This window comes from Dipodomys spectabilis, unplaced genomic scaffold (genome assembly GCF_019054845.1).
Source record: "Dipodomys spectabilis isolate Male_0828 unplaced genomic scaffold, ASM1905484v1 ptg000085l, whole genome shotgun sequence".
NCBI classification, from domain to species: Eukaryota; Metazoa; Chordata; class Mammalia; order Rodentia; family Heteromyidae; genus Dipodomys; species Dipodomys spectabilis.
Window position 1 is genome coordinate 2,294,440 of NW_024870762.1, and position 140,127 is coordinate 2,434,566.

A 140,127-nucleotide genomic window follows, 5' to 3' on the forward strand; every position below is an offset into this window, starting at 1 on the left:
TCCTCCACTTCCTCTAGGTACATGGAATGGCTTCACACATCTATGTCTTTTAGCATATCTGAAATTTACAGAAACTTATTTTTCTGTTCCTAGGGCTTGAACTCAGGGCCTGAGCACTGTCTGAGCTTTTTGGTCAAAGCTGGTACACTTGAACCACAGCTTCACTTCTGGTCACCTTGTTCTTTCTTTCCTCTTCTTTCTCCTCCCTCCCCCCTCCCCCCTCTCCTTTTGGTGATTAGAGATAAGTCTCAGGAACTTTCCTGCCTGAGCTGACTGACTTAAAACCCCAATCCTCAGATCTCAGCCTCCTGAGTACTTAAGACTCAGCAATCAGCAGGATGCCTGGCTCAAACTATTGATTCTCTAAACTGCTTTGGATATTATCTCTTATCTAATCTCTAAACTCCACCTCCCCATTTTGTGATTCTAAGAATCTAACCCAGGACTCCCTACTCTACTACTGAGCTCCAACCCTATTTTTAATCCTGAATGTAAAAAAAGATATCACTGTGGCTGGGGGGTGGGGTGTAGCTCAATGCCAGTGTGTGCTTAGTTGTGTTTTTTTTTTTTTTTTTTTGGGGGGGGTCTGGTCGTGGGGCCTGAACTCTGGGCCTGGGCGCTGTCTCTCAGCTCTTCAGCTCAAGACGAGTGCTCTACCACTTGAGCCACAGCGCCACTTCCAGCTTTTTTCTTTTTGCTTATGTGGTCCTGAGGAATTGAACCGAGGGCCTCAGGCATGCAAGGCAAGCACTCTACCACTGAGCCACCTTCCCAGTCCCAGTGTGCATTTAGCATTCAAGAATCAAGAGGTACTGGGCTCAGTTTCAAGCAACAAAGATCACTTTAGAAAAGGAAGGGAGTCTGGGAATGCAGCTTAGTAGTAGAGTGCTTTGCCTAGCATGCATGAAGCTCTGGGTTTGATTCCTCAGTACCACATACATAGAAAAAGCCAGAAGTGGCACTGTGGCTCAAGTGGTAGAGTGCTAGCCTTGGGCAAAAGAAGCTCAGGAATGGTGCTCAGGCCCTGAGTTCAAGCCCTAAGACTGGGGAAGGAAGGAAGGAAGGAAGGAAGGGAGGGAGGGAGTGAGGGAGGGAGGGAAAGGAGCAGGGTGCCAGTAGTTCATGCCTGTGAGGCTAGCTACTCAGGGGGTTGAGATTTGAGGATCGCGGTTCAAAGCCAACCCCGGCAGGAAATTTCGTGTTTTTTTTTTTTTGGGGGGGGGGGGTCCGGTCGTGGGGCCTGAACTCTGGGCCTGGGCACTGTCCCTCAGCTCTTCAGCTCAAGGCTAGTGCTCTACCACTTGAGTCACAGCGCCACTTCCGGCTTTTTTCTTTTTGCTTATGTGGTGCTGAGGAATCGAACCTAGGGCCTCATGCATGCAAGGCAAGCGCTCTACCACTGAGCCACCTTCCCAGCCCCCCCCCCCCCCCCCCACTATCTCCAACAAACCACTAGAAACTGGAAGTGGCGCCTGAGCTGAGGAGCTGAGGGACAGCGTCCAGACCCAAAGTTCAAGTCCCACAACCGACCAAATCAAGAAAAAAGGAGAGGGAAGGAAGGAAGGGTTATCCTCTTTTTTTTGCCAGTACTGAGGCTTGAACTATGGGTCTGGGCACGGTCCCTGAGCTCCTTTTGTTCAAGGCTAGCATTCTACCACTTGAACCACAGTGCCACTTCTGACTTTTTCTGTGATTTAATTGGAGACCAGTCTCATAGACTTTCCTGCCTAGGCTGTCTTTGAACTGTGATCCTCAGATCTCAGCCTCCTGAGTAGCTAGGATAACTGGTGTGAGCCACCAGCACCTGGCTACCATTCTTTTTCTAAAACAGGGGCCCACATTGGACAGATCACTCCCTCTCCTCAGTTTCCAGGTCAGAACAGGTCATAACCACCCACACACCGTACTTTAGTTTCCTCCCCTTCCCTCTGAGAGTGTACCTGTGCTCTCCCCAGCACTGTTAATATGATTGTGCAGAAGAGAAAAGCAGCTGGGCACCAGTGGCTCATACCTGTAATCCTAGCTCCTCAGGAGGCTGAGATCTGAGGACCATGGTTCAAAGAGCCCCGGCAGGAAAGTCCATGAGACTCATCTCCAATAGTACCAGAAAACCAGAAATGGTGCTATGGTTCAAATGGTAGAGGGCTAGCGTTGAGCTGAAGAGCTCAGGGATGGCGCCCAGGCCCAGAGTTCAAGCCCCACAATCAACCAAAAAAAAGAAAAAAAAAGAGGAAAGCATCTGGTAGCAGGAAATCTGGGAGTCTCTCATCCAGCACAAGCTCCACAGAAACGACCAGGGCTGCCTCTCCTTGCAAAGTTAAGGATATGAAGAGGTCATCAGAGGCTATGTCCAGGCTAAGGACACAAGGATGTGACTTGCTTCCTATTCAAGAGGAAGGCTATAGGAAGTAGGCTAAGACAGTCAGTGGCTAAGAGGATTGGTGCAGGGGGGAAAATGTTTAACGGGGCACAGTGGCTCATGCTATAAACCTAGTTAATTAGGGACTATGGTCTGAGACCAGACTGGGCAAAAGATTGGGAGACTCTTATCTCAATGGCATCGTGAGCTGGCTACCGCTATGCTGCCCATGCTGGCCTTGGGAGTTCAAGTGATCCTTCTGCCTCAACATCACTGCACCCAGTTTAAAAAGACCCACTCTAAGCCATTACTCCAGTGCCTATGCTATACCAGTGAGCCTGATGAAGACCAACTATTCCTGAGCAGTGGGCCGTGCTGTACATGCGCTCTATCTATCCTCAGAAAGCTGTTAACAGTAAGGGGTTAGCAGCTCCTTGTGGAGACAAAGGAAACCCTAGATATTATGTAAATGACCCAAAGTCACAGAGGTGCGAGAAGTCAGGATTCCAACCAGCTCTGCTGGAAGGTTTCTTTTGGTTGGTTGTGGGGTGTGAACTCTGGGCCTGCCTGCGCTCCAGTTTACTGCCTCCAAGACTGGACACCCGGGTCTTCACCGCCACTGGGCTGGAAACTTGCACAGCAGAGCCTTGCCAAGCACTGTCTGCCTACTCCTCTTCTAAGCCATCTTTCCTGTCCACTGCCATCACTTTTGGCTCAGGCAGCAATCCTGGTAGACAGAGAGGGAACAGCTTTCCTTCCAGCCACCTCCATTAAGAATCAGCTTCATCTACCGGGTGCTGGTGGCTCACACCTGTAATCCTAGCTACTCAGGAGGCTGATATCTGAAGATCATGGTTGAAAGCCAGCCCGGGCAGGAACGTCCACGAGCCTCTTATCTCCAAATAACCACCAGAAAACTGGAAGTGGCACTGTGGCTCAAGTGGTAGTGCTCACCTTGAGCTGAAGAGCTGAGGGACAGTGCCCAGGCCCAGAGTTCAAGCCCTATGCCTGAAAAAAATAAATCGGCATCATCTGAGGAAAGGAGAGGTGCTATCTTCTTCCAGGTGTGTGCAGCTGCTGAAAAAAAATTTTTTTGGGGGGGAGGAGGGGTGGTCCAGTCGTGGGGCCTGGACTCTGGGTGTCTAGGTGCTGTCCCTCAGCTCTTCAGCTCAAGGCTAGCGCTCTACCACTTGAGACACAGCAGCGCCACTTCCAGTTTTTTCTTATGTGATGCTGAGGAACGAACCCAGGGCCTCATGCATGCAAGGCAAGCGCTCTACCACTGAGCCACCTTCCCAGCCCCTGCTGGACAGTTTTTGGTATTAGTCATCACTCACATTTACCTCCCAGTGGGCAGGTGAAGGTAGCAGGATTTTGCTTGGGGGCCAGCCTGAGCTGGGAGGGAGACATTGCCTTTTAGGTTCTCCTACCCCTTACCATCTGACTCTTTTTAGTTGACTGTTAGCACTAAGTACACTTCAAATGACCCTCAATTTAATTATTTCCAGGTTCAAAATCCTTTGTAAGGCACTCCATTATCCTAATCTAGATGTCAACAATGGCCAAAGCGTGAACTTGAATCCTTTAGCAACTATTCTGTGTACCAGTACTGTGTATCAGGACTGTTTTTTGCTCAAGGCTGGCACTCTCCACATCTCCACTTCCAGTCTCTGACTTTTCTGTCTGGGCTGGCTTTGAACCAGTTTTCAGGTATTATTTAGTCTCCAGAGCAGTTAGGAACACAAGAGGCAGTCACCTGTGCCCAGCAACACCAACTGTTCTTTCCAGAAAAGCTGCTGGTGGTATAGCCCATCCCTGCAACTTATTCTCCAAGTGCCTGTCTCTTAGCTTTTTTGTTCAATAGCACTCTACCACTTGACCCACAGTGCCACTTTGCTTCCTAGTGGTTGGTCTCTGCCTGAGCTGGCTTCTCAATTTTTGTTAGTCATGGGCCTTGAACTCTGGGCCTGGGCCCTGTCCTTCAGCTCTTTCAGCTCGAGGCTAGCACGCTACCACTTGAGCCACAGCACCACTGCTGGTTTTCTGAGTGGTTTATTGGAGCTAAGTCTCACGGCCTTTCCTGCCCTGGCTGGCTTTGAACTGTGATCCTCAGCTCTCTGCCTCCTGAGTAGCTAGGATTACAGGTGTGAGCCCACCAGCACCTGGCTGGCTTCTCAATTTTTAAGATACTGTCATTGAATACATACCGCACTGCTTTTTATCTTTAGACTTATTCAAGTAACTTCAGCTCCTCAATACAGTATTCAGGCTAGGAATGTGATTGCCTAACATGCACAAATGCACTGGGTTCAACTCCTCAACACCACATAAACAGAAAAGGTCAGAAGTGGCAACGTTGCTCAAGTGGTAGAGTGCTAGCCTTTAGCAAAAGAAGCTGAGAGCTCAAGCCCTAGGACTGGCAAAATAAACAGCATTCTTGTTCTATCCAACTCCCACTGAAAGGGAAGTGAAAGCAAATTCCAGCTCTGTACCTCCTAAAGTCCTGGGCTTTGTCAGCAGGTAAAAACCTAAGAACCATAAACTCCCCTAGATAAACTCCAGATAGAATGAGTAACACTGTATTAAAACAAGTTTAAAGACTGAGGGTGAGGCCAGCCAGGCAGCAGTAACTGACACTTCCAAGTCCTAGGTACTCAGAAGGCTGAGATCTGAGAACAGTGGTTCAAAGCAAGTTCAGAAGGGAACTAGTGGCTCACGACTGTAATCATAGCTAATCGGGTATTTGAGATCTGAGGATCATGGTCCAGTCAGCCTAGACTGTAAAGTGCATGAGACTAGTTTCCAATTAACCACAGAAAAAGCTGGAAGTGGTGTTATAGTAAAAGTGGTAGTAAATGTTAGCCTTGAACAAAAGCTTAAGGACAGCACCCGGCCCAGAGTACAAGGACCAGGACTTCCCCACCCCCGCAAAAAAAAAGAGCTCAGACACTGAGCTCATGCCTCAGAACCTGTAGCAAAAAACAAGTAGCTAGGATAGGATCTCCGAAAGAACCAGAGGATGTACTTATGTACGTGAACTACTGTCAGCAGCCCATGAAGGTGGAACCACCACCTACATGGACCCTTGTGAACATCTGTACAACACTATGCTTAACTGAAAGGTTTCTGCAAACGTCTAGTTTCTCTAATTGACACATTTTTACTTAAGACATGGAAGTGAGAGATAATAATGGAGAACCTCACAAATCAGGTTAAAAACCTAAGCTTTAGATTTCTTATGACCAAATAACTGTGCTAGTGTTTCTGGTTAAAATCAAACTAGGCAACTAAAAAGCCACTCAAAATCGGATGACTTAGTCAGCTTCCAGTTTGATTACTTCTGTATTAGTCAATGCTCCATCTTCCTTTTAATACTTCTAAGTTGTATACTGTCAAAAAAAAGTCTCAAGGCTGAGAGTGTGGCTTAGTGGTAGAGTGCGAGCCTAGCATGCATGAAGCCCTGGGTTCCATTCCTCAGTAGCACATCAACAGAAAAAGCCAGAAGTGGTGCTGTGGCTCTGGCTCAAGTGCAAGGAGTGCTAGCCTTGGGGTGAATGTACATTTAACAGCAGTGTAATTGATACAAAAGGGGCCAAAGGGGGTGTGTTACAAAATACCTATATTGAACATGTGGACTTATAAAGGCACCATTCATTCCTTCTTATCTTGTGGACCTACATAGTTATACCCTATAGACTGAACTCTGTGCAATGACCCAGCTTTCAGTATAGTATAAACCAAAAACACTACCTTGAAGGAGCACATTTAAGGAAACTAAGCCACAAGTCTGTTGCATTATGATTTAATCTAATTGCACAAAAAATGTGAAATCACAACTCCTCCAGATCTGAAGAGGAAGGTTATGCATGCCTCCATAATGAATTGTGCAGTTACATTTGAACCATATTGTGAATTTTACATCATAATGGATGTGTGGAATTCCCATGCAACACCTCAAATTATAAAATGGAAACAACCTTCAAAACTTTGTGGACATGCTAAAGATAAAAGCCATTTTTTTTTTTAATGGGCAACATAATTTGGATTACAATACACCAGGCTGCTGCTTACTTTTAAGATCATGGACCCTGAACTGGCTTTGGCCTCAACTCCTAAGAGTAACTAACATCACTCGGGTAACGACCAAAATTTCCCCGTAACTTCAGACTACTCTCCAGTGCCTCCATTGTGTTTCTTATAAAGAACTACGTGACCAGCTGCTTCCCAAGGGACCAGAACAATGGTAACAGTGGGTTCAACTATTACACATTTATGCTAATATTTTATTAATTCAAAAGCACTTTACAAGAAAATATAAGTATGGCTTCCAATAGGAATGTTATACCTGGACTTGGTACCAAGCTCACAGATTTGAGTTTGCAAGGAAAAACAGGCTTTCAAGTTAAAGAACAATTTGTAACCAAAACTTTAATCCCAAGGAATTCTCACAAAACATATTACAAATGACAGCATGAAAAAAAAAGTTGCACAGTAACTCAAAAGTTCAACTCTACAATGTACCCTTAAACTGGCAGGACATTTTTTGAAATCTCAAATTTCCAAATAAAGAATGTTACAAACAGCCATGTATTCATATATAGCAATCACGTTAAGACACTTAAAAGGTAAACTTTCACATCAGGTGTTAAACCAACTAGGCAATCTATGCCCAGGGTGAAGTGAAGACCAGCTGGATTTAGGAAACACTCATCCAGTTTAATGACGCAGCTTTGATCTTTACCCGCTGGCCTGTCTGTGGGCATGGCCACTTTTAAAGACTGCTTACTCATCTACAGCTGCATACTGTATCCCAGCTAGGCGCAAAGTAATCTCAGTTCCACTTCTGTAGTTCTGCTTCTGTAACATTAGCACATCACACTTCAGCTGGGCAAGATTTAGAGCTTTTTATTTCAGTCCTATGCAAGACTAAAGTTCAACGCAAATTTAATCTTGCTTAAGGGAACATTGTAAAGCAACAATTCTTGATATTACATGCCTCATATGATCCATTTCAAACCATAGAGAATTACATTGCTGTGTCACTGTTCCAAAAGACAAACAAATTTGAACAGCTAAAACATCTTAAAAATGCACCAAGCTTATGAAGTCTCAAACAAAACTTGAATTTTCTGTACATACTCCTGTCAACTGAAGTCATTTCCTGTACACCACTTCTTGCAAACTGCTCTTCTATTTCCTTTCATTCGACCTAGATCGGCTAGGGGAAAAGAAAATACTTTTTTACAACTGTACCTTGGTGACATTTAGTGACATCAACAACGAAGTTCTGGCTTATTACAATTAAGTATACATCATTTGCGTATCTTTAAAAATGGCCTAAACATTAAGAGTTCTTACCTACGAGACCTAGAGAAAGATCGGGACGGCTTGTGATTTCTCTCCCGAGACAGTGATCTCTCTCTTCTCCTATCTCTAGAAAGGGACCTAAACCAAGGAGAAAAATGTTAGGGCAATTGTTATGGCAACTATACTAGAAAAAACATACCTAGCAGAAATGTCTGCTGAGTCCTTGAAAACTCAAAGCTGGTTCATCCTATAATTTAACCCTAGCCTAATTAATTCCTGATTATTTTTCTTTCTCATTCCTGAGTCACTTGGGAACTGGCTTCCACTGCCATAGCTGAGATTATGACTCAAAAATGTGGATTTACCTGCTCCGGCTGCGAGAGAAGCTTCTCCTTCTTGGAGATCTAAAAGCAGAAACATGAAAATTAGGCTAACAGTCAACTAGTATTTATGGCGTGAGGCATTTCCCAACTTTTCAATCTCACTGTTGGGCCCAGTGAATGTGCCGGAAGAACTGGCACTCATCGTCCAAAAATAAAAGAAAAGAAAAAAAGGCACAGAAGGATTAAGGAACAAAAAGCTCAAGTGAAAAGCAGATATTCCAACCATAGATTCATTTAAACAAAGAATGCTTCACAGCAGATCTGTCCAATGCAAAACTTCATGTCAAACTAACTCCACTACCCAAACACCACGCCAAAATGTAGTCCCACAAGTAGTTCCAAAAACAGTACCATAAACCAGTATTTGGAACCCATGCAAACTTCTAAGTCCATAACAAGACTTAGGTAGGTACCAGGTGGATAGTGTCATTTTGTGAAAACGCGGTAGGTGTAAATACTGATGCCATTTAGTGCTACATTAGAACTGCATCTGTGATCGTCACATTTATAGTGTGTGTTTTGGCTTATCAAATCACCTTAGCTTTGGCCCACACTTCACCCCCAAAATTTAAAAAAATTTGAAAACTGTTAGTAAAACCATTTAAAGGTGATAGGATTCAACCAAATTTGCTAGGAAGAAAAGCTAATAAAATCTGTTAGAGATTAAATTTTTTAGTTTGGCATCTCACACATGCAAAATAAGTTCCACTTGAAGGTCTAGTTACATTATGAGTTCCCTATCACCCTTAAAAGTTTTCAAGCAATATATATGTACGTTACCATTCAATTATGCACAGCCAGCCTTTGATCCAGAAAAAGAATTACTTTAAGCCGCTTACTCCTTATTTTAACCAGCAGTAAACTGTATAAGCAGGAAAAACTTACTAGTTTTGGGTTTCAACAAGCTAGAAATGGTGAGGTGAGGCTGCCGGACTGACGGCCAGGAAGAATTTGCTGAAAAGGTTTTGCCAGATGTTGCGTTGGATTTAGTTGGTTGGCGAAGGGGGTGTTGTGGATTTTTCCTGCTTTTTTGTTAGCCGAAGGCTGCTGCTGTAGTTGTTGTGAAGACATTTGGTAAATAAACAGCTGAGCTGATTGGCCAGGAATGTGTGGGCGGTCGAGGTGGCTGCTGCCGATTTGGTTAAGGTTGGAGAGAAGGCTGAGAGAAAACAGCATGCTCGGGAACCAAAGGGCGGTGCAACCTGACGACTGGCCAGCCTGGGTCATGTGAAACGACACCAGCCAAGCTGAATGGGGCGCGCTGGTCACATGACGCTGAAAGGGCTAGTTGACTGGCTAATGCAGATTCAGAGGGTGGTGAGAAGAGACATGATGGTGACTCTGTAACGGGGTTCATTTTTATTAATAGATGGACCAAAAAGCACAAAAAAAAAATGAAAAACAAGCCATCAGTACAACCATCTATTAGCTAACAAATACTCTTTATTATGATGGGCAACAGTGTGTTGTTTTTCAAAATAGCAAAAGGGGCAAGATTGTGGACTCCTATCTCCTAAAAGGACCTCACTCACCTGTAAGAGGTAATTTAGTCCTACAGAAACAATTTTGGCAGTTGGAGATGAGGAGTTAGCATCCAGACAATACTGTCTGGTCCAAGAATGATGCCATTCTCAATTATTAAAAAAAAAACAAAAACTGAATTCTCTCCTATGTGGGATTCAAGAACAGATGACTGGATTTACTGTTTTAGCCCCTTTTCTTGGTCAGTGACTTAAGTTTAGAATGATTTCTACTTTACTAGTTGTAACATTAAAACAGCTGCCTGTTTAGTCAATATTACAATTGTGCTAGTAGAAAACACATTTTTGTGAAGAGCTAGAGTTGAATGTTATGTTTGTCATTATGGAGAGTCAAGAAATGGAAAAAGGCCTAAACTGAAGTATAAGGGAAGAATTGGAAAGAAGCAACTGGAAGATGAGCTAGAAGATAGATCCAAGACAGAAGTTACTCACTACCAACATGAAAAGTACCTACAGACACAAGCCAACACTCAGCACAACTCACATACCCCGAACTACACCCAGCCAATGTTTCGTAGAAACCTCCGAGCCTTCAAACCCACCATATATATTTGGAGAAATACCTGCTCCTACTAGCTACTCCATTACACCAATACCTCTAAAACGTGCTCTCTCTCAAGTACCTGCGGCGGGGTGGAGGACTCCTCCTTCGGTAATCATCTCGAGGGCGACGACCCCAAGAGGGAGGCGGACCACGGTTTCGGCTTCTCTTCTCACCATTGGACAGTTCCACTCTTACACGGCAGCCACACAGTGTTCTGTGGGGACGAAAGACAATCTTACAACAGCCTTCCTGAGCTGGGTATTACAACAAAAACAACTCTTCGTATGTCTGAAAACCTTTTAATACCAAAACTTTAACCTTCCCTCTTTATTTGGTCACGTGGCCTGAACCGGACCTAGGCATTTTTGCTCAAGACTAGCACTCTACCACTTGAGCCACAGCACCACTTCCACCTTTTCTGTTTATGTGGTACTCAGGTCTTGAACCCAGGGCTTCATACATACTGGGCAAGCACTCTAGCAAGCCACATTCCCACCCCAAGATTTCTTTTCTTTCAAGGCTAGCAAACACTACCACTTTGAGCCATTGTGCTACTTCTGCTTTTCTGGTGGCTAATTGGAGAGTCTCACAGACTTTCTTGCCCAGGCTGTCTTTGAATTGTAATCCTCAGATCTCAGCCTCTTGAGTAGCTAGAATTACAGGAGGTAGACCCCAGTGCCCAGCAAAATTTGATTCTTTTCTATTTGTTGGTCGTGGGGCTTGAACTGAGGACCTGGGCACTGTCTCATTTTTACCATTTTTTAGAACCAGTATAATTATTGAGCACAGTAATGCTAGCAGCTGTAACTGATATGTCAAGAACCTCTGGATTAACATAGAAAACTGGCACTTGGACTTTTTCAGTTACTATGTTCAACTATCAGTCTCTCTCCTGCATCCCTAACAGCTCTAAGACAATTACTTTGGCCCTTTTACACCACTCCTTGAACCATCATCATGCAAGAAATTATAGCTCAGTTATAGGAAAATATGAGATAGCTATGCCTCCCATTTGTTTTTACATAGCCATTCATTACTCTTTAGGTAAACCAAAATATATTTGGGCAGTTGCTTGGAAGAGGTAGGCCCAAGAAAATTTTGCTACTGCCAGGCAGTTGTGGCCCGTGTCTATAATCCCAGCTACTCAGGAGACTGAGATCTTAAGATCACAGTTCAAAGCCAGCCCAGGCAGGAAAATTCCATGACTTTTATCTCAATTTAACCACCAGAAAAATGTGGCTCAAAGTGGTAAGGCATTTCCCTAGCATGCATTAAGCCCTGGGTTCAATTCCTCAGCACCACACCAACAGAAAAAGCCAGAAGTGGTGCTGTGGCTCAAGTGGTAGAGCAGAGGCAGCTCAGGGACAGTGCTCACACACCCGAGTTCAAGCCCCGGGACTGGAGAGAAGGGGAAAGCAGAAAAAAGAAAACTTTGCTTCTGTAACCTGTCTGGATGACATTTTTATGGACAGGGTGTCTCACTATCTATCTCAGGCTGGCCTCAATAACAGCCTTAGAGCCAACTCTCACTCAGACCCTTAAGGAACTGTCATTTGCTACAAGACAAATCCTTTTTCCCCCCTCCCCATCCTGCCGTACAAGACAAATCCTAAAGCACAATTTTAGTTTTGGATTCTTAGATTTAATCATTTTCCTTGATATCAACAATTCAATGCTTGAGGCTGGGAAAGTGTCTCAGTGGTAGAGTGCTTGCCTTGCATGCATGAGGCCCTGGGTTCAATTCCTCAGCACCACATAAGCAGAAAAAGCTCGAAGTGGTGCTGTGGCTCAAAGTGGTAGAGCGCTAGGCTTGAGCTGAAGAGCTGAGGGACATCGCCCAGGCCCAGAGTTCAGGTCCCACGACCGGCAAAAAAACCAAAACAATTCAATGCTTTTCCAAGAGGTATGGTCAACATCTATTAGTGTCATAGTCAGGTGTTACTATCAGCTAGCTACAAGACAAAGAACGGATTCACATTTGAGCTAAAATATTTCAAACATGTAGAGAACATGAGACAGTCTAGTCACCATTGGGAACCATCTTTTATAGTTCACATAGTTCCCTGCTCCCTAAAGTTTATGATTTTCATTTTAAAAATTTAGTGTTGCTTAAATTACCTTCCATCTAGTTCTCGAACAGCATCAGCTGCATCTCGAGGATCCTCAAATTCAACAAAAGCAAAGCCGGGAGGGTTTCTAGCAACCCACACACTTCGGAGTGGCCCATAATAGCCGAAAGCCCGTTCCAATTCAGTCTTGTTGCCATTGTTTCCCAGATTGCCTACATAAACCTTACAGTCCAAAGGACAGGAATCACGATGCATTTCTGTAACAAAAGAAGACCAAAACCATTAATTTATGCATAGGAAACAATTACAAAATGCCAAAATAAACAAAACTACAGTACCACTCTGGAAACACCCATTTTATGCCAACTTCCAAGCAGGCAGCAAACAAGGAAAAAAACCTTCCTAGGAAGGTTCAATTGTCACAAGATGTACTCTGACAAACTTAAACCTGTTAATCCATTTGATCCCCAAGGCATCTAGAAAAGTTACTATAATCTACAGGAAACTAGCTGCCAGGGGGAAAAAAAAATCAGTAACAAGCAGAGAACTGGTGGCTCACGCCTGTAATCCTACTTGGGAGGCTGAGGCTGAGATACGAACAAGATCTGAAGACAGTCAGGGCAAGAAAGCCAGTGAAACTAAACTCAACACCAATAAACTACCAGAGAGCAGGAAGTAGAGCTGTGGCTCCAGTGGTGGGGCTAGCTTTGAACAAGAAAAGCGCAAGGACAGCACCCAGGCCCTGAGTTGAAGCCCTAGGACTAGCACAAAAACCAACCAACCAGTTGTGAAAAACAGCAAGGCCAGTTCCATTTACTTTTCTGGCATACAACAGAATGCATGAAGCCAATTTAATTTCAAATCAAATCTAACCAAATAGAATTTTGTCCTGTCCCATCCTACAAATTAACAGAGCCAACTCTAACATGGCTAAAAACTTTCAATTATATAAAAAGCTTAATACCACAGAATCTTTTCTACAAGGAAGAGCACTAATACCACATCATTAAATAGATCAAAGGGGTTCTTATACAGTAAAAATTCCTCAATTAAGGAAACCTAGTGTGAAGGCTCAGAACAGGTTGCAGCTCAGTGGCAAAGTTGCCTAATAAGCACCAAAGCCTAGGTTTGATTCCTGGTTAAGGGGTGGGGAGGTAGTAAACTAGCTAAGCATCACTGGCTGGACTGTAATCCTAGCTACTCTGGAGGGAGATCAGTCGATCGCCATCCCTTTGGGAAAGTTTTTTTTTCTTTAGCTACTAAAAAGCTGAAAATGAAGATGTGACTCAAAATGTTAAAGCACTAGCCTTGTGCACAAAACCAGCTAAGGGGACCGAATCTAGGTTCTGAATTCAAGCTCCAAGACCGCCAAAGAGGCACACAAAGACAGTATAGTAACTATTCTCACGGTCCTCCAGACAAACTAGTAAGCCAAACCAACGTGCTCTTCCAACCAAAGCAAAAACTCCATGGCTACAAGTGAGGAAAATACCCCAAAAGCATATTAAGTTAAAACCAGAAACATTCAACAGGTCAATGCAGAAAAGACAGTGGCCAGAGACTGGAGAAAGGAGAAATATAGAGAATTTGGAATGGTTGCAAAAAAAAAAAAAATGCAATCTACTTGGGGGGGGCTCAAAAACATGTTTTAGGTCACCTAGAGGGTATGTTCTCAGCACCAGATGAGGGGACGCCGCCTGTAACCCCCCATAGTCCACTAATAGTCCACTAGAGGAGCTGAATCAGTAGTTTGAAAGCCAACACCAGGAACACAGTGGAAACCTCCCCTTCTCCAAATACTGAATTGTAGACTTCCAAACAAATCTTACATCATTTAAACAAAATCCAAGTCAAAGAACAGGATACGCATTCCAAGAACTTACTGCACTTGGAGGCCACCTGTTGAAAACACTGTTTAATCCTGTCACTTGGGTAATAAATCCAATCAACTTGTTCTCAAAAAGCAAAGCTATTTTGTTCTTCCCCGCCCCCCCACTACTGAATCTGGTAAAAAAAAAAAAAAAAAAAAATCCAGTCCAGACACATCCTGTTTCTCCGGACCCGACCCCACCCTGACGCCCGCGGCGTCAGTTCAGACCCAGACAGCCGGTGAAAGCCCTTCCGCGCCCCCTTCCAGGCCTGTCCGTGGGAAGCCGCCCTCGCGGCCACGCCACGCGGCTGCCAAGAAGGTGCGCTTCCGTGAAGGGAACCTGTACAATTGCAAAAGGCCAAAGCCGCCTCTACAAAACTAAAAAAAACACCACCACACGCGTGCTGGAGCCCCGTTCAGAACGGGCCGGAAGGCCCAGGCTTAGCCAGTGACTTAAAGCTTGAAAAACCCTGAGAATCTGCCCACGAAAATGAGCAATTGCCCCCTCAAAAAAAGGCGCCATAAAACGGAAAGGCCGCGACCTGAAGCGAATTCCAATCACGGACGCCCCCCGACACCCCAAGCCTCGGGAAATCCCTAACGCCGGCACCCCCACCCAGGGGGGCATTCACCATCCGCACCCAAGGCCCGGAAACATTCTCCGGAAGGTCCGGAGCCCCCCGCCACCGCCCCGCGCCGAACGTCACAAAATGGCGGCGGCGCCTTTGTCTCAGTCAGGCGCCGCCGAGGAGCGTGGCTCCAGCTAGATGCTGGTTCAACGCCGCTTTCCTCTTTCCGTGGCGGGTCGCTTACCGAGGTCGTGGAGTAGAAACGCGGAGGCTCAAACCCACACACCCGGATTGCTTTCCCCGAACTTCTCGGGCTAAGCCACCAAAAGGAGATGCGCACACTTCTCCGGCGTCCACGAAATGGCGGACCACCGCCTTCCCCCTCGCCCCTATTTATACTGCATCCCGGAGGTCACGTGGTTGGCCAAGATCGTCCAATGAGAAGCCGTAGATTCTGTGACGTCAGGCGGCTACAAACGCTGCGAGAGCCGCGGTTGCTGGGAGCGCGCTCCGGCCGTTCCGTCAGGTGGGCGGAGCCGTGTGCGAGCGCGAGCTTGTCGCTTGGAGGCCGCGACTGGGCTTGGGCCCGGGGCCGGGGCCGGGGCCGGGGCCGGGGCCGGGGGCTGCGGGCTGGGGTCGGTGCCGGGCCTTCTCGGCTGTTCCCTCAGTGGCGGTCCCCCCCCCCACACACACACACGTTACCCACAAACCCTTCTCTCTGGTCCGCGTAGGCTGCAGTTTCTTAAGTCCCATGGTCGCCTTTATTCCCAAATACTAACGAGAGCCGCCGGCTGCTGAGAGGATCCGGATGAATTCCTTGATTACTTCGCCGTAGCCAGAAAGGGCGGTTAGGCCGGACGTTTACCGAAGTGACCGAGCCAGGCCGCCGAGGGTACCGAGCTGTTTGTGAGCCATCCGGGATCCGACGGGGTCCCCGAAAAGTTAGCCCGACTCTAACCGATTTCCCGCCACAAAGCCCACCCTCGGGCCGGGCTCCGGAGGCCCGCGGAGGCCTGGGAACCACGACGGAAAAAGGGAAGGTGGGCGTGAACTCCCGCCCTGCGCGCAGGGCCGCCGGGCCCTGCCAGGCCAGCCTGCGCCCAGCCCTGCTCCGCCTGGCCAGGCCTCTGTGTACCTGGCCACGTCCCTGGGAAGATGATGGAGCCCCAAGAACAATGAAATACCAAAGCTAGAAAGCCCCTGACCGGATTAGGAAAATAGAATCTCCTTAACTCCATTTTTATACAGGGCCCTGCTTTTCTCACGCTTTTTCTTTCTAGTTTAGCTACTAAGCCTGCCTGCTGCCCCCGAATTTTGTCCCCAGTCTAGACCCTTCTGGACCAAACATTTAGTTAAGACCTGTACTTTCAGCCACTAACTGTCCCTTGACTGGAAGACTAAGTCCATTATTTGTGCATGTGTGTGTGTCTGTGTGTCTGTATGTCTGTGCATGTACATGCATGTGTGTGTCAGAGCCAGAGCTGCTTTACTCAAGGCTCCTGTTCTGCCACTTCAGCCATGACTCCACTTAAGACTTTTTGGAGTTAATTGGGGCTGAGTCTCATGGACTTTCTTACCTAGGATGGCTTAGAACCTTGATCCTTAGATCTCAGTCTCCTGAGTATTATAGGAATTATAAGCATAAGCCACAGGTGTGCAGCTCAGCCCATTATTGACTCAAGTTTTATCTCTCCTGGTGTTTTCTTTGGAAGCCTTACCTCTTATTGGGACTCTAAAAAGGTAAGTTGGTCAGGGAGGAAAAATGCCAAGGTTTAAGATCTGGGAGCCTTTATTCCTTATCTGTAAAGGTGGGGGGGGGGGGGTGGATCATAAGGCAAAGAAAAGGGAGAAGAGAATGGGAATTATAACTCTTGAGCTGAGCCCTAAGCTGACTTGTGAAGCCTTATGACACAGGGATGCTACTATCACATATGGCCCTGTGCTTTTCTTGTGTCTCTGAAGGGGGATGCTAGCAAACCTTTAGTCTTATTTCCTTGCCTCTAGGTTTTATTCTGACTCATTTATACTGTACTCACTTGGATTTACTACCCTCTGAAGTATATTTTCCTTTTCTTTTTTACTTTTATTCTTGCACTGCTAGGAATGGAACCTAAGGCTTCATGTATTCTACAAGCATTCTACATTCCCTAGCCTGCTTTTCTCCCCCTTTTTATTTCTACAAAATTAAGCTTTATTTCTAATCAGAAAAAAATGAGACTAGAGGCATGGATCAAGTGGTGGAGCACCAGCCATGAACAAGAAAACCATACCAGAATACAAGGTCCTGAAGTTCAAGCCTCAGTTTCAGTATACACAAATCATAAAGCTCTAAAATGGTCATGGTGGTATATCACTAACCCCAGCAACTTAGAAGACAAAGATGAGGAAGATTACAGTTCCATCCAGCCCCAGCAAAAAGTTAGGCCCCCATCTCAACCAACAAACTGGTGTGGTGGTGTATGTCTGTAATCATAGCCACAAAGAGGCCTAGGTAAGGAATACAGAGATCCAGACTGGTCTCAAGCAAATAGCAAGACCCAGAAAAATAAAGCATAAAAAAAGACAAGAGTAGCTCAAGTGGTAGATCTCCTGCCTATTAGAAATAGCTTCATATATTGGGGTATTATATAGGAATAAAGACAACTCAAAAGGAACTCTGCAAAGTAAAGTTTATTTCTGCAGAAGGGAAGGATATCAGTCAAAAAATCTGGCAACAAGGGGCTAGGAAGGTGGCTCAGTGGTAGAGTGCTTGCCTTGCATGCATGAGGCCCTGGGTTCGATTCCTCAGCACCACATAAGCAAAAAGAAAAAAGCTGGGGAGGGAGGGGATGGTAGGGGGAAAACAATGGAGGGGGTAACAATGTTCAAGAGGAAGTGTACTCATTACCTCACTCATGTAACTGTAACCCTCTGTATAGTATCTTTACAATAAAAAAAAAGAAAAAAGCTGGAAGTGGCGCTGTGGCTCAAGTGGTAGAGTGCTAGCCTTGAGCTGAAGAGCTGAGGGACAGCGCCCAGGCCCAGAGTTCAGGCCCCACTACTGGACCCCCAAAAAAAAAAAAAAAATCTGGCAACAAGCACACAGAGCAGCCAGGCAGGCTGCTCCCTTTTTATCCCTAACCCAGCAGACCCTGCCTTTCTGCTCCCCATTGACTGAGCTCAGGTTCACAATTCTGCAAAAGGATGTGGCTTAACAGGAAATAATCAAACTTCAAGGAGTGTGGGAGTGGGAGAGAGAGAGCAAAGGAGTGACAATGTCCAAAAAGAAATGCACTCAGCCAGGTGCTGGTAGCTCAGGCCTGTACTCTACCTATTCAGAAGGCTGAGATCTGAAGATTGCAGTCCAAAGCCAGCCCACACAGGAAAGTCTGAAATTATCTTCAATTAACCATCAGAAAACAGGAAATGGCACTGTGGCTCAAAGTGGTAGAGTGCTAGCCTTGAGTAAAAGAGTTCAAGGACAGCACCCATGCCTGGACAACCAACAAGAGAAAAAAAATGTACTCATGACCTGACTTAATGTAACTATAACCTCTCAGAACATCATCTTTATAATAAAAAAAATAAGCCAGGCCAGTGGCTCACACCTGTAATCCTAGCTACTCAGGAGGTAGAAAAGTTCCTGTGAGACTCCAGTAAAGGTGGCTCAGTGGTAGAGCGCTTGCCTTGCATGCATGAGGCCCTGGGTTCAATTCCTCAGCACCACATAAGCAAAAAGAAAAAAGCCGGAAGTGGCGCTGTGGCCAAGTGGTAGAGCGCTAGCCTTGAGCTGAAGAGCTGAGGGACAGCGCCCAGGCCCAGAGTTCAGGTCCCATGACTGGAACCAAAAAAAAAAAATTGTGCTGAGGCTCAAGTGGTAGAGTGCTAGTCTTGAGCACCTAGGCCCTGAGTTCAAGCCCCAGGACCAGCAAAATAAAAAAAGAGGCTGGGAATGTTGCTTAGTGGTAGAGTGCTTGCCTACCATATGTAAAGCCCTGGATTCGATTCCTCAGTGCCACATACACTGAAAAAAAAGCTGGAAGTGGTGTTGTGGCTCAAGTAGTAGAGTACTAGCCTTAAGCAAAAAGAAGCTTAGGAACGGTGCCCAGGCCCTGAGTTCAAGGACTAGCAAAAAAAAAAAGTCTTTTCTCCCATGCCTAGTAGGCATAAGGCCCTGAGTTCAAAAGCTACTACTGCCAAAAACTAAAGTGTCTGATCCCCATTACCAAACTCTGAAATGGCTGCACTGCTAGTTGATGTTACATTATTTGAGAACCCTTTAACCTCTCAGCAATAAGATAGCACCTGCCTTGTTGGGCACTATTAGAATCCATAGCTTTTGTCTATTGCGGTCAGGTCTCCATTATCCAGGTTCGAGATACCACAGATAATCAATACATATCTGTTTACTTAAATAATATATCTAAATGGCCCCTATATTTATTGTGCCAGCCCTAGGGCTTGAACTCGGGGCCTAGGTGCTGTCCCAGAGCCTCTCTGTGCTCAAGGATAGTCTTCTACCACTTGAGCCACAACTCCACTTCTGACTTTTTCTGAGTGGTTTATTGGAGTTAAGAGTCTCATGGAGGGGCTGGGAAGGTGGCTCAGTGGTAGAGTGCTTGCCTTGCATGCATGAGGCCCTGGGTTCGATTCCTCAGCACCACATAAGAAAAAAAAAAAGCCAAAGCCGGGCGCTGGTGGCTCACGCCTGTAATCCTAGCTACTCAGGAGGCTGAGATCTGAGGATTGCAGTTCAAAGCCAGCCCGGGCAGGAGAGACCATGAGACTCCTATCTCCAATAAACCGCCAGAAAACCGGAAGTGGCGCTGTAGCTCAAGTGGTAGAGCGCTCGCCTTGAGCTGAAGAGCTGAGGGACAGCGCCCAGGCCCAGAGTTCAAGCCCCACAACCGACCAAAAAAAAAAAAAAGAAAAAAAAAGCCAGAAGTGGCGCTGTGGCTCAAGTGGTAGAGCGTTAGCCTTGAGCTGAAGAGCTGAGGGACAGTGCCCAGGCCCAGAGTTCAGGCACCACGACTGGACCCCCCCCCCCCCCAAAAAAAAAAGTCTCATGGACTTTCCTGCTGTCCTCAGATCTCAGCCTCCTGAATAGCTAGGAATATAGGCATAAGCCACGGGCGCCCGCAGGACTTATTTAATTGCTCACTACAGCCCAGGCTTTGGTTAGCAGAATCCTGGTTCTAAGGTGTGGGTGGAGTTGAGGGAACTAAACTGTAGTAGGCTAGCTGGGGCACTGTACAACTGCAGCAGCGAGGAGGCCCACTGGGGCAAGAGAAGGGAGCAAAGTTACCATAACAACCAGAATATTTATATATATATTATTTATATATATATATATATATATATATATATATATATGGGAGAGAGAGCTGGCACAACCTTCAGTGGAGGAACTGTGGCTTCTCAGTATTAGCCCTGCCAGCCTAAGGTCCCTGGACTTGTACTACTCTTTCAGTGCTGGAGATAGAACTTAGGCTTGGGGCTGGGAAGGTGGTTCAGTGATAGAGTGCTTGCCTTGCAATCATGAGGCCTTGGGTTTAATTCTTCAGCATCACATAAGCATAAAAATCTGGAAGTGCTGCTGTGGCCCAAGTGATAGAGTACTAGCCTTGAGCTGGAGAGCTGAGGGACAGCGCCCAGGCCCAGGGTTCAGGTCCCATGACCACAACCACCACCAACAACAAAAAGAACCTAGGGCTTACATGCACCCTAGGCAAGCATTCTGCCACTGAGCTCCACTCCTGGTCTCATCTCTTCATGATGCCTTCTGCCTCAGTCCAGCTGGAAGCCTGTTAGCAGGAGAGCTGGCTGACACAGACCAGAGTCAGGCTTCAGGGCACAGAACAGGGTACAGAAGGCTGAAAATTTATCTAGGGCTTTGCTATCTTAATGCAGTACCCACTGAGTGCATTCCACTAGCAGATTCCCAATGGAATCTGCTGGGGAATATGCCGTGGATTTTGGAGACAGTAGATGTAAGGTAGCTTTTGTGTGTGTGGTAGTCCTGGGGCTTGAACTCAGGGCCTTGGTAGTGTCTCTGAGGGTTTTTTGGTTTTGGTTTTTTGAGCAAGTCTTGCATTACCACTTGAGTCACAGCTCCACTCCAAGTTTTTTGGTAGTTAATTAGAGATCAGAGCCTCATGACGGGGCCACTGGTGTCTCACACTTGTAATACTAGATACTCAGGAGGCTGAGATCTGAGGATCACAGTTAAAAACCAGCCTGAGCAGAAAAGTCCATGCAAGTCTTATCTCCAGAAATAGCACTGTGGCTCAAGTGGTAGAGCACTAGCCTTGAGCAAAAGCAACTCAGGGACAGTACATAGGCCCTGAGTTCAAATCTCGGGGCTGGCAAAAAAAAAGAAAAGTCTCATGGACTTTGCTACCTGTACTGTTTTCTAACCTCAGTCCACAGATCTCAGTCTTCTGAGTAGCTAGTATAAAAGGCATGAGCCACCAGTGCCCAGCTAAAATATCTTAATTTTTTCAATTTTTCATGTTCAAATGATAATTGTTTTTGGGGGGTACTGGAGCTTGAGCTCAGGGTCTTTGCTTGAACTCTAGGTTGGCATTCTACTGCTTGAACCACATGCCCTGTTGGCTTCAGTTTATGATTCTCAGATCTCATCCTCCTGAGTAGCTAGGATTACAAGGATGAACTGCTAGTGCCTGGCTTCCTAATCTTACCTCATTCCACACAAAAGTGTGCAGAACAATGGAGCGCTGATTTGCTTTTCAAATAAGGTTATGTTGCTGATCATTGGTGGCTCATGCCTATCATCCTAGCTATCCAGGAGACTGAGATCTGAGAATCATAATTCAAAGAGAGCCTAAGCAGGAAATTCCATGATTTTCCAATCCAATTAGTCACCAAAAATGCCAAAAGTAGAGCTATGGCTCAAAGTGGTAGAAGCACTAGTCTTGAGCAAAATAGCTCAGGGACAGTGCCCAGGACCTGAGTTCAAGCCCCAGAACTGACAAAACAAAAAGAAAAAAAAGAAGAAAAAAAGAAAGAAAACACAATAAAAATTAAGTAGCCAAATGCCAGTGGCGTATGCCTGTAATACTAGCTACTTAGGAGGCTGAGATCTGAAGATCTCAGTTCAAAGCCAGCCCAGGCAGGAAAGTCTGTGAGATTTTTTTTTTTTTTGGTCTGGTAGTGGGGCCTGAACTCTGGGCCTGGGTGCTGTCCCTCAGCTCTTCAGCTCAAGGCTAGCGCTCTACCACTTGAGCCACAGCGCCACTTCCGGCTTTTTTCTTCTTGTTTATGTGGTGCTGAGGAATCGAACCCAGGGCCTCATGCATGCAAGGCAAGAGCTCTACCACTGAGCCACCTTCCCAGCCCAAGAGATTTTTTTTTTAGTCTGTGATATATATTTTTTTTTTTTTTGGTCCGGTTGTGGGGCCTGAACTCGGCCTGGGCGCTGTCCCTTAGCTCTTCAGCTCAAGACTAGTGCTCTACCACTTGAGCCAGAGTGCCACTTCCAGCTTTTTTCTTTTTTTGCTTATGTGGTGCTGAGGAATCGAACCCAGGGCCTGGAGCATGCAAGGCAAGCACTCTACCACTGAGCCACCTTCCCAGCCCTAGTCTGTGATATTTTTATCTCTAATTAACCACCAAAAAACTGGAAGTGGAACTGTTAGAGCACCAGTGTTAAGCACAAAAGGTAGGCCCTAAGTTCAAGACTCAGTATTGGCACATATACACAAGCACACAAATTGGCCTCTAGTCCCTAGTTGGTTTCTAGACATTGTCAGTTTATTACCTGATTTCTCCTAGTCTGATATCCCTAAGTTATACAGCCCTGAAGTTTCTGAGCTCTTTTGGGTAATTCTGCCTTACTGATAAAACCTCCTCCCATCTACACACTAATGATTTCACCCTATGATTTTTTTTTCTAGGTTTTATCTTATGTACTAAATGTTAACTATGGGCTGGAGGTATGGCTTAAGTGGCACAGCACTTGCCTAGCAAGAAGCACAAAGTCCTGTGTTCAATACCCAGTACTGCCCACCAAAAGAAAAAAACACAACCACCAAAACAACTAAAAAAATAAAAGAGAGGGCTAGGAATGTGGCTTACTGGTAGAGTACTTCTAGCATGCATGAAACCCTGGGTTCGATTCCTCAGTAACACATAAACAGAAAAGGCCAGAAGTGGTACTGTGGCTCAAGTGGTAGAGTGCTAGCTTTGAGCAAAAGAAGTGGACAGTGCCCAGGCCCTGGCAAAAATAAAAACAAAAACAAAAAACTGTCAAGGCTTGGGGCTGGGAAGGTGGCTTAGGGGTAGCGAGCTTGTCTTGCATGCATGAGGACCTGGGTTCGATTCCTCAGCACCACATAAGCAGAAAAAAAAAAGCCGGAAGTGGCACTGTGGCTCAAGTGGTAGAGCGCTAACCTTGAGCTGAAGAGCTGAGGGACAGCGCCCAGGCCCAGAGCTCAGGCACCACAACCGGACCCAAAAAAAAAAAAACAAAAAAACTGTCAAGGCTGGAAACAAATGTCACTTAGGATCCAGAGACTTCAAGTAACTTCCCAAGGTCACACAGCTTCTAAAGGATGAGGTTTATTTTTATTTATTTATTTTTGGTCTGGTTGTGGGCCTGGGCGCTGTCCCTCAGTTCTTCAGCTCAAGGCTAGCACTCTACCTCTTGAGCCACAGCGCCACTTCCAGCTTTTTTTTTCTGCTTAAGTGGTGCTGAGGAATCGAACCCAGGGCCTCATGCATGCAAGGCAAGCGCTCTACCACTGAGCCATCTTCCTGGCCTGGAGCCAGGGGGATAGGTCTCTGGGGGTGAGTTTGTTTTCTCAGCTCTAGCCTCATTCCTGCAGAAACCTGGAGGACAAGTCTTGTGGACAGATGTGGGAGGAGGGGCAGGGGTTGGGCAGAAGGCAAACAACTCACTTCTGAAACCTTGCAAGATTTTTTTTCTCCCTCATTTGGCTCTCAAACTCCATGCTCTTCTCCCTTAGTGGGCTGAACTGCTGAGTTTAATGCCAGCCTGCCTGCTGAGCTGAACCCCTTATTTGGTTCTTAAACCTACAAAGGCCTAGAAAAGGATCGAGGATAGAAGCAGAGGCCTGTTGGAGCGGTGGTGGTGGTGGTGGTGGTGGTGTGGTGTGTGTGTGTGTGTGTGTGTGTGTGTGTGTGTGTGTGTGTGTGTGTGTGTGTGTGTGTGTGTGTGTGTGTGTGTGTGTGTTTGTTAGAAATGTTCTTTTCAATAGCCAGGCTCATTCCGGAAATCACCAATATAGGGAAACAACTCCCAGAAGCAACTGAAGGGGGCAGAGTGGCATGTCCGTTTTCAGCATGTGCTGAATAATTCTGAGTTTTGAAACATGTTTGTCTTGATCAGGTTCCAGCAGGACTGTCTTTCTCCCCTCCTGAGCTAGATTGGCACCGCTCTCTACAGCAGAGGAAACCCAGGCCCATGACAAACACGGCTAGCAGAATGCAGCATGTATATGCTTACATGTAGCCTAGGAGACAGGATCTTGCTCCAGAGCCCAGGTTGGCTTCAAACTCACAATTCTCCTGCCACAGTCCCAAATGCTGGGGTTATAGGCCTGTAATACCATAGCCAGCTTGCCTTTGGCAAAAGCTTCACATGAGAATCATATACCCAAATATATATACTTCTTCCTTAATTATGTCCCTGAAGTACTTGGGGATCCAATTAAACCCTTCTACTTATATCCCAGATGTGACTCTCACTAACTCCTGGCCACTCTAGATTAGCCCATGAGCCTTGTGGCCTTTAGAGCTTGTCTCCAGAGATCAGCTGTGGACCTCTTCCTGGAATGAATACCTAAGCCTGAGATTTATTTTTATTTATTTATTTTGCTAGTCCTGGGGCTTAAACTCTGGGCCTGGGTGATGTCCCTGACTCTTTTTGCTCAAAGCTAGTCTGGCTCTACCACTTGAGCCACAGCACCACTTCTAGCGTTTTCTGAGATTAGTTGGAGATAAGAGTCTCATAGATTTTCCTGCCCAGGCTGGCTTCAAACTACAATTCTCAGATCTCAGCCTACTGCGTAGTTAGGATTACAGGCATAAGCCACCAGTACCTGGCAGCCTGAGATGTTTATATTTTGATCCCCAGTAGTTAAAAAAAAAAAATTTCATGCAATATCACCATCCAGAACCTAAAGGCCACGACCCAGGGATGGGCAGAGTCTGGGCTGTCACAATGTCCTAAGACAGTGGTGGGTAAAACTGCCCAAGTTTAAGTATGCTGGCCAGTCACCCTAGTTAGAATCCATTCTAGCCTGAGTCAACATCCACATGTGTTACTCAAAACATTCAACTGGCCAGGCACTGGTAGCTCAAGCCTGTAATCCTAGTTAATCAGGAGGCTGAGATCTGGGGATCACGGTTCAAAGCCAGCTTGGGCAGGAAATTCCATGAGACTCTTATCTCCAATAAACGTCTAGAAAACCGAAAGTGGCTGTGGCTCAAGTGGTAGAGTGCTCGCCTTGAGCTGAAGAGCACAGGGACGACACCCAAGCCCAGAGTTCAAGCCCCTGGACCACCAAAAAAACAAACCCCAAAACATTCACCTGTAGTTCAGCCTGAATCCTAATCAATGCAGGCCTAGGAGGGTAAAAAGAGAAGAGACTGGGTGCTGGGAGTGAGTGGGGGTAAACCCTGGGCTGGGCTGCATGTCCAGTAGCAGCTATCTGTCAACAAACAGGGAAGTAGCAGGCATTTTAACAGCTGCTACCTCTTACCTAGAATTTTTGAGTTGCTTATCATAGCTCATCTCTCTCTGGTTCCTAGTCCCTTCACCTCTGATACCCATTTACATTCCTGCCTGCTTTTTTGTCTCCCATTGCTAGGAAAAGAGCCTGGGAGCTCACGCTTCATTGATTTTGATTTCTGAAAGAAAAGCAGAAGTCAAGGAACAGTGTGTTCACGGTGATGACCTGCTGGGCCACAGTGGCCAGCTCTAATCTGGTACCAGCAGGTCCTGGGAAGAGCGACATAAGACATAACAGTCTGAGAGACACGGGCCTGTGGCTTACATCTGTAGTCTAGCTCCTCAGGAGGCTAAGATCTGAGGATCATGGTTTGAAATCAGAATGGGCAGACAAACCAGTCTCATATTAACCAGCAAAAAGCTGGAAGTAGAGGTGTGGCCCAAGTAGTAGAGTACCAACCTTGAACAAAAAAGCCAAACAAGCCAGGTGTCTATGGCTCATACCTGAAATCCTAGCTATTCAGGAGGCTGAGATCTGAGGATCACAGTTCAAAGCCAGCCTCGGCAGGAAACTCGGTGAGATTCTTAACTCCAATAACCCACTCAGAAAACTGGAAGTGGTGCTGTGGCTCAAGTGGTAGAGCGCTCACCTTGAGCTGAGGGACAGCACCCAGGCCCAGAGTTCAAGCCCCACAACCGACAAAAAAAAAAGCCAAACAAGAGTGTGGGGCTCTTGAGTTTAACCCAGTATGCTCACTTTTTCCAATCTCTGACAGAGTTAACAATTCCTGTTTCTTGTTGTCAGACTTGTTAAGATAAATTAACTGAAAGCCAGGCACTAGCGGCTCATGCCTGTAATCCTAGCTACTCAGAAGGTTGAGATCTCAGGATCAAGGTTCAAATTGATACCTGAGATTCTCAGCTGGAAGTGGTGCTGAGCTTCCAGTGGTAGAGTATTAGCCTTGAACAAAAGAAGCAAAGAGATAGTCCCTAGGCCCAAGTTCAAGCCCCAAGGCCTGAATAAAAAGAAAAAAGAAAGGGTTAATCAAAGCCCATTGATTAGCCATCAATATGTGGTGGTGGTTGTTAGCAATCATTATTGTAATAAATAAAATCCCTTCAAGTCCGCTTTTTTTGGTTGTTGGTTGTGTGGGGCTTGAACTCAGGGCCTGGGCACTCACTGTCCCTGAGCTGCTATTTTGCTCAAGGCTAGCACTCTACCACTTGAGCCACAGTGCCACTTCTGGCTTTTTCTGTTTATATGGTGTCGAGGAATTGAACCCAGTGCCAGCACTCTACCACTAAGCCACATTCCCAGCCCAAGCCTGTTTTTAAGAACAGGTTAGCAATTAGACTTTATTGTGGAGAAAAAGTATTTGTCAGTACAGAGAAGCCATAGCTCTCCCTGAAGTCCAATTATTTTGACTCATTCCGAAGCTGTCTCCCCAGAGAGAAGTATGATGATGATAAGAAAGCAGAGCTGCCAAAAACAAAACAGAGATGGGGAAACTGGGGGAAAAGGGATGACTTTATCCAAAAGAGAAACTTACACCTGAATTGCGAAATGGTAAACCCATCATATACCTTAATAATACCAATAGGGCTGAGAATATAGCTTAGTGGTAGAGTGCTTGCCTAGCATGCATGAAGCCCTGGGTTTGATTCCTCAGCACCACATAAACAAAAAAAGCCAGAAGTGGTGCTATGGCTCAAGTGGTAGGGCGCTAGCCTTGAGCACAGAAAGGCTCGGGGACAGAGCCCAGGCCCTGAGTTCAAGCCTGAGACTGGCAAAAAATAAGAAGAATAACAAAATTATAAAAAACAGCAAGGTGCCTGTGGCTCATGCCTATAATCCTAGCTACTCAAGAGGCTGAGATCTGAGGATCACGGTTCAAAGCCAGCCCTGGCAGGAAAGTCTGTGAGACTCTTATCTCCAATAAGCCACTAGAAAACTGGAAGTGGCGCTGTGGCTCAAGTGGTAGAGCACTTGCCTTGAGCTGAAGAGCTGAGGCATAGCACCCAAGCCCAGAGTTCAAGCCCCACAACCAACCAAAAAAAATTATAAAAAAATAAATTATAAAAAACAAGCCGGGCGCTGGTGGCTCACGCCTGTAATCCTAGCTACTCAGGAGGCTGAGATCTGAGGATCGCGGTTCAAAGCCAGCCCGGGCAGGAGAGACCATGAGACTCCTATCTCCAATAAACCACCAGAAAACCGGAAGTGGCGCTGTAGCTCAAGTGGTAGAGCGCTTGCCTTGAGCTGAAGAGCTGAAGGACAGCGCCCAGGCCCAGAGTTCAAGCCCCACAGCCGACCAAAAAAAAAAAAAAAAATTATAAAAAACAAAACAAAAACAAAGATAGATGCAGAGTATCATGGGAGAGAGTCATCTGAAGGCTAGATCTTATGTGTTAGACTGGCACTGCCCAACAGATAGAGTATTTGTCTTGCAAGAATGAGGCCCCAAGTTCAATCCTCAGTGCCACAGAAAAGAGAGAGAAAAGAGAGAGCTGGGCCTGGCTTTGATTACTTTAGACTGGCATGAATGTCCACTGTGAGTGCTCAGTCCACTTAGGTCTGGCTGGGCTGGTAGAATACATGACACTGAGTTGCAGAAAGTCACGCTCCCTGTGTCTTACCACCACAGAAGTTTCTAGAAATTAAGTACAACCCAGGGAGAACTCTGGGGGTGTAGAATGACCTAGCACATCTAATTGTAATCTATGATAATTACTGCTCTGGCAAGACCCAGGCAACAATGCAGACAGGCCTTAAGGGACAGGGAAGTGCTCTCAGAGCAGAGTCCTGAAGGGTGAATTAAAGATAACTAGATGTTTGTGAAGGTTGAAAGAAAAATCTAGTCCCTGAGATGGCAATTACCATTTTAAACCATCTGCGAAATGCTTTCAGGAGGAAGGCTAAGAAACAGTACTTTAAGGAGAAGGGTTAGTGACCACACATACTCAGATGGGCCAAGCACAGTAAGAGCCAGACATGTCCATTGGATTTAGATACTCAAGAGGAGGACACTGGCATTGACCTTGTGAAGAACAACTAAAGCAGGATGTGGAAGAAAGCAAAGTGCAGGTGGTGGGAGGTATGGCAGGTAGTAAGTGCAGAAACCCTTTCTCAAGACTGAGCTGTGAAGACCAAAGGCAGTAATAGGAACTGGACGTGAGTCAGAAATGCTGTGTGTGTGTCTGTGTGTGTGTCTGTGTGTGTGTATGCATGCTACTTCTGGGGCTTTGTGCTCCTCTTAGCTTTTTCTCTCAAGACTGATATTCTACCATTTGAGCCACACGTCCATTTCTGGCTTTTCATGGGTTATTAATTGGAGGTAAGAGTCTCTCAGAATATCTTCAGGGGCTGGCTTTGTTTTTTGTTTGTTTGTTTTTTTGCCAGTCCTGGGCTTGAATTTAGGGCCTGAGCACTGTCCTTGAACTTCTTTTGCTCAAGGCTAGCACTCTACCACTTGACCCATAGCGCCACTTCTGGCTTTTTCTGAGTAGCTATTGAAAATAAGAATAATCTTTTCTGGGGCTGGGAAGGTGGCTCAGTGGTAGAGCGCTTGCCTTGCATGCTCAAGGCCCTGGGTTCGATTCCTCAGCACCACATAAGAAAAAAGCCGGAAGTGGCGCTGTGGCTCAAGTGGTAGAGCGCTAGCCTTGAGCTGAAGAGCTGAGGGACAGCACCCAGGCCCAGAGTTCAGGCCCCACGACCGGACCCCAAAAAAAAAAAAAAAAAAAGAAGAATCTTTTCTGCCTAGGCTGGCTTCAAACCTCGATCCTCAGATCTCAGCCTCTTGAGTAGCTAGGATTATGGGGCAAGCATGAGCCACCAGCACCAGCTTCCTATATTCTTTCTTTCTTTCCTTTTTTTTTTTTTTTGACAGGAAAAACAATGAGAAAATATAATTATTATCATAGATTTTGTAAATATATTTTATTTTTAATTCTTTATTGAGATTAAGTAATTCCATAAATTTCACAGTATTGTGGCGTGGTGACACTTAGCTAAAGTCACCAACACATTTTAACATTCACAATGCAAATTGTCATTGTCTTGAGCTACAAAACTTATGAACTCCACAGACTTTTAACAATAAACCTATTTCTTCCAAAGACTGGTGATTTGTACCTTTCTTTCCTTTTGCTTTGTAAACAGATTTTAATTGCCAATCAATCAGAGAAACAACTAGTCCAACATTGAGCCAAGGACAGGGTTTCCCTTCAGGGCACTTAACCTTTCTCAAAAGCACACTTACAAAACGATCACATCTTACCCCCTGAGGTGAATGGATGACCAGGTGACCCAAAGCTGCCTCCTGAGGGCTGGGAGATCAGCATCTTCTCATCCCCAGCCTAGATCAAAGTTGTTCCTTTTTACCTAGACTGTACAGGTTTACTGTGATCAGGGCTGAGTCGAACCTCCGTGAAGAGCAGCTGCTGGTGGGACAGTGATCTCCAGTTAGAGTCTTGGAGAAGGTAAGGGCTTTCAAAAGCTTTGCCTGCGCTGGTCACTGGTGGCTCACACCTGTAATCTTAACTACTTAGGAGGCAAGAAGTCCATGAGACTCTTAACTCCATTTAACCATTATAAAACCAGAAGTGAAAGCCAGGCACTGGTGGCTCACGCCTGTAATCCTAGCTACTCAGTAGGCTGAGATCTGAGGATCATGGTTCAAAGCCAGCCAAGGCAGGAAAGTCTGTGAGACTTATCTCCAATAAATCACTAGACAACCGGAAGTGGCGCTGTGGCTTAACCGGTAGAGCGCTCAGAGCTGAAGAGCTCTAGGACAGCTCCCAAGCCCAGAGTTCAAGCCCCTTGACTGACAAAAAAAATAAATAAATAAACCAGAAGTAAAGCTGTAGCTCAACATGATAGAGTGCTAGCCTTGAGCAAAAAAGCTCAGGGAGGGCTGGGAATGTGGGTTGGAGGTAGACTGCTCGCCTAGCATGCATGAAGCCCTGGGTTCAATTCCTTAGTACCACATAAACAGAAAAGGCCAGAAGTACTGTGGCTCAAGTGGTACAGCACTAGCCATGAGCACAAAGAGGTTCAAGGACAGTGCCCAGGCCCTGAGTTTAAGCCCCAAGACTGACAAAAATAAATAAATAAAAAGCTTTGCTTGTATTCTTAGCCACTCAGGATGTGATCTGAGGATATCAGTTCGAAGCCAGCCTGGGTAGGAAAGTTTGTCAGACTCATATCTCCCAATTTATCTACCAGCCTAAGTGGTAGGCGCACACACACACACACACACACACACACACACACACACACACACACACACACACACACACACACACACACACACACACACCTTACTACTTAATGAACAAAAGGGGGGAAAAAGAAAGGATACACTGGATTGTTCAGCTTTCAATAGGGCAGAAAATGCTAAGGTGCTCCCCTACCCCTCCGCTTCCCTTTTCCTCCTCTCCTTTCCTCCCACACCAGGATGAGGAAATCACCAGAGACAATCAGCTCCCTACAAGAGAGGGCAACAATGGGGCAGAACTGCAGAACAATGGCATTCACTGGGAAAGAATCCCTTTTGGGTTAAATTCAGGTTGCTTTAAAAAAAGAATGAGGCAGTTCTATTTGTTCTGACTTGGAAGGCTTTCCAAGATGTATTTTTCAGCAAACAAAAAACAAAAAAATACAGTATGTTGTTTTAGACACTTTTTTTTTTTAAGACTATGGAAGGATGTAGTGTTTTGTTTTTCAGTGCTGGGATTTTAGCTCAGGGCATTGTGCCTATTTTGCTCCTTTGGCTAACATTCTATTCCAGGAGGCAAATCTCCAGTACTGCTGCTTTTTGCTGTTTTTTCTTTTTTTTTTTTTTTTAATGGAGTCTCCAGGATTTTTCTGCCTGGCTTCTAACTCCCCTACCCCCATACCTGCATTTCTCTCTGTATCCTTACCAGTCCTGGGGCTGGGCTTGAACCCAGGGCCTGGGCACTGTCCCTGAGCTTCTTTTTCTTTCTTTCTCTCTTATTTATTTATTTATTTTTGGTTGGTTGTGGGGCTTGAACTCTGGGCCTGGGCGCTGTCCCTCAGCTCTTCAGCTCAAGGCTAGCACTCTACCACTTGAGCCACAGCACTACTTCGGTTTTCTGGTGGTTCATTGGAGATAAGAGTCTCATGGACTTTCTTGCCCGGGCTGGCTTTGAACTGTGATCCTCAGATCTCAGCCTCCTGAGTAGCTAAGATTACAGGTGTGAGCCATCGGTGCCCAGCTGGAGCTTCTTTTTCTTTTGCTCAAGGCTAGAGATCTACCAACTTGAGTCACTTCTGCCTTTTTCTGTGTATGTGCTACTGAGGAATTGAACCCAGGGCTTCATGCATACTAGGCAACTACACTACCACTAAGCCACATTCCCAGCCCCTGGCTTCTAACTTTGATACCTGGGATATCAGCCTCCTGTGTAGCTAGGATTCCAGGGATGAACCAACTGCACAGGACTAGAAGCATATGTTTATGCAAATACATATCTTTGTGTATGGAAAGATGCACAGGAAACCTGTCACAGGAGTGGTGCAGAGGAGCTAAGTGCCAGGAAGGGGGATGGGGACCAAAGTGCAGGCTTTTTCATTGCTCACTCTTTTGTATTTTGTACCATCTGTAAATACTACATCTATTTAATAAATAAACATATGGAAAGACATCTTTTTTTAAAAGGCTTAAGTGAAACATTTTGCAAGGTTCATTTGATGGCAAACAGCCACTCCCTAATTTGCTTTGAAAATGTTATTTGTGTACTGGATTTTCTTAAAGCACGAGATACTGGCATCTGCCAGCCACACCCAGGAGTGCTTAAATTTAAGGTCACTGACAAAACCAGCCAAGCAAGTCTGACTTTCAAAAAACAGAAAACAAAACCCCAAGTGTTGCCCAAAGAGGGGGAGCAGGTGGCAGGGGCTCTGCCTCCCAGCAAAGAGATGTTGTGGATGTTGGCACAGAGACTTTTATAAATCAGAAAACTGGAGTTCCAAGACGAATGCTCCCTGAAAAAGAGATTGTGCCATTTTGTGAAAAAGCAGAAGTGGTGCTGTGGCTCAAGTGGTAGAGCGCTAGCTTTAAGCACAGAGACGGTGTCGGACAGTGCCTAGGATCAGGAAAAAAAAAAAAAAAAGCCTAGTTTATTTGGCTAGGGTATGGCTTGGTGGTAGATAGAGAGCTTGCCTAGCATGCATGGTTCCTCGGTACCATATAAACAGAAAAAGCAAGAAATGCCACTGTGGTTCAAGTGGTAGAGTGCTAGCTAGCCTTGAGCAAAAGGAAGCTCAGGGACAGTGCCCAGGCCCTGAGTTCATGCCCCAGGACTGGCACACAGAAAAGAAGAGAAAAAACCAAAACAACAAAAAAAAAATGGGTGCTAGTGACTCAGGCTTGTAATCCTAGCTACTACTCAAGAGGCTGAGATCTGAGGATATGATTATAAGCCAGCCTGGAAAAAGTTCATAAAACTCTTATTCCAATTAATGACCAAAAAACTAGAAGTGGAGATGTGGCTCAAGTAGTAGAATAAAAAAGCTAACACCCAGTCCTGGAGTTCAAGCATACACACACCAAAAGGAAAAAAAAAAGCTGAGTAAGAGCTTGAGACCCTGAGTTCAAATCACACTGCAGTACAAAATATAAGAAGTAAATGTATGCAATTTCTTTACTTAATCCAGTGTTTAATATGTGGCTGTGGAGCACTTTGAGGGTTGTGGTGTGTGTGTGTGTGTGTGTGTGTACAATTGTTTCTCTTTGGAACAAATAGGACCCAAATACCTAATTTTCAGGGAATTTAGGAGCCAATTTACCAGTTGGCAGTTCTAGGGAATTTTGCAAATAAGGGAAGATTTTACATGGTCCTGAGGGAGCCCGGAGTTTGTGAGTCAGAAGTTCTCCACCCCTTGTTCTGAAAGAAAATCTTTCAAAGCCAGAGCCTTAGGAACTCCCTGATGAGCTCATTGCACAACTCCTCCCTTTCCTTTCTGCCTTTCAGATTTTTTTTTTTTTTTTTTCAGTCATGGAGCTTGAACTCTGGGCCTGGGCCCTGTCCTTATGCTCTTCAGCTCAAGGCAAATGCTCTACCACTTGAGCCACAGCATCACTTCCGGTTTCCTAGTAGTTTTTTGGAGATAAGAGTCTCATGGACTTTCCTGCCCTAGCTGGCTTTGAACCAGGATCCTCAGATCTCAGCCTCCTGAGTAGCTAGGATTACAGGTGTGAGCCACTGGTGCCCGGCTATGCCTTTCAGATTTATCTTTGCTTTAGGGAACTCCTTTTCATTACTCTTTCTGTTCAGAAATTAGGAGTTCTTTTTCTCCCCTCCTTCCATGAGTTCTTCATGGCTACAGAGGCTCTTATATTTTATTTCTATACACACAGGTCAGAACAGCTGACATGTCACTTGGATTGTAGCCAGTCTTGGACTTGTCATCTTTCACAGCTTTGGGGACTTTTTCTTCTTTTATTTCTGGTCTTGAGGCTTGAATTCTGGGCCTGAGCACTGTCCCTGGGCCCCTTTTGCTTAAGGCTAGTGCTCTACCATTTAAGCCACAGCTCCACTTCTGGCTTTTTTCTGTGATTAACTGGAGATAAGTCTCATGGACTTTTCTGCCTAGGCTGGCTTTGAACTGATATCCAGCAGATCTCAGCCTTCTTAATAGCTAGGATTACAGGCATGAGCCTGACTTTTTTTTTTCCCTCGGGTTCAGTCATGGGGCCTGAACTCTGGGCCTGGGTGCTGTCCCTCAGCTCTTCAGCTCAAGGCTAGCACTCTACCACTTGAGCCACAGCGTCACTTCCAGCTTTTTTTCTTTTTGCTTATGTGGTGCTGAAGAATTGAACCCAGGGCCTCATGCATGCATGAGCTAAGCTACCTTCTCAGCCCACTTTTTTTTTTTTTAATTACTATTTTTCCAAGAAAATCTGACTCATCACAAGACAAAGAGCCACTTGGAAAACCTTACTTTGTTATTATTTTTATGTTTTGTACCAGTATTGGGACTTCAACTCAGGGCCAAGGAACTTTCTTTTAGCCTTTTTTGCTCAAGGCTAATGCTCTACCACTTGATCCACAGCTCTACTTCCAGCTTTTCTAGTGGTTAATTGGAGATAAGAGTCTTATGGACTTTCCTGCCAGCATTGGTTTTGAATAATGATCCTCAGATCTCAGCCTCTAGTGAGCCCCCGCTGCCTCACAGAGACCTTGATAAGCAAGATCTGATGTTTCTCCAGAAAGAATTCTACCTCAGGGCTGGGAATGTGGCTTAGTGGTAGAATGTTTGCCTAGCATGTATGAAGCCCTGGGTTCGATTCCTCAGTACCACATACACAAAAAAATCTGGAAATGGTGCTGTGGCTCAAGCGGTAGAGTGCTATCCTTGAACATATGGATAGTGAGTGCCCAGGCCCTGAGTTCAAGCCCCACAACCAGCACCACCACCACCAACAACAAAAAGAAAGTAGTTTAGCCTACTGCCAGGGGCTATCAAGGAAGTTAAGACCTGGAGATTTGCAGTTGGATGTCAGCCCAGGCTGAAAAGTCCCCAAGACTCCATCCCCAATGAACTAGCAAAATGCAGGGCTGGAGGTGTGATTCAAGTAGCAAAGTGCCAACCTAGAAAGCAAATTGAGCAAGTATAAGGTACTGAGCTCAAACCCCAGTGCTTCCAGACACCAGTGGCTCACACCTGTAATCCTACCTACTCAGGAGTCTGAGATCTGAGGATCATGGTTCAAAGCCAGCCTAGGCAGAAATGTCTGTGAGACTGTTGTTATCTTCAATTAACCTCTCAAACAACAACAACAACAAACAGAAGTGGTGCTGTGGCTCAAGATGGTAGAGTGGTAGTTTTGAGTGCAAAAGCTCAGGTACAGCACCTAGGCCTTAAGTTCAAGCCACATGTCTGACAAAAAACATAAGATTAAAAACTCCAGTGCTGTTAAGGAAAGAAAGAGTTTGGAATGAGGGGGAATATAACTCAGTGGTAGAGTTTGTGCTTAGCATGCATGAGGCCTTGGGTTCCACCCCCCAACCCCCCCAAAAGAAGTAGTATGGAAGATATACTCCCCAAATCTTACTTGGTGGGGCTAGATGTGTGGCCCAAGAAATAGTGGATTTACCTAGCAAGCATTAGGTCTGAGTTCAAAATTCACTGCTATAAAAAAACTTACGTTATGAAGACAGGGACCAGGGTGAGGCAAACAAAGGTCATAATTTTTTTTTTTTGCCAGTCCTAGGACTTGAACTCAGGGCTTGGGCATTGTCCCTGAGACTCTTTACGGTCAAAGCTAGTGCTCTACCACTTGAGTCACAACACCACATCCAGTTTTTGAGTAGTTAATTGGAGGTAAGAGTCTCACGGTACTTTTCTGCCTGAGCTCCCTTTGAGCCACAATCCTCAGATCTCATCTTCCTGAGTCCCAAGGATTGCAGGCGTGAGTCTCCAGTGCCTGGCTATAGAATGTTTAAGGTAAGGTGTGGAGGCCCTCATTCTGTGGGTTGTGCAAGTACATGGGTGACACCTGATGGTGAGTGCTTCCTAAAATATGTCCCCTACATATTTCATTCACTTTTGTCATTATAGCTTTGGCTTGGGAGAGACCTGGGGCTATTGAATCATGGATACTTTCTCCTGTTCTTCTTCCTTTTTTATTTTTATTTTTTGTGAGTCCTAAGGCTTAAACTCTGGGCCTGGTGCTGTCCTTTTGCTTAAGGCTAGCACTCTACCACTTCAGCCACTGTCTACTTCTGGCTTTTCTGTGATTTTTATTTATTTATTTATTTAGGTTGGTCGTGGGGCTTGAACTCTGGGCTTGGATGCTGTCCCTGTGCTCTTCAACTCAAGGCGAGCACTCTACCGTTTGAGCCATAGTGCCACTTGCGGTTTTCTACTTGTTTATTGGAGATAAGTCTCATGGACTTCCCTGCCCTGCCTGGCTTTGAACTGCGATAATCAGATCTCAGCCTCCTGAGTAGCTGGGATTACAGGCGTGAGCCACCGGCGCCTGGCTTCCTGTCTTCTTTTTTTGGGGGGGATCTGGTCATGGGTCCTGAACTCTGGGCCTGGGCGCTGTTCCTCAGCTCTTCAGCTCAAGGCTAGCACTCTACCAATTGAGCCACAGTGCCACTTGCAGCTTTTTTCTTTTTGCTTATGTGGTGCTGAGGACTTGCAGCTTTTTTCTTTTTGCTTATGTGGTGCTGAGGAATCGAACCCAGGGCCTAAGGCATGCAAGGCAAGCGCTCTACCACTGAGCCACCTTCCCAGCCCTCCTGTCTTCTTTTTTTTTTTTTGGGTCCAGTCGTGGGGCCTGAACTCTGGGCCTGGGCACTGTCCCTCAGCTCTTCAGCTCAAGGCTAGCGCTCTACCACTTGAGCCACAGCGCCACTTCCGGCTTTTTTTCTTTTTGCTTATGTGGTGCTGAGGAATCAAACCCAGGGCCTTGAGCATGCAAGGCAAGCGCTCTACCACTGAGCCACCTTCCCAGCCCCTCCTGTCTTCTTATGGATGCAATATTCAGAGTTAGCTGGTGTCACTTCCTCCATGGGGTGGGGCTTACACAGTGGAGTAAAATGCTGGTCTTATGAGTGCTGTGGCTCTGGCTAACAGCAGGCTGCAGCAATCATTGGCCAGCTTGGTGGGGAGAAGCAGGTGATTTCTTTTGTACAAGGAAAGGATTCAAGGAAAAGGGAAGGGATGTGGATGTGGTAGAAAGTTTGTAGATTGAGACCTTGAAGCCCCAGGACCTCAGTCTAGCTGTCATTCTAGCTACTCAGGAGGCAGAGACCTGAGGATCAAAGCCAGCCCATGTAGAAAGCAGCTGACTTTTTTTTTGGGTCCGGTTGTGGGGCCTGAACTCTGGGCCTGGGCGCTGTCCCTCAGCTCTTCAGCTCAAGGCTAGCACTCTACCACTTGAGCCACAGCGCCACTTTCCGGCTTTTTTCTTTTTTGCTTATATAGTGCTGAGGAATCGAACCCAGGGCCTCAGGCTTGCAAGGCAAGCGCTCTACCACTGAGCCACCTTCCCAGCCCAGCAGCTGACTCTTATCTCCAAGTAAAATTCTTATCTCCAAGTGGAGCTGTGGCTCAAGTGGTCTCTACCACAGAGTCTAAGCCCTATTACAGTACAAAAGAAAGGCAGAAAAGAAGAAAGGAAAGGAAAAGAAAGGAAAGGAAGGAAGGAAAGAAGGAAGGAAGGAGGGAGAAAGAAAGGAAGAAGGAAGCAAGGAAGGAAGGAGGGAAGGAAGGAAGGAGAAAGGAAAGAAGGAAGGAAGGAAGGAAGAAAGAAAGGGAAGAAGGAAGGAGAAAGGAAGGAAGCAAGGAAGGAAGGAGAAACGAAGGAAGCAGGAAGGAAAGAAGAAAGAAAGGAAGGGAGGGAGGGAGAAAGAGGAGGAAGAAGACTGGATTTACAGTCAGGAAACAGGGTTCCCTGCTTGGCTTTGGGCCTCCAAGCTGTGAGAATCCAAGCTTGTCACTTAGCATTTCTGAGTGCTTGTTTATCTATAAAACCTCATCTGATATGATTTGCCAAAGTCCTGTGAAGATCAACAGATTAAATAGTGCAAGTGGTTTGTAAACTGTAAAGTACTATGCACATATCTAAGACTGTTATTAAATGATTGTGGAGGGAGATTTTAAGAGGAGGCTTTGGGGGGCCACTGGCTCTGGGTAGAGAGAATGAAGGCTGAAGTCATTTTTTTCTTCCTTTCCATTCTTCCTTTCCTTCCTTCCTTTTTTTTTTTTTGTCGGTCATGGGGCTTGAACTCTGGGCTTGGGTGCTGTCACTGCACTCTTCAGCTTAAGGCGAGCACTCTACCACTTGAGCCACAGCGCCACTTCTGGTTTTCTAGTGGTTTATTAGAGAGAAGAGTCTCACGGACTTTCCTGCCCAGGCTGGCTTTGAACCGTGATCCCCATATCTCAGCCTTCTGAGTAGCTAGGATTACAGGCGTGAGCCACCAGCGCCCAGCTCCTTCCTTCCTTTTGTTGTTGTTTGTTATGGGGTTTGAACTCAGGGCCTGAACTCTTTTGCTCAAGGCTAGCACTCTACCACTTTGAGCCACAGCACTACTTCCTGTTTCCTGGTGGCTAATTGAAGAGTCTCAGAGACTGTCTTGCCTGGGCTGGCTTTGAATAGAGATCCTCATATTTCAGCCTTCTTTGTATTAGGACCACAGGTGTACCACGATCCTCAGATCTCAGCCATCTGAATAGCTAGGATCATAGGTGTGAGCCAGCAGCACCTAGCTGAAGTGGTTTTTCTGTGACACTAGAGAAGAGCAAACTAGGCTTCCATGATGACTCCAGTCAAGGAAAGCTACTATGAAGCAAACAAAGCCAGGACTCAGTGCTTAAGGGAGAAAACCAAGTCCCATGATCTCACCAGGGGATAAAGATGTACTGGAATACGTTTCCGTCACTACATTCTTAGTGAATGAATGGCAAAGAGAACATTCTGGCCTTTTATGTGTCTTTCTGAAGGTGGGCTAAGACTATGTCTTGCATCCTAGAACCTGATATTTTCCACTTGACACTTCCTTCACGTTCTGTGTCTAAAGGCTAAGGGCTTTAATGGACTAAGAAATAGGTAATTAGTTGAAAATCAGATTCTGCCAGGAGTGGTGGGCACAGGCCTGAAATCCCAGCTACTCTAAAGTAGAGAGTGAAGAATCTCAATTAAAAGCTAAAAAGTTAGTGGGACCTCCATCTCAAGTAACAAATGAGGTGTTGTGGGTGGTCCCTGTGATCCCAGCCATCAAGGAGGCATGGTTAGGAGGATCAGGGTGCCACGCTGGCACTGAGCAAAATAGAGATCTTAATCAAAACATAACTAAAGTGAAAAGGGCGGGGGGCATGGCCAGCAAGTGCAAAGCACTAAGTTCAAACCTCAGTAGTGCAAAAGGTGGCGGGGAAAGCGGAGAGGCAGGTCCTCCAGTGCACGTGGGACATTCTCCCCGGCTGCCATCTCCCAGATCGAGAGCTCACCTGATCTCAGGTAAAGCACGTGAACCCTAACTTTAAGGAAAAGTAGGTGGAGCCAAGAGTTCAGCAGACCTATTGTGCAACCGATGATTTGAAAATCCAGGCGAGTGGGGGGGGGGGGGAGGGATTACATTTCCTTGAACGACAAAGGCACACACCGGCTCCCGAAAGCACGCCAGAGTGCTTAAGGCCCACAGATGTCTGTCATGCAACTTCACTGTATTAGTTTAGTTCATCGTCCTGTGCCAACGTCAGTTTCCGGGTTGCGATACCGGGTCTTACGTAAGATGCGGAGGGGAGCTGGGTGTTGGGTGTACGGAACTTCTCAGTACTCATTTTGCCACTTCACGCGAGGCTGTAATTGTTTCAAAGTAAATAAAACAAAACAGCAGGAACTTCCCCAGCCCCGCCGGGTCCAGCTCAGCCCAACCTCCCGACCGCCTCGACCGCACACGTCTAGCCTCACCCTTTGTGCAAACCCGGTGAGGGGGTGAAGCTGGGCAGGGCGGGGCCACGCACGCGCAGCTCTCGCAGGCCCAGCCGCGACTCGCGCATGCGCAAGTCCGGGGCCGGGGCCGCCGCCGCGGCAGCCCCTCAGCACCGCGAGGGGACCCAGGGGTGTCTTGGCCCCTCCGCGCCGCCGTCTTTTCCGGCAGTTGGGACGCTTCCTGTTGTCCCCGTTGACAACGGCTCCTCAGACCCCGACCTCGGAGCCCCCCTCGCACGTCCCCTCGGTCCTCCGGCGGGCCGGCGGCTGCCGCTGGATCTTCGTCCGCCCGCACGTCGAGAGGGCTGCGGGCCGCGCCACGCCCCGGGCTCGGGTGAGTGCCCTTCCCGGGCGCGCTCCGCCGGCGCCGCTTCCCGCGGCCCGCGCGCTCGTTCTTGCTCACCTCCTCGCTTTCGTTCTCTGCCGAGGCTGCTCGTCGCGGGCCCCGGGGCCGCCGTCCCGGCGCTGCCGTCCGTGAGTGCGGCGGGGTGGGCGCGCGGGGTGCGGCGCGCCGCTCCCCTCTCCCTCTCCCCGCCGCCGCCCTCCTAGGTCGCCCCCTTCCCCGGGGTGGGAGCCAATGAACCCCGCCCCGGGGCGGGGTGCCTCGGAGCCCGCGCCTTCCCCACCGTCCGTTTCAGGACCCCGGGCTTCCCTGAGCCGTCGAAGCGCCGGGACACGTAGCGACCACTCCCCGCCGGCGGAGAGGGACAAGTCCGGCCGAGAGTGGGGGAAATCGGCGTCACCCGGCGTGCGGGGCGGCCGGTGGACACACCGGGAAGTGACCCAGACGCGAGGGGGAAGCTTGTCCTTTCGTCCTTTGCTCGCTCACCGCCCACCCCGGCTGTCACTCAGCCAGCCAGTGCGTCTGACGTCCTGAGAACAGGGTCCCGCTCACCCCAGACGGCCCTCCCCGGCGCACATCAAAAAGCAGGGTTATTGTTTTGTTTTGTTCCCGAGTTAACCTTTCTGTAAGCAGGCGCTCCATCACTTGAGCCATTCTGGCAGTTCCCCAGTCAATCTTCTTCTTCTTTTTTTTTTTTCTAAATTCTCTCTTTTTTAGGTACTAAGTATACAGCACCGTATGTGAATTGGGGGAAAATTATGACAAGTATAGGACAAGGAGTTTGCCCCCCTCCTCTTTCCCTCTTCCCCTCTCCCCCCCCCCCTTCCCTCTCTCCTACTCTATAGGCTTTCTGCCCAGTCTGGCCTTGATCCTCAAGCCGCAGTCTCCTGAGTGCTGAGATTACAGCCTGTACCACCACGCCCTGCTCATGGTGTTTGCTTTTCAGTTGCTCACAGTTCAGAAGGAAAGATTTAGACATGTGTGTGTGTGTGTGTGTGTGTCTGTCTGTGTGTCTGTGTGTCTGTGTCCCTGTGTCCATGTCCTTGGTCTTGAACTCCCTGCCTGGCATTCCCCCTGAGTTTGTCTTTTTTTTTTTTTTCTACTCAAGGCTAGCAATCTACCACTTGAGCTGCAGTTCCACTTTTGGCCTTTTGGTGGTTAATTGGAGAAAAGAGTCTCTCAGACTTACCTGCCTGGGCTGGCTTTGAACCATGATCCCTCAGATCTCATCCTCCTGAGTAGCTAGGATTATAAGCGTGAGCTGCTGGTAACCCAGCAGACGTGTGATTTAATTTATTTTATTTTTTGTTGGTCATGGGAGCTGAACTCTGGGCCTGGGCATTGTCCCTCAGTTCTTCGGCTCAAGGTGAGCACTCTACCACTTGAGCCACTGCGCCACTTCAGGTTTTCTAGTGGTTTATTGGAGATAAGAGTCTCATGGACTTTCCTGCCCAGGCTGGCTTTGAACCATGATCTTCAGATCTCAGCCTCCTGAGTAACTAGGATTACAGGGCCTCTTGCATGAGAGGCAAGCACTCTACCACTGAGCCAACTTCCCAGCCCCATGTAATTTTTATTCTTATTATTTTTGTTGGTTGTGGAGCCTGAACTCTGGGCCTGGGTGCTGTCCCTCAGCTTTTCCACTCAAGGCTAGTACTCCACCATTGAGCCACCACACTACTTCTGCCTTATACTTGTTTTTTTTTTGGGTCCGGTCGTGGGGCCTGAACTCTGGGCCTGGGCGCTGTCCCTCAGCTCTTCAGCTCAAGGCTAGCACTCTACCACTTGAGCCATAGCGCCACTTCCGGCTTTTTTCTTTTTGCTTATGTGGTGCTGAGGAATCGAACCCAGGGCCTCAGGCATGCAAGGCAAGCACTCTACCACTGAGCCACCTTCCCAGCCCCCTGGCTTATGCTTGTGATTCTTGAGAAACATTTTTTTTTTTTTTTGGGTCCGGTCATGGGGCCTGAACTCTGGGCCTGGGCGCTATCCCTCAGCTCTTCAGCTCAAGGCTAGCGTGCTACCACTTGAGCCATAGCACCACTTCGGACTTTTTTTTCCCCCTGCTTATGTGGTACTGAGGAATCGAACCCAGGGCCTCATGCATGCAAGGCAGCGCAAGCGCTGTACCACTGAGCCACCTTCCCAGCCCTCTTGAGGAACAATTTCATCTCAAGTTGAAGTGTCCAGATGAGAGGTAATGGGTTGTTGGTCACAAGGGAATAAAGTATTGGTGACAGCAAAGTTATTTATAGAGATAACAGTTCCTTTGTAAACTTAAGTGAACCCAGCCTAACTATCTAGACTGAATTAAACTGTGGTTTTCCTTGACCTCCTTTTAAGTTTGAAGTTCTCATCCCTGGCTTTTATTAGGATCGTATCCTTTTCTTAATCTATTTAAACTTTGAAGAACTTCTCAACTATCTATTATAATTGCCTAACAGAGTTGAAGGAGAATGAAACAAATTTTACAAGACCTCCAGTGACCTGTGTTGACTTACAGAAAGCATAAGGGAAAGCCCTGTGGTAAAAAGCACTTGGTTGACCCAGGAAACCTTTGAATTGCTGTTAGGCAATGTTAATTGTCTCCTGATTAAAGGTTATTAGAGTTAGACTAAACCTTTTCTCAATGGAGGAAGTAGAGGAGGAGAGGATTTGAAGAAAAGTTAAAAGGAATGACATCCCTGCTTTACTATTACATTAGACATAGATCCTGTAAGATGAGAATCATTCTGCTGAAGAATTTGTTGACCCTAATATCTGAGCATCTTTTTTTTGTTATTGTTGTTGTTGGTTGTGGGGCTTGAACTCTGGGCCCGAGCGCTGTTCCTCAGCTCTTTAGCTCAAGGCTAGTGCTCTACCACTTGAGCTAGAGCGCCACTTCAATTTTCTGGTGGTTTATTGGAGATAAGAGTTTCATGGACTTTCCTGCCCAGGCTGGCTTTGAATTGTGGTCCTCAGATCTCAGCCTCTTGAGAAGCTAGAACTACAGGCATGAGCCACCAGTGCCTGGCTTATATAAGCATCTTTTTTTTTTTTTGCCCTTGGGGCCTGAACTCTGGGCCTGGGTGCTGTCCCTCAGCTCTTCAGCTCAAAACTAGAATGCTAGTTTTAGCATTCTACCACTTGAGCCACAGTGCCACTTGCAGCTTTTTCTGTTTATGTGGTGCTGAGGAATTGAACCCAGGGCCTCATGCATGCTAGGCAAGCGCTCTACCACTGAGCCACCTTCCAAGCCATTATGAGCATCTTTGAGTGTACTTGGTACCTGTTGATCTTTTGTTTGAAAAGTTTAGGGAGTAATGGCAATCAATCATTTTTTGGGGGCAGGGGGAATCAGCTTGTGCTTGTTGAGTAAGCATTCGTACTGAGCTATATCCCCAGCTCAAGTTAAAACTTTATTATTTTTTTGCCAGACGGGGGATTTGAATATGGCCTGGACATTGTTTCTTCTTCTTCTCCTTTTTTTTTTGGTTGGTCATGGGGCTTGAACCTGGGCACTATTTCTGAGCTTCTTTTGCTCAAGGCTGGCACTCTATCACTTGAGCCAGAGCGCCACTTCTAGCTTTTTCTGCTTTTATGTGGTGCTGAGGAATCGAACCCAGGGCCTCATGTGTGCAAGGCAAGCACTCTACCACGGAGCCACCTTCCCAGCCCCATATCTCAGCCTTTTGAGTGGCTAGGATTACAGGTGTGAGCCACTGGCAACAGCTACAACTGAAAATCTTGTTGAATTTAAGACTAATTGTTCATTATATTGAAGGTATTGTTTACTTCATATTTAAGTACTCTCATATTTTTCTGTTAATAGTTTCAGTTGTTAAAATGTAACTGCATATATATGAAGAGCGTCCAGAAATCTTCAGACAGGGGAAGAGTACCCAGCTCTCACTTAGACTTCTTTTTTTTTATGTATGGTTTTAAGTTTTTCTTCACCAAACACACTTAGGGTACATGTGGTTTTCATTGTGGGTGGAGGGGGTACAGGCTGACAAATAAGGAACCACACCCATGCTTCAAAAACCAGTGTTTTTTTTTTTTTTTTTTTTTGGTGAGACAAGGTATTGCTATGTAGTCCAAAGCTAGAGATACTCTGCTTAAACCAGAAGTTAAAAAATTGCTCTTTTATTCTGGAAGCATTTGAGCTTGCTTTGATAGTAGGAGCTTCACCATTAATTTATGGTAAGGTAGCTCTGAGCGCAATGTCTTGAATTTGTGTCTTTGAATTTGAATCTGAATGCTTGATAATTGAAGTATAGCCATGACTTTGAATCTCTGCTCTCAGAGTATTATTCATTATATTACTTTATTTTTTATTTTTTGGGGTCCGGTCGTGGGGCCTGAACTCTGGGCCTGGGCACTGTCCCTCAGCTCTTCAGCTCAAGGCTAGCGCTCTACCACTTGAGCCACAGTGCCACTTCCAGCTTTTTTCTTTTTGCTTATGTGGTGCTGAGGAATCGAACCCAGGGCCTCAGGCATGCAAGGCAAGCACTCTACCACTGAGCCACCTTCCCAGCCCAATATATGGTGTTATTTTTTTTCTCTTTTTTTTTGGTCATGGGGCTCGAACTCTGGGCCTGGGCGCTGTCCCTCAGCTCTCCAGCTCAAGGCTAGCACTCTACTTGAGCTATATCACCATTTCCGCTTTTCCTCGTGGCTTATTGGAGATATGAGTTTCATGGACTTTCTTGCCTGGGCTGGCTTTGAACCATGATCCTCAGATCTCAGTCTCCTGAGTAGCTGGAATTACAGGCATTAGCCACTGGGGCACCGCTATATGACTTATTTTTCTTTGGTGTTTAAAAAAAAACTACTGCAAAGCCTTTTTTTTTTTTTTTTTTTGGTCCAGTTGTGGGGCCTGAACTCTGGGTCTGAGCGCTGTCCCTCAGCTCTTCAGCTCAAGGCTAGCACTCTACCACTTGAGCCACAGCGCCACTTCTGGCTTTTTTTTCTTTTTGCTTATATGGTGCTGAGGAATCGAACCCAGGGCCTCAAGCATGCAAGGCAAGCACTCTACCACTGAGCCAACTTCCCAGACCTTTTTTTTTTTTTTAATGAGGATTTTTCACATTCCTTACCTTAGTTTAACCTAAACCATATTCCCAGCCCTTGGGGATTATCTTTAAAAAAATTTTTTTGGCCAGGCACCTGTAATCCTAGCTACTAAGTAGGCTAAGATCTGAGGATCACGGTTCAAAGTCATCCTGGGCAGGAAAGTCTGTGAGACTCTTATCTCCAGTAAAACACCAGAAAAAGGGAAGTGGCGCTGTGGCTCAAGTGGTAGAGTGCTAACCTTGAGTTGAAGAGCTGAGGGACAGCGCCCAGGCCGAATTCAAGCCCCACGACTGATAATAAATAAACAAACAAACAAATAAATAAAAATTACCTTTAAGTAGTTTTACAAAGAGTTTTCAATTCAACATGTCAGTTTATGAATGGCATCTTGATCAGTGCCACTTGTTTTTATAATTTTCTATTAGCTTTCATTAAAGAGGAGGATTTCATTGTTACATTCCCATACATGTTTACAATATATTCCATCAGTCTTTCCCCTTCAAACTCACACTTCTCCACTTTCCAAAACAATTTCAGCAAGTTTTCAGTTTTTATACTTGCAAACAATCTATTTTGATCTTGTTCGTTCTCTTTCAAAATGTATTTCAAAATTATTCACTCTTGCTAGGTGCCAGTAACTGCCTTTGATAGCAAAAAATACTGTGTGTGTGTATATATGTGTGTGTGTGTACATATGTATATATGTGTGTATATGTATATATGATATGTATGTATCTATGACTCATGAATATGGTAGTTTGAACTCATGGGCTGTGTAGTTTGAACCACAGCAGTATCCTGTATTCTCAATTTATGTCTGTGGTGTTACGATCTTGTGGCATTGTGATCTTGTACTTGTGTACTCCCGCCCCCCTCCCTCCCTCCCTTCCTTCCTTTCTTGCTTCTTGCTTTTTTTGGTGGTACTATTGTTTGGACTCTGCCTTAAACTTGCAAGGCTGGTGCTCTACTTGTACAATTTTCTCTTTCTCTCTCTTTTTTCTTTGGTGCAGGGCCTGGTGCTATCCCCTAACTTTTCTGCTCAAGGCTAGTGCTCTAGCTCTACTACTTTGAGCTACAGTTCCACTTCAGGTTTTCTGGTGGCTAATTGGGGATAAGAATCTCATGGACTTTTCCTGCCTGGGCTGGCTTTTGAACTCAGATCCTCAGATCTCAGTCTCCTGGTTATGATTACAGATTTGAGCCACCATGTACTATTCTTTTCTTTTCTTTTCTTTTTTGTCAGTTGTGGGTCTTGAATTCTGGGCCTGGGCGCTGTCCCTCAACTCTTCAGCTCAAGGCTAGCGCTCTACCGCTTGAGCCACAGCACCACTTCCAGTTTTCTGGTGGTTAATTTGAGATAAGAATCTCATGGACTTTCCTGCCTGGGCTGGCTTTGAACTGTGATCCTCAGATCTCAGCCTTCTGAGTAAATAGGATTTCCATTGTGATCCACTGGTGCCCATCTTGTTGCATGGTATTTGTTTTTTTTTTTTTTTTTTTGTCGGTTGTGGGGCTTGAACTCTGGGCTTTGGCGCTATCCCTCAGCTCTTCAGCTCAAGGTGAGCACTCTACTGCTTGAGCCACAGTGCCACTTCCAGTTTTCTAGTGGTTTATTGGAGATAAGAGTTTCACATGGGCCTGGGAAGGGGGCTCAGTGGTAGAGCACTTGCCTTGCATGCCTGAGGCCCTGGGTTCGATTCCTCAGCACCACATAAGAAAAAAGAAAAAAGCCGGAAGTAGCACTGTGGCTCAAGTGGTAGAGCGCTAGCCTTGAGCTGAAGAGCTGAGGGACAGCGCCCAGGCCCAGAGTTCAGGCCCCATGACCGGACCAAAAAAAAAAAGTTTCACAGACTTTCCTGCCTGGCCTGGCTTTGAACCACGATCCTCAGATCTCAGCTTCCTGAGTAGCTAGGATTACAGACATGAGCCACCGGCGCCCGGCTTTGCATGGTATTTCTTAATATGCAGCTACTTATTTATTTCTTTATTGAATTACTTCTAGCATCTTATAGCAAATGATTGCATGATGAGCATATTTTATATAATGCACATGCTATGTTCATCCCAGAATCTATATGATCAAGACTAGAAAGTCTTAAGCGTTGGGTTTCTGACTTACAAGACATTAGTGTGTACTTATTCTCACCAATTATTCTGTTTAAATGGTTTTTGTTACATATTATAATTTATACTCACTTCCACGACTAAGTTGTCTTCTCTGTTTCTAGAAGCCATGGCCATGACAGGTTCAACACCATGTTCATCCATGAGTAACCACACAAAAGAAAGAGTGACGATGACCAAAGTAACATTGGAGAATTTTTATAGCAATCTTATTGCCCAACATGAAGAACGAGAAATGAGGTAAAGAGTTATGTTTGAAAGAAATACATATCAGTAGGCTGGGTCTGTCACCCAGTGGTAAAGTGCTGCTGAGCTTGTGTGAGGCCCTGAGTATCATCCTCAGCACTTTGTGGCATTCTTGTCTAACATTGTAAAACACACATTGTTGAAAGAAAACCTGGTTGGTCTTCTTTGCAATAGATGCCTTTACTTCATTGTAGTTTTCCATCCCTGACACCATATCTGTATTGCACATCTGAATCAATATGATAGCTTTCTGTTGGCCTTAGAACTTTTCAGTTGTTTTCCTGCTTGCCAGTCCATCAAATCTACATTCTGCTTGTTGCCATTCTAGAACAGAAATCTCATCACATCATCCCTTTGCTGACTTTTCAGAGTTAGAGCAAACTTGTTAGTGTGGTGTTTGAAGTGCTTTGTGCATGACTAAAGCCCTGCTCAGATTGTCTGCTTATTAGGAGGGCTGTTAAGTGGTGGTAAGATTATAGCTCTTATGCTTTCTTTTTTTTTTTTTTTAAATATGTGCCAATCCTGGGACTTGAACTCAGGGCCTGAGAGCTGTCCCTGAGCTTTTTTCCTCAAGGGAGCACTCTACCATTTAAGGTCTATCTCCATTTTTTTTTTTTTTTGCCAGTCCTGAGGTTTGAATTCAGGGCCTGAACAATGTTCCTGAGCATCTTTTGCTCACGGCTAGCACTCTACCACATGAGCCACAGTGCCACTTCCGGCTTTTTCTGTTTCTGTAGTACTGAATCAAACCCAGGGCTTCATGCATGCAAGGCAAGCATTCTACCATTAAGGCACATTCCAAGCTCCTGGTGGTTAGTTGAAGATAAGAATCTCACAAGAGGGGCTAGGAAGGTGGCTCAGTAGTAGAGTGCTTGCCTTGCATGCTTGAGGCCCTGGGTTCTATTCCTCAGTACCACATAAGCAGAAAAAGCCAGAAGTGGTACTGTGGCTCAAGTGGTAGAGTGCTAGCCTTGAGCTGAAGAGCTGAGGGACAGTGCCCAGGCCGAGTTAAGACCCACAACCGGCAGAAAAAAAAGAATCTCACAAGAAGCTGAGCGTTGGTGGCTCAGGACTGGTTCAGAGCCAGCCCAGGCAGGAAAGTGATGCTGTGGCTCAAGTGGTAGAGTGCTTGCCTTGAGCTGAAGAGCTCAGGGATAGGTGCTTAGGTCCGGAGTTCAAAACCCATGACTGACCAGGAAAAAAAAAGAATATCACAAGGCTTTCCTGTCCAGTCTGGGAGTTTGAAAAAAAAGTAGGGAGACTAGGATCCATGTAGGTATATAAAGCATAGTCCAGCCGGACGTCGGTGACTCACACCTGAAATCCTAGCTACTCAGGAGGCTGAGATCTAAGGATAGTGGTTCAAAGCCAGCCCAGCAGGAAAGTCAGAAAACTTTTTTTTTTGGGTCGGTCATGGGGCTTGAACTCTGGGCTTGGGCACTGTCCCTGTTCTCTTCAGCTCAAGGCGAGCACTCTACTGCTTGAGCCACAGTGCCACTTTTCTAGTTGTTTATTGGAGAGAAGAGTCTCACAGACTTTTCTGCCTGGGCTGGCTTTGAACCACTATCCTCAGATCTCAGCCTTTTGAGTAGCTAGGATTACAAATGGGAGCCACCAGCGCCTGGCCATGAAACTCCTATGTCCAATAAACCATCAGAAAACCGGAAGTGGCCCTGAAGCTCAAGTGGTAGAGCGCTAGCCTTGAGCTGAAGAGCTGAGGGGCAGTGCTCAGGCCCAGAGTTCAAGCTCCACAACCTACAGAAAAAAAAAAAAAAAAAAAAGCATAGTCCAGCTGTGCTTTTTTTTTTTTTTTTTTTGTTGGTTGTGGGGCCTGAACTCTGGGCCTGGGTGCTGCCCCTCAGCTCTTCAGCTCAAGGCTAGCGCTCTACCACTTGAGCCACAGCGCCACTTCTGGCTTTTTTCTTATGTGGTGCTGAGGAATCGAACCCAGGGCCTCATGCATGCAAGGCAAGCACTCTACCACTGAGCCACCTTCCCAGCCCCCCCAGTTGTGCTTTCTTTATTTTATTCTTTTAATTTTATTGTCAAGGTGATGCACAGAGGGTGTGCTTTCTTTAATATGCTGAATAAATGGAGTTCTGAGAATGGTTGTAAGGAAGTTTTACTTGGTTCTTTTAACTATTAAATCAGTATGAGGCCAGGTGTGTGTGGCTTATGCCTGGAATCCTTACTACTCAGGGAGCTGAGATCTGAGAATTGCTGTTGGAAACCAGCATAGGCAAGAAATCTGTGAGTCTCTTTTTATTGTTTTTGTTTTTTTTTGGGTCTGGTCGTGGGGCTTGAACTCTGGGCCTGGGCACTGTCCCTCAGCTCTTCAGCTCAAGGCTAGCGCTCTACCACTTGAGCCACAACGCCATTTCCGGCTTTTTCCTTTTTGCTTATGTGGTGCTGAGGAATCGAAAACAGGGCCTCGAGCATGCAAGGCAAGCGCACTGAGCCACCTTCCCAGCCCCAATGAGTGCATTTCTTTTTTTTGTTGTTGTTTTTTTTTGGTCGGCCATGGGGCTTGAACTCTGGGCTTGGGCGCTGTCCCTCAGCTCTTCAGCTCAAGGCTAGGGCTCTACCACTTGAGCTACAGCGCCACTTCCTCTGTGAGACTCTTATCTCCAATAAACTACTTAGAAAAAGCTAGAAGTGGCTCAAGTGGTGGAGCACTAGGCTTGAGCAAAAGAAACTCAGGGATAGTGCTCAGGCCCTGAGTTCAAGGCCCAGGCCTGGAGGCAGTGCAGGGGTGGGGGGGGGCATGCAAAAAATACCCACAAAACTAGTATGAGACTGAAGATCAAGTGGTGGGAAGCTATAACCTCTCAGCACAAATAAGAAAGCCTTGGCTGCAGTTTCCTCCTACCCTTCCTCCTACCTTCTCTCTTTTGACTTTTTTGGGGGGAGGCAGGGTCTTACTATTAGCTTAGGCTGCTCTGAAAGTTGGCTCTGTGGCCTAGACTTGTGGTTTGCTCAGGTTGATTTGCTCATGCTTTGCCACTTGAAACATGCCTCCAGCCAAGCTTTTTTTGCTGGTCATGGGGCTTGAACTCTGGGGCTGGGTGCTGTCCCTCAACTCTTCAGCTCAAGGCTAGCACTCTACCACTTGAGCCACAATGCCACTTTTGGTTTTCTGGTGGTTAAGTGGAGATAAGAGGTTCATGGACTTTCCTGCTCCGGCTGGTTTTGAACCATGATCCTTAGATTTCAGCGTCTTGAGTAGCTAAGATTACATGTGTGAGCCACTGGTGCCCAGCTCAGCCAGGCTTTTTGCTGGTTAGTTTGGACTCTTGTTTGGACTCTTATTTGTGGACTTTTCTGCCCAGACGCGTGCGTGCGTGTGTGCGTGTGTGGTGTCCAGTCCTGGACCTGGGTATTTGACAGTGTCTCTTAGCTCTTTTGCTCAAGGCTGATGCTCTACGACTTGAACCACAGCTACACTTCCTGTTTTTTTCTGAGTAGTTTATTGGAGATAAGAGTCTCATGGACTTGCTTGCCTAGACTGGCTATTTTTTGGCCAGTCCTGGGGCTTGAACTCAGGGCCTGGGCACTGTCTGTGAGTTTCTTTTGCTAAAGGCTAGCACTCTACCACTTGAACCACAGCGCCACCTCTGGCTTCTTCTTTTTATGTGGTAATGAGGAATCAAACCCAGGGCTTCCTGCATGCTAGGCTAAGCCACATTCCCAGCCCCCAAGTTCTAAGTTTTGACACTCATACCATTTGCTTTTTGTGATCATTTCACTCCCCCACCCCAAATTTTCTCTTCCTTTGTTGGTTATTACTATGCTTGTGGCAGGGTGAAGAGGAAGATATAAAAATAAAGGAAGTAAATTTTAGCCAGAGAGGGAGAAAACACTGTGACATGAGAAGTTACCAAATACTAGCTGGTTTTGGTTTAGTAAGAAGGAAATGACAGGGAGAGGGAGAATGGAGGGGGAAGAAGGGGAGATTTGTTTTTTTTTTTTTTGTGTCCCGTCGTGGGGCCTGAACTCTGGGCCTGGGCACTGTCCCTCAGCTCTTCAGCTCAAGGCTAGTGCTCTACCACTTTGAGCCCCAGTGCCACTTCCGGCTTTTACTGCTTATGTGGTGCTGAGGAATTGAACTAAGGGCCTCATGCATGCAAGACAAGCACTCTACTAATGAGCCACCTTCCCAGCCCAAGATTTGGTTTTGAAACAAGAGTTTTTGTTGGGAAGGGGAAACAAAGGAGGAGGCTACAATGCTTGATCAGAAATGTACTCATGGGCTGGGAAGGTGGCTCAGTGGTAGAGCGCTTGCCTTGCATGCCTGAGGCCCTGGGTTCGATTCCTCAGCACCACATAAGCAAAAAGAAAAAAGCCGGAAGTGGCGCTATGGCTCAAGTGGTAGAGTGCTAGCTTTGAGCTGAAGAGCTGAGGGACAGTGCCCAGGCCCAGAGTTCAGGCCCCACGACCGGACCAAAAAAAAGAAATGTACTCATTATCTTGCCCATGTAATTGTAACCTCTCTGTACAGTATTTTCACAATAAAAAATAAAATAAAATAAAAGTTTTTGTTGCATTAACATCTTCTATAGTCTTGGAAATATAGATTTAACACGGATAGGAATCGTCACTTGTCTTAATCTGATTTTTTTCTTTTAATTAGACATTTTATACTTAACTGTTTTTGTTATTTTTCCCCAAAACCAGATATGTATGAATAGAATTATCAGTTATTTAAATGTTACTTCCTATATTTTTGCTGTTTGTTTTAGACAAAAGAAGTTAGAGAAAGTGATGGAAGAAGAAGGCCTAAAAGATGAAGAGGTAAATAATATTGGCAGTTGTTTTTCCTGACCAGGGTGAAAGGTTGTGGCACTAAGTTAACCCTGGGGGAGGATTTTGGCTCAGTCACAGAAGAACCTGAGGGATAGCATGCTTCTGAATTTCTTGGGAAAAGCTAATTATTGAGTACCTATGAGAGGAATACTTGTCTAGGCATAGTTTCATAGTTTGATGTAGAATTCCAAGAAAAGGAAAGGATGAAATCAGCTGGGCTTAAGTGGCTTATGCCTATAATTAATTCTAGCTACTTGGGAGGTAGAGTTCAGGGGAATCCTGATTTGAGGCAAAAAGTTTATGAGACTCTTACCTCAACCAATAGCTGGGCTTGTCGCTGTTCACTAGAAATTTTAGAATAATGGGCTGCAAAAGTAGAATAGCAGTAGGTGGCATGTACCTGTCATCTCAGCTATATGAAAGCATAAAAAGGAAAATGGTGAACCAGTCTGGCACAAGCATAAAAGCAAGACTTTACCTCAAAGGTAACTAAAATAAAAAGTGATAAGGAGGCTTGCCTGGAGGATAGAGCGCCTGCCTAGCACATTCAAGGCCTGAGTTCAAACCCTAGTATTGCTAAACAAAGAAAAGATGGCCCGTGCTGGTGGCTCATATCAGTAATCCTAGCTACTGAAGAGACTGAAATCTGAGGAATCTTGGTTCAGAGCCAGCCCGGGCAAGAAAGTCAGTCTCCAATTAACTACTAAAAAGTCAGTTGTAAAGCTGTGGCTCAAGTTGTAGAGCACTAGCCTTGAGCACAAAAGCTCAGGAACAGCGCCAAGGCCCTGAGTTGAAACCCCTGGATTGGCACAAAAAAAGAAAGAGAAAAGAAAAAAGGTGAAATTATTGATATCAAATTATTATTTATCTTTGCTGGTCCTGGTGATTGAACTTGGCTTGATCACTAGCTCTTAGTATTTTATTTATTTATTTTTGCTGGTCTTGGGGCTTGAACTCAGGACCTGGCCACTGTCCCTGAGCTTTTTTTGCTCAGGCTAGCACTCTACCTCTTGAGCCACAGTGCCACTTCTGGCCTTTTCTGTTTATGTGATACTGAAGAATCCAACCCCGGGCTTCATGCATGCTAGGCAAGCACTCTACCACTAAGCCACATTCCCAGTTCTCTGTTAGCTTTTTTGCTCAGGGCTAGCATTCTTGAACATAGCTGCCCTTCTAGAGTTTTGGTAGTTAATTGGTGGTAAGAGTCTCACAGACCTCCCTGCCTGGGCTTGCTTGCTTCGAACCATAATTCTCCGATCTTAGCCTTCTAAATAGGATTACAGGTATGAGCCACCAAGGCCCAGCCAAATTAAAAAAAATTTTTTTTTTGGGGGGGGGGTCCGGTTGTGGGACCTGAACTCTGGGTCTGTGCACTGTCCCTCAGCTCTTCAGCTCAAGGCTAGCACTCTACCACTTGAGCCACAGCACCACTTCCGGCTTTTTTCTTTTTGCTTATGTGGTGCTGAGGAATCGAACCCAGGGCCTCATGCATGCAAGGCAAGCGCTTTACCACTGAGCTACCTTCCCAGTCCCCCAAATTAAAATTTAAGAGAACAAAGTAAGCATTCTTATAAAGTTCACTAAAAAGTTTTCAATAAGACAAATTTCTTAAATCATTGTCAAACAAAGTACTTATCCTAAATCAGCCCTCTGCCCATTGTTCACAGATATCATGGGAGAAAATAATTAAGACTAGACTAGCCTTTGGAAAACAGTGCAAATGGCTGAGTAATGCAGATTCTCCTTCAATGCTTAAGAACACTTTCAGAGATTTAGGATGTAGCTTAGTTATCACTAGAAGAAGTAGTAATGTCAGGCACCAGTGGCCTGTAAAAAATCCTAGCTACTCAGGAGGCTGTGGTTCAAAGTGAGCCTTAGCAGAAGTTTTGTGAGACTCTTGTCTCTAGTTAACCACCAGAAAACAAGAAGTGGCACTCTGGCTCAAGTGGTAGAGTGCTGTCCTTGAGCTGAAGAGTTGAGGGACAGTGCTCAGGCTCAGAGTTCAAGCCCCATGACCGACAAAAATAAATAAATAAATAAATAAGGGGGCTGGGAAGGTGGCTCAGTGGTAGAGCACTTGCCTCACATGCTGGGTTCCATTACTCAGCACCACATAAACAAAAAGAGCCTGAAGTGGGTGCTGTGGCTCAAATGGTAGAGTGCTAACCTTGAGCTGAGGAGCTGAGGGACAGCGCCCAGGCTCAGAGTTCACGCCCCATGACCAAAAAAAAAGACTACCTCCAGTTTAGAGTGTGACTCAAGTGGTATAAATGCCTGCCTAACAACTGTGAGGATCTGAGTTCAAACTCCAGTATTGCCAGATGTGTTAGTAACTAAATAGTGCTTGGAATGCCTTCAGGAATAAGAATGGGGCTGGGAAAGTGGCTCAGTAGTAGTAGAGTGCTTGCCTGACATGCATGAGGCTCTGGGTTCGTTTCCTCAGCACTACATAATCAGAAAAAGCCAGAAATGGCACTGAGGCTGAAGTGGTAGAGTGCTAGCCTTGAGCTGAAGAGCTGAGGGACAGTGCCCAGGCCCAGAGTTCAAGCCCCATGATCACTCCCACCCCCCACCCCCCCAAAAAAAAACTAATGAATCACAGACCCAGGACTGAGGCAAAAGCAACCAACACACTTAGGAATAATGGGAAGTTCTAGTATCCTGGGAAAGCCCAGAGGGAAATAAAAAGATACTTTTATGTTGTGTAAAAGATTAAAGGAAAATGTTGATTTTTTTTTTTTTCTGTTCACTAGAAATCTTAGAATAGGGGCTGCTGAAGTAGAACAATCAGGTTTTCAGAGGAAGCTGTGTTTCTGAAAGTCAGGGGAGGGAGGGAGGACCTCTTGAGGGTGCTGTCTCGTGTAAGATTGTGCCTAGTTTCGTGTGGCCCTGCTTTCTATTTCTAGCTGGACAAGACATAGATGAGGGCCTGGGAAGGTGGCTCAGTGGTAGAGCGCTTGCCTTGCATGCCTGAGGCCCTGGGTTCAATTCCTCAGCACCACATAAGCAAAAAGAAAAGAAAAGCCAGAAGTGGTGCTGTGGCTCAAGTAGTAGAGTGCTAGCCTTGAGCTGAAGAGCTGAGGGATAGCGCCCAGGCCCAGAGTTCAGGCCCCACGACCGGACCCCCAAAAAAAAAAAGACAAAGATGATTTTTGTTGCAGTTCCAGAATTACCCACTCTTCCTGTTTTCCTCCCTCCATTATTTAAATATTAGAAGCGACTCAGGAGATCAGCACATGCTCGGAAGGAAACAGAGTTTCTTCGTTTGAAGAGAACAAGACTTGGATTGGAAGATTTTGAATCCTTAAAAGTCATAGGCAGAGGAGCATTTGGTGAGGTAAAAACCACAGCTATATATCAAATATAAAACACTGTAGAAGTCATGTGCCTGTGGCTCATGCCTGTAATCCTAGCTACTGAGGAAGCTGAGATATGAGGATCTCAATTCAAAGCCAACCTGGGCAGGAAAAGTCCGTAAGACTCTTATCTCCAATAGACCATCAAAAAACCAAAAGTGCTACTGTGGTTCAAGTGGTAGAGTGCTAGCCTTGAGTTGAGTTGCTGAGGGAGAGCACCCAGGCCTGAGTTCAAGCCCCATGACCAGGGCCCCCCCCCCAAAGTTACTTTATTTTAAATTACAAGACATTTTTCTTGTATGTATCAGTTGTCATTTTGTTGTAATTGTTGCTCTAATTTATTTAGGTATTCTGAGGTGCCTGGATGATACATGCCAGGGGTATAACTTCTCCTTAAGTTTGAAACTGAAGGTGATATTAGATTATTTTTTTCAACTAGGAAGTCCAAGTTGCTCGGATGCTGAGATTTTTGAGGATGCTTTTAGCACTCACAGTGCTGTGCAGAAAGTATTTGTTTTGAAACATTGGAAAGCAGTTTCTTCTGTTTTGTTACTACTAGTTGCTATATTTAAATTATAGGATTTTCAAGTGTCATACTGTGGGACCTGGGGTTCCAGCACCAAGTGACAAATGCTTTCTCTAACAAGCAAAAGCATTAGTGTGAAATTTTTTTTTTCTTAGTTATGGGGCTTGAACTCTGGGCCTGGGTGCTGTCCCTCAGCTCTTCAGCTCAAGGTTAGCACTCTATACCACTTGAGCCACAGCACCACTTCTGATTTTCTGGTGGTTTGTTGGAGATAAGAGTCTCGCGGACTTTCTTGCCTCCTGATTACAGGCGTGAGCCACTAGCACCTGGCTTAGTGTGAACTTTTGACTTAGCATTTCTTTTATATCTTCAGGTGCGGCTTGTTCAGAAGAAAGATACAGGGCATGTGTATGCAATGAAAATCCTTCGTAAAGCAGATATGCTTGAAAAAGAACAGGTAAAGAGCAGCACAGCCAGAGTGCTTTAAGTCAGCTCATGCTAGGAGTTTTGTCTAATAAAACTGTTCTTTAGCTTAATGAAATGTGTATTTTGGAAAGTGGCTCTGTGGCTCAAGTGGTAGAGTGCTAGCCTTGAGCTGAAGAGCTCAGGGACAGAGCCCAGGCCTAGAGTTCAAGCCCCATGACAACCCAAAAAAAAAAAAAGAAGTATATTTTGTTAGCTTTCGTAAGCTCTGTTACATATGACTTTACATACTATGTTTTCCCCTTATGAAGAGGTAGTTATAAAAATATAAGTACAAATACTGTCTATGGGTTATATATAGCCTTAAAAGTTTTCTTTTCTTTTTTTTTTTTGGGTCCGATCATGGGGCCTGAACTCAGGGCCTGGGCGCTGTCCCTCAGCTCTTCAGCTCAAGGCTAGCGCTCTACCACTTGAGCCACAGTGCCACTTCCGGCTTTTTTCTTTTTGCTTATGTGGTGCTGAGGAATCAAACCCAGGACTTCATGCATGCAAGGCAAGCACTCTACCACTGAGCCACCTTCCCAGCCCTTTCTTTTCTTTTTGGTCAGTCGTGGCGCTTGAACTCTGGGCCTGGGCACTGTTCCTCAGCTCTTTAGCTCAAGGGTAGTACTTTTACCACTTGAGCCACAGCACCATTTCTGGCTCTTTCTGTTTATATGGTGCTGAGTTATCAAACCCAGGGCCTTCTACCTGTGAGGCAAGCACTCTACCACTGAGCCACATTCTCAGTCCCAGTCTTAAAATGTTGAAGTCTATTAGAGAAACAGTTGCTGTATGAGTCTCCTTGTTGATTCCTAGGTGTCTTTCTCATAAGAACCTCTCCAATAGCTGGGTGCCGGTGGCTCATGCCTGTAATCCTAGCTACTTAGGAGGCTGGGATTTGAGGATCGCAGTTCAAATCCAGCCCCGGCAGGAAAAGTCTGAGAGACTTTTATCTCTAGTAAATCACCAGAAAACCAGAAGTGGTGCAATAGCTCAAATGGTAGAGTCTTTGCCTTGAGCTGAAGAGCTCAGGCACCCAGGCCCAGAGTTCATGCCCCATGACCGAAGAAAAACCAAAACAAAACAAAAAACAAAACAAAAAAAAGAACCTCTCCAAGATTGTATACACATACCACACCCTTCCCCCTAAAATATAATTTGGTATTTACAATGCAAAATGTGTCTTAATGTGGTTCATTCTGTATAGCTAACCCAAAGCTGGGTCTTCTGAATAGCTCATTATTACTTAAGAGACCAGCCTCCCAATTTCTGGATGAATTTGGAAAACAGTGTAGATGGCTGAGTAATGCAGATTTTCCTTTAATGCTTAAGAATACTTTCAGAGATTTGGGATGTAGTTTAGTTATCACTAAGTCAACTTAGCTAGCACTCTACCACTGGAGCCACAGCACCACTTCCGGCTTTTTCTGCTTATGTGGTGCTGAGGAATGGAACCCAGGGCGTCATGTATGCGAGGCAAGCTCTCTACCACTGAGCCACCTTCCCAGCCCTGTACAGTTTCTTATTTCTTCTTCTTCTCTGGATTTTTTTGCCTGTCTTGGGCTTGAACTCAGGGCCTGGATACTGTCCCTGAGCTTATTTTGCTCAAGGCTAGCACTCTACCACTTGAGCCACAGTGCCACTTCTGCTTTTTCTGTTTATGTGGTACTGAGGAATCGAACCCAGGCTTCATGCATGCTAGGTAAGCACTCTACCACTAAGTCACATTCCCAACCCCCTATAAAAACATTTTCAAGGATAAGACCTCATCTATGTAGCTTGTGTCCGCAGTTTTTCTGTTAGTACAGAAGGAAAAACCTTTAGTTTTGATGCCAGTGCACTATTAGTATAGGATGAAGACTGGCTTCTCTCTGCATCACAGTGCCCAAGGTAGCTCGCTCTGTGCCCCTTGTGATACTAATGGAATGGGGAAAGAGACCCTTCTAGTGTGAATTGTACCTCTAGAATTCTTATGTCCTTTACCCTGTAATTCACCTAGCCCCACTTCTAGATCTTGAGACTCCTACTGCCATAAGGGTAAGGTCTTCTTGTAGAGACTGTACTTTTCCTCTTGACGAGTAGAAATGCTACAGCCATCATTCTGCCCTCCCAGCTGAGTAACAACTGGCCACAGTAATGCTTTCTTTTTTCTTTGACTCCCTGCAGTAGGTAGGGGTCCTAATGGGAGCTGGGGGAGCAGGTAAGGGATGTAGTCTTGGACAGTCTTGGTGCCTGGTAGTGGTGAGGTCATACATCAGCTTCAGGGCTGCAGTGAAGCAAGCACACTCATTTTCCACAGCCTTGCTCTTGTATTAAGGTCAAGTACAGGCAGATACTTTCCTTGCTGTGGCTTCACTGCACTATTCCTTAATTACCCTCATGAGTGCAAATAGAAAAATGTAAGTTCTCTGTGCCTTGAAGTTCTTAGAAACTTCCCCAGAGAACAATTTTTTTTTTGGTCCGGTTGTGGGGCCTGAACTCTGGGCCTGGGCGCTGTCCCTCAGCTCTTTAGCTCAAGGCGAGTGCTCTACCACTTGAGCCACAGCGCCACTTCTGGCTTTTTTCTTTTTGCTGATGTGCTGAGGAATCAAACCTAGGGCCTCAGGCATGCAAGGCAAGCGTTCTACCACTGAGCCACCTTCCCAGCCTGAGAACAATTTTTATAGAGATTGAGAGCTCAAATCTGTAAATTTATGTACCTTCAGGCTCCCAAGTAATAACATGGAAGAATGAGCCAAGTTAGATGTAAAACAGGAAAAAAGGTGAGATCTTTCTCCAAATGGAAGAGTACCAGGTTTTGTTGAAGAAATTCTTGTCTTTTCTATTCTGCCCCAAGACCAGAACTCTGTACCTGATGTTTTCTCTCATTGGCTGGAACTACCAACTGAGCCACTCCTCCAACCAAGAAATTACAATAAACACATATGTAGGACATTTATTAATGTCGTGTATATGGTGCTGGTGGTTCCTGCCTGTAATCCTAGCTACTCAGGAGTCTGAGATCTGAGGATAGTGGTTCAAAGCCAGCCTGGCAGGAAAGTTCATGAGAATCTTATTTTCAATTAACCACCAGAAAACCAGAAATGGCACTGTGGCTCAAGTAGTAGACCTCTTACCTTGAGCTGAAGAGCTCAGGGACAGTGCCCAGGCAGAGTTCAAGCCCCAAGACTCCAAAAAAGGGGGGAGGGGGCTGGATTTGCTAATAGAAGTGTTAGTTTGCAAATGTTCTTTTACTTGGAAGATGTTATAAAAACTTAAAAGATTCATAACCCATATTAAAACAAAATCCTTGGGCTGGGAATGTGGCTTAGTGGTAGAGTGCTTGCCTAGCATGCATGAAATCCTGGGTTTAATTCCCCAGTACCACATAAACAGAAAAACCTGGAAGTAGTGCTGTGGCTCAAGTGGTAGAGTGCTAGCCTTGAACAAAAAAAAGAAGCTCAGGGACAGTGCCCGGGCCCTGAGTTCAAGCCTCAGGACTGGCAAAACAAAACAAAACCCCAAAAAACAAATCCCTGTCAAAGGCTTGGACTGGTTTTAATAAACTTACACTTGATTTAAAGGAATTGTGTATCTGTAACACTTAGAAAAGAAAGAGGAAACGTGGGATTGATTATATGTAACGACATTTTGGTTATTATATAAAGTGAATAAAGTACATTTGATATTATCAAACATTATTTTAGCAAGCCAATTCTACCAAACTTCTTGCAACTTGGTCTCTTTTGCTTAATATTTCAGTAAAATGGAAATATCATTGATTGGTATGTTAATGCAGTAAGGATTGATTGAGCTTACTGTGTGCCAGCAGTGAGGTAACTGCTATAATGTCATAGCCTTCTAACATTGTAAGCCAAGGATGAGCATTTGAGGTGTTCTTGCATACTAGGGATGGGGCTCAGTGATAGAGCATTTGCCACGCAGGCACAAGCTCTGGGCTCCATCCCCTAGCACTACTGCCACACCACCACTACCACCACCACCACCACCACCACCACCACAGGCACACACACTCAAACACTGCTAGCCTTGATAGCATTGCAGACACAAGGTAGGGCTTAGTTAGATTGTCACTTTGGGGACTTATTTCTATCATAAGAAAATTGTTAGAACAAAAATTATGCAGAAAAGTGGTAATTTTAACTAATCAATAGTTTAATTGGTGTCACTGTTAAAGTTGCAGTTTGCTTTGAAGCCATTTATAACTCAGTTTTTCATCACTGAATACTTTCCAAGTGTCAGTTGAGTTAGTAGATGTGCCTGAGCTGGTCTTTTGCATCAGCACAAATCCTCAGTCTTTAAATTGTTTAAGCAATATACAGTGTAATAAAGCAGAGTAAGGCTTGTCATTAATCAAATGCGTATACCTCCAGGTTGGCCACATTCGTGCGGAGCGTGACATTCTAGTGGAGGCAGACAGTTTGTGGGTTGTGAAAATGTTCTATAGTTTTCAGGATAAGCTAAACCTCTACCTAATCATGGAGTTCCTGCCTGGAGGTAATTACTTAACAATGAAAGGTCATTTTCCCTTTTTCTTCTGTGGTCTCTCTATCTCATACCAACAATTAACCTTCTACTTTTATTGTGCTTACAAAATTGCTTTTCTGTATTTTGTTTTGTTTTGTTTTCAGGTCTGTAAAGGAGGTCATAGCCTGTCTTGTGCTAGGTGCCTTTCTACAATCTTTGTAACCTTTTCACTCTCATTATTTCAGATGGACATTGCATTTTCTTTTTCCTTTTAAAATGTGTAGGTACAAAGTAGGGAGCTTTTTCACTTTCCTGTTAGTGAAAATCATGTATAATAGATACATCAAGTGACAAAATTGACAAAGTAACAATCCTTACTCCAACTTTTTTTGGTTTCTCTTTCTATAGTTTATTAATAAGGAATGACATTCCTATTGCCTGTTAGTATCAGTTTCCATTTTGAGAGTTCAAGTTTTACATTCCATACTTAGCAGGAACATCTCCTGAGTGACTCCAAAGTAAATTCCGGACAGAACATGCCATCATGCTACGAACACAATCTGTTTCCCAGACAACTGATGAGTTTTAAGCAAAACTGGTGGAGAAAGAAGAGAGCAAGTGTAATTATTACATACTAGTCTTATAATGACCCTTAGTTTAGATCCAGTGTCTTCAGTAATTTTTATTTATTTCTGTTGGTCCTGGAGCTTGAACTCAGGCTGAGCTTTGTGCTCAAGACTAGTACTTTACCACTTGAGCTACAACTCCAATTCCAGTTTTTTGGGTGCTTAGTGGAAAATAAGAGTCTCACAGGCTTTCCTACCTGAGTTGGCTTTGAACCACGATCCTCACATCTCAGCCTTTTGAGTAACTAGGATTGTAGGCGTGAGCTACCAGTGCCTGTCTTCAGTAATTTTTATTAGCAGTTGTTCAAGGTGAGAAAAGAGTCATCTGGCAGAACAAAGAGAAACTTTTTAACACTTAGTTGCTGGTTGTTTTTTTTTGTCAGTTTTGGGCTTTGCACTCAAGGCCTGGGTGCTGCCCCTAAACTCCTTTGCTCAAGGCTGGAGCTCTTCCACTTTGAACCACAGATCCATTCCATTTTTGTTGTTGATGTTGTTTGTTTTTTTGAGTGGTTAACTGGAGATAAGATTCTCTTGGGGACTTTTTTTTACTGGGCTGGCTTTGAACTGTGATCCTCAGATCTCAGCCTCCTGAGTAGCTAGGATTATAGGCGTGGGCCACCAGTCCCTATTATAGATGCTTATTCTTAAACAGTAGCAAGAGCACCATGGCCACTAGCACCACCCTCAGCATGGTCTTCTCAGCCCTCACCTGTACCATCTTTTGTTGCTTCTCATGTCTCCTTGGTCCTGCCCTTTCTACTTGATGCATCTGGCCTGCAGAGCCAAGGACCAGCTGGCCTGAGCTCTCCATCATCTGCACCAGCTGCCTCAAGTGAGGCCATTGGCTGACTTGCCTGGCTGAGAGTGAAGGCCACACAGTGACCTGAGGGCCGCCTGTTGCCTTGCCCCACGTGCCTCCACATGAGTGTCGCCGGGTGATAAGGACTCCCAGTTTTCCAGTGGCTAATTTTTGCCTATAGGAAAAACACCTGCTGTTCCTCAAGAATATGAAAAAGTTTGAATGGAGGTAGTTCTTTTTTTGGGGGGGGGGGGGGGTGGTAGTGGTCCTGGGTCTTGAACTCTGGGCCTGGGCACTGTCCCTGAGCTCTTCAGCTCAAGGCTAGTGCTCTACCACTTGAGCCACAGCACCACTTCCGATTTTCTGGTGGTTAATTGGAGATAAGAATCTCAGGGAATTTCCTGTCGGGCTGGTTTTGAACCACCATTCTCAGGTCTCAGCCTCCTGAGTAGCTAGGATTACAGGCATGAGCCACCAGCGCTCTGCCTTGAATGAAGTTCTTAAAGCAGCTTGATGTTTTGTTAAAATTAGAGTTTTTTTTTTTTTCTGTTTTCTAACAAATATGGTTTCATGTGAGGTTTGAACTGAAGCTTCCTATTTTTCTTAGTTTTAAACTACTTATATGTATTTTCTTTGCTTTTGTCTAACTGTTGTGTTTTAGGATTTGAATCTTTTTTTCTGATATTTTATGTTGTTGATGTGAAGCAGAAATAGTTAAAATTTGACTTTGCAGAAAAGTAAAGAGATTATCATTTAACTGCTAAAAAGGTTTTAAAAGGTAATAAAGGATGCTGGCATGCATGTAAATACCTATAGTAGGGTTGTAGGCAAACCCCTTCTTACCCAGAGAGGTGCTGAGTCAGCTCTGTGCCAAGTGGTTGTGAGCCATCTAGGCCAGGCACCTGCAGCCTCTGTTCACTAGTGCTTTGTTGACTGGCAGAACTGTGATCCTCAGATCTCAGCCTCCTGAGTAACTAGGATTACAGGCAGTGAGTCACCGCCTCCCAGCTTCTCCGAGTGTTTTGTGAATAGAAGTTGGAAAGCTTGTTTTCAGCTTCACCAAATATTTACATTTCAGGTTTTTTTTTGTGTTGTTTTTTTTTTTTTTTTGGTTCCAGAAAGGGGCTACTGTCCCTGAACTTACTTCTCCACTCAAGGCTGCCCTACCACTTGAGCCACAGTGCCATATTCTACTTCTGGCTTTTTGCTAATTTATTGGAAATAAGAGTCTCAAAGACTTTCCTGCTCAGGCTGGCTTTGAACCATGATCCTTAGATCTCAGCCACCTAAGTAGCTAGGATTGTAGGCATGAGTCACCAGTGCCCAGGTTGGCATTTCAGTTCTATAACAATAGCAGCTCAACCAATGTTGAAGTGTCCTTAACTCTAGGTATAAGGAAGTTTGCAGATAAAGTGAAAAGTAACGTAGGTTTTTTTTTTCCCCCCAGTCCAAAAAATTATCCTAAGCAAATATACTTACAGCAAAATTAAACATGGGAGAAGTTACCCTTTTCTCTTAAGAGGAAAATGGAAATCAAAATACATTGGTTAGCATCACATTGGTTATTTTAGTCACAAAAAGTTTTTTTTCCTCTATGGCTGTGATTTTTTTGCTCTTCAAGTATTAGAAATTATTACTTGCCATTTTCCCTTGTAGTAGCAGTGTGGGTCAGTCTCTGAAACACAGGAAAATTCTGATTTGTGTCTTAGTATGGCATATAGAGAAGACATGCCTGCATTGTGGTACTTAACTCATGTTGTGTGTGTGTGTGTGTGTGTGTGTGTGTGTGTGTGTCTGTGTCTATGTCTATGTCTGTGTGTCTGTGTGCATGTGTGGTGGTGGCTTTGTATCTTTTTGCTCCCAGGAGACATGATGACCTTGTTGATGAAAAAAGATACCCTGACTGAAGAGGAGACTCAGTTTTATATAGCAGAAACAGTACTAGCCATAGACTCTATTCACCAACTTGGATTCATCCACAGAGACATCAAACCAGACAACCTTCTCTTGGACAGCAAGGTAATGAGGGATTAGAATTATGGGGAGTGTGTTTTGCTTACACAAGCAGCCTTAGTATAGTTTGTTTGTTTGTTTGTTTGTTTGTTTTTTACAGGTAAGTTTGCTGTCATTTCTTATCTTTGAAGGCTTATGATTCTGTAACCTGATTGGACCTCTCTCCCTCCCTCCTTCTCTCTCTCTCTCTCCCTCTCCCTCTCTCTCTCTCTCTCTCTCTCTCTCTCTCTCTTTCTCTTCATGATCATGGTGTTTGAACTTAGAGCCTGTGCACTGTTTCTGAGCTTTTGTGCTCAAGACTACCACTTTGAGCCACAGTGCCACTTCTAGCTTTCTGGTGGTTAATTGAAGATAGAGTCTTACAGACCTTCTGCCTGGGCTGTCTTTGCACCATAATCTTCAAAACTCAGCCTTCTGAGTAGCTAGGATTACAGGCCTGAGCCACCAGTACCTGGCTTGAACATTTCTTTTAAAAGTAAAGGTTCAAATAATGGAGAAAAAAGTAAAGAAGCCAGGCCCCAGTGGCCCATGCCTGTAATACTAGCTACTCAAGAGTTTGAGATTTTGAGGATCACAGTACAAAGCCAGCCCAGGGAAGGAAAGTCTTGTGAGACATCTCCAAATGCGTGCCAAAAAAGCTGAAGTGGAGCTGTGGCTCAAGTGATAATGCCAGCTGTCAGTGACAAAGCTAAGGGACAGTGTCCAGACTGCTGAGGTCAAGCCCCAGACGGGCATTACAAACGAAAACAAAAAACACATTGGGTATGGTGGCTTATGCCTATAAGCCTAGCATTTACAAGTTTAAAGATTAAGAGTCTGAGGACAGTTTGGCCAAATAGTTAGACCCTCTTGCGGAGGGAGGGGCAAATCTTGAAAACTATCAAGAACAAAATTGATGTAGAAGCTTATTTTATAATAAAGCTAAAGAGGCCGGGCGCCGGTGGCTCACGCCTGTAATCCTAGCTACTCAGAAGGCTGACATCTGAGGATCCCATTTCAAAGCCAGCCCGGGGCAGGAAAGACCTTGAGACTCCTATCTCCAATAAAACACTAGAAAACCGGAAGTGGTGCTGTAGCTCAAGTGGTAGAGCGCTCACCTTGAGCTAAAGAGCACAGGGACAGCACCCAAGCCCAGAGTTCAAGCCCCATGACGGACAAAAAAAAAAAAAAGCTAAAGATAAGGACAGGTGGGCGGGGACTGGGAAGGTGGCTCAGTGGTAGAGTGCTTGCCTTGCATACATCCCTGGGTTCAATTCCTCAGCACCACATAAGCAAAAAAAAAAAAAAAAAAGCTGGAAGTGGCGCTGTGGCTCAAGTGGTAGAGCACTAGCCTTGAGCTGAAGAGCTGAGGGACAGTTCACAGGCCCAGAGTGCAGGCCCCACTACTGACAAAAAAAAAAAAAAAAAAAGCTAAAGATAGTTGTCTTCTTTTCAGATTTTTTTTTGGGGGGTTGGTTGTGGGGCTTGAACTTAGGGTGTGGGTGCTGTCCCTCAGCTCTTTTGCTCAAGGCTAGTGTTCTACCACTCAGCACTACTTCCAGTCATCTTTTACTTAGCTTATGGCTACCTATCCAAACTCTTCTGTTGGGCAACCTCATCAGTTAATGACCGCAGCCAATCACCAGGAAGTAAGGCAACCTCAACAAAATCTGGCACACACCCAAACAGGAATCAGTCTCTGTAATGGCTTGTTTATGTTTATATATCTAAATTTAGTTACTTAGTTCTTAAAGTCTCCTTTGAATAGAATATTCAATTGGTTGATGTGGCTCAAGCAATAGAGTATCTGTTTAACAAGTGCAGCCCTGAGTTCAAATTCCAGTACTGCTATAAAAGAAATAAAAAGAAGAAATAAAAGAAATAAAAAGAAGAAAGTCTCTATGCAGCTAAATTATGGATAACTTTGGCAAACCTTTTTTTTTTTCTGTGTAGACCTTACTGCTCTTTTTGGTGGTGTTGGAGGTTGATTAACCAAGGACTTGGAGTTGGTAGCCTATGTACTTTAGTTATTTTTCATATGGGGTCTCAAATTTTTGTCCAGGTCTTGCCTTGAACTGTGATCTTGTATTGGATCATAAACATGCACCAATATGCCTGGTTTGTTGGCTGAAATGGATTCCCTGTTTTTACTGGAGCTAGTCTTTTTTTTTTTTTTTTTTGTCGGTCGTGGGGCTTGAACTCTGGGCCTGGGCGCTGTCCCTCAGCTCTTCAGCTCAAGGCGAGCGCTCTACCACTTGAGCTACAGCGCCACTTCCGGTTTTCTGGTGGTTTATTGGAGATAAGAGTCTCACGGTCTCTCCTGCCCGGGCTGGCTTTGAACCGCGATCCTCAGATCTCAGCCTCCTGAGTAGCTAGGATTACAGGCGTGAGCCACCAGCGCCCGGCATAGAATTCCCACTCAATTCTTTTTTTTTTTTTTTTTTTTTTTTTATCGGTCGTGGGGCTTGAACTCTGGGCCTGGGCGCTGTCCCTCAGCTCTTCAGCTCAAGGCGAGCACTCTTGGAGCTAGTCTTAAAGCTCAGTCCTTTCAAACTCTGTCTCCTGAGTAGCTGGAATATTAGCCATGTTAGCTGGCTGGACCTCACTTTTTTTACCTAGACAGTGAACATATTGAGTTAGAGAAACTTTTAGTTGAGTTTCTTTAGTTCTAAGATTCTACAATGTTACATTTATTATGCAGAATATTTGTCTTCAATGAATTTTTCTTTTATATAAAAGAAAAGGAAATTTATTACTATAATAGTTTTCTTTGTTTTTTTTTTTTGGAATCCGGTCATGGGGCCTAAACTCTGGGCCTGGGCGCTGTCCCTCAGCTCTTCAGCTCAAGGCTAGCGCTCTCCACTTGAGCCACAGCGCCACTTCTGGCTTTTTTTTGCTTATATGGTGCTGAGGAATTGAACCCAGGGCCTCAGGCATGCAAGGCAAGCACTCTACCACTGAGCCACCTTCCCAGCCCCCACTATAATAGTTTTCTTCCTTGTCTTTCAATAACTTTCTAGCTATCTTTGAAAGGCCTGAAGAGTCTTCCTTTGAAAATCTTCATCATCTGTGTCAAATCATGACAGATCTCTAAAATTTCTTTTTTCTTTTCTTTTCCTCTTTCTTTCTTTTCTTTTCCTCTTTCTTTCTTTCTTTTCCCCTTTCTTTCTTTCTCTCTTTCTTTCTTTCTTGTTGGTCGTGGGTCTTGAACTGTGGGCCTGGGTGCTGCCCCTAAGCTCTTCGGCTCAAGGCTAGCCCTCTACCACTTGAGCCACAGCGCCCCTTCTGGTTTTCTGGTGCTTAATTGGAGATAAGAATCTCATGGACTTTCCTGTCCAGGCTGGCTTTCAACCATGATATTCAGATCTCAGCCTCCTGAGTAGCTAAGACTACAGGTGTGAGCCACCAGCACCCAGCTAAAATTTATTTTTATTTTTATTTATTTTTTATTTTTATTATTTTTTTTTTTGGTCCAGTCGTGGGGCCTGAACTCTGGGTCTGGGCACTGTCCCTCAGCTCTTCAGCTCAAGGCTAGCGTTCTACCACTTGAGCCACAGCGCCACTCCTGGCTTTTTTCTTTTTGCTTATGTGGTGCTGAGGAATCGAACCCAGGGCCTCATGCATGCAAGGCAAGCGCTCTACCACTGAGACACCTTCCCAGCCCCCTAAAATTTCTTTTTAAAAAACAAAGTTGGGAGGAAATTTTGGCAGGGGGTATAGCTAAGTGGTTTTATGGTTGCCTAGCATTTTCAAGACTACAACATCATGATATTTGATTGCATTTATTAAATAAGTAGTAAATTGTCTCTAGATGGTAATGAATGTTCGACTGTATTAACTGTATTTGTGGTGCTGGGTCTTGTGTCACTAAGCCATATCTCCAGCCTTCAACTATAGTTAAGTCTTTATTTGGCCAGGCATAGTAGCACATACACTGTAATCCCAGAACCCTGGAGGCTGAGGAAGGATTATGAGTTCCAGGGCAACATGAGCTACATAGGTCTTTCTTCACAACAAATAAACAAGTGAATGTATATATGTGTGTATATTTGGACAAGCAAGATAACGTGCAAAAATGAAAATCATTTTGTTAGTATAGTACAAGTGTTATTAAAAAAGTTTATTACATGTTCTCCCCTTTAATAAAGGGGAGCAAAGCAGTATACTGTAGCTATAAAGATAGAATGGAGAGCTGGGAATATGGCTTAGTGGTAGAGTGTTTGCCTAGCATGCATGAAGCCCTGGGTTCAATTCCTCAGTACCACATAAACAGAAAAAGCCCAAAGTAGAGTTGTGGTTCAAGTAATAGAGCACTAGCTTTGAGCAGAGAGAGGCTCAGGAACAGAGCCCAGGCTCTGTGTTCAAGCCCCAGGACCAGCAAAAAAAAGTGTGTGTGTGTGTGTGTGTGTGTGTGTGTGTGTGTGTGTGTGTGTGTGTGTGTGTGTGTGTGTGTGTGTGTGTGTGTGTGTGTGTGTGTGTGTGTGTGTGTGTGTGTGTGTGTGTGTGTGTGTGTGTGTGTATGAGAGAGAGATACTGGAAGGGAGTGAAAAGGTAATGATTGTTTTGCCTTATACCCAAAAATGGTCATCACCTATCCCTGTTTCTTCTTTCCTGCAGGGCCATGTGAAACTTTCTGACTTTGGCCTTTGCACGGGTCTGAAAAAAGCACATAGGACAGAATTTTATAGGAATCTGAACCACAGCCTCCCCAGTGATTTCAGTAAGTGTTAACTGGTGTGTGTGTGTGTGGAGGGGGGGTGGTCTTTTGCTCCTTAAGGATGTAGAAGAGATGTTACCTGGCAACTAAACTATGTGGGACAGAGAGGAAATTCTCACAGCATGGGTTTCTAGAGGGGAAAAAATACTTTTCCATGTTTTCCTGTGAGATAAGATGTGTAGGATCAGATGTGCTAATACAGATGTGGCAATGAGCTTTGTTGAGAACTCTGTTAGGGATGTTACTGGGTATGGATATGTGGCAGACAAGCAAAATAGTAGAGGAAAGTCCTGGGATCTAGGTTTATCTAGTACTTCTTTCTGTCATGATGGAAAGATGTTAATCATTACAAGGGTTACTTCAACTTCAGTCAGTTAAATTATTGAAGACTATAATAAGATCAATCACTGATGATCCTAGAAAGGCTTCTGTCAAATAATGTGTCCTAAACTAAGAGATCCAGTTGTTACTCTTGGAAGTTAAATTATTGAAGACTGTAATAAGATCGATCACTGATCATCCTAGAAAGGCTTCTGTCAAATAATGTGTCCTAAACTCAGAGGTCCAGTTGTTACTCTTGGAAGTTCGATGGTAGTCTAGAGAAGCTGAAGGTCTCTGGGATTTTGCTGAGCCTGTCTGTGTCCCCTTTGACTACACGATCTGTGTGAGGAGCTCTTCCCATTTCTCTGTGTGACTTAGAGTTGATGTATTAGTACCTCTGGTTTGGGCTTAAAGAGCTCCTGGGAAATGGTTGTTTTAGATGCATGCAAGAAAAGCAAGACCCAGCATCTCCTGGGACTTGTACCAGACCCTTGCAAAGTTGTGAACTTTGACTAGAACCTTTCTACGTTAGCTTTTCAGAACATGAACTCTAAAAGAAAAGCAGAAACCTGGAAAAGAAACAGACGTCAGCTGGTAAGTTAGTTATATATGTGGCTTCTGAAATGCTACCCTCCAGGTATGAGTAAGTTTTTAACATTGTCATTTGGTAAATGTTTACAGCATAGCCCTCACCTTGCAAAGACTACTTAATAGAGCAGGACTTTCATTGGATTGTTAGTACCAAACCAAATATTTTGAAAGAGGGTAGATAATACTAGGTTTTCTGATTGTGACATAGAAAAAAAAAAGCTAGTTTTTTAATAACCAAATTTTATAGATGAAGTTAAATTGGTCTCAAAATAATTTCTCTGTAATTGTGACATTTTCAGTGGATGACCTCATTCTGACCTTTTAGGCTAGTAACATCTCTTTCATGTGGCATTCAGGTTGAAGCTAATTGTACATCTATGCCTAATTCGTTGACCTTTTGACCCTCTTAGGTCAAGACACCTCCACTCACCAGTCTAACAGCCTTTTCTTACTTTGTGGTAGAAAAATATACTTGGTGATCAAAACTAGAGGGAAATATAAGGACAATTTTTATTATCTATAAGTGTTTGCATATATATACTTGTAAGATTATACATATACATTGTAAGTTTAAAGAAAAATAATCTTATTACATTTACCTTGAATGGTACCTTGGAAAGTTACTGAAACAGTATAAATTTTTCAGTAAAATACTTCTGTCTAGACAAAGTTTATTTTATATATATATATATTTTTTTTTTTTAAATTTTTATTTTTTGCCAGTCCTGGGGCTTGAACTCAGGACCTAGGCACTGTACCTGAGCATCTTTTTGCTCAAGGCTAGGACTCTACCACTTGAGCCACAGTGCCACTTCTGGGTTTTTCTGTTTATGTGGTACTGAGGAATCAAACCCAGGACTTCATGTATGCTAGGCACTCTACCGCTAAGCCACATTCCTAGCCCAAAGTTTATTCTTTTTTTTTTTTAGTGACATTGAGGATTAAACCCAGATTCTGCCAGTTGTGCTATATGCTGTGCCCTGCCTTCATTATTGAAGTATGAGTACTGGGGCTTGAACTCAGAGCTCTGCACTTTTATTTAGCTTTTTTGCTTATGGCTGGCACTCTACCAATTGAGCCATGCCTTCAGTTCCAGCTTGTTTTTGCTGGTTAATTGGCAATAAAAGTTTTTCTGGATTTGTCTTCCCAGGCTAGCTTTGAAGGGATCCTCAGATCTCTATCTACTAAGTAGCTAGGATTACAGACATGAGTCCTGGGCACCTGACTCTTGGATTTTCTCTGTTCTCTGAGACAAGTGTTCTTCTCTTTGATGTGTACCAGAGGGCCATCAGATTCTCCCAGGATCGTTATATAGTTCTGTAAGATAGGTGGTTTCCCTTCATACTTGCAGTTAAATGTCATTTTAAAAACTTTTTGAAAGTATGAATAAACATTAGGCTCTGATGCTGTGATTAAGGTGCTTGCTTCCTTATTCTATTCACAGAAATAGGAAAGTAAAAATTAGACTCATCTTCCTATTATCTGGTTTCATAATTTGAAGAAAATAAAGCCTCAGTTTTCCAAGTGTTAACTAGCCATGTTCTTTGCCCTTTGTAAGCATTCCCATTCAGCTAGTACCAAGCTGAAGGGGGGGAGGGGGATACTGGTTAATGCTTAGCACAAATGGAATAGTCTAGGTTGAGCATAGTAAGTACTGCTTCCCATTAACACTTCTCGTCCTCACTGAAAAAGTAGAGCTTTACCTTCACATCTTGGCTACTTAAATCATATTGTAATAGTCTAACTTGTGGTGTGGCCCTAGGTTAACCCTAGTAACTGCTTAGGTAGTGTGAGTGAATCAGCTCAGAGTTCCTAAACCCCAGAAGTAAGAGATGATGCATGCAAGTTCCATCTAGGTATTTAATCTACGTCAGTTTTATTCTTAGGGTAGAATTTATAGACATGACAAAGTAGAGATTGAAGTTGCTTTGTCTTCTCTAAAAGTAAAATTGAGTCAAAGTTTGAACACGTGATTGAAATGGCTGTCCAGTGAATAGAGTGCTTATAGACTTCCATTGTAGTGCTCACTGACAACAAAAGAAGGAAAAAGGGCACAGAGTTAAGAGGTTAGAGTTGGTGGCACCTTATGGTGGACAAGGGGCAAAGGTTTGGGAAGGGGGAGGTCCTTAGATTGGAAAGGCTCCGTCTGGCACTTACAGGACTGGGAGTATGGTAAGACATGCTTCTAGAGTGGAACTTTACCTCATAGCACGGATTTGTGCCTTCAGCAGGCTATGTTTTGTAAATCCCAGAGGGTTTTTTTTTTAATATTGTAATTTGAAGGTATTCTCATGTGGCAACTGATGTATGGTTTTTATAATGTTTGATTAAACAAAAATGAGATTTAATATTTATCTTTTGCTACAATAAACTTAGTCTGTAAAGAGTATCTAGTTTCTTATATAAGAAGCAAAGTACTTCTGCTTCTTAGATAGGGCCAATTCCTGTTTCAGACTTCCAAGCTTAAAAATATTTAGGGTATTTATGTTATTTAAGATTTGCAATATTAAAAATATTGTATAACTGTGTGCTGGCTGGCTCACGTCTATAATCCTAGCTATTCAGAAGGCTGAGATCTGAGGATCACTGTTCAAAGCCAGCCTGGGTAAGAATGTCTGTGAGACTTATCTGCAATTAACCACCAAAAAGATGAAAGTGAAGTTGTGGCTCAGTTGATAGAGCACTAGTCTTGAGCAAAAAGCTCAGGCACAGCACCCCACCCCCGAATTCAAGCCCTAGGACAGACACAGAAGTAAATAAATACATGCATACATATATAAATAGCACGATTAGCTGCATGGAAAAACTGGATTATGTTTTACAGTGTTCACAAAAGTAAATTGAGCATGGGAAATAAAATGTAAAAACTTTTAGATAAAAATATAAGGCAACCTTTTTTTTTTTTACCTCAGAGTAGGCCATATCTCTTAAATAAGATAAAATTAGGGCTGGGAAGGTGGCTCAGTGGTAGAGTGCTTGCCTTGCGCCTGAGGCCCTGGGTTCGATTCCTCAGCACCACATAAGCAAAAAGAAAAAAGCCGGAAGTGGCGCTGTGGCTCAAGTGGTAGAGTGCTAGCCTTGAGCTGAAGAGCTGAGGGACAGCGCCCAGGCCCACAGTTCAGGCCCCACGACCGGACCCCCTCCCCCCCCCCCCCCAAAAAAAAAAAGATAAAATTAGTACAAATCATCAAAGAAAAATTTGATTTATTTGACTACTTTAAAGGGGGAAAAAATCCCTGTATATCAAAAGAAATAAAGGAAAAGAGCTGCAGACAGTCCTGAAGAGGAGCAAGGCACGAGCCTGCTGCTAGGCACGAGCTCCGAGGAAGCACATGTGGACGCCAGGAGGATGGAGGGCTCCCCCACCACACAGCCATGTCCTGGAACAACAGCGGGAAGGACTGGAGCAGAGCTGCCTGGGTGACAGCATGGGCCAGCTTTAGAAAAAGTGTTGGCAGGAAAGCCTGCACAAAAATACATTACAATCTCATTTAGAGTCGTGAGGCAAAATGGAACTTCTTTTGAAAAGCAGGGTTTTTGATGAACACCAATGCAGCATGGTAGTCAGGAGGTGAGAGCTAATGATGCTGGTATTTGGTTCTTCAGTTAAACTCATGGGTATTCACAGGCCACGTGATTTGATCATGCATATCATACGTCATGTAATACTATTGGTATGTGGCAAGTAATTCACATGCAAAGTCATCAGAGCAATAAGCCTCAGACCAGATGTTTGCAGAATGTAAAACTATTAAGGATAATAAGCACTTTGAATTCATAAAGAATTCCTATGAATCAATAAGAATAAAGAACACAACTAAAAAATTAGTGAGCAAAGAACCTGAAAAAGAATAAGAGAAATGAAAATTGAAACATCTCACTAAAAGTCAAACCCCACGTGTGGGTGAGATGAGGACGCCAGGCGCAGCCTCCTTGGGCTAGCGTCGTCAGCGCCACTGGTCGGAAGGTTGCTGGAGCTCCTGACTTGAGCCAGCACTGTACGCTATGGTATGACACATCGTAAGTCTCCATAGTGCGCAGCCCCACAGGGCGTGGTGTTTTCTGGGTGCTCTCATACTGAGTTGTTGGCAGCCACACGATGTCCATTTAGGGAGGAGTGGCAAAAAACAATTGTGATTTATTTGTGTAACGCAGAAGAATATGCCAGAAGAATGTGTGAACCAGAGCTATAGGAGTAAACCTCAAATCCATAATGTTGAAGAAAAAAAGTAAGTTTTAACATTGAACACAATGCAATGTAGTGTGAAGAAGCCCTTTATATAGCAGACAATTAACATGCTTTATGAAAAAAGACAGCACCATAGCTTTCAGCTTTCAGGAAGAAGTTTAAAAGAAACAAATGAGCCAGGTGCCAGTGGCTCACGTCTGTAATCTTAGCTACTCAGGAGGCTGAGATCTGAGAATCTTGGATCGAAGCCGTCCCGGATAGGAACATCTGTGAGACTCTTATCTCCAATGAATCACCAAAAAAACAGAAGTGTTGCTGTGGCTGCAGTGGTATAGTGCTAGCCTTGAGCTGAAGAGCTCAGGGACAGCACCAAGGCCCAGACAGTTCAAGCCCCATGACCAGCAAAAAAAAAAAAGAGAGAGAGAGAGAAATGGCCCTGTAATCCTAGCTACTCAGGAGGCTGAGATCTGAAGATCACAGTTCAAAGCCAGCCCAGGCAGAAAAGCTGTGAGATGCTTATCTCCAGCTAAGCACTAAAAAGTTAAAAGTGGCTAAAGTGGTAGAGCATCAGCTTTGAGCACAAAAGTTTAGGGACAGCACCCTGGCCCTGAGTTCAGTCCGCAGGACTGGCACCAAAAAATAAAGTAAGGAAAATGATTGAGATAAATGACAGATGATAAACCTCTAATATGAGATGGATCATGTATATTGCACTGTCTATGGTTTTCTTTTTGTATGTTTGTAATATTTCAGAATAAATACTTAAAAAGATAGCAGCTGCAATTTTTTATTTTGAAGATTATATAATCATCATATCTCCCAGCATAAAGCCTTTTACTTGGGAAGTCCTCACATGTTAAGCACTTTGGGAGGCTTTCGAGTATACTTACAGTATTTTCAATCTTGGTGTATGAGAGTAGAATACAGGAATTTAGAAAATGTTTCTCTAATAACTTCTATGGAAACCATTATATAGTAAAATAGACATTTATAAACATTTGATGTATAGGATATAACTTTCACTTTTGATACTAAGGCTTCCTTTATGATTTTCTTGAATTAAAAATGAAAGAGGCAGCCGGATGCTGGTGGCTCACGCCTGTAATCCTAGCTACTCAGGAGGCTGAGATCTGAGGATCGCGGTTCAAAGCCAGCCCGGGCAGGAAAGACTGTGAGACTTCTATCTCCAGTAAACCACTAGAAAACCAGAAGTGGCACTGTAGCTCAAGTGGTAGAGCGCTCGCCTTGAGCTGAAGAGCTGAGGGACAGCGCCCAGGCCCAGAGTTCAAGCCCCACAACGGACAAAAAAAATAAAAAATAATAAAAATTAAAGAGGCAAGATAATGGAACAAGATATTTAATTTCCAAATTAGTTTTGAGGCCTTGGATAATTCCATGTTGGATGTCAAGTTTATCTGCAAGTGTTGCTTAGTAGTCTTCCTTAGGATGGTTTTGTCATGATGAGTTGTGCTTATTTACATATTAAGCAGCACAGAACCTGGCACTTAGTGAGAACTCTGTAAATGAGGGCAGCTGTTCATGGGCTTTGGAAGGGGCTTTGGCTTTGTTCTTTGTGGAATGTGCCCTTGCAAATCCAGCTTACATTAAGCTACTGGGCGACCGTCCTGCATATTTACTTTGGGGGTAGCTCCTGGTGGTGCTGTAGCCTTTGGTCTTTGGAACAGAACTGTGGGCGACTGCCTGGCTCGCCTCTCTGATACATGGTACATGTTTCAGGCCTTCTCCACAGTAGGCACTCCTGACTACATTGCTCCCGAGGTGTTCATGCAGACCGGGTACAACAAGCTCTGTGATTGGTGGTCCCTTGGCGTGATCATGTATGAGATGCTCATCGGTAAGTTGCATGTCTCCAGAGGACCTCCCGTGTGCATCCACAAACTACTGCTACCTTGATTCTAGGTTGAGACGGGAGGGAGCTAGGAGGTACTTTCCCTCCTTTGTCTTTCTAAGTGAAGAGGCCTACCTAGATAGGTGACTCAAATAAGCCTTGCTATGTTCTTGGGCTTCCTGGAGGCCTTGGTTGCTTTGCTGATCATTTGCTTTTTTTCTTTTGGTCAGTTGTGGGGCCTGATCTCTGGGCCTGGGCACTGTCCCTCAGCTCTTCAGCTCAAGGCTAGCGTTTTACCACTTGAGCCACAGCACCACTTCTGGCTTTTTCTGCTTATGTGGTGCTGAGGAATCAAACCCAGGGCCTCAGGCATGCAAGGCAAGCGCTCTACCACTGAGCCACCTTCCCAGCCCCTTGCTTTTTTTTTTTTTTGTTCTGTGCTTTCATCCTCTTCATCGAGCAGTTCTTTTAGTTGCTGGCATTTATTCTGCATTTTCCGAGCTCCAAAAATTACCTCACCTTGTAACTTGCTGCTCCCTTGCCCCCCCCCCCCCCAAATCCCCCCCCCTCTTTTTTTTTGGCCGATCCTGGGGCTTGAATTTAAGGCCTGGGCACTGAACTAAGGGACTAGGCACTGTCCCTGAGCTTCTTTTGCTTAAGGTTAGCACTCTACCACTTGAGCCACAGTGCCACTTCTGTCTTGTTCTGTTTATGTGGTACTAAGGAATTGAACTCATGGCTTCATGCATTCTAGGCAAGCATTCTACGATAAGCCACATTCTCAGCCCTCTCTTCCTCTTTCAAAGCCTTCACAGTATGAAAGTCTCTGACCTCTCTCCCTAGTATTGGGAGAGTGTCTCTGTATTTATGGGACACACCTGTGTGCTAAGCCATTGAGCACTAGGATTGGGAGTGTGTAGGTGACTGGGTGTGGGGTGGTCTGGCATTGTCTTCAGGAACATTGGATGGATGTCTGTGGCAGATGTGCCCTGTAAAGAGGGCAGATTTGGGGTAGGGTATGTGTTTCTCCTCTTTCCTGTTCTCAAAATGTATGACAGTCACTTTGAAAACTCAGGCTTTTGTCTTGTTTTGTTTTGTGCCAGTCCTGGAGCTTGAACTCAGGGCCTGGGCATTTGTCTGTGAGCTTTTGTGCTCAAGGCTAGTGCTCTACCACTTGAGCCACAGTGCTATTTGCAGCTTTTTCTGAGTAGTTAATTGGAGATAAGAATTACTTGGGATGGCTTCAAACCATGATCCTCACATCTGTCTCCTGAATAGGATTACAGGTGTGCGGTCCATGGTTTTTCTTATTTAGTTTGTTTGGTAATTGGCTCATAGAAGGATATTCCTGGAATAGTTATTCCTTGAATGTATGTTTTATCCTAACATTGGCGTGGTAATCTTCACACCTGCAGCTTTGAGTATGACCTCCTATCTTTCCAGCTCCAACTGTTAGCTGGCTGGTACTAGAGGCTGGTACTAGTGGGTTTGCAAGTTTAGATGCTTAGGTGTTTGCTGGGGTGAGTGGGAAGTCTTCTTGTCTGTCACAAGCGGCCACTAAAGAGAGCAGTGTGTTGATTGAGAATCACCTCAGTCAGGCTCCATGCGCTTCCAAGTTCCTCTTTATTCCAGGCTACCCACCTTTCTGTTCTGAGACCCCGCAAGAGACATACAAGAAGGTGATGAACTGGAAAGAAACTTTGACTTTTCCTCCAGAAGTTCCCATCTCTGAGAAAGCCAAGGATCTAATTTTGAGGTATCAGCATTTTTCCACCTGTTGAAACTTTTTGACATGAGTGATTCCTCTAAAAAAAAAACAACACTTATCTTCTGGGTCTGCTCTGCTTCCTTCCATTCGTCTCTTAATAGAAGAGACAGACATTCTTCCTTTCTTTTTTTCGAAGAAACTGAGATGTGCTGAAAGGCATCTTCTTTTCCAGATTCTGCTGTGAATGGGAACATAGAATCGGAGCCCCTGGAGTTGAGGAAATCAAAAGTAATGCTTTTTTTGAAGGTGTTGACTGGGAACATATCAGGTATATGCATAAAAGGTCACTACTAGTTTGCTTAACACTAATTTGGAAAAAGACCATGATTGGCATGCTAAGTAAGGAAAGAGATATTTTAGGGTCTTTTCTATATTTTCTTTCTTTTTTTTTGTCGGTCATGGGGCTTGAACTCTGGGCCTGGACGCTGTTCCTCAGCTCTTCAGCTCAAGGCTAGCGCTCTACCACTTGAGCCACAGCGCCACTTCTGGCTTTTTCTGCTTATGTGGTGCTGAGGAATTGAACCCAGGGCCTCATGCATGCAAGGCAAGCACTCTATCACTGAGCCACCTTCCCAGCCCTCTCTTCTGTATTTTCTTTTTTTTTTTTTGGGGGGGGGGTCTGGTCGTGGGGCCTGAACTCTGGGCCTGGGCGCTGTCCCTCAGCTCTTCAGCTCAAGTCTAGCGCTCTACCACTTGAGCCACAGCGCCACTTCCAGCTTTTTTTTTTCTTTTTGCTTATATGGTGCTGAGAAATCGAACCCAGGGCCTCATGCATGCAAGGCAAGCGCTCTACCACTGAGCCACCTTCCCAGCCCCTCTCTTCTGTATTTTCATTCATGGTTAATGAAGATAAAAAGTTAGGCTTCTTGGCCCTGTGTCATGGAAGTACTGAGTCCCACAGCTCTTTACTGAGCCATGTGAACGTGGGGAGGGAACATCGGGACGCATGGTGTCCATGCTCTCTGTCCTCTATTGTGGGGGGCCGTCAGCAGAGCTGTTCCGGACCACAGAGGACATCATTGGGAGTAAAGAGGCAGTGAGGAGGAGGAGGGGTGGGCTGCAGACAGGAGGCCTGTTAAGGAGGCTGGAGTAGGGTGCTGCCAGTGGCCAAGAGAGCCTGGAGTCCCAGACTGTTGTCTGTGTGTGTGTGTGTGTGTGTGATTGTGTGTGTGTGTGTGTGTGCGGTGTGCGCAGTCCTGGGGCTTGAACTCAACCTAGGTGCCGTCATTGAACAGTTTTACTCAAGGCTAGTGCTCTCCCACCTGAGTTCTAGCTTTTTGGTGATTAATTAGAGATAAGAGATAAGAGTCTCATGACTCCCGAGTAGGATTACAGGCCAGAGCCACCAGTTTTTAGTTTTTTTTTTTTGTTTTTTTTTTGGGGTGGGGGAGTCCGGTCATGGGGCCTGAACTCTGGGCCTGGGCGCTGTCCCTCAGCTCTTCAGCTCAAGGCTAGCGCTCTACCACTTGAGCCACAGCACCACTTCCGGCTTTTTTCCTTTTTGCTTATGTGGTGCTGAGGAATTGAACCCAGAGCCTCATGCATGCGAGGCAAGCGCGCTACCACTGAGCCACCTTCCCAGCCCCAAGCTTTTAGTTTCTTGAGACAAGTTCTCACTATGGAGTTCAAGCCAGCCTCGAACCCATGATACCTACATCAGCCTCCTGGGTGCTGGGATTATAGATGTGGGTCATTGAATCCATGTTCTACACCTTTTAAACCAGCTTTTTTGGTTGCTTAACCAAAGGGGATGAGGTTGTCTTTTTTTTTTTTTTCTTTCCCCTGTACTGGGACTTGAACTTAGGGCTGCATGCTCACTCAGCTAGCTTGCTCACAGCTGACACTTTATTACTTTTGAGCCATGCCTCCAGCCCTGCCATTTTATATTGTAATTATATTCTGGTTTGCATTCTTGTGAATTTTTTTTTCTTTGAGAGGGTCTCATCATGCAATCCAGGCAGGTTTTACACTCAGGATCTTCTGTCTTTTGAGTGCTGGGACGGTAGGCATGAGCTACCGTGCCCAGCATCCTTGTGACTTTTATGTTTGCCTCCTTGTCATCATATATTTTAGCTATCATGCTGGCTTGTGCTCCCAGGGGAAGAAGGGTAGAGCTGTACATGAGGCGTGCCAAGAGTTTCCTCCTTTAGTCGAAGGGGCAGCCATTTAGAGTATCATTGTGCACTTTCCCCTTGTTCCTGCCGTTCTAGCTATGAACGAATATTTTTATTGTATTTAATAATTTACTTTATTATGAATGCTTAGTTGGCCAGCATTCATAAGCTTTTCAGAGAAAATAAACGCTGTCTGCCAGTGACTTGATTAGTACGATCCATCTGAATAATAACAAGTAATCCTTGGCATGTCTGTTCTTGGCAGAGAGAGACCTGCTGCAATATCTATTGAAATCAAAAGCATTGATGATACCTCAAACTTCGATGAGTTTCCAGAGTCTGATATTCTTAAGCCAACAGGTAATTCACTAGCACAGCCTCAGCAGCCTCCTAGTCAAATTATTTCCCGCCCTGCTTGCAATTTTGGCGCGATGCTTACAGATCAGGGTAGAGTGTGGATAGGAACCTGGAGATGTTTTTCTAACGCCAGTGCTGGCTCGTGGTGGGATGCACGTGTCCACACTCAGATGACTCCCGCCGGGCGGCCGGGCACACGCGACCTATTTATTGTACTGAAGGTTAGGGAAAGTGAAACGCTCTGATGGGAAAAGAAAACTTTCAGTGTTATTTGTGCAGAAATAAATCTGAGGCTCAAAGAGCCACAAGCAGACAGAGAATCTGCAGAATGCAAAGAGCCTTTTCCAGATAGACACGTGTCCTTGGCACCAATGCGTCTTCAGTGCTGAGCAGCCCACTGGCGGAGGGCAGTGAATTATTCTCACATCTATTTCTTCCCCAGTGGCCACCAGTAATCACCCCGAGACTGACTACAAGAACAAAGACTGGGTCTTCATCAATTACACATACAAGCGCTTCGAGGGTCTGACCGCTCGGGGGGCGATTCCATCCTACATGAAAGCGGCAAAGTAGAGCGCGGTGGTGGGATCCGAGACGGAGCAGAGTTCCTCGGCCAGCATCACTGGCGGCTTGCCTCTCGCACCCTTTCAAAGAGCTTCTAAGCAGTTGACAGCACCTGTCAATGTGTCATAGCAAAGTTTCCTGAAATGTGATAAAGTGGATTTTCTCCCATAATGCACCAGAAAACCGATAGAACAAAGAACTATCTCCTCTCCACATCATGGGCCATAAACACCTTCTTTAGAAGCATCATGAGCCAATTTGATAGGTATTTTCAAAAGAATTTGAATTCCCACAGTTCACCAGAAGGAAGGAGAGAAACAGCCATCATCCAGCATTACCAAGATTTTGTAATGTGTACTCTGCCAAGTCCTCTGCCGTGGTGACACCACGCCCCCTGCCAAGCCCATCGAGTATTTCTTTCCTCTGTATAGCTAAAAGTCCCATAGTACTACAGGAATACAGCAACAACCACAGTATGTCAGCAGCCAACGTGATCTCCGTCCTGAGGGGTGGTGAGGAGAGCGTCTTCCTGCACTCGGCCCTGGGAGCGGCTTTCCACAGCTTTCACTTACGGTGCACTTTATTCATGGTACTAGGACTCATGATTTAGCTCCTCTCTTCCACCCATCCAAAAGCTTCTGCTGCTCTCCTGAGTGTTGATGGTCTCCTCTTGCTCTCTGGAGGCCACTGGCACTGCTGCGTTATGGATCATGCGCAAGCCCTCACTTCCTCTGTGTGGTGCATCAGATCCCAGGGTGGATGCCACTGACCAGCAATGCCTGAAAGCACTGCCGGCAGGAACTGTGTATTCCTGGGGACACAGCCAGCAGCCCACATGGAGGCTGGAGGCCTGGAGCCTCCTGGGAGGAGGTGGTGGACCCACCGCTTCCGGCAGAAAGGACACAGCCAGCTCCCTCCTCATCCCTGGTGCAGCCGTGTTAATGTCTTCTCTCGGTATTTCTCCTCTTCCAACTGTCGCCATTTTGCCTTGGAATCATGAGGACAAATTTTCCCTTTGCTGATGCCTTCCTGAGGGATACTTGTCCCACCCAAGACTTGCCTGCAGCTAAGGCTGACCTGGCTTCTGTTGTGGCGTTCTCTTATGAGACTGAATTGTAGCACAAAGTGCCTTCTCTGTCACAGCCACAGCCACCATTAGAGGACTTTTGCTGTGTCATAAAAATGTCAAGGGTTCCATATGAATGCATTATTTCTTTTTGGTTTTGACAATTCTTCAAGCATCATTTGCACCTGTGTGGTGACCGCCTGTTGCAGATCATGGCCACGCCACACCTGAGACTTGAGGTGGTGAAGGCCGCGCGTCCCAGCTCAGCCATTCAGAAAGGAAAACGGAATGTCAGTTACGGCGACACTGTCCTACTCTGGATGGGAATGTGATGTGTCAGCCCCCTACTTTTTTATTTGTAGCCTGTTAGTGTGAAGGAAGTAAATGAGGTTCGTCTGTGTAACTCCTTAGTCTCTTCTATTATTGAATAGTTGGGGTCTGTGTGATGTGAGAATGGGGAGTGCGGGGAGAAGTAACTGAAGGGAGTAGCGCTAGTCTAGTGGGGTGGCAGGGAATGGTTTTAGGGTAAATGACCACATTTTAGCTGTTAAAACTTCTGAATAAACTGTGAAAACAGCAGTGGAAATCTGTGATGTTTAAAACAAATGTGTCAGATTGCTTGTGACTTTCAGCCCCACTATCCGAAAGAGCAGAACATCGCACCATGGTCTTTGTGACAGGAAGCTGGGACTTAAGTGTTCAAGTACTTCCTCCTCTCTTGGGGTCACAGGGGGGGTGAGTCAGGGTCCCCTGCTGACAAGGGATGTCAGTCACCCAGACCTATCAGGAATCTCACAAGCTCCACCAGAGCACCGTTCTATTGAACTGTTGATCCACTTGTGAAGTCTCTCTTCTGGGGAAAAGAGTCTCTGAATAGGCAAGAAAGGGGTGAGGGGCACAAGCCGCAGCAGAGAGAAGATTCAACCAGGGCGGGCAGAAGTATTTCTGGTTTCTGGATGTTTTGGAAAAAAAACTGAGTGTGGATCCTGTTCACAGATAAATCCCAGTTCCTACTCATTAGGGAAGTTAGAAAATAGGATGTTTTGGGTTTTTTGGGTCGGTTGTGGGGCCTGGACTCGGCCCGGGCACTGTCCCTCAGCTCTTCAGCTCAAGGCTAGTCTTCTACCACTTGGGCCACAGCGCCACTTCTGACGTTTTCTGCTTATGTGGTGCTGAGGAATCGAACCCAGGGCCTCATGCATGTGAGGCAAGCGCTCTACCACTGAGCCACCTTCCCAGCCCCAGAATCTATTTTTTTTCTTTTTTGGTACCAGGACATTGCACTTGCTAGGCAAGTACTTTGTCACTGAGCTATGTCCCAGTCCTAAGCTTTATATTAAGACAATTTTACTGCATACCAAAATAATACTGAGCATGTGCTTTTCCATTTTTGGACAAGATCTCACTAGGCAGTCCAGGCTGGCCTTGAACTCATAGCCCTATCAGTCTCCAATGCTGCAATTATTGGTGTCACTACACCTGTACAGTCTTTTTGATTCAAGTACATCAGGATTTTATTTAGTATATCTTTGGGTTTAGAATTACTTAAAAAAAAGAGATCCAGAGGCTGGAAAATTGGCTCAGTGGTAGAGTGCTTGCCTCGCATGCATGAGGTCCTGGGTTCGATTCTTCAATACCACATAAGCAGAAAAAAGCCAGAAGTGGCGCTGTGGCTCAAGTGGTAGGGCACTAGCCTTGAGCTGAAGAGCTGAGGGACAGCGCCCAGGTCAAGTTCATTCCCCATGGCTGACCAAAAAAAAAAAAAATTTAGGGTTGTACTGGTAATTCATGTCTATAATCCTACTCAGGAGGCTGCTTTAAGATTGAGGTTCAAAAATCCATAAGATTCTTAGCTCTAACTAACCAGGAAAAAACCTACATAGGAATGGAGCTGTCTCAAGGGGTAGAATTCAAGCCCTAAAAAAAATAAAAACTCAGATAATAGTAAAATACTGACTTCAAAGCTCATCAATGTCATGTAATGGGAGACAGCCATTGATCACTAATGGCTTTTCTCAAAATTGTCTGCATAGAAAACACATTTCCTGGAGTCTGGGTTCAGGTCATTGTGAACTAACCCCTCAAGCCCTAGTTTTCTGCTAAGAAATACCACAGAAACAAATGGTAACATTTTATTGTATAAAAAAAAAAGCATCCCAAACGGGATTTCGTAAACACTGGTAGGTGAACAAGTGCAATCTTAAAAGTAAATACAACATGAAAAGGTGAAACCTACAAGCATTTTGCCTTTGGGAGTAAAGAGTCTCCTGCAGGTGATACCAACTAGAACACAACATGGAGGCTGCAGGCTGCTGAGTTCTCTGTTGAAGTCCATCATTAAGTTCAAAATGATGGCAAGAGGTGGCATTAAATGCAATGCCTAAAACCACAGGTGCTCCGCATCACACTGGGTGACAGTCTGAGCTAGCGGGTGTGTGTTTAATTAACCACAGGGCCTGTAGGACCCTCCTGTCAGCACATCCCCTGCCTGGGATCTTCACCATCTTCCCAGACCTGGGCCAGAGGCTGGCTTAGGGGATCCTGGCGGCTGCACACTGAGCAGCACTCTGCTGTCACCTCTTCCATACCTCCTATCCTGGAGAACACATCAAACAATCTCATGAGAACCAGTGGGTCCCCTTCTCTCGCCAGCTCAATGGCAAATGTTTCCTCATCAGCCAAACGAGATTGTTCAGGTTCATCTTGGCTGGCTGAGATGCTCCAAGATACTCTGGGTAAAATAACATTCCGACAAAAACGTTTCTGTATGAACAGCCTGGCTTACTATAAATTAGGCACTTTAAAGACACCAAACCAGTGTTCCACCTCTTTATTAAGGAGAAATCTTGACCACGTGGCCAGCAACTGCCTCTGAAGGGGAAGACGACCCCACCCTTGCCATTGGGCAATGTCACACATGGCTGCGCAGTCAGCACACGGCAGGCTGAGGTCTAGGAGGGTGCAAAAGCCTCTCCACCGGAAAGAACGTATAGCCTACATCTTGCTTTAGTCACCACACCCGGTGACATTAGCCGATTAGTCTGCACAGACTTCCACTTACCCAAACCCCATGGGTTGGGGCCAGAAGCATATTCATTTTGGGAGAAAAGACCTCATTTGTAAAAGTAATGGTTCAATGACAGTTACACACAACGTTAGCTATATGCCATGCTTCTGCAACTTTTTACCTAAGCTACACTTGTTATACGACATTAGCTTGGGCCGTGTTTCCACGTGGTGGTAATATGCATGCTATGACAGGAGAAGCTAGCCGTGGCACACAAACGTCAGGTCATGGAGGTTTCCTCTGTAGTGGTGTGAAGTCCAGACGAGAGCAGCGGAAGCACAACAAACACTGACCTGGCTGGTCAGCAGCTAGTGGGTATGAATGTGGGGCTAGAAAGGTGGAGGCCAAACTGGACCCCAAATATAAGCCCATTAGTTTCACAGACACGTCCATTTCTGGCTACAGATAGCCCTGACCCTCCCCTTAACTCTGGCTTTGCAAATTGATGCAAATAGCTTATCAGGAAAATAAGGCAAAGGAAGGTTTAACCCCGCTGCTTCTACCTCACACGAGGACGCTGGCTGATCCCCACTGCAGCGCAGCCATGCGCAGCAGGGCTTCCTCCCGACTACTCAGGTGTGGCTGGACAGGACCCTGACTTCCATTCCCAGCACTTGGATGAGGGTGGGTACCACCCCACCGTGAACAACACTCTTGTTCTTCAAGCCTGGGAAGAACAGCTCCTGCCTTTATTTTTAGAGGAGCTGACTAGGGCAGTCAGAAAGTAGAAGCCCAAAAGTGTCAATAGAAATGGAATTCACTCCTGGCAGGGTGCTTGCCTAGCATGCACAAGGCTCTGGGTTCCATCCTTAGCACCAGGGGGAAGGGGGGGAGGGGGGGAAGCAAAAAAAACCACACACACACACACACACACACACACACATAGTAATTTTCTTAAGGAATTTGAAACTATACACACACACACACACACACACACACACACACACACACACACACACACACACACACACACACACACACACACACACACACACACACACACACACACACACACACACACACACACACACCCCCCCCATAGTAATTTTCTTAAGGAATTTGAAACTATGCTCACAATCTGTGATGAGTAAACATCTAGAGTTTATGACTGAAGGTTGGTTTTCACCATAAAGGGAAATGATCAATCCCAAAACACTTTGCTTTTGTTGGTCGTGGGCCTTGAACTCGGGCCTGGGCACTGTCTCTCAGTTCTTCAGCTCAAGACTAAACACTTTACCACTTGAGCCACAGCGCCACTTCCTGTATTGTTTCCTTGAACTCTGGGCCTGGGCACTGTCTCTCAGCTCTTCAGCTCAAGGCTAAATGCTTTACCACTTGAACCACAGAGCCACTTCCTGTTTTCTGGTGGTTTACTGGAGATAAGAGTCTCCAAGACTTTTATGCCTGGGCTGGCTTTGAACTGTGATCCTCAATCTCAGCCTCCTAAGTAGCTAGGATTACAGATGTGAGCCACCGGTGCCCGGCTTCCCAAAACACTTCATGAAGCTCTGGACTCTAAAGTCAACCCTGCTGCTAACAAGAAAATATCAGAGGTCATGTGAGCCGGAAGTGACCTGGCTTGCCAGGCACTACGCACTGTAGCAGCTGATAGATAAGATGTCCTTTTATTTCACCCTCTTTGGAGATGACATTAATACCATCCTCCTAACCCTGTGTACAACATACTGCTATTCCCAGAAAACTCTGGGCAGCCTGGGATGGAGCTTGGGCAGGTGGCACTTCCTACCCAACTTCACCCTCAGTGCCCTCTCTGCAGGTCTAAGATGTGAACACTTTTTGAGATTTCTGTTCTCATCTTGAAACCTTTAAGTCATTCTCTCAGCTCTCTTGGCCAAGCCTGCAGCAGGGCTGCAGATAAAGACCTCCAGATTAACACTGTAGTCTCAGCCAAGAAAATCCAAATGGCCTGGGGCTGGGACTTAGCTCAATGGAAGCGCACTTGCGCAGCCGGTGCCAGGCCAAGAGTTCAGGCCTCAGCTCTCTGAGGAGGGGGGGGGGGGGGGGGGAAGACCACCAGAGCAGGAGAGGCTCTTCCACTTGAGTTTTAAGTTTCATTCCAATGAACCATCAATTTGGTTGAGGTTCATAACTTTTGAAGCTGAAACAGTTTCATCAGCAATGTTACGTCATTCTGCCTGCCAAAGAGCCTGTCCTGTGTGGTTTTGGATGGTTCACTGCATTAATGAGACACGAGACTGAACTTAAGCTCTTAGTCTTTCCTTGGGGAACGTTGGGGAACGTTGTGAACGCGTGGCAGACATTCTGACAAGTGCCGGGTTCTTCCCGGCTGCACTCCAGGGGCAGAGGCACCAAGAACGGCCTTTCCTCAGCCTGCAGCGAGCAGCTCCCACTAGTGCCCGCCTTTAGAAGACAGCCTTGTCTCCCTTTAAGTTTGGTCCCTTTGCTACTAAGCAATTTGCCTGATACTAAACAAAACATACAGGACAAAGGACAAAGACAGCTTTGCTAACTGTGAGGCAATGGGAGACTTGGCTTCCTTTCCTGGTTGTGAGTTCCAGACACTCAGTGAACAGCACCAGACCCCAAATTTCAAGTTACCAGGGGTGCCGTGATGCTGGTAGCCTAGCTACCAGCAAGCTACCAGCAAGCTGCTCCATCCCCTGCTGGAGGCACAGACTTACTGAACAGGAGACGTGTTGGCCACCGGGGAGGGACTCAGGGCGAGAGGACCAGAGGGAGGATGGGGAGTCCTGGCTGGGTATCTCAGCCAAGAGCTCGGTCCTAATCCTGAGAGTCGTTAGAAGCCATCTGAGCAAGTGGAGCATTGAGCCGGTCAAGTTCGTCCACCTGGGGTGGGTGGTGCATCAGTCTCTCCTGGTCCTCTAGGACGCCCTCTCCAGCAGCTGCCAAGTTAGTGAGGGATTTGCTTCGAACACACTGGAAATCCACATGGCGACTCTTCCCTTCTTCCTTTTCCCACGACATCTGGATGAAGGGGCGCTGCACGTAATTGTAGATGACCTCAGATCGGCCCCCAGGGCGTCTCTTAATTTTCTCTTTACAGGTAGGGTAACCTGGTACAGAGAAAAAGGACCTTCTCAGCATCCTGGCAAACAGCCTGCTCTGGCATCCATTTTTTCTCCCTCCTCCCAATCCAAGTACAGCAAGGGAGCTGTGCGGAAGGGACTCCGCTCCAGGTTGGTGGGACTTAGTCCTCAAAAGGAACTAATCTAAGGGAAGTAATGCCGACTCTCTCTCTTTCAATGGAAGGGGAAGAGAGAAGCCTCTTTGTAATTTCAAGAGCCTTTAGTTGCTGGCAACCATCAGAGAACAACAATGCTGCCAGGCCATGGCTACTTCATTCACTTAAGTCTTCTCTGGAGGGCAGACAATGGGAAACAGTTAAGGAGCTGTGGAAATCTGTGTGAAGGAGAAAGAGGAAGCTTCCCATATACTCAAAGGCTGTCAGGCGGAAATGGAATTCTTAACTGGAATAACTACCAGGGCTGGCACCAGCGGCAGATATGCAGAGGCCAAACTCCCTAGTGTCTGATGGGCCACTCTGTCCCTAGGAAAGGCTCAGAGGAGGAAGGCTTAGTAAGTAACTTCAAGTATTTCTCCTAACAAGGTCTGAGAAGTCGTGTGTGCAGGGGTGTATGCGGGCAGCGGAGTACAGCAGCCAGAGATCCTCGGAGTTGGTGCTGTGTGGGGACACTGCTGGGAGCCACTGCGCAAAGCACTGAGAGCAGGGCTCTCCTGAGTCTTCAAATAGAATCCCCTTCAATTTTGAGTCCACCTGGGGTGGACTGAGCTGCATTTCTGCATTTTTCAGGATCCCTCCACACCACAGAAGTACCTCCTGCGGCTGTGGGCAGAGCCAGGCTCATGCCTGGCGACTACAGGAGCCAGATGCACATACCTGCCTGGTGCTCTACTCCCTGCTCTATTTCCCGACATAGAAAGCCAAACCTATGCCGGTGCCTGCCATCATTTATTCTCAGCTGCCATAAAGCATTTCAAACAAGTGAGAGTGAAAGAAGAGAGCAACCCAAGGACAGGCGCGCGTCACTGGCAGCAGAACTGTAGCTTTCGGGCTGGGAAGGTGGCTCCGTGGTAGAGTGCTTGCCTTGCATGCCTGAGGCCCTGGGTTCCATTCCTCAGCACCACATAAGCAAAAAGAAAAAAGCCAGAAGTGGCGCTGTGGCTCAAGTGGTAGAGCGCTAGCCTTGAGCTGAAGAGCTGAGGGACAGCACCCAGGCCAGAGTTCAGGCCCCACAACCGGACCAAAACAAAACAAAACAAAAGAACTTGTGTACCTATGCCTCTCTGGAAGCTGGGGTTTTGTGGTCCTATCTGTAGGCAGATCCACTATGTTCCCCAAGTGTGCAACCTGAGTACTCACTGGGAGGTTTCCCTCTTTTACCTTCAATCCCAATGCGAATGTTTTTCAGGCCTCGTTCCTTTAATACTGTTTTAGCAACATCCCGATTCTCAATATACTTGAAGAACCTGTAGAGCTTGGAGCTATAAAGAACTGAAACGAAAGCAAAGATACAGAACCACCTGGAGTCAGTCACAGAGGAAACTGTAAAAGGAGATAAAAGGTGTACTAATCCCTGACAGCAAAAAGATCTGCATGGGTCAAAGATTAAATGTTAAAAAAATATGATGAAGTCAGGCACCAGTGGCTCACACCTGCAATCCTAGCTACTCAGGAGGCTGAGAGCTGAGAATCGCATTTCAAAGCCAGCGTAGGCAGGAAAGTCTGTGAGATTCTCATCTCCAATTAACCCCAAAGGGCCAGAAGTGGAGGTGTGGTTCAAGTGGTAGGTAGAGCGCAAAAACATCAAGAACAGCACCCAGGCCCTAAATTCAAGCTCTAGAACCAGCACACACACACAAAGATATATCTGACAGCCCAAGTCACATGTGCGTAAAGACTATTTAAAAAGGAATAGTCACTGCACATTACAACTCACAGCTTAAATGTCCAACAATAGCCGGACAGATCAATTACTGAACATTGATACAATGACGTACTATGCAGCTATAAAAAGGAAGTGTTGCTTTTTATGCAAGATGGTACAGAACAGTCCATGGAACATGGTATCACTTGAAAATTATTCATCTATTAATGTATTCTGGATATACTTGGAAAGCTATAAAAAAAACTGAGGAAAACAATAGATGGGCAGGGTTGGAAGAGGACTTTTTAAATGTATACTCTTGTACTAAGCTTTGAATTACTGCTAACTCACAAATGAATGCAGAAGGAGAGAGACTGGTAGCACTGTGACGTCTGTGGCCTCAGTGCGGTGCCCCACACCAGGGGTGTGAGAGCTGGAACGCTGGCTGCACTCCCAGCCAAGGCCAGACCCGCAGTGCCGGTGGCTTGCCATCTACGTGTGCTTGTCACACAGTAAACATTGTGTGCGTTGGTTCTAGGATCTCACTGCCACTCTGCACAGTGATTTGGTTTTGTTAAAAGTATCTGTGTCTTACTTTGAGAATATTCTTCTCCCATGGGTGGGGGGTGGTCTTCATCCCAGTCCACAGAGTCCTCATCAGTGAGCACCACGATGTGGCACTCCCGCTCCCCTTTCTTGGCGCAGCCCACCATGATGGGCACAATGAGCTCCTCGAGGTAGTGATCGAACTGTTTGTGGGCGCCATCATTGGACAGCTCATGTAGCAAAGCACCTGGGGAGAACGCAGCTGAGTGCACTGTCTATGCGTGCCCAGACAGGCTCACGGCTGTCAGCACCAACACGCGCCAGAGAAGGGAGGGTCTGGCCTGCTCAGAGGTCATCATGGCTGACATGGGAAAGGGTTCTTGTCTTGCCACGCTCCGGCTTCATCAAGTCTAACCGCCTGCTGAGGTTTTGGTACACGCTCAGCATCAGACCATAAACATCTACAGGAGGGGTGTGGCACCCCAATGATGTGTCCTGGACCCAAGGGCTTTCTCTAGGTGTGTAGGAGACCCAGTAGAGAGCTCCACATCCACAGGCCTCCACACACACTGCAGGAAAATGCAGGAACTCAGGCAGCCCCGGTCAGGACAAGAGCACGAAGCTCAGTGTTTATGGCCAATCTGTGTCCTCATGCTGGATTTAGTGATCAGAACTTTGCACAGCATCGTCCAGTCTCCTTTGTTACTGCACTGATCTCTCAGGGCTAAACTGTTAGAGGTTTTTGTGCTGCTACAAGGGCTTGCACTCAAGACATGGCATTCAGAGCCTTATGCTTTTGCTCAGCTTTTTCACTCCAGGCTAGAGCTCTACCACTTGAGTCACAGCTGTTTCCTACTTTCAATGGTTAACTGGAGATAATAGTTTCACAGATTTGTCTGCCCATGCTGGCTTTGAACCTTGACCCTCAATAGCCAGGATTATAGGCATGAGATACTGGCACCTGTTTTGTTAATAGTTTTGAGCAATTCCTTATCTTTAAAGCACTAAGCAAGTGCTAAGTTAATAACACTGAGAAAAATACTGGTAAGAAGCTGGACATGGTGGCAAATGCCTATAATCCTAGCATTTAGGAGGTTGAAGCAAGGCAATCAGGAGTTCAAAGACAGTCTGGGCAATCTATACAACTGCCTTAAAAAAAGAAGGTAAGAACCCAACCAAATTATGTTGTCTGGCTCGGCCAGTGGGTCCGACCTTGTTAAACAGCTGCCATCAGTCTTGCCCAGGGGGAAGCAGCTAGCCTGGTGAACTGCTGGCCATGCTGGATCTGGAACCCATTAGCTGTATCTCACTGTGTGCCCCACCCCTTCCTCAGTCCCTTGAAGCAGGAGAGGGAACAAGCTGATAGCAGGATGCATCTGCTCATGCAGACGACCCTCAGCCCTCGCCTGTAGCTCCGGGCGGCGGTGGCCCACGCCTGTAATCCTAGCTACTCAGGAGGCTGAGATCCGAGGATCACAGTTCAAAGCCAGCCTGGGCAGGAAAGTCAGTGAGACTCTTATCTCCAATTAATCTAAAAAAACAAACAAACAAGTGACTCAAGTGGTAGAGCGCTCACCTTGAGCTGAAGAACATAGGGACAGTGCCCAGACCAGAGTTCAAGCCCCACAACCAACAAAAAAAAAAAAAAGAAAAAGAATTGTAACTCATTCATCTTGGCTGGACTCTGGTGACTGGGAAACAACTGATTTTAAAAGGTATTCTGGTGTGGCTCAGTGGTAGAGCGCTTGCATAGCATGCATGAAGCCCTGGGTTCCATTCCTCAGCACCACATACTCAGAAAAGGCTGGAAGTGGCATTGTGGTTCAAGTGGAAGAGTGTTAGCCTTGAGAAAAAAAAGCTCAGGGACAGGGCCCAGGCCCTGAGTTCAAGCCCTAGGACTGGGGGGGGGGGATATTTTGCCAGTGTGTGCTGATATTTTTATAAAATAAGTTTTAAAACTATTCTAACTAGTCAAGGAACTGGATTTTTAATATTGTTCTTGTTAAACAAAAGGATTTATAGACTGTAACGCCAGTATAGCTGGAGTGCCCCCAGGAGGAGCAGAGCTCCATACTTACTCAGATCCTGACATCGGATGGTGTTGAAGTCAAAATTAATGCACAGATAGTCGCAGGTGTCTCTGAGGTCTGGGATAGAGATGCCATCCGGACAGCTGATGATGCCAGTTTTGTAATAATCCTGCAAAAAGATTGGGAAGAAATGCTCGTTCTGCCAAGAACACGGTGGGCGTGGCATCTTTAGCCACTCGGTCCAGGTGATAGGTTCCTGCCTACAATCATCCTCCTCCCCCAGAAAGAACCAGAGGACTGACTGAGCTCACGTGGCCAGGACAGAAATGAAAGGAATGCAGACACCGGAGTGGGTAACGTGGCTGATGGAACTTTAAAGGGTGAACACGTCACCGCACATGCCAGGGCGAAGAGGTAACGCTGTCCTCACCAGCACCGTGCGGAATACAGTGGCGCTGATGCCTTCTGCAATCTCGTACTCCCCCTTCTCATTGGGCCGTGTGAAGTTGTACTCTCTTCCTGGTCCAAACATCCTGAAAGACACCAGGCAGCAGATTTCACTCAGGCTGCTTGGCCCTTTCTCACCCCCGCCCACAGCCCCGGGGCCCTGCGCCTACAGGACGAAGCAGCATTGGAACGGCCACAGCTCTGGAAGGGCTCGGCCTGCCTTTCCTGTGCTCCTCCGCCAACACTCCCGTCCAGAGCCGCTCCTCACCACCTGGTACCCAGGTGTAGCTGAGGGGTGGCCCGTGCCTCCCCTTCCTGTTCATGTTCCCTGGGTTCTTGTGCCAGCCGTGGCCTTGTGGGCGCAGGCAGCACTGCAGGTCAGCATTTGGATTTCTGTAGCAGCCACTCTCATGGTAAGCTCCCAACTCAGGCGCAGAGGGACTAGACCACGTCCCCCACCCCTATCCCATGCCCCTGGCCCAGGATCAGTGTGCAATCGGGCGAGCAGGTGCCTCCCTCCCTGCCCCCGCAGCCCAACTGCCATGCTAGGGAGTACTGACTTGCGTCTCCCATGGCTCCACTTTGGTATTACTCCTTGGGGCTGGGGAACGCCTCGAGCCCTGCACACACCAGCTTTTACTATCTTGCCCTGCCTTCTGCACACACTGTATGAAGGTGGGAGAGCAAGGACCTTCATGTCTCAGCCATGCAAGCTGAGTGGCACCAACCTGTCTCACAGTGAACTGGGAAGGAAGCGTCTGCCATTACCTTCCCAGCATGGTGTCTGGGTGAGCAGTGAAAATCTGCGGGTTCACCACAAAACGGGTGCCGTCCACCAGCAGGGTCACCTTCTCTGGTGCCTGGGCGTGGGAGGTACTGGTTCCCAGCCTTTCCACGGCAGCAAAGGGTTCATGGCTCCGCTTGCTGCCACTCGGGAAGCAGGAGCCTTTGATGTCCTCAGGCATCACGTGGGCCAATGGGAGGCTTGTAGGCTGCGGGGCGAAGTCAGGGGCGAGGCCTACGAGAGCACACAAGCAAACCCCGTGACTCAGCACATCCGATCTTCTCCAAAACATCATGAGAGGCACAAAGTCCAGATGTCTGGGTGTTCACCACCGGCAAAACCTGCCGCCACAACAAGCCACAGGAAACTAACCCAAACGAGGGACTCCTGCAACCTCTTTGCTTTCATGGCATGAAAATGAGCAGAAATGCCACACTTGAAAGGATTATGGGGAGACCCAGCAGTCTCCTGCCGGTCCCTCCAAGGCCCAGGATCACTGCCCTCCACGGTCCAGGGGGGCCTGGAACCTCTGAAGTGCTGTTAAAAATGCAGCAGGTGCCGGAATTGCAGGCACCAGCAACAGGGCAGAGCAGGTGAACAGGACTGACCCCTGAGCCCAGAAAAGCGTCTTAGGCTCTGCAGTTTGCTGTCACTGCGGCAGGACAAAAGCTGGGGACACATCCAATCTGCGTCAAATCTGACTTAGCAAAGAGGCAGCACCACATCTGGCCACAGCCTGCCATCCCCAAGGCAAAGCGCCATGTAAAATCCTTATAAGCGAACTTGAAACCGTCTGTTGTAACCGGTAGAACAGACGCACGTTGGATGTGGCGTTGTCAAGCTACTCTGAGAGTAGCAGGACTTGTTCATTAGTTTAGTGGCAGAGGAAGTGTAGATGGATGAGTGCAGGGAGTGGGCCGGGTAGGTGTGCGCTGGCCATGCTTCCGTGCTGTACGGACGCTGCTGATGTCTATCTTTTGGCTGTACTAAAGGAATGCCTGAAGTCACTGGGTAGAACATACATTGTTTTCCAGTTTCCATCTGGAAACAAATTCCCTCCGCAGTGCTGTCATCGTGTCCTTTGTTGTCTTGTCTCATTTTCAGTTGAGTGCTAAGGGAATGTAGTGTCTTCATATCACGGCATGACATTTATCTCAGGGTGTGTTGACATTTTTTGTATGCTAGGACATTTTTGTCCCCAAGAAAGGCAAGACCAGATTTTTTACCCCTAGAGACTGAGTTTTGTGTAGTTTATTCATGGTTATCCAGTCCTTGTGTAGCTTATGGACTTTGCATTGGTGACTACTGAGAATGTGTGAAAAGCCAAATGTGTATGACACATCTTACATAGGATTAATCACACACCGTACTACTGTGTTGTGTAGAATCGTGCAACCCAACCTTGGGATTTTGGATGGTGGTGTTGTGGCTTCTGTGTTCTCTTGCTTCCTGTGATGCACGTATTAATGTTGTAAAAGTTTAGGTCATTTAAAAATCTTGTTAACGGGGCTGGGAATGTGGCTCAGCGGTAGAGCGCTTGCCTTGCACGCATGAGGCCCTGGGTTCGATTCCTCAGCATCACATAAGCAAAAAGAAAAAAGCCAGAAGTGGCGCTGTGGTTCAAGTGATAGAGTGCTAGCCTTGAGCTGAAGAGCTGAGGGACAGCGCCCAGGCCCGGAGTTCAGGCCCCACCACCGGACCCAAAAAAAAAAAAAAAAAATCTTGTTAATGTTAAGTGGCTCATGCCTGTAATCCTACTCAGGAGGCTGAGATCTGAGGATCGATTCAATGCTAGCCCCGGGAAAGAAAATCCATGAGACTCTTATCTCCAATAAACCACCCCAAAAATGGAAGTGGTGCTGTGGCCCAAGTGGAAGACTGCTAGCTCTGAGCTGAAGAGCTGAGGGATAGTGCCCAGGCCCACAGTTCAAGCCCCATGACCAACAAACCAAAGATAAAAACAACAACAAAAAAAAAACACGTTAGTGCCAGGGGGTGATGTTGTGCAAAAAGAAATGTACTCTTTGACTTATATAGCTATAATTCCTTTGTACATCACCTTTATAAACACATACACACAAAAACAAAAAATATTGCGCCTTCTAGGCAGAACTGATCCTCCAGAGTCAAAGACCCCTAAATGAAAGAAGAGCTAGTTACTGACCATCATTCCGGGGGCCCAGGGGATAGGCAAGGTGGTGAAGGCTGGCTGGAGCCAGGCTGGCTGCTTGTTTTTCCTGAGCAGTTATTAAAGGGTCGTCCACTAGGCAGGCAGCCTCCGGCCCCAGCAACCTGTCTCCGTTACTGCCCTGGTGAGCGCTCATTCTCAGCTGCTGGCTTGTGCAGTCCTGGGAGACAGCAAGACACAGGGTTAGAATTCCCCTAACGGTCTTTCACCACCGTGCAAAGACGATACCAGAGAGGGGCGAGTTCTCATTCTGGTTCTCAGAAGGCAGGATGGGAACCCTGCAGGCATGGTGTGCTGAGAGAGAGGAGCAGGGAAGTTTGAGGCTCTGTAAGTCATGCCTGGAGCCAGGCTGCAACACCCTTCCTACGTGACCAAGCTACACATTCATTGCACAAAATAATTAAGTGGGCTTATACACCTAAATGCAAAGGGTGGCAGAGTCCAAGTGTTTAAAGAAAATCTGCCTGTTTCAAAAAACCAGTTGAGTAACAAGCACCAAAAAGAAAGAAAAGAGGGCTGGGAAGGTGGCTCAGTGGTAGAGTGCTTGCCTTGCACGCATGAGGCCCTGGGTTCGATTCCTCAGCACCACTTAAGAAGAAAAAGCTGGAAGTGGCGCTGTGGCTCAAGTGGTAGAGTGCTAGCCTTCAGCTGAAGAGCTGAGGGACAGCGCCCAGGCCCAGGGTTCAGGCTCCACGATCGACAAAAAAAAAAAAAAGAAGAAAAGAAAGAAAGAAGAAAAGCAAAGAAAAGAAAAGCAAAAGGGGGTTCTGGGAGTATGGCTCAAAGGCAAGGTACCTGTCTAACAAGTCCAAGGCCTGGGTTGAGTCCCCAGCCCTTGGGACCAAAGCAAGCCTTGACTTGTACTGCTCCTTCATCTCTCCTTTCCAACCGCCAATACTGGCTATCAGGTGGACCACATCATCTCACCCCTAGGAGCCCCAACCCAGACGCACAGCTCACAGGTGACGGCCATGTACCAGACCCTCCCAGACCAGGCAGAATGGTCAGCTGCCTGCAGGCCACCCTGCCAAATTCACTGGGCTGGGACTGCAGATCTCCACATGGCTTCTGGCGGTAGATCCTGTACTCCCTAGCCATCTGCAGGCATGGCCCCTTGAAACTGACAGTAAAGTTAAGAAGTCTGAGAAGCAGTGGCTTATACCTGTACTCCTAACTACTCAAAAGGCTGAGATCTAAAGAGCAAGGTTCGAGGCCAGCCGGGTAAGAAAGTCTGTGAGAACCTTATTTTCAATTAACCACCAAAAAGCTGAAAGTAGCGCTGTGGCTCAAGTGGTGAGTGCCGGCCATGAATACAAAAAACTCAGGAAGAGTGCCCAGACCCCAAGTAAATCTCACAAGTCTTTGATGTAGCAAAGAACTTTATTCCACAACTTAAACTGTTGCATAAAGAAAGCTCTAGAGGCCGGGCGCTGGTGGCTCACACCTGTAATCCTAGCTATGCAGGAGGCAGAGATCTGAAGATCATGGTTCAAAGCCAGCCCGGACAGGAAACTCCATGAGACTCTCATCTCCAATTAACCACTCAGAAAACCGGAAGTGGTGCTGTGGCTCAAGTGGTAGAGCGCTCACCTTGAGCTGAAGAGCTGAGGGACAGCGCCCAGGTCCAGAGTTCAAGCCCCATAACTGACCAAAAAAAAGAAAGCTCCAGGGGCAGATGGCACCATTAGCGCATTCTCCCACCTTTAATGAAATGGTTCGAACAGCCTCACACTCTTGGGAGAAAAGAGGAACGATGCCCAATCACTTTCCAGGCCAGTATAACACTGGCCCACATGGGCCAAGGCGCACCCCAAATGAACTGACCATCTGATCCACATACATAATGATGAACATTGGTTTAACATTCAAAAATCCAACTCTTGCAATTCTCCAACTAAAAGAACGAAAAGAAAGACGTTTTAGAACAACTGTAAGCAGTGGCACAGCAATCGCCACGCTAGGTTTTTAGTATGCAGGTTCAGATCATCAATGTATTCAGAGAGAAAAGACTGCTAACATTAATTATTCCCCCTTAATTGCTGGATTATATTTTTAACAAGTGTCATGTTGTTGCGTGTACTTTCTGAATGTGGAGAAAGGAAAATGTATCTTTAAATACAAGGAATGAACGCTTCCAGAAAATGCTGGAATCACTGGAATGTTAAAATACTTCTTATGACAGTTTAAGAGAAAAACTTAGAAGGTGCAATAGTAAACAACGTCTTTCCAAATAAGGGAATCTGACATTTTTCTTTCTTTTTTTTTTTTTTTGCTTATGTGGTGCTGAGGAATGGAACCCAGGGCCTCATGCATGCAAGGCAAGCGCTCTACCACTGAGCCAGCTTCCCAGCCCTGACATTTTTCCATCTAGATGAAAGAAGAAACACGCTGAGCAGATGCATCAGGAGCGCAGGTGACGCTGATGAAATAGTTCCAAAAGGGGGTGTGAGTGGCGCAGAGGGATGCAGTCCCGACGGCCTGAAGTACAACGCAACGGTTTATGCGGATTCCAGGCCTGGGTAACAGTAAAAGGAGAACAGGCAAGGGGCAGGAAAAAGACACTTGCCCCTTGAGCCTCAGGACACGGGACTACACTGGCCACGCAGCCACGGGTTTCCTAAGCAGATAAACATCATGACTGTCAAACCAGGTGTCCTCAACATTCATGTTCAAGACGCTGTCCTCAGTAACTCAGAACGGCCCACACTGGGCGAGGAGGAAGCTAGCATGAAGTCCTGGAGGCAGCCCTTCCCATGACAAATACCCTCTGGAGAAGAGATGAACATGCAAACACACAACATAAAGGCACGGCCACACAGCTGCCACGGACAGAGGGCACAGAAACCAGCCCTGCCCACACCCCGAACTTCTACCCACCAGAACAAGAGACACACATTTCCCCTGACCAAGGCACCAATGGTGGCATTCATTTTGGCAGCCCAGGCACAGGAATACAATAATAAAGCTGCAAAAATTAAAGCTGACTTTGCTTCACAATAGATCCCTCCCCTCAATGGGAAAAAGCAAGTGTCAGTTACTGGTCTTGGGAGGAGGGGGGGGGACACAAAGAAAAACTTATGAATAACTAAGGTTGGCCTTGGCTTCTCATGCCTGTAATCTAGCCATTCAGGAGGCTGAGATCTGAGGATCGAAATTGGAAGCCACCTGGGACAGGAAAATCCATGAGACTCTTACCCAATTAACCACCAAAAAGCCAGAAGTGGAGCTGTGGGTCAAGTGCTAGAGCCTTGAACAAAAAAGCTCAAGGACAGAGCCCAGGCCCTGAGTTCGAGCCCCTAGACTGGAACACGTGCACACACATGCACATGGCTGAGCACACACAGACACACACAAATAATGGCTTTGTGGTCATGTGTGCTTAAGTTTCAACACTGGCTCAGCTACTTAGTGTATCTTTGGGCAAACTTGATCTCTGTATCTTAAAAAGAAAATAATGAAATGGGACAGTGAAAATCATTTAGTATGTTGTCTGGTATCTGACGCCACTAATTAAGCCCTCAGTTCTTCTTCTACTTTGTGGTTACACAGAACCACCTAACCGTGTCTGTGTGTCTGTGTGGGGACTCCAGGCAGGAGGCTCGGTCCCTTTTCATCAAACCTCTTCCTTTCTTCTGTATTAATAATCTCATTTCCCATAAGGAGGGAGTTAAGAAGTAGATTAAATCAGACTAGAAGTTAGCACAGCCTTATTTCTATCAGATACCCAGTAACGTGGTCAGAACAACAACAGCTCAAGCACATAATCTCTAGAAATCACCAGAATTACATCTTTGAGTCTTTTGGCTCTTCAGCTCAAGACTAGTGCTCTACCATTTGAGCCACAGCGCCACTTCCAGCTTTTTCTGCTTATGTGGTGCTGAGGAATTAAACCCAGGGCTTCAAGCATGCAGGGCAAGCGCTCTACCACTGAGCCACCTTCCCAGACCCTCTTGTCTTTCTTTTAACAAAACCAAGTTCCAAGTTCATAAGCTCTCTTAGGATTTACAGGACAGCCGCGGTTCCTTTCTCCTTCCACTGTCAGCCCCAAGAGCTCCTTTCGCACCTCCTCCTTGGCGATCACAATTAAAACGTCAAATTACTCTCTTTCAATCTCCACTTTCCAGATAAGATAACACTGGCTTTTTTTCTCCTATGGAAGTCTCCCAATCTTTACCTCCTTTTAACATCTCTGGCTCTTTTCCCATTTTGGAAGCGGTTTTCTTGGGACAATTTAGTGGGGAGGAACAGCAGCAGGCTAGAAGCCAGGCAGCCTTGCTCTGCCATCTCAGCTCTCAGATTCCCTATCTGAAAGATGAGAGCATCGCACTAGATACATTTGCAATAGGTTCCTTCTACTCCATGCCTCAGTTCAGTTCTATGACTCCCAGTCATCCAACTTGAATCACTCATTATTGTAACAACTTCCCTAACCGTGTGTGTGTGTGTGTGTGTGTGTGTGTGTGTGTGTGTGAGAGAGAGACAGAGACAAAGAGACAGAGAGAGGAGGGAGGGAGAGGGAGAGCTACAACTCCCCTCTGCTTCTGGCCTTTTGGTGGTTAAGTGGAGGTAAGATCTCACAGACTTTCTTGCCCAGGCTGGCTTCGAACTGTGATTCTCAGATCTCAGCCTCCTGAGTAGTGAGGCCCTGGGAGCCCAGCTTGGCATTTCAGTTTCTATTATAATATCAGCTCAACCAGGATAGAGCCACAGTGGCTCTAAACTTTCCATTCCAATTAGCCAAGGGATGGGAAGATATACTAGAGCGATAGAAGGAAACCCACAGCCTTTTGGGAATCAACAGAAAGACTGACTTGTGAGAAAAACCAGACATCAAAAAAGGATAGCAGGGCAGGGAATATGGCTTAGTGGTAGAGTGCTTGCCTAGCATGCATGAAGCCCTGGGTTCCATTCCTCAGTACTACATAAGCAAAATAAATAAATAAGCAAAAAAGAATAGCAGCTGGTGCCAGTGGCTCACACCTGTAATCCTGGCTGAGATCTGAGGATCACGGTTCAAAGCCAGCCCTGGGCAGAAAAGTCTGTGAAACTCTTATCTCCAATTAACCACCAGAAAACCGGAAGTGGCGCTGTGGTTCTAGTAGTAGAGCGCTAGCCTTGAGCTGAAGAGCTCAGGGGCAGCGCCCAGGCCAAGTTCAAGTCCCAATACCAACCCCCACCCCCCCAAAAAAAAAAGACCGGGGGAAAAAGGTAAACAAAAAAACAAAACACAGGACCTAACTTTTTACCCTCATCTCTAAGTGCCTGTCTGCAGGAGGCACTAAGAAACAGAAGTCTAGCTTACCCAGCGATCTGGCCCTCATCTGATATAGGTGATAAACAATCTACTACAGTGTTCTGCATACGAAGGGCATTTCCGGGACACTGGGTGGCTGAGTTGACGTCCAGACAGGCTGATACTGGTATGGGTACATACCCAGAATCTAGGCACTCAATGTCAAGGGCATCACAAGCAATGGCTACTGGGAGAGGAAGAGTAAGCAAGTCAGGACCCTGGAGACCTGGCGGCGTAATGGTATTGCTTAGGCCCTGATGATCCTGGAAATACCTTCAAGAGGGAGAAAGGATTGCTGAACCTACACAAGGCCATCTTTCTGCGGTAACAGGATATGTAGGAAAGTCATTTCCTTCCTGATGTCAGGGGCTCACGGAGGCCCTATCTTTCTTTATACCACCTCTGGGAGTCAAGAGCTCCTTAGAGCTTCTTGGCCCAGCCGGCTAAGGGAGAGGGTAGAGAAAAGGACAAGCCAACCAGAGGCCAGGGGGTGCGGCAGCCTGACAAATTCTCAGCCCAGATCAATGGTGGGTTCTTAAGGTGCGGGGGTCCCTCACCAGTTGTGACTGTGATCCGGGGAGCAGGGCCCGGGGGTCATCACCGGCCCGGAGAACCAAAGTCCATCCACGCTAGGGTCCTGCTAACTCAGGGAGGGGCTGCGGACGGAGGGGACCTGGTGGCTTGGGGGAGGTCGGGTCTGCTGAGGACTCTCCCCACCCACCCGAACCGTACCATTCCAGAGAGAGTCTGAGAACCACGAAAACCAAACCCGGACTCAGGGATCGGGCGGCGAAACGAACCACCCACAACTTCCCAGACACCGCGAGAGCCCGGCCGCTCCCGGCCGCGGTGCGGTAACGCGCGTCCGCGCAGCAGGAAGCGCGGGCGCGGCGCTCCGGCCGCTCCGCAGGGGGCGGTGCCCAGCGCGCCCGGCCCGGGGGGCTCGGGGCCCGCGCGGCCCGCCACGCCAAGCCCCGGAGCAAACACCGCCGCGGGACGGCCGCGCGAGGCGCGGGCGCTGCGGCTCCCCCCGCGGGCCCGCCCCGACCCCGGCCCCGCGCCGCCGCGCCGCCGCGCCGCCGCGCCCGCCGCGCCCGCCGCTCACCGTCGCTCTCCGGCCGGAATCCGTCCGGGCCCGCCGAGCCGCAGCGGCGCGCCCCCCCACCGCCCGGCCGCGCCGCCACGCGGCTGAGTCACCCGCCGCTTCACGTTAAGAGTCCCCCCCACCCTCCGCGCGGGGCACGCCGGGAAGGCCGCCCCAGGGTCCCGCCCCTCCCGGGGACGCCTCAGGCCCCGCCCCCAGGACGCCGCAGGCCCCGCCTCCTGCCTGTCCGGCTTGGTGGCTGGGTTTTCTTGTTTGTGGCCTGGGCGCCGTCCCTGGGCTTCTTTTGCTCAAGGCTAGCACTCTACCTCTTGAGCCACAGCACCACTTCTGGCTTTTTCTGTGTATGTGGTACTGAGGAGTCGAACCCAGAGCGTCTGCGGAAGCCCTCGTTCAATTACTGAGGCCTTAAAACGGAAAACCAACAGAATTGTAAAATAAGCCCGCGCAGTCCCAGGGCAGCTAAAGAGTGGATGGAAAATGGGGAGCCCTGACCTCCCCATGCATTGGCAGGATGCATTGGACACGTGCAGTCCTTTTTCAGATTGCACCGAGACCAAAAGAACTATAAAACAAAAACTTTTTCTCAAATTTTAAGTTTCATGAGAGTATCTGCAAAGCAAAGTTGAACCAGAAGCAAATTATTGGGGAAAAAAAAAACGGTTCGGTTAAGTGTAAAATACTTCAACCTAAAAAAAAAAAAAAACTGTCATATCCTATAAAATAAATGGGGGGAGGGGGGGAGGATGGGGTAAACCTAAAAGAAAGTAGTCCTTAGCCTGGAGCAAGTAGTTCATGCCTGTAATCCAAGCTACTCAGGATGCTGAGATCTGAGGATCACAGGTCTGAGCCAGCCTGGCATTAAAGTCTGTGAGATTTAGGCTGGGAAGATGAAGATGACTCAGTGGTAGAGCGCTTGCCTTGCATGCGTGAGGCCCTGGGTTTGATTCCTCAGCACCACATAAGCAAAAAGAAAAAAGCCGGGAGTGGTGCTGTGGCTCAAGTGGTAGAGTGCTAGCCTTGAGCTGAAGAGCTGAGGGACAGCGCCTAGGCCCAGAGTTCAGGCCCCACGACTGGATCCAAAAAAAAAAAAAAGTCTGTGAGACTTATCTCCAGTTTTACCAAAAAGCCGATGTGGAGGGGTGTTGTCAAGTAATACAGCGCCAGCCTTGGGCACAAAAGCTAAAGGTCAGGGCCCTGGCCCTGGGTTCAAGCCCGGATACTGTCACAAAAGAAAGGAAAATAGCCAGGTGCCGGTGGCTCTTGCCTGTAATCCTAGCTACTCAGGAGGCTGACTCCAATAAACAACTAGAAAACCGGAAGTGGCACTGTGGCTCAAGTGGTAAAGCACTGGCCTTGAGCTGAAGAGCTGATGGACAGCGCCCAGGCCCAGAGTTCAAGCCACGATGGACCAGAAAAAAGAAAAAGAAAGGAAAGCGAGGATCTCCAAATTTGCAAAAATAGATAAAGACAATACACATCAGCAGCTCCTAAAGTCATAGAAGAGCCAGCTCTGTGTCCTCCATCTGGAAGCTGCAAGGGGAGCTCAGGGAGCCCTAATCCAGCCCGAGACCCGCCCTACCGCCTAGGAAGCAGGAGGTTCTCACCCTAGACTCTTCCGGACAAGAAAATTTAAAGAAAAAAATTTAAGGTGCATCAAACTTAAAACAAAACAAAACAAAACAAAAAAACTGCTGCTGAAGACAGGCACACAATTGAAACCCCAGCTGCTCAGGAGGCTGAGATCACCGTTCAAGGAAGGAAAGTCTGTGAGACTCTTATCTCCAGTTCACCAGAAAACTGGAAGTGGTGCTGTGGCTCAAAGTGGTAGGGCACTAACCTTGAGCAAAAGAGCTGAGGACAGTGCGCAAGCCCAGAGTTCAAGACCCACAATTAGAAAAAAAAAAAAGCAAAAAAATCCCCCCACTCAAACAACAACAAAATAAACTGCTGCCCAAAGTCACATAATTGGGTAAGAAAATCATAAAACAGGAAGTGAACACTGAGGAGAGGATGTCTGGGGGAGGGGCCACCTATAGGTGAGGAAAGGCAGGAGAGAGTGTGTAAACACGCTTTCTGGACAATGAGTATTTGTTCATATCCATTTGCTTTCCTGGGGACAATATGAAGGTTCGTTTACTCAAAGAGGAAAGTAAAACCTTTGAAAAAGGATTTATAAATCCTTTGAAAAATATTAAACTTTGTATCACAGTTTCAGAATTTTCCTCAGGTATTCTGTCTTCTTTGGAAAGGGAATGGACAAGCAGGGGTATTTTGAATGTTAGAGAGAAAGAAAAGAATGACTAAGGAGAAGAAGACTACTTGGGGGCACTCAGGCAGGGTGGCACAGATCTCAGCCCTCAAGTGGAGGCAGGAGAATCGTGACTTCAAGGTCAGCCTGGGCTACATCATGAAATCCTGCCTCAAATTGAATAAATAAAGAATATTAAAGAAAAACACTATTTTTCTGATAAGAGCTAGAAGAGTAATCTATAAACACATCCTTTTGGGATGATGAAGGGGAAGGCTCTCTCCCCCACCCCCCATGCCAGATAATTCATCTCAAAACTGACCCTTTAAAAGTAGACAGATGCTGGGCTTGAGATTCCAGAATGAAATTAACCTCTTTAAACAGAAGGCGGGGAGGGGAGTTGGCAGGGAGCACTGAGATACAGAGTCCTCTTGCCCTGGGTCCAGCGGAGGTCTGTGTAAGCCGATAGCATGTTTATCTCTGAACATTCTTGTTCCTGGCTTCTACTCACTCTCTGCCTGCCCTGGGCCAAGGCTTCCTTCTTATTAGTGAACTAATACTAAGAATATGAGTAAGGGTTTTGTCACTTTCTCTGGGATTTTTTTTTCCTTTTCCTAAGGCTTGAACTCAGGCCTGGGCACTATCCCTGAGCTAGCACTTTACCATTTGGGCCTGAGCACCACTTCTGGCTTTTTCTGTTTATGTGGTACTGAGGAATTGAACCCAGGGCTTCATGCATGCTATGTAAACACTCTACCACTAAGCCACATTCCCAGACCTCTCTGAGTTTTAGTAACTATAACTGAAAATGAAGTCAAAGACACCCCCCCTCCCATAGATGTTTATCGAACTAGAGTTTGAACCAGTGAGCTTGAGGCTTATAAACAATCTGGTCATCCTCTGAGCTACCACAGGAAACCCTAAATGTCTCTTACCTTTCTTGTTCTAATCATACCCCTTTCCTTTCCCCAAATTTTCAAAAACTAGAAATATTCACCATCTATTTTATCAACTTGATATGGTGGTTCACAGGTATCATCTCAAATACCTGGGAGACAGAGGCAGGAGGATCTCTAGTTCAAAGCCAGCTTGGACAAAGTGAAACCCTCTCTCTCTCTCTCCCCCTCCCTCGTCTTCCCTCCTTCCCTTCCTCCCCCCTCCCTCTTTTTCCTCTCTCCCCTTCCCCCTGCAGTACTGGGGTTTGAACTTGGGGTCTTTGTGCTTTGAGCTATACATCCAGCCCCTTTGAGACTCTTACCTCAAAACAAAGCAAAAACAGGTGGGTGCCAGTGGCTTAGGCTGTAATACTAGCTACTCAGGAGGCTTAGATCTGAGGATCATAGTTCAAAGCCAGCTTGGGCAGGAAAGTCCGTGAGACTCATCTCCAATTAACCACCAAAAATAAAAATTCAAAAGGCCAGAAGTAGAGCTGTGGCTCAAGTGGTAGAGTGCTTGTGTTGAGGAAAATAAGCTCAGGGACAGTGTCCTGGACCTGAGTTCAAGCCCTAGGACTGAAACCACCACCACCATCCAAAATAAAAAAAGAAGATAGATTGGCAAGTAGGTATATTCAAAAAAGTCGATCAACAGCCCAGGCTTCCTCCTGCTCAATGTGCCACACGTACTAAATGGGACACATTTGATAGCAATCAAGTCCAGAGGCTTCCAGCTCCAGACCCTGCGCCTCTTGCTGTGGGTCTATTGCCCCAGATTATTTTTTTCCCTTTGTTTTGGTCGGTCATGAAGCTTGAACTCTGGGCTTGGGCACTGTCCCTCAGCTCTTCAGCTCAAGGCGAGTGCTCTACCACTTGAGCCACAGCACCACTTCCGGTTTTCTAGTGGTTTATTGGAGATAAGATTTTCACCAACTTTCCTGCTTGGGCTGGCTTTGAACCGTGATCCTCAGATGTCAGCCTCCTGAGTAGCTAGAATTACAGGCATGAGCCACTGGTGCCCGGCTTTGCTCCAGATTTTTTTTGACTTATGAGAACCCAGGGTTCTTGCTCTAGGCTATATGCACCAGTCGCTCTGGCCCCAGCACTTGGCAACTGTTGGAATCCTTGGCTTCGGGCAGCAGGCAGTAGCAAGCAGTAGTAAGGGGATGTCATCTAGTATTGCAGCTCTCAAACAGGCCTTGGGTGCTGGGACCCTCAATCCTGCAAGCAACAAGTGTCACAGTTCTAGAGTGTCTGGAGGCCTGAAGCTGTTCTAGTAACCAGGGCCTGCAGTTTCTCTTGTCTGGTTCATTAACAACCTCAGATCTTTCTTCTGCCTCAGCTGGCCACCCTCTCTCCCTGCTCACCTCTTCTGACCAGGGATGTTATTTATCCCTGCTGCCTCTGCTCCCTGGTATTTTTGCCCAACCCACTTTCTGAAACTCTCCAGCTGCCTCTTGTCCCTCTCGTGCTGTCACCTCCACCACTGTCACTGTAACCACCATCTCTGCCACTGCCATTGCTTGGCTGCCATTTCTGCCAAACCCTTCTCCTCTTTGTGTTACCTGCTCAGTGCCCTCTACTAGTGATGAAGACAAAAGGTAATCAGGATGCTGCGTGTGCTGCACACGCAGTAATCCTAACTAGCTACTCAGCAGCTGGAGGCAAGAGGACTGGGCAAAAAGTTAGTAATAGTCTATCTCAAGAAGAAAAATCAAGCCCAGTGCTGGTGGCTCATGCCAGTAATCCTAACTACATAGAAGGCTAAGATCTGAGGATCACATCTCGAAGCCAGAGTGAATTTAAGCCAGACCCTGAATTTAAGCCCCAGTACACACACACACACACACACACACGAAAGAAAAAATGAAATTTAAAAAGGTTTGTGGAGCTGGGCGCTGGTGGCTCACGCCTGTAATCCTAGCTACTCAGGAGGCTGAGATCTGAGGATCTCGGTTCAAAGCCAGCCCGGGCAGGAGAGACCGTGAGACTCCTATCTCTAATAAACCACCAGAAAAGTGGAAGTGGCGCTGTAGCTCAAGTGGTAGAGCGCTCGCCTTGAGCTGAAGAGCTGAGGGACAGCGCCCAGGCCCAGAGTTCAAGCCCCACGACCCACCAAAAAAATAAAAATAAATAAAAATAAAAAGGTTTGTGGGTATGGCTCAAGTAAAAGGATACTTGTTTATCACAGTCTAGACCCTGGATTTATTTACCAGTACTGGACCTGACATTGCAACACCAGGAGGCAAGGAAGGAACGTGCCTTCAAGCTGACTGACAGCTGAGGCAAACAGCCTACTTAAATAGAAAGGGAGTGTGGCAAGGCTGTTTACACCAATCATAGAAGACTGATGCAAATGAAGGATGTTTGCACCAATAATGCCACAGTCCCTCATGCAAATGAGGGACTGCATTTGCACCAATCATAGCAGACCCTCCTGTAAATAAAAGTCTGAGTCTGTACCCATCACTGCACTGTCTCTCATGTAAATGAGGAAGCAAGGCTGGGTGTGTGTGGCTCAAGTGATAATGTACCTGCCTAACAAGCAGAAAGCCCTAATTTCAAATCCCAGTACCAACAGGTGAGGGACTGAATTTGCACCAATTACAGCAGTCCTTCATGCAAATGAAGAGCTGCACCAGACACAGGCCTGATGTGCCTCCAGGGGAAGTGCTCTCCTTCTGGCTTGGGTATGAATGGCTGCGGGGTCATCTAGACATCACTGAAGCTTAAAATGACACAGAATCCTTTGTAATCTGTTTGAAACACTCATAGCAGTACCGTTCCAAGCCAGAGTTTGTGCTTAGGTAGCAAGTAGCTGTTGGTGCCCTGTGGCTTCCTCCAGGTGTTTAGTTAAGTGTTTAAAGCAGCAGGCTTGCATGGGTCCCGCTGACTGCCTGACAGTCCTTCACTCAGGCACCTGGGCTACTAGGGGAGGGTCTAATAGCTGCCTCTTAGAGGAGTCAAATTACCTCAGCCCTACCAGCTTATTTAAAGAAAAAAAAAACATATACTAAATGGGTCATTACAGCAAACGCTTATGTTTAGCGTCAGCAGTGATTTAACAGTATTTTAACAAAGCTTAAGCTCTGTCCCCTGCTGCAGGCAATGGTCCCCCCACCCCCAATTTGTTTCAAATGCATCACTATTTTTCCCTGACTTTACCAAATATTAATAGAGGTACTGGGGACAGTTTCTTAAAATTACATTTTTCCAACAGGGAAAACACATGAAGAAGGAAAAACACAAAGACACTGTTTACGAACCTAAAGATGTTTTGAATCTGTCTCTCAAAGTAACACATTGTTGCAAATCGCTGTGGGCGAAATACAGTTTTCAGAAGGCTTACATGACTCAACTTGTCAGCTCCCAGCCTCACTCGGCCATGTCCAGGAACTCAGGTAAGCATCAAATAACATAGATATTTGACATAGTGTTAGGATCCATCCTGGCTGCTCAAGGGGACCACGCCGAGGCAGGCAGGCACAGGAGAAAGATTATTTTTAGGTTTATTGGAGGGGGCCATATCTCCCCAGAGAGAGGGTGTCTGCTGCTATTCAGGTGGGTAGCTCTGGGCTAGTAGTAAGGTAGGTCTGGGCGGAGAGTAGAAGTGGCCAGCTTTATTTCTAGAACTCCTCCCTAGATGAGAGTTAAGGACCAGAGGTGGAGATAATGCTAACACATAGCATGTGTTGTTTTTTGTATTGATGACAAAACAAATTGGGCATTAAATGTATTATTTGAAAATTAGTGATAAATCTATCACTTATTAGTGATAAATTTAAAACTGGCCAGCCAGTAGTGGTTCCTGTCAGTAATTTTAGGCATAGACAGCCATACCAGGGTAGCCCTAGCAGGAAATTCAAGAGATCCTTTCTCAATCCATAGCTGGGTGCAGTGGGGTGTAGCTGTTTTCCCAGGCTACCTGGGGGGCTGAGGTGGGGAGGATCATGTTGCCAGGTCGGCTTAGAAGGGAAGTTGTACATAGTGGCACATGCCTGTGATCCTAGCTATGGTAAGAATCCTAAAAAAAGTGGGTAGATGGTTGGTTAGGCAGCAAAGGTGCTAAAAGGAAGACCCTATCCTAAAAATAACTTGGCTAGCAGAGCCAGGCTCACTGGTGATCATCTCTATATTCCTAGCCACTCAGGAGAATGAGATTTGAGGTTCGCTGTTCAAAGCCACTTGGGGCAGTTAACCAGCAAAAAGGTAGGAAATGGAGGCCTGGCCCAAGTGGTAGATCATCAGTTGTGCACGAAAAAGCCAAGCTGAGCCTTGAGTCCAAGCTCTTTCTTGGCCTTCCCTGTCCCAGGAGGCTTTGAACTGCAATCCTCAGATCTCAGCCTCCTGAGTAGCTCCCAGGGTGACAGGCGTGAGCCACCAGCACCGGTTAGAACTTATGTGTTACGGCCACCAAGCCTTTTCCCGGTCCGTGTGCCGCTTGGTCCAGAGCTTGCTGGTGAGCTCATTTACCTAAAATGCTCGTCTAGTTACACTTTCACCGGGAAAGCAGAGGCGGGGCGAAGGGTCGGTGACGCTTCATGCAGAGTAACAGCCAACAACCGAATTTCCCTGCTCGTTTTATGCCCAGAAGCCGGACATTTTACACTTAACTGTCCACATACAGGTATTTTAGTCCGGAGGGCTTACAGGGTGTGCTCATTTCGCGGAGGACACTCGGAGGGGGTCAGGAGCTGTATGTATACTGTGGGGTCCAGAGCCCCAAAGACAGGGTAACTCAGTCCGGCGTAAGACCGGGCCTGTACCGCGGACAGCGGCCTTGGGCTTCCCGCGTCAGGCTGAAGACAAGGACCCGAAGCGCCCGGCCACTGGAGCCCGGGGTCCGCGCGCAAGCCTCCCATTGGCCACTGCTTCCCACGTGGCCGACACGCCCACTCACTCTGCAGAGCGCGCCTCCCATTGGTCATTGCGAACCACGTGGTCGCCACGCCCACATCGCGGGTCGAGCGCGCGAACCCCGGGTCCCCAACGGCTTAGGTTGGAGCCTCGGAGCGAGGTGCGCACCCCGCCAAGGTGCCGGCGGCCGCTCGGAGAACCCGGGTGGATCTCTGACGAGGAACCTTAGGAAAACCCTGAAGGGTTTGCCTCTAAGCAAGCCGATTGTTGAGATTCGGCTTCCGACTCCGACTGGCTCTGACGGGGTCTAGGACGCCGGCACACTGAAAACGCGATCGCGAGCCACTCGACGGCCGACGCTGAGATTTACCTTTGCTGCTTTGGGTAAAATGTGCAATGTGCACCTATAAACAGAACTCCGGCAGAGCAAAACAAACCCCACACACTTCTGTACGGGAATGGAAAACAGCTTTTCCCAAGAAGAGTCGGGGAGATGGGCAGGGGCCTGGGGACGGACGCAGAGGATTGCAGGAAGCCAGGGCAATTGGCAAGTCGGGGCGGGGGCACTGGGGTAGTTAGACGGAAGAGGAGGCCCCTCCCAGCCCTGCTGGGGCACAGGAGGAAGGACGGGGCATGAATGGAACACGTCAATGTAGAATTAACTGTTTCTCCTTTGGAAGGGGATTTACTCTTTGCCTCCCCCCCCCCCCCTTGCTTCTTGCCGATCCTCAGATCTCAGCCTCCTGAGTAGCTAGGATTACAGGTGTGAGCCACCAACGCCTGGCTAGATGTTAGTTCTTTAAAGCACCTAGCAGGTAGTTTGTACACAGTGCTGGTTCAGAACACTCAGTAGTTGGTGGAAGCAAAGTTTGGAACCCTCATTCAAAGACACTGGGTAAAACACTAATTGGGAAAATCCATTTTGGGAAAACTGCAAGAATCTGGTCGAGCATATTCAGTGAAACAACTACTACTACCACATACTGAGTACTAAGGTGGCTCTTGGCATCGAGGAACTGAGGTTTACATTCTATTTCATTTTAATTTGAAAAATTGATTTGAAAATTTAACTTGAAAAATTAAATCACAAAAATTGTGATGTAATTACTGAAAACTTTTTTTTTTGTCGGTCTTGGGGCTTGAATTACTGGACCTGGGCGCTGTCCCTCAAGGCTTCAGCTCAAAGGCATGCGCTCTACCAATTGAACCACTTCCTGTTTTTTGGCAGTTAATTGGATATGCTAATGGACTTTCCTTGCCTGGGCTAGCTTTGAACCGTGATCTTCAGATCTCAGGCTCCTAAGTAGCTAGGATTACAGGTGTGAGCCACCAGCACCCAGTCTCTGAAAGCTTTTAAGAACAAGTTGTTTGGAACAACTTGGATATTTCAGTTTTCGGTTGGTGGCACTGGGGTTTGAATTCTAGGCTCCTTATGTACCACTTGAGCCACAGTTTGTTTTTCAGTTTGGGTCTCTTGCTTTTTCCTCAGTTTGGACCACAGTCCTCCTATCTCTACCTCCTCAAAGTCAGGGATTACAGCTGTGTACCACCATACCCCTCCCTAATGAAATATATATATATATATTTTTTAATCAATGCAGATCACAATCCACTGTCTCAGTCCAAGGAGAACAGTACAGGCCAGAACGCTCCCCAAGAAGAAACAATCCGGAAGTTTGCCATGCAGCTGAGGTACATTGGGGACAGCATCCACCACAGGATGGTCCAAGAGGTAAGACTTCTGGTTACTGAGCGGAAGTGCAGAGTTCATTGGGTCAGGGTGGTGTTTGGAATAAAGAACTGGAAGAAAGGGAGTCTGAGGGTTAGGAGCCTCTGACAGTGAAGGCGCACAGGGAAGGACTCAACAGAAAGGTGACTGAGGAAAACCCTCCAAGAGCTAACCCCTGTTTTCCCAACAGGATCTCCAACAGGAAGGCAGAGAGGCCCTGGCTCATGTTGTCTTACTTGTCTATAGAAGGGTTCAGGTGATGCTCCGCTTTTTCTGGAACAACCATTTGCTATAAAAAGGGAAGTCAAGTGTCCAGTTCTGTTTTCCTCCTGCCTTCTGAGACCCACAAATGGAAGTGAGGAAGACGGCACACCTCCTTCTCTCCCCCTCGTTGTCATCCATGTGGCTTTGTTGAATGGCAGACTCCTGGGCTGTTTGTCTACAGCAGGCAGTTGAGAGATGTGGAGAATAATCCAGAAGCTGGGAGGCCCAGTGCCCACAAAATTGTCATCTGTGGTGGGAAGCTGGAGCCTTTCCTTCCTGGAATGACACAACATTCTGGAATCAGGAGCTTTCTCCTGAGCCTCTCCGTGATCTGCAGGCCCCATACTTGTTACCCGTGTCCAGATCTGCAGTGCCAGCGCCTCCTTCCCACGCATGTCCGGCTCTTCCCCTTTCTGGAAAATCAGAAGGGCCCCCATCTAATGTTCCAGTTCAACCAGGCCCACAGACACCCCCTCCACATGGCCAGCTCTGCCTGGGGTCCTAAACCCTCCCCAGGCTCGTTTTCCTTCATTGTTTCCTGTTCATTATTTTTTTTTTATCTTCTTCTTAGTCACTCCCCTACCCTGTGAAAGGAATTGTAAGTATTAAGAAAGTTTACTGTTACTTGAAGTTTTATGTGTGCATCTTGAGTTCTCCATAGGAAAAAGGTTATTTAAGACACTCATTTAAAAGATGAAATAAATACTGTTGTTTTGCTGAGCATGAAACACTTGTGAATATTTCTTTTATGAAGGGGGGAATTCCACTCACCCTGCTCACGTTAACACCTAAATTTGTCAACATTACATATCCTTTCCTGCCTAGCGAAGTTTCCCCACCTTTTTTTGTCCTGTCATTTAGTCGTGGCTAGCTGACAAGGAACAAACTTTGAAATCTGCTTTTCATTAAAAAAAAAGTTTAAATAGGTATTTATTCACATTGCTCAAAAATTATAACACTATAAAAAAGATTTACAGTGAAAACTTTTGGGGGGCAGTACTGGGATTCAAAAGTCTTCATACTTTCTCCACAGATGCTCTGCCATCGAGCCCCACCCTCAGCCCCTTTGTGCTTTAGTTATTGGGATAGGGTCTTGTGCTTTTTCCAGGGCAGGCCTGGACCTTGATCCTCCTATTTACCCTTCCTGTGCATTGGGGATGATAGATTCACAACACCACCATATATTAGTTAAGATGGGGGGGGGGGGGAGGATATCATGATCTTTTCCCCCAGCTTGCCTTGAACTTCAGTTCTCCCAATCTCTGCCTCCTGAGTAGCTAGGGTCACAGGTGTGAGCCACCAGCCCTGGCTTACAGTGAAACTCCTGCTTTTATTTTCTTATCCTGAATTCTGTTTATTGCTTATATTTTGAGAGTTTTTTTTTTTTTTTGGTCAGTCATGGGGCTTGAACTCTGGGCTTGGGCGCTGTCCCTGTAATCTTAAGATCAAGGCGAGTGCTCTACTGCTTGAGCCACAGCACCACTTCCAGTTTTCTAGTGGTTTATTGGAGATAAGAGTCTCACAGACTTTCCTGCCCGAGCTGGCTTTGAACCGTGATCCTCAGATGTCAGCCTTCTGAGTAGCTAGGATTATAGGCGTGAGCCACCGGCGCCCAGCTTTGAGAGTTCTTTTGTACAAATGCTAATGAAATATACTATCCCATGAATATATATATATACACATATATATATATACATATATATATGTGTGTATATATATATATTCATCCCTTGGTATCTCAGAGGACTCCCTATGGATAGAGACTGGGTGTGCTCAATGCTTATGTAAAATGAGTGGTATTTACATAAACCCATGCACACAGCCCTGTAGACTTTACATTTCCTCATACAATGCAAATGTTATGTAAATGGTTGTAAGGTACTGTATGGGGAATACTGAACATGTTCAGTACAGAAGCAGTTTTTGTATTTTCTCTGTGAGAAAGTATATATACCTGTGTGTGTGTGTGTGTGTGTGTGTGTGTGTGTGTGTGTGTGTGTGTGTGTGTGTGTGTGTGTGTGTGTGTGTGTGTGTGTGTGTGTGTGCTGGTTCTGGGGCTCTCTCATTTTCCCTGATCTCTCCTGCCTCCGATCCTACCTCTTAAAAGTTCCTGCTGCCTGCCAACAGTGCCATGTTGTGCACTGAGTCTTTTCCATCCGGGCCTTTTGGGGACATTTCACGTCTAAACCACAGCACAGCCTTTCTTTGCTTCTTTCCCTGGCCGCCTCCACCCCTTTTAGAATCCATACTTTCTGTTCAAGTGTTCTCTTGAAAGTCTCCTGTTAGCCAGGTTCTGGTGTCTGGTGTCTGTAATCTAATCTACTCAGAAGGCTGAGACCCAGAAAACTAAAGTTTGAAGTCAGTCTGGGCAGAGAAGTCCACGAAATTCTATCTCCAAAATACAAGCAAAAAAAAAAAAAAAAAAAGCAGGGCTGTAGGTGTGGCTTGAGTATTAGAGAGAAAATTGGGGGGGGGGGTCTCAGAAACACACAGGAACGCATTACAGGAAGTGCTGGTGCTCTCGACCAGCCAGCCTCTGCTGGCACATGAGGTGTCGTCATGACTCAGAATCTCTGTCTCAGATGTGGGGGTGTCAGCAGCCCCTCTGCTTGTTAGTCAGTGTGCAGCTCTGAACTAAGCTGCCACTGGCATAGCCCCCAAATCTGGATGGGGAGTTTTAAAGTGGGGTGTTCTGAAACCAGAATCTGCTGCTTTAAGAAATGTTTTAATCACAGTCTTTTTTGTTTTTTGCCAGTCCTGGGGCTTGAACTCGGCCTGGGCATCTTCCCTGAGCTGCTTTGCGCAAGGCTAGCACTCTACCACTTGAGCCACAGCACCACTTCTGTTTTTTTTTTTTTTTATGTATGTGGTACTGAGGAATCGACTGGGGCTTCATGCATGCTAGACAAGCACTCTACCGCTGAGCCACATTCCCAGCACTAATCAAAATCTTCATATTGCACACTGGGGAGTGTCCCTTCCCAGAATCCTTGCAGTTTCTGACCCCTCTCGCCCTCCCTTTTGGAGGGGGAAGATCTGGAGTTGGGGAGCCCTGGGTCTCCTGATCTTTGAGTGGCTGGGAGAAGGTGAGATTCTGGAGAACAAGCCCAGACTTCTCATAGAGGAGAGGCCTGCAGTTTAAGGCTAGCCCAGCAGGTGGCGCAAAGCCTCTTTCTTAGCGCTGGTGTGAGCGGGCAGCACCTGCCTCCTTGGATGGTAAGGCATTCTTCAACTGATAGGGGCTCTGTCAGCCCTGCTTGATCACCAGTGTCAGGAAGCTCACCGCCTCCAGGGGGTGGCGTTAGCAGTGGAGAAGTGGGGGCAAGACCCCCCCAAATGAACTCACTGCCCCTCTATTCTCCCAACTTCTTATGAAAATCCCTCCTGCCCGGGTCCAGCCTGTCAAGGCTTCTTGATGCGTGTGGCATTGGTAAGTTAACCTGGGGTGGTGCTGTTCTGTTCCCCACGGGGCAGCTGACCTTGAAATGTGGGACTTCACAGGAATGCGGTAGCCTCCAGAGAGACTGCGATGGGTAGTGTCGGTGCCAGCCCAGCACCCATTTTTGGTGACTTCTGGAAGGGACCCCTGTCCTTCTGTCCTCCAGCATGGCCATCTGCCCCTGGCACAGGGGAGGAGCTCGTAACCCAGCTGGATCAGCTCCCATGATCATGACAATCGGTGCACCTGCCCATAAGCCAGGAGAGACAACAGAAGTCACTTTCTGGAATTTCTCCAGCAGATACCAACCATGAATTTACCTCCATACTGGGGTGTGTGTGTTCTCTGCCCAGAGCAGATGGCAGAGGAGCAGGGAGGTGAGGTGAGATCGGTTGGGGTGTCATATGAGCTATAACTGTGAACCCCAATCATCCGGGCGCTGCTTGGCTGAGCTGGTGTTTCTGCATTCGAATGACCAGCAGCCCTCTGGGTGGGTGATGTGATTGTTTTCTTTCCCTCTCTATCTGATTCTGTGGATTAACAGTGATTTTTTTTCCCTTCATTCCCAAGGTGCTTTCCAGAGCCCAGGCCTGTGATTCATGCTCTCAGGAAAACCATAACAAGCGTGACTCAGGCAGGACTGGGCTCCTGTATCTGAGCTTTTCTTTCTCTTATCTCTGTGGCTCCGTGGTGATACAGCTTGTTTGTGAGTTGGTTCAGCTTCAAGAAGTAGTAAGTGTTCTAGGCAATCTCAGCGGGAAGGAGTCCGGGGCTGACAAAGTTACTGGAAGGGTTAGAGGGACAGGGTTCCAGGTGGGGTCCCAGGAAAGAGCTGGGACACCTCACCCTAGCCGTGATGCAGCCAGTATGGAGCCATGGAGGTCCCCACCCCACCCCAGGTGGAGAGTGGCATGTGCAAACACACCTTCCTGACCTTGCTCCGTCACAAATCCTGGGTCAGGTCTGAAACTCTAGCTGCAAAGGTTTCTGGGAAATGGGCCTGTCAGCTGTCCAGCCTCTGAGGTAGAGAAAGGCATCCTTGATGGAAGTGGGGATGGATATGAGTGAGGCCACCTCACCAGGGCCATGTGTGAAGGTCTATATCTCCATGTGGGACGCCATTATGCCCTTAGGTGCGAAGGCTGTACATCCCCACTGATGAACGTTTCATATCCCCATCCAGGAACATTGGATGTCCCCATGCACAAAGCTCCTGAGTTCTCTGCAGAGATTCTACAGCCACATGCATCAAGTCCATGGCCTCAGTGTGAATGCCTTGTTCCCTCATGAATGCCCTTTGTCCTCGTGTATGAAGACCTGTGTGCCCATGTATGGTTGCTATTGCTGCTGGAGTTTCTGGGCAAAAGCTCCAGATCTGGGAATCCCAACAGACTTGACCAGTAGCAGCCAGGTGCCAGTGACTCGCCTGTAATCCTAGCTACTCAGGAGGCTGAGATCTGAGGATCGTGGTTCAAAGCCAGTCCAGGCAGCAACATCTGTTAGACTCTTATCTCCAATAAAACACCAAAAAGCTGGAAATGGTTGTGTGGCTCAAGAGGTAGAGCACTAGTCTTGCGCAAAAATACGCTCAGGGACAGGGTCTAGGCCCTGAGTTAAAGCCCCAGTACCAGCACAAAATAAAAATGAGACCAGCCTCCATTCCAGCACACACACACACACACACACAGACTGGTAGTGGTGAAGGGTAGGGAGATTTATTCAAACATGGCTATGTTGGGAAGAACAGACAAAAGCATTCAGTGAACCCCAAGTCTGTCTTTGGGGTGCTGCCCTGGGCTTTGGGTTCAACTGGAGGGAGATGAGGGCAGGAGTTGAGGTCTGTGTGATCAGTCTTGATTAGTCTCTGGTCAGTCTCTTACAGTCCTGGTACTGTAAGGTGCAGAAGCCCTTGCTGCCTGAAAGGCCAATCCAACTTTTTGTTTTGTTTTGTTTTTTGTCAGTTGTAGGGGCTGAACTCTGGGCCTGGGCGCTGTCCCTCAGCTCCTCAGCTCAAGACTAGTGCCCTACCACTTCAGCCACAGCACCACTTCCGGTTTTTTCTGCTTATGTGGTGCTGAGGAATTGAACCCAGGGCCTCATGCATATGAGGCAAGCACTCTACCACTGAGCCAACTTTCCAGCCCCCAATCCAGTTTTCAGGAGAGGATTGCTTCTGTCTGGGGAGGGATGGTTCTCATGGTGGGGGATTGGCTGTGAGGCTCTGCTTCTCTGGAATGGTTGGTCTAGGATTAGAGACTTTCAGGCACCGGGGACATGGTGCAAGCTGCTAGTAAATTGTCTCCCTCAGCCTTGCAGAGGGATGAGTGGGTTAGGTAGCACTGGTTTGTAGACAAACACTTCTTCAGGGACTCATCTGCCTCCGGGTAGCGTTGAGCAGGGGTCATACGCAAACTCTGAAGACGAAAGAGACAGGCCTCCATCTTGCTTTTAGTTACTGTGTGGCTCTCCAGAGACATCTTCACTTTTTAGCAAGAGCAGCTTCTAAGAGCCTGTTATAATATCGTTCACTCCCATTGTACAGTTGGTAAAACCGAGGTCCAGAAGTGTCATGGGTAATAGGAGATTGATTGGCAGGGATTTTTTTTGTGTGTGTGTCAGTCATAGGGCTTGAACTCTGGGCCTTGGCACTGTCCCTGAGCTCTTCAGCTCAAGGCGAGTGCTCTACCGCTTGAGCCACAGCGCCACTTCTGGCTTTCTGGTGGTTAATTGGAGTCTCATAGACTTTCCTGCTTGGGCTGGCTTTGAACCGTGATCCTCAGATCTCAGCTTCCTGAGGAGCTAGGATAACAGATGTGAGCCACCGGCGCCTGGCGCTGGTTTTTGTTTGTTTGTTGTTATTTTATGTTTGGGTCTGATATTATATAGCCCAGGCTGGTCTCAAACTCATCCTCCTCATGCCTCAGCTTTCCAAGTGCTAGTGTTACAACAGGCATGTGCCACCGTACCTGGCTGACACAGCTGACTTCCATGTATGAGCATCATTACCGAAATCTTTTACATCTTTTTGACTCTCAGTTTCCTGATCTGCACAATAACCATCAATACTTTATAAATATCACCCTAAGGGTTTATTAAGATAAATAATATGTATAAGAGCTCTTAGCACAGGGCTGGATATAAGGTGAGCATTTTGCAAGTAAGTGGCAGTTATTGTTACAGGATCAGCACACCCTCTGGTGGTGAGCAGCAGAGTTGCTCTGCCCGAGATCAAAGCCAGGCTTTTCTGTCCCTGTCTGGACAACCAGGACCCACAGAAGATTCTGGGACAGAAGATTCTGGGAGCCACAGGAAGCCACCAGAGGGACTGCCAGGAGGACAGGGAACCTGGATGGGGAGTGGATGAACACTTCAGGCAGATTATCTAAATTCGCTTAGCACAACAACTGAAAGGATATTCAAAAAGATCTTCGGGACAGGAGACAGGTGCGCCCGGCTCCTTGACAAGGCCCTGAACAAGAAGAAGGTCGCTGTTCTTTCGGAGAGGAGAGACAGGAGGAGTTATTTCCAGGTGGCTGGGCTGGACCCTGAGCCAGTGGGTTCTGGACTGAGGGTGTGGCTCTGGTCGAGAGTGTGGCGATTGATTTGCTCTTTGCTCTGAAGTCATTGCCCATCTCTCAACATAAAGCCCTTTTGTCAGGATGGGGATAGATTTCTGGGAAGCCAGGATTTCCCCAGGGAAATGTTTTCTTCGCCTTGTTCCTTGGAACTGCTGGTGAGGCGAATCCTTGCTCATCAGCATACTTCCTCTTCATACAGAGGGGGTCACCCTAGCCCCCCCATATCTTATGCTTAAATAAAATTTTCACAAAATATGCTCTCTCATTCTCTCGGTCCCCCTCCTCAGCCCCCCCCTCTTGCCCCCCCCCGCCCCGGACTTCGCTGGAATGTCTCCAGTAGAGGCCCCTTCCTGGCCCAATGGTCTGGCCCAGAACTTGGAAGGGTCCTGAGCTTCATTTATGTCTTTTCTTATCTGTCCTGAAGTTCTTCATACTTTTTTTTTTGTTGTTGTTGTTGTTGGTTATGGGGCTTGAACTCTGGGCCTGGGCACTGTCCCTCAGCTCTTCAGCTCATGGCTAGCACTCTACCACTTGAACCACGGCACCACTTCTGGTTTTCTGGTGGTTACTTGGAGATATGAGTGTCATGGACTTTCCTGCCTGGGCTGGCTTTGAACCATGATCTTCAGATCTCAGCCTCCTGAGTAGCTAGGATTTACAGGTGTGAGCACTGACGCCTGGCTATCTTCATACTTTTAAAATGGGTTCTGGGTCTTTTTTTTCTTTTTTTCCAGTCCTGGGGCTTGAACTCAGGGCCTGGGCACTGTCCCTGGGCTTCTCTGTGCTCAAGGCTAACACTCTACCACTTGAGCCACGGCGCCACTTCTGCCTTTTTCTGTTTATGTGGTACTGAGGAATGGAACCCAGGGCTTCACACAAGCCAGGCAAGCACTCTACCACTAAACCACATTCCTAGACCTGTTCTTCCTTTCTTGTATGCTGTTACTGGGGCTTGAACTCAAGGCCTAGGCACTGTCCCTTAGTTTTTTCTCTCAAGGCTCTACCACTTTAGCCACAGCTTCACTTCTGGCTTTTTGGTGGTTAATTGAAGGTAAGAGTCTCATAGACTTAGCTGGGCGCTGGTGGCTCACACCTGTAATCCTAGCTACTCAGGAGGCTGAGATCTGAGGATCGCAGTTCAAAGCCAGCCCGGGCAGGAAAGACCGTGAGACTCCTATCTCCAATAAACGACCAGAAAACCGGAAGTGGCGCTGTAGCTCAAGTGGTAGAGTGCTCGCCTTGAGCTGAAGAGCTGAGGGACAGCGCTCAGGCCCAGAGTTCAAGCCCCACAACCCACCAAAAAAAAAAAAGGGGGGTGGGCTGGGAAGGTGGCTCAGTGGTAGAGCGCTTGCCTTGCATGCCTGAGGCCCTGGGTTCAATTCCTCAGCACCACATCAGCAAAAAGAAAAAAGCCGGAAGTGGTGCTGTGGCTCAAGTGGTAGAGCACTAGCCTTGAGCTGAAGAGCTGAGGGACAGCGCCCAGACCCAGAGTTCAGGCCCCACGACCCGACCTAAAAAAAAAAAAAGAGTCTCATAGACTTTCCTGCCCGGGCTGGCTTCCAACTATGATCCTCAGGTCTCAGCCTCCTGATTGGGTAGGATTACAGATATGAACCATCAGCACTTGGCTAGTTCTTTGGTTCTTATCTAGCCTTGGCCCCTATCAGCAAGCCACCTCAGTCTGACTCTAGGTCCTGAGCCCAAGACATGGTCTTGGACAGGCATCAAGGACAGAGCTGGGTCACCCCTTCAGAGCCCTGAAAGCAGGAGGTACTGGTGACGTACCAGGGGAGGGGTACGGCTGGCCACGGTGCAGGGGTGTGCAGGCTCCCACGCCCCTCCACTTGCTCTTTGATTTTCTGTGTCTTTTTGTGGCTGCACCAGGGGTGAGCTGAGGCTGCTGGCCTCTGAGTGCTGATGAGCCCCAGCCCGTCCCAGCCCAGCCCACGCGGGGCCTAGAGGAAGTGTTTAACACATAAATGAAAGATAGGGAATAAGATTTAATCATTGTTAGAAGTCTAGGTCACCTTTTAGATTAACCAATTCTCAAAATTCAACGCTGAGACAGCGTCTGGCACGTAGCTGGGTCCCAAACCTGTTGGCAGAATGAAAGAAGCTTTGATAAGTCTGCTAGCAACAATGAAATATTGCACCCTTACAGAGGCTTACGGTAGGGCCAGGTATTGGTAGTACACAGCAGACAGGACTTAGGAAAGTGGCACTTCTTTCTTTCTTCCTTCCTTCCTTCCTTCCTTCCTTCCTTCCTTCCTTCCTTCCTTCCTTCCTTCTTCTGGGATTTGGTTTTGGGGCCTTGTACTTGCTAAGTCATTACTTTTCCATTCGAGCTGCATCTCTAGCCCCTTCAAATAGCATCTCATATTTTTGCTGGGATTGGTCTTGGACAGTGATCCTCCTATCTATGCCTCAATTTAGCTGGAATAAAAGGCATGCACCACCAGGCCCAGCTCTATTGGCTAGGATGGGGGTTACACTAACTTGTTTCCAGGATTGACTTCGTATCATAATCCTCTTGTACTTGGAGTTGCTGGGATTATAAGCATAAAGCACTGTACTTCATTCTTCTTTTTAAAATTTTATTTATTAAAAATATTGTCGACCAGGCACTGTTGGCTCATGCCTGTCATCCTAGCTACTCAGGAGGCTGAGATCCGAGGATTGCAGTTGAAAGTCAGCAGGGGCAGGCAAATCCATGAGGCTCTTATCTCTACCCACCAGAAAACTGGAAGTGGTGCTATGGTTCAAGTGGTAGAGCACTTGCCTTGAATTGAAGAGCTCAGGGACAGCGCCCAGGCCCAGAGTTCAAGCCCTACTCCCGACAAAAAAAAAAAAGTTGGTCGTGGGGCTTGAACTCAGGAGCATGGGCGCTGTCCCTGAGCTCTTTTGCTCAAGGCTAGTGCTCTACCACTTGAGCCACTTGAACCACAGCTTTACTTTCAGCTTTTGGTGTTCTACTTTCCTGCCTGGGCTGGCTTCAAACCACCACAATCCTCAGATCTCAGCCTCCTGAGTAGCTAGGATTACAGGTGTGAGCCATTGGTGCCTGGCTTAAAACTCTGGCTTTAGAAAACCTCTGAGAATGTTCTCTCAAGACTCACAGTGGTCCTGCCTAGGAGTAGGAAGATTTGGAAACAGCTTCCAAATTCACCTTTTGTCTACAGGTCCAGAAACATGTGTATCCCATCAACGACCTTCCATTCTATCTCCCATCCCAGGAGCGCCAGAGGGAGCGGAGGGTCAGGAGTGGCAAGACAGCCTTTCCCTTTGCCCTGTGTTTCTCCTGAAGGCTTGTTTACAACTCCACGGACTTGTTTTCTGATCATTGGTTTCTCCTTGGGACCTGAGTTCAATAAGGAAGTTGTTAGCTGAAACTCTTCCCTGGCCCCTCCCTGGCGTCCCTGAGCAGGGGAAGCTGCCCCGAGAGGGGCGGTGACAGGTGAGCAGGTGGCTGGCCCTTGATGCTCTTGATTGGCTGTTGATGAGCTCAGTTCTGGCAGATATGATATAACTGCTCAAGGCATGAGCAAACTTACCAGCAGGGCTAGGAACGCCTCCTCCAGGAAAGGGCTCAAGACCCTCAGAAACTCCAACTTCCAGCCCGCAGCGACTACAGCATCGTGCTCTGGAGGCCAAGGTGAACCGGGACCGGAGCCACTTCCGCGGGCCAAGGTTGGTGTGATGTTCCCCATTCCTTCCAGGGCTGGAGCCCTGCGGGGAGGCATCTACAAGTCCTGAAGGGAGGAGAGACTTAGGGTCTGACCCTAAGTCCAGCCCCCCATTTTCAGAGAAGAGGGGGTAGGATATAGTGACTCCATCTCAATGAGGAATTCTGAGCTAGCTTAGACTACGAATCCCAATCATTTTATCATTAGCTGCTACCTTGAGCAAGGGAATTTCACTTCTGTGGGCCTCTCCCATGGTTGGTTTCCCCATAGAACATTTCATAGGGTGAGATACAGACTTCATAGAAGGTGGAGCCTGCTCTTGGATAGAGGGCATGGTGAGGAGACACAAGCTCTCAGTTAGGAAGGGAAAGGAGCAGTGATCATTTTTAGGGTTCTCCAACTTTGGGGGTCACATCCCCAGAGTCCAGCTAGGTCTGCTCCACAGCGCCTGAAGGCTCACCACTGGGCAGTTCATGCCTTGGAGTGTCAGAGTTCTGAAAAGATGAAAAACAGTCTCACTGAGCATGGTGACACATGCCTTTAATCCCATCACTGGAGAAGCTGAAGCAGGAGGAGCTAGAGTTCAAGGCTAGCCAAGGGTACATAGACTTTGTCTCACAAAACAAACGAAGCTAACCAATCTACAATCCCACCAACCAAACAGAAAACAGCGAAAAGCTCCTACCTTCTGGAAAACAGGTGCTGGGTGACAGAAAGTTTGTTTGGTGGGGACAAGGTGGAGCAGGCCAGGCCCCACCGCTTTCCTTGGAGCTGTGGGTTGACCCAAGCTGAGCCCATACTCCCTGCGGAGCCACGAGCCTGCTTGGAGATCCTAGAACCTGAGGCTGGGGCAGGGGAGGCCCTGATGCTGAGCGCGGAGTCCTGTCCGGAAGTCCTGCCCACCCCACTCAGCATTAAGTGAATGATGGGCAGCTGGGCAGCAGCTAGACCGGGTACCCAGGTGGGATGGGTCTAACCAGAACACGGCGGCGGCGGCGGCACCCACAGGCCTGGGCAATTGGGGTGGTAGGCAGGGCAGAGAGGACACGTGGGGCGAGGGGTCCTCCTCTCGTGTGACCCCCCCCAACTTCTGCCTAGCCTCAAAAGCCAGACTTGCCGCAGCGCATTTTTCTAGCTCCAAGGCCCTCACGCAGGCCTGGGCTTATCCAAGATGGCAGCTCCCTGCCACCAGGAGGGGCTACCACTCCACAGGAGCCTCTGTGAGACCCCCCCAAAAAAGAAAGGGGGTGTCCTGAATGCTCACTAGCACAGGGATGGCAGGTATGGAGCAGGACAGGCCCAGGGCTGACCACCCTGACCCCCACTCTGGGCCCCTGGGAGCCTCTTGAAAACTTACATTTGGAGAGGGAGGGTTGCTACAATGGGGTTCTACCATCGTAGGGGGTCCCAGGACAGGGGCTCTGTGCTTAGACCCTGTGGTTAGCCCCTTCAGGGGGAGTTACCAGCGGGACCAATGGACACGGGCCATTTTTTTTTTTTATAGGGGGTGCAGGCATCTTCTGCTGGGTAAATACAGGCACGTGACTGTGCAGGTCACAGTAGTGTGTGTGTGTGTCTGTGTGTGTCTGTCTGTCAGCATGAACCAGCAAGTTTGCTCACCTCTGTGTGCACTCTTTCTCTGTCCCACAAACACCGAGGTCTCTCTGACTAGGGCAGGGTGGTGGAGGACAGTGGGGAGCACGCTAGCCTGGTCTTCTCTCATGGGACTTCAGAGGTAGACAGGGAAGATGGCAAATGGCAGGCTTGAGACAGAAAATACTGGATTTTTACCTTGAGTGTGATGTGTGTCTGTAGGTGTGAACTGGGTCTACACGTGTGTGCTACGCATACTGTCCCTTGAAGCTGCCGCAAGGGTGGGTGGCAGGTGGGCCTCGGCCCAGTGCCTACTGCGGGCAGGACAGGGCCCAGGAGGGCGTGGCCTCTCTCTCTAGGAAACCGTATGTCTCGTCCTAGTCAGAGGCATGGTGGAGACCCGATACAGATGAGGTCAATGTTTAGAAAATGGACCAAACACAGCCACGTGCTTGGGAAAAATAGGTGAACTTCCTGCTCCCAGGTTGCCTCTTGCTTGGTGGTGGTTGTTAAATGTGTCACCAGGATGTCAGGTCTCAGACGTCCTGTGATTGCCCGTCACCTGGCTGATCCTGGCCTCATTTGGACTTTGCTCAGCAATGGCCTCTGTGCAGGTGATAAACGTGCCGCTGGGCACCGGGTTCCATGCCAAGAAGGCACGCCCAGGGCGCTCTCCCGGTTTCTGGTCTAGCCCTGGGTGGGATTCTCCCAGAATCAAGGCCATCTGTGGCTGTGCACTTTGCACACACAAGGGAAAGAGTAGGGAGAAAGTGAAAGTCTTAGCCAGGAGCCAGTGGCTCACGCCTATAATCCCAGCCACTCAGGAAGCTCAGATCTGAGCATCATGGTTCAAAGCCAGCCTGGGCAAGGAACTTCCATGAGACTCTCATCTCCAATAAGTGACTCAAAAAAGCTGGAAGTGGTGCCGTGGGTCAAGTGGAAGAGCACTCACCTTGAGCAAAAGAGGCTCAGGGACAGCACCCAGCCCCAGAGTTCAAGCCCCAGGATTGGCCAAAACAAACAAGAAAGAAAAAGAAAGAAAGTCTTGCTGTGATGAATTTCAGACTTTGACATCTAGGAAGACGTCAGGGTGGTTGACACGTCAGAGGTAGGGGTTGGTCATATCAATCTTGTCGGCTAATGTTACCATCCGACTCTACCTGTCCAGAGAGAGCACTGCAGATGCAAGAGGACCACCCACCGTGGCCTGGAACTGGAAAAGAGCTTCCAGAACATTCCAGAGGTTAGAGGCAGACAAAGGTAGAGTGATCTACAAAAGGTAGATCGCTATCCTTGAGCAAGAAAAGAACAGTGTCCAGGCCCTGAGTTCAAGTCCCTAGACCAAAACACTCCTATCTACCCCCTCTCCCCCCCCAAAATCCTTTCTTTGAAGGGTCAATGCAAGGGATTGGAGCCATACTGTCATGTCTGCTCAGAGCCCCAGCCTGCTTGGTTTGAGGACCAGGCGTCCTGGTTTTTGTATACACCATACATCTTGCTCCTGACTGTATCTCTAACATAGAGGATCATTTCTTGGTACAGGAGCGGGGTACCGGTGGCTCATGCCTGTAATCCTAGCTACTTGGGAGGTTGAGATCTGAGGATTGTGGTTCGAAGCCAGCCCAGCCCAGCCACATCTGATACCCAACAGTGCTGTGGTACCCAAGGGCCTCTGATGCAGCCAGCGGGGGTTGTAGCGCCACCTTGGGGCTGGGAGGAGGGAAGGCATGGTGTTGGCCCCTGCCACCTTTATGTCTCCCTGTGCTATTCTCATGTTTCCATGTATCCCGCACATAGGGAATTACAATGACAGATTCTGGGGCTTGAACTTAGGGCCTGGGTGTTATCTAGCTTTTTCACTCAAGGCTGGTACCTGACCACTTGAGCCACAGCTCCACTTCCAGCTCCTTGGTGGTTAATGGAAGATAGTTTCACAGACTTTCCTGCCTGGGCTTTGAGCTATGATTCTCAGATCTCAGCCTCCTGAGAGGCTAAGATCACAGGTGTGAGCCACTGGTGTTCAGCCGGCCACAATGATAGATTTTTCTTTTTTGCTTTGTGTGGATGTATTAGGAGGACACATTTTAGAGAAATGAATCAGTAGGTAAAGGTGAAGAATGGGATACAAATGTATAATCAATGTCCCAGGCCACTAAACGATACCAAGTCAGGGCCGTGGGAAGCCCTGAGCTGTCCTAGGAGTGGACAGGGTGATCTCGGCCTGGTGAGCACATGGCCAGCCTCAGGGCACCGCTGCCCAAGGCCCACACTGAGGAAGGGGTGGGCTTAGTCCTCTGGCTCTAGCTGCCTGAATTCCCTGCTGCTCACACCCAAATCCCTCTGACCCCGCAGCTCTACAACAATGCCAGTTCTCTTCAGTTCAGGGCTCAAAGTCAAGGTCCTGTGAGTGGAGTAAGGGAAGGTTAGAGCTGGGTTTGATTTCTCCAGGAAGCGATGTCCTCCAGGGACCAGCCGTGAGGCCCAGTTGAATTTCTCCTTTAGAAAATGGGGATAATGACTCTGTGCTCCTTTGGGAGAACATGTCGGCAGCCTTGGACAGTTGTCCCTGGGAGGGGACAGTTACTCACAGCAGGGCAGGGGGCGTGGGTCCTGGCCTTGGCCGTTCTCACCGGCCTTCCTAAGGGAGCTGTCTGTTTTGGTTGTAGCCCAATGGAGGACCGGAGGGGCCCAAGGAAGTCCCCGGCAGCTAGGCGAGCCGGGTCTCTGGACGGGTCACAGGCCCCCCGGAGGGACTCAGAGGCCATGGCCTGTCAGTGCCTCTCCCTGCGCACCACCCCCCGCCAGCGGGCGCTTCGCCGGGTGGCCAGCGATGTGGCCAGATGTTCCGAGAGCCTCACTCTATCTGCAGAGGCCCAGGGCACTGTAGCTGCAGCCTTGGCTCCAGAGGAGATGAAGGAGTTGGTCGCCAGGGAGCAAAGGCCCTCCGAAGACTCCAAGAAGGACAAGGCCCAAGGGTGGGCCCAGCAGGGGTGGATGAAGAGCATTCTGAACTTCCTCCTCCTCAGGACAGGCTCTGAGGAACCCAAAGACAAGACCCATAGGAAGCCTAAGTGGAAGGAGGAGCCCACTGAGCCCTCAGAGGCTGCAGAGGATCCAGCCCTCAGGAAGAAAGCCCAGGACAAGAAAGCCAACCGCAAGAAACACAGGAAACATGATTTTGAAGAAACCCTTGGGGCCCCCAACCAGGTGGCCAGAGGCCACGAGGTTGGGGTAGCTGTGGAGGCTGACCGGGGCTTGGCTTGCAGGGGTGAGCAGACTGAACGGTCCCTTTCCAGACCCCACTGCCCAAGGCCTGGGTGTCTCTCAACAGAGGGGACAGGGAGGTTGGGAATATTTTTCTAACCCAGAGCAGCGCTGTGGCTGAGCACTAGAGATCGAGCCACACCAGACTCCACTGTGGTGGGCTGTGTGGTCTGGGGCTGGGGACTTTCCTCTGGGAGCCTCCATTTTATTATTATTATTCTAATCCACTCAATGGAGATAGACAGTTACTGTGGCAAGGTGTGAGCTGGCCCAACCCTTGCACTGTTACATGCTATTAACTCTCAGGTGCCCGGATGAGGACCGGGAAGTAGGAAGGGGCTGGGATGGGGAACCCTTCCTATCCCATCAGTGATCCATAAATGGCTGCTGCGGTGCTAGTCCTAGACTTGGCTCTAGACTTGGCTCCTTTGGGCCTAAACTTGCAGTAGGGGGTTGTGTGAGTGATTGTTCCCTGTAGCCTTTGGTCCTGAGGTCCTTCTCAGGCCAACTTTGGGGTCCTAGAGTAAAAGTCCTCCATTTGCTGTGGTGCCAGGCGCCAGTGGCTCACGCCTGTAATCCTAGCTACTCAGGAGGCTGAGATCTGAGGATCATGGTTCAAAGCCAGCCTGGGAAAGAAAGTTTGTGAGAATCTTATCTCCAATTAACTATCAGAAAACCGGAAGTGGGTGTGTATGGCTCAAAGTGGTAGAGTGTTAGCTTTGTGTGAAAGAACTCGGGGACAGTGCCCAGGTCCTGAATTCAAACTCCATGACGCCCTGACTTGAGCAGCCCCTTTGCCATGGAAATCTTGGCACGTGTCTGGCGTTTGGGATGGGCAGGGGGGCGGGCAGCAGGCCCGCTGAGCTGTGGGTAACAAGAGTCTCAGGAGAACCACTGACCTGTCTCCTACCTGCTGTGTTCCAGGTGCTCAAGATTCTGATGGCCACCAACCCCTGCCCATCGAAGGGTGCAGTGCTACACTCTTGGACATCTCTCCCCAGGCTTCAGGACCCCAGCCAAAGGAGGACCCCAAAAAGCCTGACCGTGAGTGCCAATCCTCAGAGTCCTTTCTGCCTGCCACCAGGTGGCCATCACCGAATAAGAGCGCTTGCTCTGCGTCATCGCTGAGACCCTGGAGGGTGGTTCTGGTCCTTCACACCTGTCCTGTGGCTTCTGACCACAGATGGCTTCACAGAGGGGAATCTTAGGAACTGAACCGTGTACTGACAAAGGTTCCTGGTCTTAGGTGTTCCTGGTGATAGGATTTTGTTTTCAACCTTTCAGGATTTATATCATTTGAAAATATATAGAAGTGTAAGCCAGACACTAATAAGTTATAAGCCTAGTTACTCAGGAGGCTGAGACCTGGAGCACCACAGCCCAAAGCCAGCCTGGGCATTCCTTCTTGGATTAACCAGCAAAAAGCTGTACTGGACGCATGGCTCAAAGGGCAGGGCACCCGCTGTGAGCAAGGAAGCTGAGCAAGCAAGAGGCCCTGAGTTCAAGATCAAGTACTGGCACAAACCAAGTGTGTGTGTGTGTGGATAGATAGATTAAAAAGTAAATGTGGGTATAGCAGTTCAGTGGTAAGGAGTTTGATTACCATGTAATAGGCCCTGAATTCATTCAGCAACATGGTAAAATAGAATAAGAAAAAAGATATATATAGAAGGAAAGAATAGAAAACACAAAATTACTTTGTGTGTGGTGTGTGGGTGTGTGTGTGCCCGCACACATGCATGTGCACACAGGCATACATGCATGTATGTGCTTGTACTCAGGGACTTGTGCTCTGGCTTAGCTTTTTTTTTTGGTCAGTTGTGGGGCCTGAACTCTGGGCCTGGGTGCTGTCCTTCAGTTCAAGGCTAACACCCTACCCCTTGAGCTACAGTGCCACTTCTGATTTTTTTTCTGCTTATGTGGTGCTGAGGAATCGAACCTAGGGCCTCATGCATGCAAGGCAAGCACTCTACCACTGAGCCACCTTCCCAGCCCTGGCTTAGCTTTTTGACCCAAGGCTGGTGCTCTACTACTTGAATCATACCTTCACTTCTGATTAACTGGAGATACATGACTCATTAACTGTCTGGCCTGGTCTGGCTTTGAATCACACTCCTAGATCTCAGCCTCTTGAGTAACTCAGATTACAGGTGTGAACTACCAGCGTGGCTAATACATACAATTTGTAGCTGCCAGTTTTCTTCACATGTATAATTTGTTGCAGGGCCATTTCATGCTAAAGCGATGCTTCCTTTCTAAACACTTACGCACCTGACCTTAAGCACAGCCTCCTACATAACCACAATACCACTGCGACATCTAATCAATCAATTATAATAATTACTACTATTATTATAATTCTCCATTCCTCCAATTCCCTTGAGAAGAATGGCCATAGTTTACAAGCTAGGAGAGAAGGGATCCATGCAGGTAATGGAAAAGCATTTAGTTTGGTGTTTCTGTAGCTTATTGAGACTTTACAGTTAATTGTTTTCTCCCCTGAGATGGAGTGGAAAGCAGGAATTTAAACAAGATTTGTGGGAGAAGGGGTGGGTGGGTGAGAGGCAGCAGACGGGCCAAGGAGTCTTATTTGCATCTCTTCTTGTGTAAACCTTCAGCCAGCAGCTAGCAGAGGGCAGTTTGGGCACAGTGCCCTTGAATAAGGTTGACTGGGGATCAAAGAAACCATTTCTGTTGTTTGTGGTGGAGGCGCCCTTGGGTCAGCTGTGTCGCAGGCCTGCGACAGCCTTCCCTGTCCCCCTTAGTTAAGTAGCAGGTTGGAAGGGCAGTGTTAGCTCTCCAGGGGTTCCAAGCCCCTTCTCTCATCCCATGATCCTGCAGCCTGGGAGGCAGGCAGGGCCAGGAGGGTCTGCATTTCCCAGGAAAGAAATGAAGGCCCAAATTGGGTTGAGAGGCCACCCAAAGCCCCTCAATCACCAAACCCCAAGTGGATGCCCACAGATTGGCCAGTTTCTTGCATCCAAAGTCATGCTTTGGCTCTGAATCTCCCCCCCTCCCCATTCATCTTCCAAGTCTCTCTGAGATGGGGTTAGTTCCCTCCTGTGGCCTGAGGCAATTTGGGCCTCTCACTTGGTATAAAAGGCCAAGGTTGGGCTAGGCACTGGTGGCTCATACCTGTAGTCCTAGCTACTCAAGAGGCTGAGATTTAAGCATCATGGTAGCCTGGGTAGGAAAGTCCATGAGACTCTCATCTCCAATTAACCATCAAGAAACCAGAAGTGGGGGCTGGGAAGTTGGCTCAGTGGTAGAGTGCTTGCCTTGCATGTATGAGGCCCTGGGTTCGATTCCTCAGCACCACATAAGCAAAAAGAAAAAAGCCGGAAGTGGCGCTGTGGCCAAGTGATAGAGCGCTAGCCTTGAGCTGAAGAGCTGAGGGACAGCGCCCCAGGCCCAGAGTTCAGGACCCCCCCCCCAAAAAAAAAAGAAACCAGAAGTGGAGCTATTGCTCAAGCAGTAGAGTAAAAAACCTAAGGGACTGCACCCAGGCCCTGAGTTTAAGCCTTAGGAGTGGTGTGTGTGTACAAACACATACCTACATCGCCCCCCCCCCCCCCAACCACGATCCAGGCTGGTATGAGAATTGGGGATGGGGTGTGTGTGTTGGAAAACGCTCTGTGCATTTAGGGGTGACAGGTGAGAGTGGCGCGTGTTTAGGGGTGACAGGCGTGGTGCTCTCTTACAGAGGACGCGGTCATCTGGATGATTGTGGAGTTGCTCAAGGAAGTAGGAGACCAGTTGGAGGAGGAGGTGAGGAGCAAGGGGCGGAGCGAGTCCCTCCCCCTCCCCCCTTCCCCCTCCCCCTCCGCCTCCCCCTCCCCGCAGGCTGGGGCCCTCTCCCTGTTGGAACCCCACCTGGCCTTTCAGTCCCTGCTCCCCCTTCCTCCCTTCCCCCGCCCCCCCCCACCTCCTCCTATGCTCAGGGCTCTCCTCACCTGGGCCACTCCTTCCCCTGCCTCAAGATGAGAGGCCTGACTCAGTTTCTCTCTTTTCTCCCCCCAGCAACCACAGATCCCTCAGTTAGAACTGGCTCCACAAAACCGGGGGCCAGCCCTCAGGAAAAAATCTCAAGATAAAAAGTCCAGCCTCAAGAAAGCCTTTTCTCTTAAGAAGCCTGGCTCTGAGGTACCCAGGAGAGCGTGCCCTGCCGACACCGCCAGCCCCGAGGCCCGGCCGCCCAGGAGGCCCAGCTTCCTGCCGCTGTGTGTCGGTGGCCAGCGCCTCTCCTCCTCCAGCAGCCCCGGTGAGTGAGCTGGGCGGGGCTCTGGGCGTTGCCATGGCAACAGGGCAGCAGCCTCCCGCTCTGGACTCTTTCCAGGGTTGGGACTGGCCACGTAGAGGGCACTGGTCCCCATTGGGGCTTTCATGCTTGGCTCTGAGCGATCAGGGGAGGGTCAAGGAATGCCAGCTTGTCACATGTCACTCACGCCACACACACTGGCACCTACACCTTTGACAGGGATGGCACTGAGCTCTCTCTCCAGCCATCCTCCTCTCTGCAGCCTCCACTTCAGAGGCTGGAATATTCAGGAAGGTCCTTCCCCCCATGCCACGGAAGCAGCACCTGCTAGTTATCTTGTAGATCAGGGTTCCTGGGGAGAGGAGAGGGCAGAAGAGAGAGGAAAGCAGCCATGGAGAAGCTCCATCTTGGCTCCTAAACCAGAAGCCAGGCCAGGCCACCGCCCAGCGGGATGGGGGGGATTCCTTTGGTGGGGGGCAGGTGGCCCTAGTGTCCCCTGTTAGGTCAGCACCAGCCGCTGAGCCCACCTAACACGCCCACCCTTCCATTCCACTTCCCAGACACAGAGGGACCTGGAGTCCACGAGGCGCTGTGTGTGGACGGCGAGGGTCCCAGGGCCCCTGAGCTTCCCTGCCAACACAAACACCAGGGAGCCGACGAGGAGCCGCCGCTGGACAGAGCCGCCGAATCCAGTCAGTACCCCTCCTTTCCTCAAAGGTCTTTTGCAAGAAGAATCGGGGAGAGGCAGCGTGTGGAGACCTCTCTCTGGGAGCTGCAGGCAGCTCAGGGCCACCACCTCTCCTGTCTGAGCCTCAGTTACCCACACTGCTGGCCTCCGTGAGGCAGACCTCTGGTGATGACGTGGGGGTGGGGCGCTGCCTGTGGCGAGGCCTCTGGAGATGGGGTGCTCTGTAGGGCCTGGGTCTCAGTGTGAGCTCATGTGAACACAGGCAAGTCACTTCGTCCCTGGACTGGCCGTAGTTTCCTCATCTGCAAGATGGGGACCATCTTCCTAGGGTTGCTGGAGATACTCAAACAATTAAGGCCTTCCAAGCACCTAGGGCAGTACTGGCTAGAGGCTGGTTTAACAAGTACTAACCAGTAGCAGGGGTGAAGTTCTGATCAGGACCCTCGGGGCCCCCAGGGAGCCATGTGGCATAGAAGAACTTCACTGAACACTCTGCTCTTGTGTGTGTGTGTGTGTATGTGAATGTATGTGTGTGTATATGTACAGATCTTGGGGTTTTGAACTCAGGGCCTGGACACTATTCCTACACATTTTGGCTCAAGGCTAGCACTCTACCACTTGAGCCACAGTTCACTTCCGGCCTTTTTTTTTTTTTTTTGTAGTTAATTGGAGATAAGAGTCTCACAGACTTTTCCTGCTGGGGCTGCTTCCAACTATGATCTTCAGATCTCAGGAACTGGGATTACAGGCATGAGCCACCAGTGGGCATCTGACTAACACTGTGGTCTTTTGTAGGAGAATTCATGCAGAAGATCCTTGCCCTGCTGCAAGATGCCGAGGAGCTGGAGGGGGAGCAGGTGGGGAAGTCATTCCCAGAGGCCCCTGTCCCTCTCTTGGGACCCCCACAGTACCCCTCCCCATCTCCCCTCTTTCCTAAGTCTCCCCCCATCTCCCCCCCCCCTCCCGCCGCCAGACTTCACACATCCCTTCACACATCCCCAGTGCCCAATTCCATCTCCAGCCAGGTCACACCTTCTAGCCCAACTGATAATTCCTCAAAGCCAGAGAACTTGACTGTTTCTCTTTTCCCTTCCAGCAACCTCAAGCCCCGGAGGCAGAATTGGCTGTAGAAAAGCTGGCCCCAGCCTGCAGGAAGAGGTCCCAGGAGAAGAAGTCCAGCCTCCGGAGAGCCTTTTCTCATAAAAAACATGGGTCCAAGGAGCCCAAGAGAGGGAGTGCTGCTGACACCGCCAGCCCCGAGGCCCGGCCGCCCAGGAGGCCCAGCTTCTTGCCCCTGTGTGTTGGTGGCCACCGGCCCTCTATCTCCAGTAGCTCAGGTGAGCAGGCTGGCCCCGGGTTACCATAGTAACACAGGTTTCCCCTCCGGTCACTGTGGTGTTATTTACTTATATTCTCCCAGTACTGAAGCTTATACTCAGGGCCTGGGTGCTGTCCCTTTTGCTCAAGGCTGGTGCTCTACCACCTGAGCCACAGCTCTACTTTAGGTTTTTGGTAGTTAATTGAAGATAAGATTCTCATAGATTTTCCTGCTTGGCTGGCTTTGAACTGCACCTCGAGCCTCAGATCTCAGCCTCCTGAGTAGTTAGGATTACAGGTGTGAGCTACTGGCACCCTGCCACAGCCACCTTAAGTTTGGGCAGAGTGGGGGAAGGGCCTCTGTTTTGCGGCACTGAGGAGTGAGGACTGTGGTAGTTGATGATCCTGACATTTATGTAGTGCCTGCTGTATGCTGCTGTGAGGCCCGGCCCGGGATGCCCAGGGCCTATGACGGTCAGACCAGCCACTTCCCCTTCGGCTGCATGGCTCACTCGGTCTCTTGCTTTCTAACTGCTCCATGCCACGCTGGGAGGAGGCAGAGGGTGCAGAGCTCTGTGACCCTTCTGAGGTGGGGCAGGGCTGGGAACCCCGGATCTGAGTCAGGTGGAGAGCCATCAGTTCTCTCGTCCTCAGATGCAGAAGGCTTGGAGACGTGGGCCACAGAAGCCGGACCACCTGGGGTGTCAGAGACCCCCTCCAGGACCAGAGGCCACACGCCAGATCGGGGACCTCAGCCAGAAGGAACCTGGGATCCTAGTTAGTATCTCCTTCCTCACCCCTGGCACAGCGTCCTGGGGCCTTTCTTCGGCACAGATACCATGGACTGAGGAACTAGTAGCTCCAGGGGGAAGCTGAAGGGCAGCTGCAAATACTCCGGAGAGAGGAGGGGCAGGGGCAAGGGCTGGGACATGAACCCCCCTTTAATGAGGGGACTGCAGGGCAGAGCTGCAGCTGAGAGTGTTTCTCGGGCAGGGCAGAGGAGGCTGTGCATTCTGTAAGTGCCGATCTGACCGCCCACACTGGTTTCCTCTAAAATCCTAGCTTGATCTGCCCTCATAGTCAGTGGCTATGAGGCTAGCCAACTAGCCTGGGGCCGGGGAAGGAAGCCCCAGTGTGTAGCATCTGTAGAACCCAGTGCTGTGATCTCAAGCTGCCCACACTTGGCGATGCCCGCTGCAAACAGGCAGGCCCCTCACCTGGGCCAGTACCTGTGGCCATGGTGTGTGTCCCCCTCGCCTCTCAGTTAACTGCCCTGGGTCCAAACCACCACTGCTGACATGGGCAGGCCTCAGTTTCTCATCAGGAGCCCCAGGTGGACCCGATTATTGCTGCATAGCCATCCCAAATGAAGCTCTCCTGCGCTGCTGAGTTGTGACAGGAGCATGCGCTGTTGGGGCATTCCGTCATGGGGGGCTGGCATCACCCCGTGCGCAGCCCCTCATCTTTCTTTCTTTCCCCAGAGGAGCTGCTCATCTGCAGGCTGGTGGTGCTCCTCCAGGAAGTGGATGGCCAGCTAGGGAAGCAGGTGAGTTCTTGGCCCGCTCGGGGGGCCCACCCACATGTCACCTACCCACTCCCCACCTCGATTAAGTCCAGGTCCCCACTTTGTTCCTCAACCTCCCCTGGGAATTCTTTTGCAAAATGAGGGACAAGAGTTTCTAAAAGAGCACAGTGTTTGCAGAGCTTCTCCACCAGCTCAGGCCTTTGCACGGCCTGAATCTGCAGCTCAGCTCACATCCCAGTGCCCTGTACCCCCAGCCCCTTGGAGCTCCCCCTCAGTCAAGCCTGTGGGCCGGACCCTTTAGCATGTGGGTCTCTAGTTCTTTTGTTGGCCAGGGTTGGACTTTGATCTCAGGGCCTCACATTTGCAGGCAGATACTCTTGTCACTTGAACCCCAGCCCCAGCTCTTTTGTTTTAGATATTTTTTCAGATAGGGTCTCAAGCTTTTGTCCTGACTAGTCTTGGACTGCAATCCTCCTACAACTGCCTCCCAAGTAGCTGGGATTACAGGTATACACACCACACCAGGCTCTAGTTCGTTTAGTGTGTGGATTGTCCTTCTCTCTGCTCGAAAAACAAAAACAAACACCCAGTCTCCCTAGAGAGACACATACAGGACAGGTCCTATCTGAAGGCGGGGTGTCAGTACCCATCTTCACCTCCCGTTCAACCCCTAGTCACCAGCATCTACATCCCTTTGCCTGAGGAACCAGAGTAAAATTAACCAGGCAAAATCAGAACTTCCCTAACCGCCTCCACCAGTTTCTGGTTGAAGACCCCAATGGCTGTGTTGAAGACCCCAGCCCGTACGCCTGGAGGCACCCAAGCCACCTGTGTGGCTGTTTTCCCACCCCGTCCTAGGTTCCATGGTTCAGGGATCACACAACATCTAAACCACCTGTACCAAGTTCCTGCCTCTGGTCTGCCTGGGCGGGGGTGGGAGGGGCCTCAGGGCGAGAAATGAAACTCATTGGGTGTTTCGCATGGACCATCCCCACTGCAGTCCTGGGGGAGGGGATTTCACCTCCATTTTACAGAGGGCCAGGCAGAGGCTCGGAGCGTTCACTCTAGAAGTGCAAGCCGTGTGCGGTGCTGACCTACCTCTGTCCACCTCATCCTGGTGCTGAGGGCTGGACTTGGCACACTGGGTTCTGGGTGGCGGTGGGTAGAACGCACCTATCCCAGGGCTGCGAGGCGCCGGCCTGGCTGCACAGAGTGTGTGTGTGTGTGTGTGTGTGTGTGTGTGTGTGTGTGTGTGTGTGTGTGTGTGTGTGTGTGTGTGTGTGTGTGTGTGTGTGTGTGTGTGTGTGTGTGTGTGTGTGTGTGTGTGTGTGTGTGTGTGTGTGTGTGTGTGTGTGTGTGTGTGTCGGGGGAATGGGGGACGGCACTAATGGCCTGCCTTCATTGCTGCTTCCAGATCCGGCGCCACCCCAGCTTTAAGAAGTTTTTTCACGAGTTCTCGGACAGCTCCCTCAAGAAGCTCGTGACCACCCTGCAGAGGCAGCAAGGCCGCTCCTCCGAGGGCGCTGGCCGCGTGGCCAGACCCTCCCCTTTTGCTTTTGACCTGATGAATCAGCTGACCAGCCACCAGAGCCGAACCATCTGCAGCCTCATGGGCTCCAGGGGGCACTGTAGTGGGCACAACTATGCCCAGTTCCCCACCAGGGAGGCCCAGCCGGTGAGAGGGGCAGGGAAGGGGCCCGACCTGAGGGGCCACGGGCCGTGGGGCATCTTCTCCCGTCCTCTGCTCCATCTGCACTGTTAGGGTTTGGTTCCAACGCCGCCTCCTCATGAGGTCCTGGGGACAATTCTAATCAGCAGTGACATTGTTCTCTTCCCTCCCCCCCCCCCCCCCCAAAGCACGCTGGCTTTGCCCCATACTGCTGCATTTTCTTTCTTCAGCTCTGCTCGCCAATCTTAGGTCCATTTTCACACGCTGACATCTGCATAGAAGCAGACTCTGCGAACACGCATTTCACTCATCACCAGATTTCAAGGGCTCTGCAGCTTAGCTTCCCCGCCACCTCCCCCCTCCCCTTTTATTGCCAGTCCTGGGGCTTGAACTCAGGGCCTGGGCACTATCCCTGAGCTCCTTTTGCTCAAGGTTAGCGCTCTACCACTTGAGGCACAGTGCTACTTCTGGCATTTTCAGTGTATGTGGTACTGAGGAATTGAGCCCAGGGCTTCATGCATGCTAGACAAGCCCTAAGCCACATTTCTGTATGTAGGAGGTGCCCTGAGACCAAGGCCTTCCTGCCAGGTCCCCATCTCTTGGAACACCTCTGCCTCCCTCTTCAGAAATAATTTCTGGAAGCATCTGGAGACATCTTCAGAGAGCTGGCTGACTGCCTAGAGTTGCATCTCCCCAGCACTCTGTTCATCCCTGGCATATTTTGAGGGTGGGAATTGCACGGGACCTCAATGCTCTTAGCCTCACTGTCCTTTCTTAGAGCTGAGGACATGAGCCTTCTTTGTCCCCTGGTGCAGGTTAGCTAATCGCTTAAGGAGTGATCTAAGATCTTTATAAAAGATAGTATGAGCCTGAGCCAGAGGCTGCATGCCTGGAATCCTAACTACTCAGGAGGCTGAAATCTGAGAATGGCAGTTTGAAGCCAAGAATGTCCGTGAGCCTCTTATTTCCAATTAATCACTAAAAGCTGGAAGTGGAGTTGTGGCTCAAGCTAAGGGATCGGTGTCCAGGCCCTAAGTTCAAGCCCCAGTACTGGCGTGCGCAGGAATACACACACACAAACAAACACGAACATAAACACTAGTTCCAGACCCTCCTCTCCTGTCCTGTCTCCCCCCTCTGGCAAGCTCCCAGAAATGCTGGCTTTGACCAGTAAGGACCCTAGGAAGGATGACAGTCCCCTGTGGGCACAGGAGCAGAGGCTGGAGGTATAGCTAGTGCTGGGCATTAAACAACCTGCTCTGTGTGTGTGTGTGTGTGTGTGTGTGTGTGTGTGTGTGTGTGTGTGTGTGTGTGTTTGTGTGTGTGTGTGTGTGTGTGTGTGTGTGTGTAGCTGGTGGCACAAATCAGTGGACTATGGCTAAAACCTGTCTTCTCTTTCTCTTCCCAGAAGATCACAAATCTGGAGAGTATTCAAAGTCCAGACTGAAGGCTGCATCTTGTGCTCAAGTTCCCTTGGCAGCTTTGGCCAGGAGCCCTGAAAGGGGTCCCACAACATCCCAGCCCTGGGCTTCCCAAACACGCCTGGAGACGGAGCGGACAGCATGTATGCACACGTTGAAGTCGCACACCTTCTACAAGCTGGACACAGAGGCCATGCTGGGGGGTGGGGGGGAGCAGGGGACCAGGCTTACCTGCCTCTGACTGGTGGCCCCTGACCGGTGGCACAGCTTGTGTACCACTCTGCCTGTGCAGACCTGCCATTCAGCTGTCCTGAAGAGCACTCGCTGACCTGTCCACAGCTGTTTGCTCGAAATGAGGCTTCGTTGTAGAAGTAATATGTGTCTGTGCGCATGCGTACACACTTGACTTCAGGGCCTATCCTTTTACCTTTTTTTTTCCTTTTTTTCTTAATGGCTACCACTTGAGCCACACTTCCACTTACTTTTTTTTTTTTTTGTCAGTTATGGGGCTTGGACTCTGGGCCTGGGCACTGTTCCTCAGCTCTTCAGCTCAAGGCTAGCACTCTACTACTTGAGCCACAGGGCCATTTCTGGTTTTCTGGTGGTTAATTGGAGATAAGAGTCTCACAGACTTTCCTGCCCAGTCTAGCTTTGAACTGTGATCCTTAGATCTCAGCTTCCTGAGTAGCTAGGATGACAGGCGTGAGCCACCAGCATCTGGCTTCCACTTCCTTTTGACTTTTCTTTTTTTGCTGGTTCCTTTCATTGGAGACAGAATCTCATTGTTTTTTCTGCTCAGGCTAGCTTTGAACCGAGATCTTCAGATTTCTGCCTCCTGAATAACCAGGATGGCAGGTGTGAGCCACCCACGCCTGGCTCAGCCGCTTTCAGAGCTTGACTCACGTGGGCAATTGACTTCCCATCCCTTTGCTGCCAGCCATGTGTAGCTCGAGGGGCTGTGGACAAACTTGCGATTCCCTTTGACCATTGTCTGGAGCCTGTGGGCCTGGGAACTGGGTACTGGTTCTTATAGCTGTGGAGCTCTGGTCCTGGATACCTGGTGGGGGGTGGTCCCAAACTTGAGGTGATGTTTCAGAAGTTCAGCTTCCCAGATTCTGAAGAGCATGAGGTTTTCCTTGTTGCTTCTGAGAAGCCGGAGCAGTGAG

The 140,127-nt window shown here is 47.5% G+C and overlaps 5 protein-coding genes across 6 annotated transcripts; 3 read left to right on the forward strand and 2 right to left on the reverse strand.

Moving 5' to 3' along the window:
- Positions 1 to 6,761: 6,761 nt before the first annotated feature.
- On the reverse strand, positions 6,762 to 15,013 carry Srsf3 (serine and arginine rich splicing factor 3). Its single transcript, XM_042683719.1, has 6 exons — positions 14,887 to 15,013; positions 12,253 to 12,460; positions 10,214 to 10,348; positions 8,032 to 8,070; positions 7,718 to 7,804; positions 6,762 to 7,577 (listed from the first exon to the last, which is right to left on the reverse strand). Exons 2-6 carry the CDS (start codon positions 12,456 to 12,458, stop codon positions 7,550 to 7,552), a joined length of 495 nt encoding a protein of 164 aa, XP_042539653.1. The 5' UTR covers positions 12,459 to 12,460; positions 14,887 to 15,013; the 3' UTR covers positions 6,762 to 7,549.
- A 24,858-nt stretch (positions 15,014 to 39,871) lies between these two features.
- On the forward strand, positions 39,872 to 82,750 carry Stk38 (serine/threonine kinase 38). Of its 2 annotated transcripts, none has more exons than XM_042684011.1 (14): positions 39,872 to 40,140; positions 47,433 to 47,568; positions 52,314 to 52,365; positions 55,592 to 55,714; positions 56,633 to 56,716; positions 61,098 to 61,221; positions 64,481 to 64,635; positions 69,226 to 69,328; positions 70,179 to 70,240; positions 76,164 to 76,281; positions 77,908 to 78,031; positions 78,216 to 78,311; positions 80,423 to 80,517; positions 80,957 to 82,750. In XM_042684011.1, the coding sequence occupies exons 1-14, from the start codon at positions 39,873 to 39,875 to the stop codon at positions 81,085 to 81,087; spliced, it is 1,671 nt and encodes a 556-aa protein (XP_042539945.1). In that variant the 5' UTR covers position 39,872; the 3' UTR covers positions 81,088 to 82,750. The 2 variants fall into 2 exon arrangements, with proteins under 2 accessions (XP_042539945.1, XP_042539946.1); XM_042684012.1 differs by having other exon boundaries at positions 47,436 to 47,568.
- A 4,955-nt stretch (positions 82,751 to 87,705) lies between these two features.
- Positions 87,706 to 102,569, reverse strand: Kctd20 (potassium channel tetramerization domain containing 20). The gene is made up of 8 exons (XM_042684322.1): positions 102,494 to 102,569; positions 96,072 to 96,255; positions 93,892 to 94,141; positions 93,107 to 93,209; positions 92,725 to 92,845; positions 90,696 to 90,893; positions 89,617 to 89,727; positions 87,706 to 88,267 (listed from the first exon to the last, which is right to left on the reverse strand). Exons 2-8 carry the CDS (start codon positions 96,229 to 96,231, stop codon positions 87,975 to 87,977), a joined length of 1,236 nt encoding a protein of 411 aa, XP_042540256.1. The 5' UTR covers positions 96,232 to 96,255; positions 102,494 to 102,569; the 3' UTR covers positions 87,706 to 87,974.
- A 6,336-nt stretch (positions 102,570 to 108,905) lies between these two features.
- On the forward strand, positions 108,906 to 113,254 carry Pxt1 (peroxisomal testis enriched protein 1). Its single transcript, XM_042683880.1, has 3 exons — positions 108,906 to 109,077; positions 112,135 to 112,265; positions 112,453 to 113,254. Exons 1-3 carry the CDS (start codon positions 108,906 to 108,908, stop codon positions 112,555 to 112,557), a joined length of 408 nt encoding a protein of 135 aa, XP_042539814.1. The 3' UTR covers positions 112,558 to 113,254.
- Positions 113,255 to 127,489: 14,235 nt separating this feature from the next.
- Positions 127,490 to 138,987, forward strand: Bnip5 (BCL2 interacting protein 5). The gene is made up of 10 exons (XM_042683881.1): positions 127,490 to 128,087; positions 129,008 to 129,127; positions 131,787 to 131,851; positions 132,104 to 132,344; positions 132,902 to 133,033; positions 133,825 to 133,886; positions 134,126 to 134,366; positions 135,828 to 135,892; positions 137,286 to 137,546; positions 138,949 to 138,987. Exons 1-10 carry the CDS (start codon positions 127,490 to 127,492, stop codon positions 138,985 to 138,987), a joined length of 1,824 nt encoding a protein of 607 aa, XP_042539815.1.
- Positions 138,988 to 140,127: the final 1,140 nt, after the last annotated feature.

Bases quoted from the DNA above. Each gene is read 5' to 3' on its own strand.
- Srsf3 (XM_042683719.1), bottom strand. From the start codon at position 12,458: ATGCATCGTGATTCCTGTCCTTTGGACTGTAAGGTTTATGTAGGCAAT. The intron at 7,805-8,031 runs GTAAATCCACAT...TCCTTGGTTTAG, and splicing joins TTCTCTCGCAGCCGGAGCAG to GTCCCTTTCTAGAGATAGGA. The intron at 7,578-7,717 runs GTAAGAACTCTT...CTTTTCCCCTAG, and splicing joins TCTTTCTCTAGGTCTCGTAG to CCGATCTAGGTCGAATGAAA.
- Stk38 (XM_042684011.1), top strand. From the start codon at position 39,873: ATGCGCAAGTCCGGGGCCGGGGCCGCCGCCGCGGCAGCCCCTCAGCAC. The intron at 61,222-64,480 runs GTAATTACTTAA...TTTTGCTCCCAG, and splicing joins CATGGAGTTCCTGCCTGGAG to GAGACATGATGACCTTGTTG. The intron at 69,329-70,178 runs GTAAGTGTTAAC...TTTCTACGTTAG, and splicing joins CAGCCTCCCCAGTGATTTCA to CTTTTCAGAACATGAACTCT.
- Kctd20 (XM_042684322.1), bottom strand. From the start codon at position 96,231: ATGAGCGCTCACCAGGGCAGTAACGGAGACAGGTTGCTGGGGCCGGAG. The intron at 92,846-93,106 runs GTGAGGACAGCG...ATCTTTTTGCAG, and splicing joins CTGTATTCCGCACGGTGCTG to GATTATTACAAAACTGGCAT. The intron at 90,894-92,724 runs GTAAGTATGGAG...CGTTCTCCCCAG, and splicing joins CATCCGATGTCAGGATCTGA to GTGCTTTGCTACATGAGCTG.
- Pxt1 (XM_042683880.1), top strand. From the start codon at position 108,906: ATGAAGAAGGAAAAACACAAAGACACTGTTTACGAACCTAAAGATGTT. The intron at 109,078-112,134 runs GTAAGCATCAAA...TAATCAATGCAG, and splicing joins GGCCATGTCCAGGAACTCAG to ATCACAATCCACTGTCTCAG. The intron at 112,266-112,452 runs GTAAGACTTCTG...TTTTCCCAACAG, and splicing joins ACCACAGGATGGTCCAAGAG to GATCTCCAACAGGAAGGCAG.
- Bnip5 (XM_042683881.1), top strand. From the start codon at position 127,490: ATGGAGGACCGGAGGGGCCCAAGGAAGTCCCCGGCAGCTAGGCGAGCC. The intron at 133,034-133,824 runs GTCAGTACCCCT...GGTCTTTTGTAG, and splicing joins GGACAGAGCCGCCGAATCCA to GAGAATTCATGCAGAAGATC. The intron at 137,547-138,948 runs GTGAGAGGGGCA...TTCTCTTCCCAG, and splicing joins CCACCAGGGAGGCCCAGCCG to AAGATCACAAATCTGGAGAG.